Below are 144179 nucleotides of genomic sequence, written 5' to 3' on the forward strand. Positions count from 1 at the left end.
ATCACTCTCCCTTATGATAGCAAACAGAATTTTCCATATTTATTTCTCTAGCAATATTTCCAAGATACTTATCTTCCATTTTTTGGTGGTACTCAAAATCACAAAAAAAATCAAACCTTCTGAAAAGTAAGAGATTTGTTCTGAATTTGTATATCTGTTCATTTTGGTCTCATAGCCAATGCAGTTTTTTTTAATTTGGTGAAATGAAAGTTGGTTGGGAATGTTAACATTTGTGATCACTAACAAGATAGTAGGGGCATAAGAGCATAATTAACCCAATAATACTTAAATATTTTTTTAATACATATTTTAACTGTGGGGAAAATTAGGGCTGTTTCTGAGTCTTACTCGTAAAACATATTTTTTGCTTTTTAATGTGGAGCTGCCCACATTTGGAATCCTCATTTTGATACACATTTTACAGTTTCAGGAGAACTCAGTTCTACTAGAATCTGCCTTATTTTCTTGGATTAAGTCTAATAGCCATTTTTGTTTTATGAGTGAGCCATGTTATTTTGCTCTCTTCAGTTTTGAATACGGTATGTCATCCTGTGAAAATCATCTCATTAGTTTGTTTTTTGCTTCCCCCCTTTTTTTTGTTTTGTTTTGCTTTTTAAGTGCATACCTAAAATTTGTTTTTTGCCTATAAAGAATGACTTACATGTTTCCAGAAGAGTGATAGTTTTGCTCAGTTATCTTCATCTTATGAAAATCTGTTCCATAAAAATTAACAAATACATTGCAAATGGAAATTCTTTTTATCATTATGTTTGGTGGATTTCTTAGGGAACATGTATTGATTGCCTATTCTGTATCAAGTGCAATGCGAGGTATGCCAACAGAAGAAGTATTTTATTTCTGAACAAATCAAATCAAGCAAGTTGAAACCTTTCTAAAATTATAAAGACATCCTCTGATAACTTATCTGTTGTATTTCTTAGTTTCAAAGTCAAGAAACACATATATGTGGACATGGAGCTATTATGAGGTCCTTATGGCACTAACCGGGAATGTTACGTTGTGCCTTTCACCTCGAGAGAGAAGTAATGATTAATGAGCCTGTTTGTAGAAAAGAGAGGGAAAAGTGTACACATGAGTATTTTTTTAAAATCCGCATTTAAATTTGCTTGTATTTTGTGAAAACCTGTTCGATCAGAAAGCTTATTTACAGTATTATGCAAATACATAATTACGTGTTAAAAACTTGCTTAGACTCCTTTTACAACCAAAATATTGATATCCATTTTAAAGTAAAATGGAAAAATAACCGATACAGTATTGTCCTTCTTTTGGAGGCTTCCTACAAGTGAAAGCAGATTTTGTGTCATTTTATTTGGCCTCTGCTTGTATCTGTTATATTTCTCTGTGTACTTTTCAGACAAATATTAGTACTCTAGATTTGTTGCCTTGTATTTACAAGTATGCCAATTGAGAGATCTAAAATGGCCATAGTGTTGTTTATCAGAAAGAGGAAGTGTACTTAAGATTATTTTATTTATTAGATCTGAAAGGCTTCTACATAAATGCACTGAAATAAATGCTAGTAATTTCTTGTACTCTCATTTTTTTTTTTTTTTTGCTTCTCATGGAAATGTTTGTACTTTTTTATCATTGTCTTTTATGAAATATAATGTTCTAAAGACTCTGTGTGACACTGTAATTATTTTTGCTCAGGAACTTTTTGGGGGTTATCTGGGTTTTTTGTTGTGTTTGTTTTCCTAATTTTGAGGCGAACTGTTCATGAATACCTTGGTGGCACGAGAATGGCAGCAGAAGCATAAAGCGACCACTGCATCTGCCTTTGCAGCAGTTTAAATACATTTAGTGATCTCATAGTTTTTAACTCAGAAAAGACACAGTAATATTTAAATATTTTTCATCAGTACAGTTAGTAATCTACTGTAGCAAGAAGGATATTTAAGGAGTCGGTTTTTGTTTTTTTGTGTGTTTTTTTTTAAGATTTATTTATTTATTTATTTGACAGAGAGAGACCCAGCGAGAGAGGGAACACAAGCAGGGGGAGTGGGAGAGGGAGAAGCAGGCTTCCCGCTGATCAGGGAGCCCAATGCGGGGCTCAATCCCAGGACCCTGAGATCATGACCTGAGCCGAAGGCAGACGCTTAACAACTGAGCCACCCAGGCGCCCCAGGAGTCGTTTTTAACATTTCTTCTGCCTGCAAACTTGAGTGAACTAAGCTGGTGTGTTGGTGGTCAATCCCCTTCTTGTTTTCTAGGTATCAAGTAGTATTGAAGATCTTTAAGGCAGATAATATCTAGGGACTAGATTTGTATCTGGGCCTGGAATGTGAGATCATGAATTTTGTCAACTTAAATTATTTGTGTAATGAATTATTATTAATTTTTATGCATAGTATGAGCTACCGGGGTGGTGACACTTATGTCACAAAGAAAGCCAATCGTGGAATCAGTCTCTTAGTCATTTAAATCATGCAGAGCCGTAAAATTGAGTTGGCTTAGTCTGGCCCAGGTTCCTACCTATGGTACTAATGTGTCCTCTGATGAAACATGCCAACTCAGTTTAATGATCTTATATATGTATTTTTTTTGTCCTGTCTTAAACACATGGATTTAAGGTTGTGGAGATATTCTGGACCCAAATTGTTTTATTTAGAGAAGGCTGTTCTTGAGGAGCATATACTGTATTGCTCTTAATTTAAGTGACTTCAGAGAACATAGTGCTATGTCACTCAAAATTATACCACAATTAAAAGAAAAATATATAGGTTGTAAAAATAAAACTTGTATCTTTCTCAACACATTCCTATAACATATTTTGGTGGACCTGAATTCTGTTGCTAATTTCATCCTCCTAACTCCATCAGCTGAAGTCTTTGATCTCCGAGAAGTATCAGACATTACCTACACTAGTGGAATTTACTGTCTTCTGTGAGTAAAACAGTCATGGAAACAACTGAAAAACCTACGTACTATGAAATGAGGTGCTCAATTGTGTCCTCTGCAAACATTGGTTTTATATTTTACTAAGGCAGTATTAGGCCAATAGAACATCTTTGTAGGAGAAGCTTTTCCCAAGGCACAGAGTGTTTCTTAGCTGTATACCCTATGCATCAGAAGGATAGTTGAGATCATTGTTTGTCTACAATGAATCTTGAGGATTTACAGTTAACTTTTAATAGGACTGTGTGGAAGGCAGTGGTTATAAGCAAAGACGCTGGAATCAGACTGACCTGAGTTTGAATTCAGAGATCCCCCCTTGTTCACTGTGACATTTTAGCAAAATTTTAAACCCCCGTGGTCTTCAGTTTCCTGATCTTACAGTTGAGGATGATAGGAACTACCCAAGGATTGCTGAAGAACTTAAATAAGCTAATCCTAACAGAGAACTGAGCCCAGCGCCTGACATGCTGAGCAAAAACTTGGCTTATAATTAAGTCAGTTTTCAGCTCAAGAGTAACAGGCTTTTCTTTCATGCAAGGTATCTTGGATCGTATTTTAAAAATAATATTGCATTCTTTGATTCCATTAGGAAATGAAGTTAGTGATTACCCTATCTATACATGATAATGCATGTAAACAATTACTAAAACTGGCAAAGGTGCCAAAATTAAATTTTAGCAGTAATAGTCATGAGGAGAAATGTAACAAGTGGGAATCAGGCTCCGTTTGCTCAGAGGCTTGTGTGATTTTAGGTAGACAGCGTGGGAAGCACCTGTTACGATACTTTGCTTATGGAAGGCATTCAGTAACATGTAGCTTCTCTCAGTATTGTGACTGAGAAAATTAAATGCCATGTGGACCTCTACTGCTTTTTCTATCCTACCTTGGCTTTTGGGCTTGGCTTTTTCACCTATTTTCTTCCCAGTTTCCTTGGAAGACCCTTCCTCTGCTTTCCATTCTTCCTTCTCTCTGATCAGTAACTCAGTTTCTAGGACTACTGGCTTACACTGTCCGGTGGAATGTTTTAGAATGATGGAAAGGTTCTGGGACTGTGCTGTCCAGTATGGTAGCCTCTAGCCACATGTGGTTGTTGAGCACTTGAAATGTGGCTGGCGTGAGCCAGGAACTGGATTTTGTTAAATCTTAGATAAATGTAAACAGCCACATACAGCAGGTGATCTCTTATACTCGCAGAACTTTAACCTCATGGTGTCCCTAAGTTCAAGCAGGAGGCTCTCAAGCCAAATGTCCAGCTGAGAATTCTTAGCTCCTGACCCACATTATCAACTTATGGGTCATCTCGACCTGCTTGTTCACAGAAACTCAAAACCCAGTATGTCCTAAGCTGAATTTATCATATCCATCTTCAAAACCTGGTCTTCCTCTTGTTTTACCATCCACTTAGGAACTCAAGGCCAAATCTGAGTCACCCTCGCCTTTCTCCTCCGTACAATCAAGGCGTTAGCTCCACCTCTGAAGTCCCTCTTCAATCTGTAGGGTCTTTTGTTTCTGCAACAAGTGCGTGGATCCTCCCAGTCTTACTGCAAAGGTATGCCTTCTGTTTTGAATATGTCTTCCATCTTGACACACAAAACTCTGTCTTTTGAAATACTACTGTGCTTTAAATCTTTCAGTGGCTCCCCATTGCCTACTTCTAGAAAAATGTCCAAATATTTCTGCTGCTCAGACCAGGGCCTGAATGATCTGGCTTCTGCTGGCCTCTGCAGGACCAACACCTCCCTGCCCATCCCTCTCGCACCCCGTTTCATTCTCCAGTTGCCCGTGAACTACTCCCATTGACCTTTTCTACCCTCATCCACCAGAGGGTCTCCTACCTATCTCTTAAAGACTCAAGCTCTTGGGGCACCTGGGTGGCTCAGTTGGTTGGGTGTCCAACTCTTGATTTTGGCTTGGGTCTTGATCTCAGGGCCATGAGTTCAAGCCCCGCGTTGGGCTCCACACTGGGTTTGGAGCCTGCTTAAAAAAAAAAAAAAGACAAGCTCCTCTGGAAGCTGTCTCTGGCCGACCCAAGTAAAATTTGCCCCTCCCTCTCCTGCACTCCTGCCCTACATGGAGTACTGCACTATTAAAGCATGTCTTACGCTATTAAATTTGTTTATGCGTTTTCTTTTTCTCTCAAAGACTGTTAGCTCTTTGAGGGCAGTGGTCGGTGCCATTTGGGTTTGTATACCCAGCATCCTGCACAGCGCTCAGTGAATGACCATCCTGTCAGGGCAACACTGTTTGCCATCTGTTAGGGCAGAACACTCCATAGCATTCTAAATTACGCTATTACTCCGTATGTCATACCTACTCAGAGCCGTGTTCAGCAGGATCAGTGCCTTAAATAGGACTATTAAGTGCCATCATCAAGATGCATTTCGACCTACCTATAAATCTATCTGAATAGGGAGCCAGGCCCATCTTTTTACTCAACACATTTTTAAAATTTAAAGGTACTAAGCTTTAGAAAATTAATGTAGGGGCACCTGGGTAGCTCAGTTGGTTAAGTGTCTGACTTTTGATTTTGGCTCAGGTCATGATCTCAGGGTCATGGGACAAGTTCCAGGTCGTTGGGCTCCACGCTCAGCAGGGAGTCCACTTGACATTCTCTCCCTCTGCCTCTGCCTCCCCCCCCACTCTTTCTCTCTCAAATAATAAATCTTTATTTTTTTAAATTTTACTTAAATTAACATAGTATATTAGTTGGAGGTAGAGAATAAATCTTTTTAAAAAATTATTATAGATTAGCGTATAAAAGAAATAGAATAGTGAAGAATTCACTGCTAAAATTTTTATTAAATTAAAAAAAAAACCTGGAAAGTGAAAGTCATCCTTCCCATAAAATAAATGTCACAAGACACTACTGTGTTGAAGAAAGAATGAGAGTAGCTGCTAGAAACACCTGTTTGACTTCATACCAGAGAGAAGGTGTTAATTTACCTGTGGAACATAATTTCTATCTGAGGCACTTTTTAAAATGCATTTAGTTGATTTCCAAGGACTTTATTTTACACAGTTATCCCTCCTCCTCCCTTTCTTCACCTGTTTTTCCTTCCTTCTTCTCTTCCACCACCACTGTTGTTAGAATCAGGAAAAAATCATGGCAGCAATTTGTTTCCCTCGAGTCCTTATGAAATCCTGTGAGTGCTTTTGTTCAGACAGAACAGGGTCACCATGGTAACCAGACTTCCCCTTCATTATTCTCTTACCCCTTGACCTTGTATAAATGTCATTTTGCATAGAGTAATTAACCAGTCTTCTAACCTGCTTGGCAACTTCTGGCAGCCTTGTTTCTGGTCTCTCCAAGCCCAGTACGTCCGTCCGGGCAGTTACTAAGCACCTGCTGTGACGTCAGGCACTGTGCTGTGCTGAGGACACTAGAGCGAATAAGGCAGTTCCTTCCCCCATGTAGGCCACAGCCAAGCAAGGGACATGCTTGCCAAGGGCTTCTCACGGGGGCCACCCCTTTGCCTCTAAATATTTTACAACCTTCTTGGAAACCCAATAGAAAAATGGAGGAAGTCTTGGACAGGTCATATAGAAGTGGGGAGTTCCCAAAGAGTTGCATCCACAGGCTCTGTGAGGGAGAGCCTCACCTCTACCATGGAAAAGGTGGAGGTGGGGAGTGGAGGGGACATGATTGCCGGTTTCAGATGGAAAGGGCCCTGTCTTTTCTGGTAGAATAGACAGGTATGTTGGAAAGGTGTCTGCCTGATGGCCTGTGCTCTTCTAGGCTCTTGGGCTACAGAGAACAGGCTTTGCTTGGGTGGGGGTGGGGGGGTCTGCTATCAGCATTTCTGGGCTGCAGACCTATCTAGCACCCAGGCTGGGATACTGAGAGGGCAAGAAAAAAAACCTCCCAGAACTCACACCTGGGTTGTTTCTCATCAAGTCCCCACATCCCCTGGGAGTTTGCCTTCTTTACTCCACCTTTCAGTCTTCTGGTGGGGTTTCGTTGTTGTTTGGTGATTAGTGGGAGAAGTCAGTGGAATGCATTTACCCCATCTTGTCCAACTCCTAGGAATGTCCCCTACCAAGAAAGGTCAGGAACTGTTGTGTATCTTGACTGTGGGTCAGTATGGTAGCTGTGACATGGCATTATAACTGCATGCAGGACAGGGGAAGGGGTCCGGGGTCTCTCTGTGTCATTTCTTACAACTGCATGTGAGTCTCCGATGACCTCAAAATTAAGAATTTTATTACCAAAGAGGTAAAGTACCCTATATGAAAGATGATCGACTCCACTCACAGTAAGAGAGATGCAAATGAAAATAACGTGGAAGTACCAATTCTGACCTATCCGATTGGCAAAAATCCAGTAGTTTCACCAACACGATTGGTGAGGCCGTGGCGAGCCAAGTGCTCTCATACATCAGATGCAAAGTGTCACAAGCCCTGTGGAGGGGGATTCAGCAATATCCAGCAAAATTACTAAAGCCTTTACCCTTTGTCCCAGAAAGCTTTTTTTAGGCATCTATTCTAAAGATACATCTCTACAGATATGAAATAACGTGTACAAGTTTATTCGTGGAGGTGTTACTTAGAATAGCAAAAGATGGAAGCTAAGCAGTTAGTCACCCACACACTGAAGCACTTTGCAGCCAAAAAAGAGGGGGCCTAAATTCTATGTTCTGATTGTACTGGTTTCCAGGCCGATGGTGTCCTGTGGGGGAAAATAAAATAAGGTTCACACACTATATAAAATGCTGCCTTTTGTGAATGAAAGAAGGGGAGCTAAAAATATATGTGTGTGCTTGCTTCTCTTTTACGAGAGAGTCACTGGCAGGATAACAAAAATGGTGGTCTGTGTAGGGGAGGGGAACAGTGGGGTGAAGGCCACGGGGTTGGCAGTGAGACTGATTCTTCCAGTGTGATTTTATATAGTTAGGAACTGGCATTGTGTCAATATTTTTGCAAAATTAAAAAAAAATGAATTTACAGCAAACCCTAAAATTGATTTTCAACAGAAACAAATTTAAAAATGTATTGGGGCAGGGGCGCCTGGGTGGCTCAGTTGTTAAGTGTCTGCCTTCGGCTCAGGTCACAATCCCAGGGTCCTGGGATCGAGCCCCGCATCGGGCTCCCTGCTCAGCGAGGATTCTGCTTCTCCCTCTCCCTGCCGCTCCCCCTGCTTGTGCTCTCTCTCTCTCTGTCAAATAAATAAATAAAATCTTTTTAAAAAATGTATTGGGGCAAAGCAGAACAAATGTTGTCTAGTGAGTTTGTTCTTCATTAGCTAATGATTAACCTTAGCAAGTATAAAGAAAACAATTCTTGTTTGATCATGGCTGCATTATGTAAGTGTCGCTAATACCGTGTTTGCATGTTTTATAGGCTTAACTTTTATTCTTCCCATTTTTACTGTGCATTTTTCTTTTTTGTAGACAGTTTAGTTTGTATTGTTAATGCGACAAATATAACTTCTCCTCTGTGGCCATGTCAGTGGGTTTAGCGGCCCCGCTCATGGTCCTTGCCCAGAAAACCCGCCTCAACCACCTCCTCAAAGGGGGAGTTCCACACCCCCTCTAGCTTTGCTCACCACTGCTCACTGGACAAAGGGTGGATAGAGCCTTGCCCAGAGAAAGCACAATAATACACAAACCAAGCCAACCAGATTCTCAGAAATTTGAAGGGACACAGGGACTGAGGCAGTTAATTTGGGGGTGGGGACTGAGTCCAAATTTCCTTCCATGTGGTGAGGTGAGCAGAGAAGCTGGTCTGCATCGAGAAGGAAGAAGACCTATATTGGGAATCATGCACCTCAAAAATAGATAAAAAGGTAGTTACTTTAGTTCCTGATGGCTTTCCAGACCCAGTCCCTAGTGAGGCCCAGCTGTGTCCGTTCCATTTGTGTTCCGTGAGATACATATGAATCCTTAAATAAATCCCTCGTCATTCAAGATAGCTGGGCTGAGTTTGTGTTTCTTAAATGAACCCCTTGTTGAGACACTTCATTTCTCTTTTAGAAAGGATTTTGACCTCATTAAAATCAAGTTTGATTACCTTGATCAGAGTGACAAGCTATTCATAATCAAGGGTATTCAAACCTACATAAAAATAGCCCCACTGGAGTGAGATGTCTTTGAAGACAACCATTTCTTTTTCATCTTTACCTGGCACTCCTCATGGGTGTTCAATAAATACGTGCTAAGCGACACTTTTTTCAGTTACGGCCCTTAGAGCATGGATTCAGTTTGTTTGGGTTTTTTCCAAACAACTTTTCCAAAGACAACAGAATGTAGACTCTTTCAAGTACAGCTTCAGTTTGAGTTGGATTTCAGGAGCTATGGATATTCTGGAACAATCACCCAGATATCTGGGCCCCATCGGTCCTTTTCTAGGGAGTCCTGGGAAGCTGAGGCAGGGATTTCCCATGGTTTGGGAACTGTTTACATGGACAATACTCTCAGCTGGTGGGTCTCAAAACTGACTGACATTAGAGTTGATTGGGGAGTTTTTTAAACTGTAATCATACTGGGGCACCACCTCCAGAGAATTGATTTAATTGGTCTGGGTTGGGGCCTGGGTATGGGTATGCTTCAAAATATTCCCAAGTGACTCAAAAATGCAGCTGGGATTGAAAACCATGGCAGTAAATCCTAAGTCATTAATGGGACCTTGCTGTTGATGTACTCACGGGACTTTTCACACCGATGTAGACCTTGGTCCAGGCTGATGGGTACTGAAGTTTGGGAACCACTGCTTGAGGCCAGAACAGGCTCAGGTAGAACCTGTGGGGGTGCCTTGGCCCATGGCCCTCCCTCTCTCCTTTTGGGCCATAAATTATTATTATTTCTGAAGAAAGATGCTGGAGACTTATGACAGATTATTTATGTTAAAGAGAGAGAGAGAGGCGCCTGGGTGGCTCAGTCGTTGAGCGTCTGCCTTCGGCTCAGGTCATGATCCCAGGGTCCTGGGATCGAGCCCCGCATTGGGCTCCCTGCTCGGCGGGAAGCCTGCTTCTCCCTCTCCCACTCCCCCTGCTTGTGTTCCCTCTCTCGCTTTCTCTCTCTCTGTCAAATAAATAAATAAAATCTTTAAAAAAATAAAAGAGAGAGAGAGAGAGAAAGCATGTGCGTGAGCGGGAGGAGGGGCAGAGGAGAGGGAGAGTGAGAATCCCAAGCAGACTGCGCTGAGCGTGAAGCCCAACGACACAAGGCTCAATCCCACGATCCTGAAATCATGACCTGAGCCAAAAACAGTCATGCACTCAACCAACTGAGCCACCCAGGCGCTCCATTATGAGAGACTATTTAATAAGACCATTATCTTGACAAGTTTTTGACTATTTCATAGGATAATGTGCTCAGTTTCCACAAAGTTCATGTAGATAATATTTCACACACTACATGTTTACAATGCCCAGGTACTTTCTAAGCCTGTTTCAGGTCATACCTCGTTACTGGTCCTCACAACCACCCTGAACGAGTAAAAGTAGGGATCTGTTGAGAAGTCACAGGAAAGAGATTCAGTGGGAGAAGAGCAAAAGTTAAATGCTGCCCTTTCGAGATAAATCAGAACATGGAAGTGGTTAAAGGAAATTGGAAGGTCTAAAGAAGTAGAATAAGAAGTGGATGAGAAATTTTACAAACCCCAGAAATTTACATGCCTTATGAAAACCTTTCTAGAAATTAATTCATGACTCTAGAATTCAACCTTAAAGTCCAACAATTTATTAAAATTAAGAAGAAAAAGAACAACAAACATTGTTTTTCTGAGTCTGTGGTCTGAAGGGTTTTGCTGCTTTTAGGTTATAAGGAATATGGTATTGCTTTTATAGTGTGCTTTTGTATGGAAATAAAATCTATCCAAAGGCTTTGGAGTATACATCGGGGGAAATAATTGAGTAATTTTTAAATAACACTTTCTAGTAGCTACTTATCTAAAAACTTCTTTTGTAAGTCCTGGGAGTAAATGTAATTTTTTTACTCTAGGCCTAGTAGCTAAAGTATTGTAATTACCAGTCCCATGGGGAGAACAAATTGAATAGGGATTGTGATACCACAGAACTTTAGGTCAGGAAGGAACTTTAACATCATCCAGTTCATTTCTTTTCCTTTCTAGTTATTGTATTAGGTACCCATTAAAACAAAAAGAAAGATAAATGGGATTTACCACTCCTCCACCAGGCAATTGTAAGGTTCCCGTCATTCAGTCTATCCCAGCCATGGACGGATTAAAGCACTGATCAAATCAGTTCATTGCCTGTTTTTACCTTGACACCAGCTTCCCCTTTACCCACAGGTTCTTTAACTTCTTAGCATAGGCCATCCGTCCTCTGCTACTCGGTATGAAATAGCCTGCCTCGAATGAAGCCAAGTTGCTTGCCTTTGTCACACTGTTTAATGTCCTCGCACATCTCTGTCCCTCTGCAGTTCAGTCTCCTCCCCAGGAAGGGCTTTTCCCTCACTTGCCTGGTGTCTCCTACTTAGCTGCTAAGGACAAGCTCAGTTGTCCCCTCTTCTGTGATGCCTCTGGGCCCCCAGGAATCCGGGCAGGTTTTTCTGTTAGGCTGCCATAGCATTTCAATCTTTTTACCGAAGTGCTGACTTTCTTTCCCTCTCTCTACTTTCCTTCCTCCCTCCCTCCCTCCTTCCTCCTGTCTTTCTCTCTTTCTCTCCGTTCTTCTTTCATGCCCATCTCCACTGGTAATAACATGAGTTCCCTGAAAACAGATTTGGTGTCTTATTTCATCCCTCTGGCTCCAGCACCCAGGACAGGTGCTCAACACGTGTGTGTGTGTGTGTGTGTGTGTGTGTGTGTGTGTGTAAGAACCAATACATGTGTGTTGTCATAGATTGAATAATGCACCCCACCTGCCCCCAAAGATATCCACGTGCTAGTTCCCAGAATCTGTGCAAGGAACTCTGCAGATGTGATTAAATTTAGGATCTTGAGATGGAGAAATTATCCTGGATTATCTAAGTGATCCAATATAATACAAGGCTCCTTGTAAGAAAGGGCCATGAGCCAAGGAGGCAAGTGGCCTCTAGAAGCTTAAAAAGGCAAGGAGAACCACTCTTTGAGGCCAAGCATCCAGAAGGAACACAGCCCTGCCAACATCTTGATTTTAGACTTCTGGCTTCCGGAAGTGTAAGAGAATAAATCTGGATTGTTTTAAGCCACTGAATTTGTGGTAATTTGTTCCAGCGACAATACATTAATACACTAATACACATGCCTAAATGAATCAACGAGTCAGACCTTTCAGACTATTAGATATATTTTAAAAAATGGTTTATTAAATGGAATAGATCATACACATTAAAAATAAAATAAATACAGGGGTGCCTGGGTGGCTCAGTCGGTTAAGTGTCTGACTCTTGATTTCGGCTCAGGACATGATCTCAGGGTCATGAGATTGAGCCCAGTGTTGGGCTTCGAGGTGGGTGTGGAATCTGCTTGACATTCTCTGACCTTCTCCCTCTGCCCCTCCTGCTTGTGCTCTCTCTCTCTTTAAAATAAATAAACAGGGGCGCCTGGGTGGCTCAGTCGTTAAGCATCTGCCTTCGGCTCAGGTCATGATCCTAGGGTCCTGGGATCAAGCCCCGCATCGGGCTCCCTGCTCGGCGGGAAGCCTGCTTCTCCCTCTCCCACTCCCCCTGCTTGTGTTCCCTCTCTCGCTGTGTCTCTCTCTGTCAAATAAATAAAATCTTTAAAAAAAATAATAATAATAATAAAATAAATAAACAAATCTTTAAAAAAAATAAATACAAGATAAATGTTCATCTTTTGTAGTCAAAAAATAAAAATTCAAGCAATCATGAGACATAATGATCTATCTGCTAAAGTGGTAAAACATTTCTAATAAGCAGAACTGTAAGGCTTCAGTGTTACAGAATTTTTTACATTAATATGTTCATTCTCCAATATTATTCCAAATAATATATCATAGTTCTTGAGAACTTAATATATTCTGTGGATTGTTTTAAACCTTTTTACATGTATTATGACAATTGGTCTTTAAAATAACTCTTTGGAAATGGTGCTGTGATTATTCCCATTTTACAAATGAAAAAAACCAAGGCATAGAAAGCTGATGTAATCTGTTCAAGATCAAACAGCTTGTAATGGTGAAGCCAAGACTACTTCCCAGGCAGTTTGATGACCAAGGCTCCATGTCATCTAAGAGTTAGATACTTCTAGAAAATGTTAGGTCACTCAATTCAACAGAAGCAAAAAGCTGTATGCTTCATAAAGAGTTCATTGTAGCACTAACTACAAGTCCTCAAAATTGAGACTAAGTATATTACATTATGAAAGTGCTATAAATTTTTCAAAAATAAAAATTATAATTATAAAGATTATATGGAAATATGAGAAATTGTTCGCGATAACATAATTAAAGCATGAAAATAAAATGGGGCACCCGGGTGGCTCAGGCGGTTAAGCAGCTGCCTTCGGCTCAGGTCATGATCCTGGGGTCCTGGGATCGAGCCCCACATCCGGCTCCCTGCTCAGCGGAGAGCTTGCTTCTCTTCTCCCTCTGCCTGCCACTCTGCCTACTTGTGATCTCTCTCTATCTCTCTGTCAAATAAATAAATAAAATCTTAAAAAAAATAATTTTACATTATGATTGCAAAGTTATATAAATATGTTTATAGCATTCTATTAATAAGAACATTCTATTGCGGTACAACTATGTGTTGCTATAATTTTAGTTTCTTGAACATTATTAAATTCTTTTCAATAAAAGTATAATAAAATAATTATCTTTGAAAAAACTCTGCTAACTTTTTTCTCAATAAATCATGGGATTGAATCTTTCAATTTAATAATATGTATGAGAAAGCCTATTTTGGAACCATTACTGATTTTTTTGGTACATGTTTTTCTCTTACCAAGAGAAGATGGGTATTTCTACAGCTGTATCATTTGAGACATTCTTTAAAAAAAAAAGATTTTATTTATTTGAGAGAGAGAGCATGGGTGAGGGGAAGGACAGAGGGAGAGGGAGAAGCAAACTCCCCACTGAGCAGGGAGCCATACATGGGGCTCAATCCCAGGGCCCTGAGATCATGACCTGAGCCAAAGGCAGATACTTAACTGACTGAGCCACCCAGGCACCCCTTGAGACATTCTTGGTCACAAGTAGCAAAATAAATAAATCAGTAAATCCAAAATTGTTCTAAAATTCAAAGTTTATTTTAAAAAAAAACTTTTTAAAAAGTATATATAATTTTTAAAAAGCTATTTTTATAAATAAAGAAAAATTGATTTAAAAAACCCTGATTCAAACACAATTAAAAAATAAAGTATTGGTTAATGCCAGTGAAAATTCAAGAAATATTAAATGCTTCAGCTGTGCCAACATGTCACCAAGCCTCGCTTTCTGCCTTTCTGGAACCGGCTCCCTCTTGAAGATCACCCCTCATAGGACGCCTACCAGCACCTCCCGGGCTCTTCCAGGGGAGACGTCACATTCTTATCTCACCGTGAAAGAGAAGTCCCGGGTTTCCCTCTGATCGGACTACGTTAGGTCCCTGAGCAGCCCGACACTAAACATGGGGGCAAAGATGATGAGACTGATTTAGACAGATAAACTCCTTGCTCCCACTCCCTTCTCCGGGAGCATTTGCATTGCTCTTCAAAGGAAGCAGAATGGATGGAATGGCTGCTGGAATACCCGTTACAGAACTCTCATGGACTTTCCTGGGTATTTGCCCCTGTACGGAGGAACCCCAAGCAGGAATGGCCTTGACTCCTGACAAGATGCCAGATACTTATGCAGGATCCTGACTCTTGATTTCGGCTCAGGTCCTGATCTCAGGCTCATGAGCTCGAGCTCTGAGTCGGGCTCACCCCTGTGCAGGGCCCTGACCCCCCACGATGCAGGGCTCCCACCCCACGATGCCTCTCTGTGGGCTGGCCTGGAACGGCTGTGGCGCTCTGCCTTTCAGGATGCTGAAGCAAAACCCACTCAATAATAGTCTTTAGTTATAATTTGAATGAAGGGACACTTTTGTTCTTTTGGCCCTGGCCCTAGGCAGAAGAACATTTTAAACAGACTGTTTTCTATTTTTAAACGTTCCCAGTGACTAAGTTCTTGAAATCAGTTCAAGGATGCAGAACCTTGGCACTCAGGATTTGAACCAGGAGCTGGTAGTCTTTTAGTGTTTCCCAACAAACTGGTCCGTTTCTTGTAGATTGATAGGTCATGGTGCCATGTCTCACGTGTCCGTATGAGAGGAAAACACATCCAGGTAAAACCCCGAGACCTTGTAAGGGCTCACAGGAGAACTGTTTGCCCACTCAGAGTCAAGCCGTTCACTTATCCTGCAGCAAATATTTATTTATTTATTTATTTATTTATTTATTTATTTATTAAAGATTTTATTTATTTGACAGAGAGACACACCGAGAGAGGGAACACAAGCAGGAGGAGTGAGAGAGGGAGAAGCGGGCTTCCCGCGGATGCGGGGCTCAATCCCAGGACCCCGGGATCATGACCGGGGCAGAAGGCAGACGCCCGACTGAGCCAGCCAGGCACCCCTGTCCTGCAGCAAACATTTACTGAACACTGACTGTGTGCTGGACCCTCTCTGCAGATACTTCAGAATACATTCCAGTGTCTTTTCCGAAAACACTTTGCCAGGGAAAACTGTGGAGCAGTGTTCATTCAGCTCAGCGCGGGTCATCTAGGAGCTGCCGGGGGCTCTGAGGCCAGCCCCAGGGTTCTCTCCCTCAGCCCGCCACCGCTTTCCACAGCAGGCTTGACACCCGGTTGCACAGCCTCTGGCCTCCTGGGGAGTGACCTTAGTGGCCGGGCCAGCAGGTGGGTGACTGCTGAGCCTGGAGGGAAGCGCCGCCTGTCCGGCGTTTATGTAAGCAGGCTGCATGGAGCCCCTCTCCCCTGCTAGCTGCAGGCGGTTCCAGAACAGACCTTCAGCATTTGCACTGATTGCCAAAGAGAATTGCCATCTGCCTTGGCTTTAAATTAACTGGGGCCGTTCTAACCCACAGTGAATGGGAAGCTGGGAAATGGAATTGATTGGGAGCTTATTTCCATTTTGAGGGGCAGTAAGAAGGAATGGGGCTAAGGGAGGGGTGTGTTCTACAAACTGGGAAGTAGAAGGAAGGAATGGCTGTAAAAACTGAGGGTTTTAAACAGACTGTGTGTTCTAGAGGGGAGGGGAGTGGGGGGATGGGTTAGCCTGGTGATGGGTATTAAGGAGGGCACGTTCTGCATGGAGCACTGGGGGTTATACGCAAACAATGAGTCATGGAACACTACATCAAAAACTAATGCTGTAATGTATGGTGATTAACGTAACATAATAAAATAAAATTTAAAAAAGAATGAGGGTTTGGATGAGGTACAGAATTCCTAGGAAGCGCTGTCTCTGCAGACAAAATGTAGTTTAAGGCATAAATACCCTAAATGTCCCTGTTGGACAGGTGCTATCTGAATGTTTCTGGAGTTATTTTAATATTGGCAATTTTTGTTTTCTGCTTATATGTGTGCGCACAATGCCAACTCCCAAGGTATGAGATTAAAAAGTGGCTTGGTTACTTGAGGCTCAGCATGGTTGAAATTGAACTCACCATCTCTGCCTACGAATCTGCTCTTCTGCCCATATTCCTGAGCTTGGTTGCTGGCTCATCCACTCAATCTGCTAGCCATTGATGGGTGCCCGAGAAGTCACAGACTCCTCTAATTCTCCCCATTCCCACAACGAAGCCAGCATTGCTACCTGCTGATTTTCTATTCTAAATACCTCTATAGACATGGAGGTAAAGCGGGGGGAGGGGTGGGGAAGCAGCTCACGCGTGGAGGAACTGGCCTCAGTGTTATCACAAGCTAGTCTGGTGCTCACCACAGGGCAGTGGTCCGTTGGCCATGACAATATCACAGAGCATCAGCATCATCAAGGTTGCTCTGAGACCATGACAAAGACAAAAACCAAAATCACCGTGAAACCCACAAAGCACCAAACCTCCCCTCTATTGAAAGGAGTCACTGCTTCTGCTTTATTACCAATTACAGTTCTTCCTCTTCTCTGCTCTGCCCTCCCTACAGATAAACCTCTGTGACCCATAGAATTGCCCTCACTTTCAGACAGCGTCCAATCTTGATGAAGTCCTACTTCCTTAGACTCTTTCTCAACTCATCCAATTAAAGCCCAAATCCTATAATAGTTCTTTCCAACACTCTCAGTGAGACACTCTATGGTTCCCCATGGTGCGTGTTCTCTCTGGCTAGAAGGAGTAATAAACACAAGGGGTTCAACTACATCAAAGTGCTCCTGGTGGATTTGGGCAGGAGGCAGAGACTGGAGACACACCACTGCAAGCCAAGGACCCCAAAGATTACTAGCAAGTCACCAGAAGCTAGAGGGGAGGCAAGGAAGGATTCTATCCTTCAGATTTCAGAAGGCACAGGGCCCTGCCAATGTCTTGATTTTGGACTTCTCAGCCCCAGAACTGCGAGACAATAAATTTCTGTTGTTTTAAGCCGCCTGGTTTATGGTACTTTACAGCAGCCCCAGGAATCTAATACAGCCAGAAAAGACTGAGAAACTGTTACAGGTCGGATGCCACTAGCAAGCCTTATATCCGTGTTGTTTTCCCAGTTTTGATAATTGTACTATGATCATGTATGACGTTAGCATTAGAATTTGGGTAAGGAGCTCTATATACTATTTTTCCAACTTTTCTTCTCTGAGGCGAAAATTAATTCAAAATGAGAAGTTAAAACAACAGGGCATACATAACGACGTTTTTCTAGGTATGTCTCCTGAGGCAAGGAAAACAAAAGCAAAAATAAACTATTGAGACTACATCAAAATAAAAAGTTTCTGCACAGCAGAGGAAACAATCAACAAAACTAAAAGACAACCTATAGAATGGGAGAGGATATTTACAAATGACATATCTGATAAAGGGTTATTATCTAAAATATATAAAGAACTTATACAACTCAAAAAACCCCAAATAATGTAATTGAAAAATGGGCAGAGGACATGAACAGACATTTCTCCAAAGAAGACATCCAGATGGCAAAGAGACCCATGAAAAGATGCTCAACATCACTCATCCTCAGGGAAATGCAAATCAAAACCACAATGAGATATCACCTCACACTTGTCACACTGACTGAAATCAAAAACACAAGAAACCAACAAGTGTTGGCAAGGATGTGGACAAAAAGGAACCCTCATGCACTGTAGATGGGAATGCAAGCTGGTGCAGCCACTGTGGAAAACAGTATGGAGGTTCCTCAAAAAATTACAAATAGAACTACCACATGATTCAGTAATTCCATTACTGGGTATTTACCCAATGAATATGAAAACACTAATTTGAAAAGATATATACACCCCTATGTTTATTGCAGCTTTATTTACAATAGTCAAATTATGGTCCACTGATAGATGAATAGATAAAGAAAAAATGGTACACACACACACACACACACAAAAGTCACAAATAGAATATTATTCAGCCATAAAGAAGAATGAAATCTTGCCATTTGCAACAACATAGATGGACCTAGAGGCGATAATGCTAAGTGAAATAAGTGAGTCAGAGAAAGACAAATACCATATGATTTTAATCATATGTGGAATTTAAGAAACAAAAACAAACAAAAAAAGAGACAAATAAAAAAACAGACTCTTAGATGCCTGGATGGCTCAGGTCATGATCTCAGTGTCCTGGGATCGAGCCCCAGCATCGGACTCCCTGCTCAGCGGTGCTTCTCCCTCTGCATCCCCCCCGCCCCCAGCTCGTGCTTTCTCTCTCTTTCATAAATAAATAAAACCTTTACAAAAAAACCAAACAGACTCTTAACTATAGAGAACAAGCAGATGGTTAGCAGAGGGGAGGGGGGCGGGGGATGGGTGAAACAGGGGACGGGGATGAAGAGTACACTTACCGTGAGGAGCACTGAGCTCAGTTACGGAAGTGTTTAATCACTATGTTGTACACCTGAAACTCACGTAACACTTTATGTTAACTATACTAGAATTAAACACACACACACACAAACACACACACACACACAATAGGGCATAGACTTTTTTTTCTTAAATGAGAAACAATAATCTGGCATTCCAATTTAATCGTGCTACTTCTCTGCTTAACACCCGGCATTGGGATGAGATGAACAAGTCCTCTGTGCTTGTTTGCACTGAAGATTACTTGGGGTGGCACGGAAGGAGCCTCGCACGCCAGCTGTTGTCCGTCAGGCTGGCCTCCCTGCTCTGGTCTTTGTTCTCCAGCGATATTAACCTCACTGGGCTCATGTCCACAGCTCTCGCCTTTCCACTGTGGGAAGTTATACGAACCCATTCATTCGTTATCTCTTCTCTGATCCTTCCCTTCTTGTCCTCAGGCTGCATCAATCCTCAACCGTGTCCTCATGTTGCAGAGCACGGCCCTGGGCCCCGAGGAGGAGAGGATGCCGAGAGACACAAACACGCGTTGAGGGAGCGCAGTGAATATTCCGTTTCTCTTCTCGGTTTATATTGGAAACCGCTGGAAAAGTATGCCTTTTCTCCTATGCCCCTCAAAGTGCCGAGTGGCTGGTCTTACCCTAGAGAAGAGTCTCCTGGCTTTAGCAGTGTAGCATCCTGACACATCAGAAAGGTTAAATGGGGGGTGGAAATGTACTAATCAATTCATCTATATGGGACCAGATTAATAATTTTTACCTGTGAAGTCTGGCTTCAAAGGCTCAGGACATCTCATTGATTTTAATGGTAATCTCTGGTTCCCTGAAGGTATGATACATGGCCCAGGGAAGTCTTTAAATAGAGGTAATCTTGAAATAGATCGTTGCACATAAACGTCTCATTCAAATTATGTTCATTTGAATATGCTTTATGTGGAGAGCATAGCAGTATTTTTTTCTATTTTTAAAAAGGGTGGGTACATTTTATGAGAATGAATACCTTGCCTTTAAATGACACTGTTGTTTACATTTACCCTCCACCCATTCACACACATCAACTTTTTTCATGTCATCCCCCTGGTCCAGACCCTACAAGGCCTCCTTATTACCATACACAGGCTTTTCAAAAGATGGATGGTGGTATAGTCCCTATATTAGTCAGGGTTCTCCAGAGAAATATAAATAAGTATAAATATAAATTTAACACATTTATATTTAATATAAAATTCCATTATATTTATATTTAAATATACATATATATCTAGAGAGAAAACGATTCACTTTAAGGAATTGGCTCACGTGATTGTGGGAGCTGGCAAGTCTGAAATTTGCAAGGCAGGCCAGCAGGCTAGAGGTCCAAGGAAGAGTTGATGTTACCATCTTGAGTCTAAAGGCAGTCTGCAGGCAGAATTCCTTCTTTCTCTAGGGGCCTATTTTTAAGACCATCAACTGATTGGATGAGGCCCACCCACATTATGGAGGACTATCTGCTTTGCTCAAAATCCACTGAGTTAAATGTTAATCATGTCTAAGGTAGTCAAAGGGTACAAACTTCCCGTTATGAGATGAGTAAGTTCTGGGGGTGTAATGTACAGCATGGTAACTAGAGTTAACAATACTGTATCATATACTTGAAAGTCGTTAAGAGAGTACATCTTAAAAGTTCTCATCACACACGTGCACACAAGAGGTCACCATGTGAAGTGAGGAATGTGTTAACTAACCTCCTGGTGGTAATCTTTTCGCAGGATCTATGTTTATCAATCCTCATGTTTTACATTTAAACTTATATGATTTTTTTTTAAAAAAAATCTCTTATTTATTTGACAGAGAGAGACACAGCGAGAGAGGGAACACAAGCAGGGGGAATAGGGGAGGGAGAAGCAGGCTTCCCGCCGAGCAGGGAGCCCGATGTGGAACTCGATCCCAGGATCCTGGGATCATGACCTGAGCGGAAGGCGGACGCCCAACGACTGAGCCACCCAGGCGCCCGAAACTTATATGATGTTATATGTCAATTATATCCCAATGAAGCTGGAGGGAAAAAAATGTTAATTATGTCAAAGAATACCTTCACAGCAACATCTAGAATGGTGTTTGACCAAAAACTGGGTATCGTAGCCTAACCAAGTTGACACATAAAGTTAATCATCATGGTGCTCCTCCTCTACTTTACCCATCCTATCTTTGGCCACATCCTTATTTCTGAGGTTATTGGGAAACTGATACAACATGATGAAGATCCTTTTAGTTTTAGGGAAGTAAGAGATGTGTGTGTTTCTGATGAGTGCGAAAGGCCATGAGTGGAATTAATTAAGATACTCTTATCTCTTGGGTATTTTTATGGGAAAGAGAGTAGGGCTGATGGGAGTCCACCAAGGTTGATATGTTAGAAGCACATATTATTGCTTTTGTGGATTTTGGCAGGATTTTCTTATTAGCATTCACTGCTATTTCAAGGGTTTGGGTGAGCAGCTCCTCACGGTTGGAATTAATCAGGAACCCACGGACTACTGTGACAAATCTCTCTCTCTGCCTTTCAGGGCTTTCCAAAGCTCTCTGCATGGCTTTGGGCAAATTACTTAACCTTCTGTAGCTCAGCTTTCTTGTCCCAAAAAGACTTCTAAAACCTAGCATTCAGTGATTCTATAACTTGAACTTAGCCACCCAATGATCCCCCATGATTTTTCATCTCTCTGCTTGTGACGACCCAGTTCCCACCCTCCTCTTTGCAATTATCACACCCACTTCCATCAGGGTATCTCAGCTGATGTGGTTTTCTACAACTTAGATAACTATTCCTCTGTCTGTCACACTACTTTTCAAATACAACTTGTAATATCTTTCAAATATACAGTGCTTTTATAAATCAATACTGACTAAACAGACCCCCTGCATAATATGGTAAATGATGTGGACATGCAGTTCACAAGAGGTTTGAATGGCCAATGAGCACAAGACAATATGTTCAGCATCACTAAGGAAAAAAAAAATCTAAAGAAATATTAAGTGTAAATTTTGACTTTCAGAATGACATAGTTCACTGATTACAAACCCAGGATAAAATTTGGAAGAATACCATACATAAGAGGCTATATTAGTTTCCCAGGGATGTAAAGTGAGTGGCTTAAAATAACAGGAATTTGTTGTCTCACAGTTCTGGAGGTCAGAAGTCCGAAATCAAGGTGTCAGCTGGGCCACACTTCTTCCGAAACTTGTAGGGGAGAAGACTTCTGTCGATGGCAATCAATCCTTGGTGTCCTTGGCTTATGGCTGGTTGTCACTCCATTCTCTGCCTCTGTACTCTATTTCCAAATAAGGTCACATTCACAGGGCCTGGGTGTTAGGACTTCAACATATCTTTTTAAGGGGGCACAATTCAACCCATAACTGTGGCCGTGAAAGATACTAACACATAACAAAGAGCAGAGGAAGAAAGTATTATTTCAGTGGATGCAGCTGGGACAGAGGACCCTCAGGGACCAGACAACACACTCCGTTTTATGCCAAGATGCTACATAGCTTCTGGAAGATAGATGACATTCAGAAAGGAAGAAGGCTGAATGTTAAACTGGAAGTCAAATTGAGTTGATTTCATTGGGCAAGATTCAATTTGTTGATGCCAAGAAGAAATGAGGCAGGAACATTAAAAAGTTAAATTCAATTCAGAGATATATATATGACAGATTCATATTTTCAATCTGCTTGGGCTATAAAAATCCATAGCTATTTAACAGTGGCCAAATTGAAATGTAGCATTTTATTAACAGGCAGGTCAGTGACCAATACAATCATTTTAAGTATTAGATTGAATCTTACAAAATTGCCAATATTTGACCGTTTAATCTATAAAAATGGCAATTTGATGTGGATTAGCCTAATATACATAGAAAAAGGACTTGCTAATCTCATTAACAGAATTAGGGGCATTGATTTTACCACATGGATTTGGGGTAAAGCTTAATGAATGCATGTTAAAAAGTCCAAGCCTACAATCCACTTTCTTTAAATTTCTTCCTCCTTCTACCCAGCCAGCTAGAGCACGGCAAGATTTTAGATTTGAATTTGGTGGAAAACAGAATGGCTGCTTAGGGATGTTTAGGCCTAAACCTTGGGTCAGACCCAGGTTGTCCTGGGGAACCCTGGTTGGAGATTGTGCCCCAGAAGTAACTATCTCTGCCCCAGCCACACAGGGGACACCTGGTGACAAGTTTCCCAGCTTGGATCCATATTGTCTGGATGAATTTGCAGCTCTAGCAGGTGGCATCTAGAGCCTGCTTTCGCTCCAGTCTCCTTTCCCTCTGGTCCTAACCTTACTGTGGCAGAGATGGATCTTGACCAACACAGATTAGTGCTTTTCTCCAGAATGTGGTCATTCTGGGAAATGACTCCCAGCCAGGAACTAGATCGCTCGGTGTGTCTAAGTGAGACCATGTGACAAATTCTGGCCAGGGAAATGACAGTGAGAATCCTGTGTGTCACTGCAACATGGGGGGATGAAGACCATACTTTCTCTCTTCCTCCAGTCTACCGACTGGGTGTCCCTTGAAGCCACAAGATAAGCAAACCTGGGCCCTGAGTCACCATTTAGAGGAAAGCCACCCTGGAGGTCAGCAGATGAAGAATTCCCTCATCGGACTTGGTGTGAGTGAGAAATAAACTGTGGTTTTGTGAAGTCCCGGAGATTGAGATTGTTATTATGACAGCACAACCTCGCCCACCTTACTACCTCCTACCCGTCAACATCCTCAACCTCCATCTATTCCCTCCACTTACCGCGTTGTTTCACTTTGTCTGGGCCTTGCAATCTCTGCTCTCTCGACCTGGAATAACCCCTCCCTTTCCTGGCTGGTAAACCGCCAAGATTCAGAAGTGAAATTTATTCGGTGTCCTTGTGTGACTTCTCCCGGCTGTTTGCTACGCCCTCTTTCCTCCCCTCGCTGAGCCTTGTACCCGAGCCTTGGTGAAATCACATTGACATCGTCATCTTCTCCAAAGTCTGTGAGCTCTTGAAATGCGGGCACTAGATCTCTTTCTTTATGTTCAGGGCACCTAAAATAGCACTTGGCATGTAGGGTTTCTCAGTACATGAATTTTGGATGAGTCTAAGTGAATCGGGGGTGTGAGGGTTCTCTGATTACACCTTCCAGTCAGTTGGCTGTGGGCTGCCGTTGGTCAGAACCGGATTGGAGAGCTTGAGTCACGCAGGTCTGGCCCTGTACAGCTGGGCGCTGACCTCAAAATCATTTAAGCACTTAAAGGGAATGCACAGAATAAAGAAGTGGGTCCTCAGAATTTGTCTTTTGCTATTCACCGAAGGTTAGAGGACACAAAAGCTTTTTCCTTTTCAGAATGTGTGTTTTTAATGGCTGCGGACCATGTCGACTACATGCTTAGCTTGAAAGACATTGAGAACTGGGACTTCCCTCCAGAATTCAGCCAGAGACTTTTTTGAGTTCCTTTGCTTCTCTCTTAAATTCAATTTTTTTTTTTTTTTTTTGAGAGGACAACACGGGAATAAAAAAGCGAGTTCAAATGAAATGAGAAGTGCTTTAATAGGAATGTTTTATTGTCTCTGCCCGAGTTTCTAGCATAGCTTATAAAGTGAAAACACTGCTTTAATAAAAAAGGAATACTAATGGTTACACAAAATCCTGTCCTTTCTCCTTCAGATCCACCCAAGGAGGGGTCCCTCATTATTTGGGGTTGCTGACGAGGGCTGTGGTGGAGTAGGAATAGGGGCTGAGCAGGGCCGCAATGGTGTAGTGGCGGAAGCCAGAGTCGTTTGCTGTGAACACGACCTACGAGAGAGCACAGACAGGGTCCGTTTCTATCAGAGCCTAGAAATGTGAGTCACCGAGAGGGAGACTACTGGAAGTCCAGTGCCAAGTTAATTCATTTTATCTTATGGTTTCTTTTTCTGGAACAGATTGAACAAAAGGCAAAAATCCAAATATGCTGGTAAGACTCCATGGGAGACTGGTGCAACCCCTGGAACAAGATTTCTTTCCTACAGCCCTGTATAATCAGGTCTCTCTCTGTCTCTCTCTCTGTCTCTCTCTCATTTTTGTTTGTTTTTGCCAATTCACACTAAAAATCTGGGTGGCGCTAGCCTGACTGAGGGAAATCACAGAGAGCCTAAATGCTCTTGTCGATTTTCTTGGTAGAAAAAGGAAGTGGAGAGGTAGTAACTGGCATTTGGTGGCCTGAAGACCGGAGATCAGTGACTGCAATTCTTACCACACATCAGAGACCTGGAATTGTAGAGCTGGCAGGAATATTCTTCCCATTTTAGAGGTAAGTCATCCAGACCTCTGAGTTAGTATTTGGCCCAAGTTTATACAGGACGGAGCCAGGTTAGAAGTTAAGGCTTCTGTCTCCAAACCCAGAGGTTTTTCTCCCTCTATTCCTTTGCATTTTCTAACACGAAGAACAAGAATGTGTGTGTATGTGTAACAAGCAATGAAATATGGAGTAAAAGCAGTATCTTGTTCTAGTTACGATAGCAGAGTGTGGAAGGTCACGTGGGAATTCTGAAATAGACACATGGGTTGGAGCTCGTTTGAGCTTCCTAATTGGACAAATTATTGACCAAAGTGTTGTTCCAGTTAGTCATGTACTTCAGGCGGGTTTAGTAGAGCTTCTGAGGCTCAGGGCCTGCGATAGTCTAGGTGCCAGAGTGAGACAAGTAGGAGGAATTTGGTTCAGGAGAGAGATGGGGGATGGTGAGGAGGTTTTTAATTTTACTTATTTTGTATATAGGCCTTGGATTGAGCTTTGGACACATCCTGGGTAAATGTGTTTTTTTTCCTAATATGGCAAAAGGAAGCCTTGGTTGTTTGGGGACAGGAGAAAAAAAAAATCTGATTGAACCATACTGAAAATAAAAATAGCATTGAGGGCAAGAGGAGGTAAGAATCACCTAAGAATCTCTGAAGGAGAAAAAGCATTCCTTAAAGGCCAAGTGTCTGGCATCACCCAGGAAAAGCTTCTTCCCTCTAACACTGACATTGGCCTCCAGCTCCCCTTGATTCTTCCTCAAAACTGTAAATGGCGTAATTGGTGCTCAAAATCCCATGAAGTGAAGAGGACTCCTAGTTCCACAGGCCATTTCCTAACTCTCTCTGTGAGTGTAACAGGGCCACCTGGGGCCCCGGGCGAGGGAGGAGGTGGCTGATGCGGAAGAACAGCATTTGTCTGGGGGTCTTGGTCAGAAGAGGTTGGCAGGGGAGGGACTCATGGCTGAACCCGTCAGCACCAACCACCGAGGGGAGGCCCCGGGACTCGCGCTTGCCTACCTGCTCTCTCTCACTCCCCGTATCCATTGGGCTGATGGTCCTACCTAGTATGCCTGACATCAGTCCCTCTCCTTCCACCCCCAGAGCAGGCGTGTGTTTTCACTTATGAATTGCTAGCATTTAGCAGAGTGTTGGACACATAGAAGGCTTTTATTTTCCAAATGTTGGCTGAATGAACACTTAGAAAGTAAGTAACAGACAAGGAAGCTAACATCTAATGACTAGGAGCAACGCATCGTGGACACTATGGCCATGAATCTTCTCATTAGGCTGAGCCCAGGGCAGACAAGGGTTCCAAAGGGCCTGATCCTGTGTTCTAGGGTAGAGGCTGAGAGTCTAGGGGAGAATGTTTTGTGGTGGGCACCTCTAAGCCCTGTACCATCTACACTAGGCTCTTTGTCTTGCTGCCCCACTTAGGAGGAGCAGCCAAAGGCAAGCTTCTTGGTAGATGGGGAGCCCCAGAAGTCAGGCCCTTATGGTTTTCCTGGCAACACCATTGCCCCAAAGAACCATCTGATGTCAATTGAAGCAGAGAGGATGCTTCCCTTTCACGCTGAACTATTTTTGATGCGATTATTTGATCTTTAACTCTGACCAGAGTTCTGGATTCTCTTTCCATGACAGCCATCTGTTTTAAATGACTTAAGGAATTACAGAGAAGGAGGAGGCCCCAAGATAGGGCCTGTGGATCACTTGGAGGTTCCTACTACCTCATAAGCAAAACTTAGAGTGTGAACCAAGGGTTACAAAGGTGGCTTTATTATTATTGTTTTTAGCCTGACTTCTTACAGGAAGAAAGCTGAGGTACCCCTGAGGCTAAGCCCAGGCTGGGCCCTGTTGGTCATTATTTCTGCTCATCCCTTTACTAGACTTTGGGCGAGTTATTTCACTGCCCGGTGCCTCAAGTTCTTCCTCTGTAAAATGAGGATAATAATAACAACTCCAATGGGCTGTGGAGGAGGACTGAGTAGGTTAAATAACCTTTTCTAAATATAGAAAAGACAGCAGTCTGGCACGTGGTGTATGCTCGACCCATGTTATCTCTTGTGTTGCTGTTATTATCTTGAATTTGCTGTCTGTATATACATTACCCCAAAACACTTCTCCAGACCTCTGGGAGCCAGATGTGTTTTGGAATGAAGTGTTTTTTTGTTTTGTTCTTTTTTTTTTTCCTTCAGATTTTAGAGAAGTAAAATGGCGCATCTATGTTTCATTACAGAGCAGCCTAGGTAGGGTCTGGAGGGCTGCTAGTCATCCAACATATTAACAGTTCTTCGGCAAGCAAATATTCCTAGTCAGGGGAACTAAAGAAGATAATTAGGAGCCTCATGTCAATTCAGGTCATGTTACTAAATGAGTTTCCACCAAACTTAGAAATAAACTTTGCTTTTCAGAGTTCTATAGCTTTCTGGCTGTAGAAATAGGAAAGGGAATCTGTGCCAGTTCGGTGCTTTCCTTACGACATTTCCATGGCATGTGACTGCAGACTGGGCATTGCCTGGGATCGACGACAGCAACAAAACAAAGAAGATACTAAAAAGCAACTTGAGTGTCTCTACGCTCTCACCTCTGCATATTCGTGGAACGGGGAAATGCCGAGTGACTTCCAGTACGACTTGGTGTCTAATTCCACCTTGTATACCCCTTCTACAAACTTCTCAGCAGTTGTGAGCCCATGGAGCTCTCCAAATTCACTGGTTTTCCTAGAAGGTAAAAGTTACAGGTTAAGTTAGACATTAGGGGAATGAATACCATGGCAAGGTGATACCATACACACACACACACACACACACACACACACACACACTACACATGTGCAGTGTGTGTATGTGGGGGGAAATACATTTATATAAATATACATATTCAGGAAAAGGAGAAGGAAGGGAAGGTGAAATTCTAGTAACTGAAATTGACAGGAAATTTGTCAGAAAGATTTCAAAAAGCTTATTCTAGATTTTTCTTAGGAGAACAGAAGGTATAGGTATGTTTCAGCTCAAAAAGGGTCATTTCAATTCAGGGTTGGTGTTTGGGTGAAGGTTCGTAACTCCCCCTTGGACTTGGCCGTGGGCCTCTTGGACTCTGTGGTCCCCATCACACCGGGGTCTTACCCTTTTCCCTCCTGGTGTGAGGGTGTCTTTCAGAGTCCGTATCACTTGAACACACAGGGGGAACCCCAAAGTATAATAAGGCACCTGTACCTGAAATTATTTATATATTTAATCTCTTTGGTCACCCTTTGCTAACAACAAATACAAGGCAACTCCTTTTAAAAAAATAACGAGGCAACTTCTGTTTCTGTAGAGGTATCAGCTCCATTGCTAGAGTTAGAAATTGCCCTCCATTAGACCTCAAAAACTGACAGATAAAAATGGAAATTGTCTTTACTAACTCTGATCATTGCCTTTCCACCTTTCTTCTTTTCTAAGAAGAAAATATTTAATTTTTTTTTTATTTATCTTGTCAGAAGAAAAAAAGATTCACATGAACATCTGAATATGTTTGGTGCTCATTCTATTTCTTGCTGAGAATATTCTCTTAAGTACTTTCCACATTGTGCTTGGCATTTTAGATAAACATAAATGAATTCACAAATAAAAACTCAATTGAAACCACACCAACGAAAACGGTCTTCCCGGTGATGGGTGACAAATCCCAGTGCGGTTCTTGGGATTCAGTTAAAACCTACAGAAATTTTCCTTCGTGGAGACAGAAGCACTTAGCAGTATCGTTTGGTGCTGAGGGTTTCTTGGCTGCTCATTCGTTCAGTGAGTTGGTTTAGGTTTACGAATGTGCATTTTCTTTGAAATTCTTGCTAAGGGAGGTGGGTAAACACTATGAAAATTGTGCAGTGCCCGAGGGAGGTGAAAAGTCACTGTCGTACCTGACGTTGGGTGATCGGTCCGTGGCTGTGCTTTGCTTATGTATCTTTCTTGTCTGTGTCCTTTTGTTACTGAGTGCACCAGCCTCCAGCCTGGCACGGAGTGGGTGTTCCACGAGTGCTGCTTAGACACAAGCACTGGGTTCTGGAGGATCCAGATAAACTAGACGCATGCCTTGTCAGGGCTGTCCCTCAATTCCTTTCCTTTCATTAATAAAGTAACACAAATTGTACATCTTGCCTAAAATTCCAAGCCAAGGACACTCAGCTTGAGTGTTTTGCAAGGGCACTGGGGAATCTGTGATACTCTTGAAATTGTATATACATATGGGTGTGTGTGTGTGTGTGTGTGTGTGTGGTTGTGTGATTTTTCTGGGCATGGAGAACATAGTTTTCCTTACCTTCTTAAAGTGGTCTGTGACCTGAGAAGGCAGTGGATCACTGCTGGCTCCTTCTTTTCCCTTTATGGCCTGTCCCTTCTGGGCACTCCCGGTGAAGCAAAGCAAGAGGAGGGCATCCTTCCCACGGCCTACTTGACCCCCACCTGCATTCTCAATCTACTCGAAGATTCTTCCGTGAATGGTGTGAGGCAATCTCTCTAACAAGTGGCGGGAGAATGAGCAGCTAGACCGAGGTCCCGGGTCTGGGCTTGTTGGGCAGCTTACCCGGAGGCGAAGGGCTCCCAGCTCTCGTCAGCAGCCTTTTTGAACACTTTCACGGCCACGTTGACAGCAGGGCTGCCTCGGACGGCGTCTAGGACCTTGACCATCAGAGGGCACTTGGATTCGCCAGTGCCCTGGGCATAGAGAAGGCCAGTGAGAGGTCAACAAAACTGGTAAGAGTGAAAGAATCTATTCTTTTTCTTATTTTAAGATTTTCTTTATTTATTTGAAAGAGAGAGAGCACGAGCAGGGGGAGCAGCAGGCAGAGGGAGAAGCAGGCTTCCTGCGGAGCAGGGAGCCCGATGCGGGGCTCGATCCCAGGGCCCTGGGATCATGACCTGAGGCAAAGGCAGACACTTTACCAACTGAGCCCCCCAGGCGTCCCTGAAAGGATCTATCCTTGATGGTGTTCGAAATCTGGAACAAGGCAAGACGTACACGCCAATTCCATTTCCAGCAATATAAGTGTTGAGAGGGAATGAGCTCCCCTTCTCAGTGTAGCCCGGACCCGATTGCTCCCAAAGCAAGGCTGGCTTCTGCCTCCGGACATGCTGCGATCAACCGGGGACGGGGCTAATGAGCTTTGAGGGAGAAAATCGGCCCTCTGAGAACAGTTGCTTTGTGAAGCCTCGCTATTGCAGTGGAATTACTGAAAAGACGTAATGTGCCACAGGCCCGAAGAGTTAGTGTCTCCCCGAGAGCACTTTAGTCGGCTGTTGCTGTAGTCATTCCCTCTTACGAGTCGTAAAATCACATCAGCCCATCTCGTGACCCGTTTAATAGCATTAGTTAATTCTTCTAGAGGACTTAAGAATTTGGCATTTGACTAGAATGTTGTCCGCCAAGCCTTTCAAAAATTAATCAATAAAGACATTTTGATTAGCAGAAGGGAAATAAACCTTATAAAAGGATGCATTTCTGAAAACGTGATATTGGTCGCTTCGTGAATATCACGTCTTTATTTCTACCATCTATCTGGAAGGACATTGAGTGGAGGAACCAGGCCCCGTAACCCCCAGTGCACCAAAGCAATAGTGGGGCGCACCCAGGGTCCCAGCCCGGGGTCAGTGAGCTCTGCCGAACTCGACTCATTTTGAAGTTTGAATCAATGACATTTAAAAGTCGATGCGGGGTGCCCTTGTCCCAGGGACGAAAGGCGGCGGGCAGAGCTGAAAGAAGTCACTTCTACTTCGTCTAGTGGACCTAAGGGTCTGCATAAAAGGACTTGGCAGAATCAAACACTCACCGCAGGGCCGGCCTCAGACACAAGTACCAGTCCGGCGAGGCAAAGCAGGAGCAGGTGATGAGAAGCCATCCTGCCGAGAGTGCGAGGGCCTGCGTGGGGGCCGCCCTCCGCCTGGGGCTTTTATACTCACTTCTCCCAAGCCATGCTGCTGATCCCTGCCAACTGACTCCAAACCTGCTGATTCTGATTATTGACTTAGTCAACAAAGAGAGAATAAGTAACTCGCACAAATATGAACCTTGCCTAGAGAGATTAGAGTGTAGGAACATTAGCTCTATGAAATATTCTTATGCTTAACAGGTCACTGACCAGCTAAATCACCAAAACAAAACACACAAAACCAAACAAACATACTCTTCTCCCTGCTTGGCGGGAGGCAGCAACATTCTTGGGACTTTTTTTTTTTTTCTCTCCCTTACAGATTTCTCTGCATGTTTTTTTTTTTTTTTTCCACTTTCTATACATTTTGTCTTTCGTTTTAGATGCTAGATGCAAGTTGTAATAATTTATTTCACACGGAATGATGTTCGGCCTCAGGGGGTTAAATACAGTGCATTAGAAAACATCCAGTGCCCTTGTTATATGTCCAGGAGTCAAGAGGAAAAACCCTTTGCAGTGTTTATATTTTAAAAAGCCTACATTTTAGCCAAACTAAGTCATCTGGAAGCTTTGCTTACTCAGCAATTTCTCCACTGGTTTTTGTGTTCTTCCCAGACTAGGTTCATCTCAACCCAAGAAATAATGATATATTTCAAACTGGCATTAAAAAGCCTGAAATACAGAGAACCAGATATTCTTTTTTAAAAATACTTATTTATTTATTTATTTTAGAGAGAGAGAACAGCATAAGTGGAAGGGGCAAAGGGAGAGAGAGAGAGAGAATCTCAAGTAGACTCCTCACTGAGCAAGGAGTCCAACACTGGGCTCGATCTCACGACCTTCAGATCATGACCTGAGCTGAAACCAAGAGTCAGTTGCTTCACTGACTGCGTCACCCAGGCACCCAGAGAACCAGATATTCTCCCTGCTTCTCCTGCATTGATGTGTAGAAACAAGGCTACCCAGCTGGCTTTTAAATCTCAAGAATCATAATCCAGGGCACCTGACTGATTCGGTGAAGCATGCGACTCTTGATCTTGGGGTTGTGAGTTTGGGCCCTTTGTTGGGCTTAGAGCGTATATAAAAAAAAGAATCACAATCAAATTTCTTGAAGGGAGTAGAGAAGACTGTAAGAACTAGAAGTTATGGTCAATAGCATAATCTCTTCCTCCTCCCAATTTACACACCCAGAAATTATCACTCTTCGTTGATTCATTGATCAAGTATCAACTCGGGTATATGAATGCACATATATGTGTTTGTGGCTTTGTTCATTGATTCATTAGGACAGGTTCGTCCTTACAGAGACATGCAGAAGATAGACAATTTTGGACAAATACATGTCAAGGATAGGTCCAGTTTGGAGCAGTGAGGGCTGGGAGAGCATTCCCATAGCTGACAGAATTCAGGCTGAAAGAAAGGTGACAAGTGATCATGAAGGACAACGGCTTTCAGGGAATAGTGGAAGGACAGGGAGGCATTTCAGGAATATGGAAATGTGCAGAAGACCTGGGGAGGGTGGGGTGATCACAGGAAAGCAACAATGAGCAAATCTGTTTCTGAGCATAACTGGAAATGGAATCTTTAGAGCCTTAGAGTCTGACTCTGAAGTGGTGCTGGAAAGAGTTTTGAGTTTGGAGATAGAAAACCTGAATCATCCAATTCCTACTTCTACAGCCCCATTTCCAGGATGACCTTCTCTGAGTTATTTAATACTTCAGATACTCAGCTTATGCATTTGTAAAATGGAAATATCTAATATTTTACTTCAAAGGACCTTTCTAGTAACTTTTAATATGAGATGATATAAAAACTCTTTGTAAACTGTAAACCACTGCTCTGGGGTCAAGGATAGTTATAACAATTTGGTTCAACATTTCTGCTAAGGAGAAGACCCTTTCTCTAACATCTCTTAAATATTGTCATCCGATTTTCTCTTCACTTGTTCCTGTTGCTCAGAACTTAGATGGAGGGCCTGTTTCTTGACTATGAACATATTTGAAAATTCTCTCATATCCAAAGTCCATCTTCCATCTCAGCACTACGTTCTGTTGAAACCTAGAACTGTCTCCTGCAGACACTGTGAACTGGCCGTCCCAGGCTGTCAGCCGCCCATAAGACATGGTATGGATGGGCTGTGCAATGTTTCTTTAAATATTCTGAAATAGTTGCTAAAATTAAAAGTTGAGACATATTGCATAAAAATTTGTGTTTCTGGCTTCTCTTGAAAAATCAGGAAAGATGGCAGCTCTAGGCCCACATTCACACATGACAGTGGGCTCTCCCTCTCAGACATCACAGCTCCCTTGGCCTCCCTCCACTCCAAGGCTAGGTGATACTTCTAGTGGTACTATCAGGCTCGAGCTTGGTTTTTTCCCTACACGTGCCCTTGTTTGTCTCATCTATGTTCCTCCCTGGCCTCTTGGCAACTTGGTTTAGCCATTGCTGGTCTTCCAACAGCCATTTGGATAGTGAATGACAGCTCGTTTTTTTGTTTTTGTTTTTCCAAACAGATATCCTCACTTCTTTGAATGATTCCTCTTCAGACACAGTTTCTGGAACCCTTATTACCCAGGACTTCCCCCTCTGACATACTCCCACTGGCCACTGTTTCTCTTCAAATGGGTTGCTCTGATGGGGACACATGACCCGGATGGGATCAGGCCAAAACACGGGACATTGAGACCCTTATTTGCCTTGGCAAAGGGGCTCCACTGCCAAGGGGGCACCCTGAGAGCATTTGTACCATAGTAGCTACGACCGCCCCCCTCATCATAACACTACCCATTGTGACCTGTTCGTCACAATGATCTAAAATCACCATATATTATCCATCGCCTTATGCTTTTATCATGTATAAATTTTATTTTATTTGTTTTTCAGCTTTATGGAGATATACTTGACAAGTTGTAAGGTATTTAAAGTGTACACTGTGGTGATTTGATACATGCACACAATGTGGAAGGATTTCCCACCACCTAGTTAATTCATACATCCATCACCTCACATGTTTACGTTTTTTAAAAAAGATTTTGTTTATTTATTTGAGAGAGAGAGAGAGAGCGAGGACACAAGTGGGGGGAGGGGCAGAGGGAGAAGCAGACTCCCCGCTGAGCATGGAGCAGAACGCGGGGCTTGACGAGGAGCTCCACCCCAGGACCCCGAGATCATGACCTGCGCCAAAGTCAGATGCCTAACAGACTGAGCCACCCAGGTGCCCTTTATCTTTTTTATGTGTGAGAACATTTAAGTTCTACTGTCTTAGCAAATTTCAGTTACATAGTACACTGTTATCAACTAAAGTTCCCATGTTTTACATTAGGTCCTTAGACTTTATTCATCTTATAGCTGAAATTTGTCCTTTATCAACCTCTTATTTCCCCCACCTCCCAGCCCTGGCAACCACTTTTCTACATTCTGTTTCGGAGTTTGACTTTTTTTTTCTTTTCTTTTTAATTTAGATTCCACATATAAGAAATACAATGTAGTGTTTGTCTTTCTCTGTCTGGCTTATTTCGCTTAGCGTAATGCCCTCAAGGTCCATCCATGCTATTACAAATGGCAGGATTTCCTTCTTTCTCCTGGCAGAATAATAATCCAGTGTATTTACATACCAACCTTATTTATCCATTCATTTGTCAACTGGCACTTGTGTTGTGTCTATATGTTGGCTATTGTGAATAATGTGGCAGTGAACATGGAAATGCAGATATCTCTTTGAGATCAGATTTTCATTTCCTTGAGATATGTATCCAAAAATGGAATTGCTGGATCATATGGTAATTCTATTTTTAAATTTTGGCGAAACCTCTGTACTATTTCCTCTAGTAGCCGAACCAATTTACATTCCCACTAACAGTGTACAAGGGTTCTCTTTTCTCCACATTGTGGCTCACACTATGTCTTTTCTTCTTGATGATCGTCATTCTAGCAGGTATGATGTGCTATCCCATTGTGGTTATCATTTATAATTTTTAACCTAAATATGGGAACCTGTATTTATGTCTTATCATCTCATCCTGTTCTGTCTTCCACTCCATCCTATTGACACCATTTAATAGTCGATTCTGTCATTCACTGCATTAGTGCGCCCTCCAATCTTGTCCTTGGCCACATGGACTTGCTTGCCTTCTGAACTGTCATTGATCTGGAAGTCATTAATAAAATTCGAATTTGAATAAGACAAGGCGGTGGACGGAAAGTGGAGTCATGCAGAGTACAAGGAGCAGCCTGCATTTGATTGTTGAACCATCGGTAAATTTACGAGATGGAGGTTATTTTTAACATAAAAAGAAAAATGTTGGCAGAGACCTACAGATCAAAGGGAGATGGTCTAAAGGAAACATAAGAGAGTTCAGGAGAAGGAGCTTACAGTGCCTTTTAGGTGAGAGAAGAGCAGGAGGAAGGAAAACAGAGAAGAGGAGTGGAAATGCATTCTCGGTCAAAGGAACGCTTGTTGGAACAAGTGGCAATGACAAATACAAGAAAAATCCAGTGTTTCCTGCCTGAGAGGCAATCTGTGAGGATGACTGAGGGTCACATGGATAAACACAGGCGCCCTACGATAAGGGGGCCTGCCTTTCCCGTGTTGGTTTGAGTTTGTGAGAGCTCTTTTAGAAAGGTGGTTACAAGGGATCCACCAAGAGGGATGAGTTAAGGTCGAAGGTCACCACATTCCTGGAGTCCTAAGTGGTTGCTGCAGAAACAGTGCTCTAGGGAGAATATTAGCAGCAATAAGGATCCATTGCCAGAAAACAAAAGGTGCATTATTGACACATTTATGCTTCAGTTGTGTCTTTTCTTAGCCATATACGGTTTTTCCTCACATTCTGACCGTTGGACTATGGTGTAGATGTTTAATTGAGGTAAAATAGACTAATTTGATGACAAGAGCCCTCCTCCTACTATAGAATATGCAGTGGTTAATAAACAACTCAGGCCTGCTCTTAATTTAAGGCTCTTCTGCTCTCTCCCTTATAATGAACAAACTTATTTATTAATATTTTTAAAGTACAGTAGATTAACTCTTCTTTTCTTCATTTAGTTTCTGAGGGTGCCTGTGAACTGCTAGCCAGGGATCCGTTGACCCTGAAATACTTATTAATATTATTGCAAGTAAGCTGATTAGCCAGAGTGGAGAGTTGGCTGGCCAAGTACTTGGACTGGGTCTCAGGGGAAGGAGTGGGGCTGGGGCGGGGCCCTGGATCTTTGCAGGGGTAGAGAATTCAATGCTGTTAGCTCCTTTCAAGGTGAATAAGCCCTGTGGGTTTGATTAAAGGTAAGCAAATCATAAAAGACTCATTTTAAAACCATAATACCAATTTAATTAATAGTCAGATGGTTGCTGAGTAAGCAAGGAATTACAGCAAAGGAACTTGACTAATTTTTTTGAAAACATTTTATCCAAACTACTGACGAGCCTAGAAAAGTTTCCTTACTTCACCAGAGAGTATACTTTTCTGGTGCTCCAACTGCTTGTGTCCACCTTATCTGCCATGTCTTTCCTCAGGGATTGCCGAATAAACACTAAAAAGCCTTTTCCCTTGTCTTCCCTTCTTCCATTGTCCATGTGGACCATCATGTAGGCCAAGACAAACATTAGCTAGGTTACATTAATCAGACCACATTTTATTTTTTATTAATTGTAATTTTAGTTTCATGGTTGAATCTCAGTGCCCAACCTAGTTGGGAAAAACAGTTGGGAACTCCCCAGTATAAGAATCTTACACAGCTCTTATCCTGCCTGCTGCCGTATTTCAGGACTGTATCATCAAAAGCAGCACCCACGGCCCCACACCAAGTTCGAGAACTGACCCCGTCTCTATCTGGGGCACTTTAATTTACCTTATGTCAGTAGCTCTGATGATTCGAAGTCAAGACACCCATGCCTGGGTCCAAGTTCCTATCTGCCTCAGCAATCACACATTTGTTAAGGATTTTACCCAGAGGTAGTTATTAGATGAAGTTAGAGTTTTGGTTTCTAGAGCCACTCAAATTTCACCCAACCCTACTTACGATGGAGAGAGGTATAGACAGGAGAGATTCCAGGCTCTAATCTAGCTGGCAGTTCTCTTTGTGTTTCTCTGTTTTTCTCTGCAGCTCTCACGCAGCTGGTGTAGCAAAACAGGCCTGAGGTTGCGTGCCCCTTGGATGGGCCTATATGGCCACATCCTGTGAAAGAGAAGCAAGAATCAGGGTATGACTTGTTGGAAAGATAGTATGGAAGAGACTACTTTCTTCTCCAAACATGTCTTTGTGATTTCCTGATAGCTTAGTTCAGTTCACCAAGAGACTGCCGTGGGGTTTGGGTCCATTGTACCAGCTAGAATTAATAAAGATTTATTCAACTGATTTTATCTCTTACCCATATCACCTTTAGAATCAGCTTAGAGCCATCATCCAGGATCCATGGCTCAGGATCCATATTTTGGTGACTTTTATGTATCTTTCAATTTTGGAAATATGACTAATATAGGGATATTTTATATTCAACTGATTAAAAAACAAACAACTATTGGGCATCTTCTGAATGTGTGCCATATGCTAGTCATCACCACGAGAAATATCAAGAAGCATATGTTTCAAAGTTGCTTATAATTTATTTTTATTTTTTAATTTTTTTAAAGATGTTATTTATTTATTTGAGAGAGAGAGACAGTACTGGGGGGAGAGAGGCAGAGAGACAGACTCCCTGCTGAGTGAGGAACTGGATGTGACATGGGACTCCATCCCAGGACCCTGAGATCACCACTTGAGCTCAAGCCAGATGCTTAACTGACTGAACCACCCAAGCACCCCCTCAAAGTTGTTTATAATTTAATTATTAAGAAAATATATTTCCCATTCAATGGGAAACAGTTGATGAGGTAGGTAATTATTCAGAGAAGAAGGAAGTCACTTTCAGGCTCATGGAAAGCTTCTGTAAGAAGTGAGATTTAAGCTTATCATCAAAGATAAATATAATCTAAGTAGGAGAAAAGGAGCAGTGTGTGTGATTTCTTTCCCATACAAGTAAGGAAGCATTTGAGGGGCAGATGCTGGATGGGGCAGAAGGAGGAGTTAGTGGCATGCATACTGTGGTACATGGAATAGAGGAAAATTTGAAATCCAGGATTAGGGACTGAGCATAGAATTTGAGGGAAGCATCAGTTTTAAAGGGCTAGACAGAAAGGTTAAGACCAGGAAAGAGACAATGGAACAGCAAAGGAGACAACAGAGCAAGCAGGTCAGGAGGGGTAGGAAGAATTCCAGAGCCTGAAGTCTGATGGAGTCTGGACTGGAGAGGATTCTGATGCTGTGCTTCCCCCAGTTTTCGACTCCTGTAAGAATGATAAGATCAGTAACAGCACTTAGGGTAAATGGAAAAGTCTACTCCATTTGGAGGTGATGAGCCTAGTGAATCCAGCTCCCCAGGCCCTACCTGGCAACTCCAAGGGCAGAGGGGACCATCACTATGCATCCTGTATACTCCATTTGTTACACGTGGATTGGGAATTTCAGCCATGACATATTGAAACCTAGTTATAAGTGTCTGGTTATATTTGTTGTTGCTATTATCGATTCTATTGGGCCCCTGGAGCCTACTTTGTGAAGGAAAAGGGAGCTGGTCTGAGCACTGAGCTGTTAGGACTAAGCCCCATGGAAACCAGAGTGAGCCAAAGTGCAGCAGTGGAAGAGTATCAGGTACGGCCTGAGAACGAAGAGTAGAGCAGTGTCTAATGTATGGATGATGGATTGTAGAAGCCTAAGCCGATGAGCCAGAAACACAGTTCGGAGTTAGATTGTGCAAGCTCTTCAGTGCCTTCCTGAGAAGTCTGAGTTTTACTTATAAGCAAGAACGTAAACCTTCCTGATAATTTTTGAAAATCTTTATAATGATGCTGTTTCCCATCAAATGGGCAAATATATATATATATATATATTTTTTTTTTTTTTTAAAGATTATTTATTTATTTATTTATTTGAGAGAGACAGAGATAGCGACAGAGATAACATGAGAGAGCACGAGCGGGGAGGAGAGGGAGAAGCGATGCGGGTCTCGATCCCAGGACCCTGGGATCATGACCTGAACCGAAGGCAGACACTTAACAGACTGAGCCACCTGGGCATCCCAAATATATTTTTTTAGTAACTAAATTATAAGCAACTTTAAGGTATATGATTTTGATATCTCCCTCTGTGATGGGACCCCTTGGCTCACCTTCAGAAGATTTTTGATTATAGTGAGCTTGGAGCACTCTGCCTCATGAGGTCAGAGGGCTCATTGCCACTAGGAGGTCCATGTGAAAACTCACTGGTCATTGGTCACGAGTATCATTTCGATGTCATTGACTTCCTCTATATGTAATTTTATGCACAATGAGGTCAAGAACCCAGGCAAAGAGACAGAATGAGTCCCAGTCCAGCACCGCTTGGCTGTAATCTAATGGAGTCCACTGGCATACACGGAGAAAGAGAATAGCAGTCATCCCTGGGATTGGTTAGTTGTGGAAGGAAATTGTAATGTTGGCTGTTTGGATGGAATATTTGTAGTTTTATGGACAGTTTTAGGGACAGGACTTTCCCTGGGGTAAAGAAGAGTGCTCTGGAGACCCCCCATGAAGATAGAAGACATGTTAGTCATCCTGACCTGTGTGACCGTTGAGTTCGTTATGGAATATCACTACACTGAAATGTTTATTTATACTTCAGCATTTGTGAGCTTGGTCACCAAAAGTCCCATCTCTGAGATTTTAGATGAAACAGCATTTCCGAGCTTACACAGTTGACTCTGGACGTTGGTTGGCCCACGTGAATTGCAAATCCACCCAGGTAATGCCCCTGAGGGAGAAGGCCAGCTGGGCTTCAAGTGGAGAACTGACCTCCTACAATGCTATAATAGTAATCAGGCTGGTGTGGTGTCACTGGTTTAGAAGGAAGGGACACTGTTCAACAGACAGAGTTAAGCAGGAGGATACCAGAGGGACAGGGTGTTGAGGAAGATGGAGGGGTAAAAATGATTTTCCATTTTAGAACTTAAGAAGATTAGAGGGTGTCTCTCTGACAGAAAAGACATAAGGCAGTGAATAAAAACAACAGTGTAGTAAACCAAAGGTCTTATTTATGGAACAAGAGCATTTGCATATCTAAAGGCAGAGGGCAAAGAGCCAGTTCAAGTTTAACCCTACTCAGATGGTCTGCAACAACATCACTGCTCATCCATTTTCCATGGACTCTTTTCTATAAGCTCCTGCCAAACTAATCTTCTTAATGCATACCTCTGATTACATCACATCTCTCTTCAAAAGCTTTCTCTCACTCCCCATGGCCAGCCAAATAAAGTCCAATGTCCTTTGCGTGGCATTCAGAGATGGCCAAGTCTTAGCTCTTCTCCATTTTCATTTATTGCTGTGGTTCTTCAAATGCCAGCTGAGCACTGGACAGTTCCTGTGACCTGTCACCCTGTGCCCTTCTACCCCCTCCTTGTCCATTCTCCTGCAGACTGCTAACTGCCTGAGGGGGCAAACAAAGCTCCCAGAGGCTTTTTAGTGTGTGAAAGACAACCCCATATGGAGGGTGAGGCTTGAGGCAGAAGTTTTCAGAGAAGGGGGAGCTTTGTGAACCTAGCAAACTGCTGGTGAAGGCCATGGTCATAGAGAGAAAAAGCCAGACGAAAGACAGTTATGAAAGTAGAAATAAGAGATTCTGGTGCCATTAGGAATGGAAAATGAATGAGAAGGAAGAGTCAAGGATGACTGGAGTACTTTAGCTTGGGAGGCTATTTAGTCGATCAAATTCTTCACTATTACAGCTAGAAATATGAAAGAAAGTGAATCTAGTTTGGGGCATGTTGAGTTTCAGGGGTTCAGAGCCATACGTCCACATCCAGGTGGTGGTTGGGAATAGCCTGGGAGATGGGGCTTGGTGAGGGTGGGAATCAGGCTGGTGCTGGAGATTCAGAGTCATGAGCATTCGGATTGGATTCCAACATTTGGAGGTCACTGATAGCCATTAACAATGAGAGGTTCAAGAATGGAACTCTGGGGTCAACTAACATTCAGTCAGTGATAAAAGCAAGAAAAGCCTGAAACAGAGGTTTTTCCCAGGCAGAAGTTTACTTCTGTCCTGGGAAGTGCTTTCTACCTCTCTTGAACATTTATGACATTTGTCAGACTTGTTGGTACTCAGTTTCTCTGTCCAAAAACAACAGTGCCTTAAAAGAAGAGGCAATACCTTCTTACTCTTTGCATCTGCAGTCCCTCGTGCGGGACGTGCACACAGGAAATGCCTAATAAACGCTTCTCAAATGATTCCATAAACGGACGAGGTCACCTCCAGCTGCAGCTAGGTTTTGCTTTCTCTCTCAGTGAATCAACACTTACATTGCCTCCTATAACTGACTTTCGCCATTTCTGATCTTGGCCAAACAATCTAACTGCCATTTGCCTATGTTCTTGGCTGCACGTGTCAGACGGAGCCAGGCTGAGTCTGAGCTCCCGTGCTCCTGGTTGCATCCCCTGACCCGTACCTTTGTTTCCCTGCCTGCTTGCCTGGGCCCATCTTCACCCAGGGGATTTTCCATGGACCTCTAACTAGCTTCTGTATTTGCCTGAGGATTCATTTCTTCATCTTTGATGATGGACTCAGATCCAAAACTTCTTTACTATGGTTCAGCAGGACAGGCTGCTCCCTTGAGATTGGATTGCTTCTAGAACACGCACTCTAGAAGACAGTTTCACCTCACTTTTTACTTAGCTCAGAACAGATTTGGAAATGGGAGCAAACTGCTTTATTCTGAGTTGTTAGAGAAATCTTTTGTGTCTTCGGGGTCAGAGGAGAAACTTCTTCCCTACCACACATCCTGGATCAGTGTTTCCTAAAGTGTTGGGCCTCAGACCAAGAGTGTCAGCATTCCCTGGGAACTTGTTAAAATGTAAATTTTAGAGAGTCACCCCGAACATACTGAATCAGAAACTCTGGGGGTGGGGCCCAACCATCTGTTTTAACAAGATCTCCAGGTGGTTATGATGTGTTCTGAAGTTTCACGTTCAGGAGTGAGGTTGGGCCTTGGAATCCAGAGTCCGGTTTCTTTAACAGCTCTGCCACCCCCTAGGTGGGTAATCTTGGCCAAGTCCTTTAATCTTTCCAGACTTCAGGGTTTTTTTCTTTATAAGATAAAATTTTTGAGTCAGTTGATCACACGTTGGAGTCATAGTACTCTATGGCTCTTTGAACACCACAACGACAACACCACAAATTCTCACGGTGTTAGTTAACAGGGGAAAGCTTCAGGGCTGACTCGGTACATTAAAAGGGCTAGGCTGGGCGGTGACCAGGTACCTGCTGCCTTTAATGACCTCCAAACTTGTTGAGAAACAAATCCATTTAGCCAGGTGTCAATGAGGCAAATAAGAACCTCTTTGCCAAAGTTTTGTGTTGAGAGAGGTTAAGCAAATAATCTATGACATATGGGTTCTATTGAGTCAGGGTGTCTTAACACCGGTATAGAAAGAATTATTTGCAGATATTAGTAGCTTAGGGAGACTGATGCATGAACAATGATCAACCCACATTTCAACAGGCAAAAGAATGACCCAGATAGTGGCTTAGTGCTGCTTGCTGTTGTGTTTTAGTTACTTATGAATTCAGCAGAGGAGCTTGTTCATTGTGTTCTCAATTTAAAGAGTTTAAACTACAAGGTCACTCTGAAAATGAGTGCTGATTCTTCTAGAGAAGTAAAGCATGTCATTAGCTGCCTGTATGGTCGATACAATTCCCTTGGAACACAACTCAGCTTCTATTCTTTTAATGCATATTCATGCCAACACTATAATTCTTCAGTTGGGACAAATGTCTGCATAGAAAAACAAAATGAATATATCCACAGCTTTACTGGAGTCAGGTGTAACTGCAGTTGGCCTTCTTCCCACTGTTTAGTTCTGAGACCCGCTCCGAAGTCCTGATGAAGATAAGTCGGCTGTGGCTGGTGGGTTTGGATTAGCAGCTTTCCCAACAACACTGTTGCAGCCGGGCCCCAGCACCTGCAATCTCTTATCCCCATTCCTGCAGGTGCTGTGGGGCTGAAACCGGCTCCTGAGACGGGTTAGCTGCCCCATCTGGCATCACGCCCATCCCCCAGAGTCCCTCACTCACTTAGCTTCCACCCGGAGACCTCAAGGCCTGTCCACATGGCATCTGTGAACTCACTGCCCATTTTGTGAGACATGCCTGCTCCTGGTTGATTTTTGAAACCTTTTGCTTGGCCATGCCAGCTGAGGGGATATTGATGAAAAACTCAGCAGGGGCTCTTGTGCAAAGGAGGCAGCTTGAATTTTTGGTGCTACCACTTTTTTTAAGCCGTCCAGGTATCTCCCCACTTCCCTATGCTAGGGCCATCCTCAACTCCGTCCAGACCCACCGTGGCTGTGAGGGCTGCTAGGCAAAGAAGTATTTCTCTTGAGAGGCAGCAGAGTTATGGGCACACAGTAATTCACGATGTTGGCGTAGTTGGTAGAGGTGGATGGGGAGACTGGCATGTTTGCCTTATCTTTTGTTTAAGCGATTCAATCTTTGGCTCTGTTTGTTGTGGATACTCTACAGAGGAAGTTGCAAACCTGTGGCTGTTTCCAGGTCCAGGTCCCAGCTTTTTGGGTAGGAATCACTCTATTGCAACTCAGTTTAAGACCCATTTCATTTTTGCCCTGAATGCCATCCCTGTCATCATCAAATATGGAAGTCCTATCAGAACTTGGAGTATTAGTTACCTCGGTAATTGCCTCTTGGGTTACGACACATGTAGAAGTGTAAGTAGGTATCAGGGCATTCGAGTGGTGTCCGTTTATTTCAGTGGGGCACACTATGCTGCATGGCTATCATTCCCCACGGTCTGTGGAAATAAAGAGAGTGAATCAAGGAAGGAGAGGAGCCCTACTGTTTCTGTTAATGCAGGAAATACGATGAAGCTTGATGGTCTCCTGCCAGCCATGCAAGGAGGGGCCTCTGAATAATCAGCATTGTGGAGGGACAGTGATTGGAACTGCGCCTTGCTGTTTATTGTAAGCTAAAATAGAACTGTTAAATCGTATTGCTTAAGATCACCGCTCCCAGCAAATGGGTCAAGGGTGACAGTTGCATCAGTAGCATTTAAACTTTGTCCTAGGCTTTGAGCTTCTGTGATTTCAGAAGCTTCTGTTTGGCAGGCTCAAAAATATCCATTCAAAGGAACTGACTCTGCAGCAGGTTGAGCTCAGAAATGGGGAATCTGGACCCTGGGCTCTAGTTGGGAGAATGTTGCCCGACTGAATGGGGAGAAAAGCAGCATCTGGCATGTGGTTCAGTGATCAGAACCTTTTTTAATATGACATAGAAATTCTTTTTTTTTTTTTTTTTGATGTAAAAAAATTTCTTGCACCTGGACCTCTATTTAGGGAAAAAAAAAAATCTATGACAAAAGGTTAATAAAAAGGCAGCATTGCCTTGAAAGGACTTCGTATTTTATAAATCAAATGTGCATGTGTTTTTGTGACAAATGGTAACCCATTTCTAGATGACATAAAAACTTCAATCACCTTTAGTAGTTTGTGCCAAGGATTGGCAGGTCCTTTGCCTGATCTATGAGGCCCACAGTGGGTGGTCTTAAGCGGAGGGACTCTTGAGGTTTCTTCTGCTAATGCCTGCCCCCCTCCGTCAAGGACAGAGTGCGGGTGGAAGGAGTTCAGTGAACGATGCAGATCTTGCGGCAAAGCTGCGGACGAAGTTTCAAACATAACCTTGCTCTCAAGCATCTAAAACCTCTTGCCGGCAGAGTGTGTTAGGAACCAGGTCCACACACTAGAAACCAGAAGCAGGTATAAAGAACTCGGCTGGCAGTTCACACTAAAATTGCCCAACATGCTTGGGAAAAGGAGAGGTGCTGATGTTGGGTTGTGGGCTTGAAGAAGACTCTGTGGAGGAAAGCTTTTTGGTGGGGGGCTGGAGTAAAAGAGAAGATCTGAAGATCCAGAAAAGACAGAGGACTGAGAGGGGAATTTCCATGAATCTTTGCCTCTCTAGACCCCATCTTCACCTTCTCAACGTTCCCCTCCTAGCTCTCCCCTCTTCCCTTATGCCCCCATTTCATCCATCCTCCTAGTTTGGTGTCTCTTGTTCTGTGGCTTGCTAATATTCCGGCAGAGAATGAGGAGGGTCACTCTTCTACAAAAGGGTATACTGAGTCAGCCCCAATATGCCGCTCCCCCCCCCCCCCACTTAGCTAGGAGGCCGATCAAGATGGGATCCTGGGAAGAAGGGTCCTGTGGACCATCCAGGGTCCAAAGTCCCCAGGCTCACTGCGCAGGATTTAGGACCCTCAGTCACAGTTGCTCTGAACCCACCCTGGCTTTCTCTTGCTGCTTATTTCCTGGTTTTGCCCCACAGTTGTGCTAGCTGCTTCCCCCTGCCCCCCCAAGTGCAGCTTTTAGAACCGGGTCAGAGATTAAGACCCAAACCTCTGAGGTGGCCAGTCTGCTCTGGGCTGGGCTCACGGGAGGGGGCGGCTCCTGCTTGAAAGTGGCTTCCTTGCTCCTTCTGGGGCTTTCTGCACAGGCCCGTGACTTTCTGAAGAGGAATGGGCTTGGCGGTTGGGAGCAGCTGGGAGCTGGGGAGCAGGGGACATCCTTGGAGCCCTGGTACCACGTTTGGTTGGATTCTTGGCTGAGATTTGATATTCAAAGCCATTAACTTTACTTTGCTTGTTCTTTCAATTTAGAGCTTGAACTTTCTGGGAAAGCAGGATAAAAAAATGGTTTATCTGGGGATTTTGACAATGGTTGATTTCCTTTGAGAAGGATAATCTGGATGTGAATGTGTAAGGGTTGCAATTTCAAGTCCCCGGGGGGCCAACTAGGTGAGTGAAAGCACGGGGTGGGGGGGCTACGAGGAAAATGATGTATGCACAAAAGGAGGCATGTCTCACCATTCGAGTTCAGGAAGATTGGTCTTCTCGTCCCAGCTTCCTCCTGCCTCTAGGGCTGGAATCGCTGGATCAGCAGGGAATGGGGAGTGAGAGGTGCTCAGAAAACACTCCTCAGAAAAGACAGAGCAGACGCTCATTCAGTGCTGTCTTGCTGGGGCATCAGCTGTGAACTCTGGATATTTGTATCTGTATTTACCTTAGGGATGGCTCTTATTCGTGAGCAGGATTCATTATGCTCTGTTCTTGCAGAGAACATCTCGGTAGGCAGTCACATGTTATTGTGAAGTCGTTCCCAGGATCTCCATGCCTCTTCCTACCCCAAGTGGAAGACAAGCTGGGGTCTCCCCAAAGTAGATAACGGTAGCATGGTGTAGAGGAAAGAACATGAGCTTTGGGTCAGATAGCCCTGTGTTCAAACCCTGCCCTTACTACCTCCTGGGTGAGTGCAGAAGTTTCCAGTTCCTCTTCAGGGAAAGAGAGTTAATAGGGGATTGGTAAGGATTGGAGGAAGCAAGATGTGGAAAGTACCGGTTTAACAAAGAACTGGCTCTCGGTAAATATCTATCCCTTCCTTTTTTTTTTTCCCACTTGAATGGCTGCTCATAATACCTAGTTTCAGTGTGTTGCCTTCATTCAGCCAGGCCTTGTTCTTTAGCTGCTCCATTATGGAAACCTAGAATGGCTGGCCTGGAAGTTACCTCAGTAGTCTCCCTTACAACTTCCCACTTTACATATTCGAAAACTGAGCTCCAGAGAGTGCAGCAGCTTGCATAGGGTAGTACCCAGCAAGCATCAGTGGAGGGCTTGCTAGGTGCTAGGCATTGTGCCTTTTATCCTTACAATAGTCTTGTTTTTTAATTTACATTTTACAGATGACAAATGGAGAAAGATTTGGGCAATTAACCTGCCCTCTACCAGTCAAGGCCACATAAACCTTCAGTGAGGAAACCAGAGCTGTGACTGAAACAGATTCTCCGGGCTCCACCTTCTTCTACTCAAGGATGCCTTTCCAACACCTGAATGGGACGGTCCACATCAAGGTTTTTATGTGTTCTCTGAGGTCAGGAAAGGTCCTTAATTAAATCTATGAGAGGATCAACCACAGAGAAACATCTAGAAATTAAAAAAAAAATTTTTTTTTATTTTTATTTTTATTTTTTTATTTTTTATTTTTTATTTTATTTTATTTTATTTTTATTTGAGAGAGAGAGAATGAGAGACAGAGAGCATGAGAGGGAGGGGGGTCAGAGGGAGAAGCAGACTCCCTGCTGAGCAGGGAGCCCGACGTGGGACTCGATCCTGGGACTCCAGGACCATGACCTGAGCCGAAGGCAGTCGCTTAACCAACTGAGCCACCCAGGCGCCCCCCCCAAAAATTTTTTTTATATGAATAGACTCTATTTTTTTAAAATTTTATTATGTTATGTTAGTGACTATACAATACATCATTAGTTTTTGATGTGGTGATCCACGATCCATTGTTTTCATATAACACCCAGTGCTCCATGCAGTACATGCCCTCCTTAATACCCATCACCAGGCTAACCCATCCTCCCACCACCCTCCCCTCTAGAACCCTGTTTGTTTCTCAGAGTCCATAGTCTCTCATGGTTCATCTCTCCCTCCGATTTCCCTCCCTTCATTTTTCCCTTCTTTCTCCTAATGCCCTCCATGCTATTCCTTATGTTCCACAAATAAGTGAAACCATATGATAACTGACTTTCTCTGCTTGACGTATTTCACTTAGCATGATCTCCTCCAGTCCCATCCATGTTGATGTAAAAGTTGGGTATTCATCCTTTCTGATGGCTGAATAATATTCCATTGTATATATGGACCACATCTTCTTTATCCATTCATCTGTTGAAGGGCATCTCAGCTCTTTCCACAGCTTGGCTATTGCGGACATTGCTGCTATGAACATTGGGGTGCATATGGCCCTTCTTTTCACTACATCTGTGTCTTTGGGGTAAATACCTAAGAGTGCAATTGCTGGGTCATAGGGTAGGTCTATTTTTAAATTTTTGAGGAACCTCCACACTGTTTTCCAAAGTGGCCGTACCAACTTGCATTCCCACCAACAGTGTAAGAGGGATCCCTTTCTCCACAACCTCTCCAACATTTGTTGTTTCTTTCCCTGTCCATTTTTGCCATTCTAACTGGTGTAAGGTGGTATCTCAATGTGGTTTTGATTTGAATTTCCCTGATGGCTAATGATGATGGACATTTTTTCATGTGTCTGTTAGCCATTTGTATGTCATCTTCAGAGAAGTGTCTTTTCATATCTTCTGCCCATTTTTTGACTTGATTATTTGTTTTTTGGGTGTTGAGTTTGAGAAGTTCTTTATAGATCTTGGATACCAGCCCTTTATCTGTAGTGTCATTTGCAAATATCTTCTCCCATTCTGTGGGTTGCCTCTTTGTTTTGTTGACTGTTTCCTTTGCTGTGCAGAAGCTTTTTATCTTGATGAAGTCCCAAAAGTTCATTTTTGCTTTTGTTTCACTAGCTTTTGGAGATGTATCTTGAAAGAAGTTGCTGTGGCCGATGTCAAAGAGGTTACTGCCTATGTTCTCCTCTAGGATTTTGATGGATTCCTGTCTTACATTGAGGTCTTTCATCTATTTTGAGTTTATCTTTGTGTATGGTGTTAGAGAATGGTCGAGTTTCATTCTTCTGCATGTGGCTGTCCAATTTTCCCAGCACCATTTATTGAAGAGACTGTCTTTTTTCCATTGCATGTTTTTTCCTGCTTTGTCAAAGATTATTTGACCATAGAGTTGAGGGTCCATATTTTTTTTTTATTAAAGATTTTTTTAAAATTTATTTGACAGAGAGATAAAGACCACAAATAGACAGAGCGGCAGGCAGAGGGAAAGGGAGAAGCAGGCTCTCTGCTGAGCAGAGAGCCCGATGCGAGGCTTGATCCCAGGACCCCGGGATCATGACCTGAGCCAAAGGCAGCTGCTTAACCAACTGAGCCACCCAGGCGCCCCTAGACTCTATTTTTTTAGAGCAGTTTCAGGTTTATAGAAAAATGAGTGGAGAGTATAGAGAATTTCCATACATCCCCCTCAAATGCCCCACCCCACAACTCATGAGTGGGTACATTTATTACAATTGATGAGCCAACACTGATACGTTATTATTAACTAAAACCCATAGTTTACATTAAAGTTTGTTCTTTGTGTTGTACATTTTGTGGTTTTGACGAAGGTATAATGACATGTATCGATACACCATGGTAGTGTCACACAGAAAGAATTTACTGCCATAAAAATCCTCTGTGCTCCTCCTATTCATCCGTCTCTCCCCGCCAACCCTTAGCTACATTGATCTTTTACTGTTTCCATAGTTCTGCCTTTTCTAGAGTGGCATACAGTTAGAATGTTACTATACGTAGCCTTTTCGGATTGCATTCTTTCCCTTAGCAATAGGCATTTCAAGTTCCTCCATGTCTTTTTGTGACTTGATAGCTCATTTCCCTTTATGGCTAAATGATATTCCAGTGTCTGGATGTGTTACAGTTTGTTTATCCATTCACCTACTGAAGGACATCTTGGTTGCTTCCGAGTTGTTGCAGATTTTTGTATAAAAGAAACGGTTTTCGACTTGGCAGCTAGAATGACTGGCCTAGCTTTAAGAATAATCTCAACTTCTCCAATTACATTTATTTATTTCAGTCTGGTTTGCTTCCCTCATCACACACAAGGATTCCTCATTTCTCCGAGCACATGCCCCTTTATTGAAAGAGGAACAATCTATATCATATAACTGGCAGAACTCTGGGGCTTGGGAACCTCTCAGGGCCGAGGTTCACACAATGTCCCCTTGGACCCTCGGGCTTGATTAGATTTAGGGGAACTTAGACTCAACAACAGTCAGCAGCCATGGAGTCTTAATCCAAAGAAAAATCTCGCATGGAAGATTCTGACACATTGCTGGCCATTCAGGGCGCTTTGGGCATAGGCAAGGTTCTCAGTAACTTTCAATCCCATTGTTCCTTCTCCTAAAGTTGGCTCAGGAAAGGACAATTTCTCAACAGCTAATGCTCTCCAGAGCACAATGGGGAGCAAATGAAGAATGTGAGGCAACGATGTGTGTGTGTGTGTGTGTGCGTGTGTGTGCGTGCGTGTGTGTGTGTGTGTAAGTGTGGGGGCTGCGGCCGGAGGTAGGTAGGCAGAGGGACATACTCCACATGTAGACCAGGTGGAATAAATTCCTGAATTTTAATGTTTTGTTACTACTTTGGCAATGGGGCTGTGGAAACCGTCACGTTTCCCAATCACCCTGGGGGCTCAGTCGTCCCTTTCTTTTACTGAAGAGCTGAGACTTGCATGCTTCCCGGGTTCTACTTGCTCCTATTTTTATGCAGCTGTTTCTCTTCTCACTGAAGATTTAACTTCTCTTCGCCTCTGTAAGAACCCTGCTTGGAAGAACTGCCCTGGACAGCCATGCTGGTGAGGGCAATATGTTGGGTTTCAGACTTTGTTTCGTTAGGCTTCTCATTTTATTATGATTTGACAATCTTTCCAATAATCTAGTCAACTTTAAATGAAAATAAAAATATATTCCTGTGGCCTTTTGGGAATGATTTCCTTGGGCGATCAAATCAAAATACCCCTTTCTTTAGTTGTTACTATTGGAAATAAGGGAAGGAATTGAGAGAAGGCAGAAATAAAAGGAGGCAGACATTTTTTTCTAGTGTCATCGGTGAAAGAGCCCTGCACACATATTTGAATAAGCTGTGTGTAAAAATACACTCATATATGTGTCTACATTGAGAAGCCTGGGTGGCTTGTCATACTTGGAAATGACCCAATCAGAGATGGGGTGGTGGGTGGGTCCGAGGGATCTCTGGAAGGTGTGGGGGTGGGCCTGGGGGATGGGGCCACACTTAGAGCGGCTGGATGTGGATACCTGGGTCAGAGAGGTGAAACTGTACACCTTGGCAGACCTACCTGTCCAGGCTGCCACCATGCATGAAGGCCAAGTTCAGGAGCCTAGGTAAGGCTGTCAGGATGATTGGTGTGCAAGTGTATTTGATGCCAGGCTGAAGCCAAGACTAAAATCCCCAACCAAGAAGGATGATTTACACAATTCATGCACCAAGGTCCTGCTTACTTCTTATGGTGAAGTATACTTATGCATAACTCAAGGCCATTTGGATACCTTAATTATAACTCAGAAATATTTTTAAAAATAATGACCGAATTAGTGTTTATCTTTGAAAAAGATGGCGGTAAAATTCCGACCTGTGCCCACAGTGGAAATCCAACTATATTCTCCATGTTGATAATGCAGCCTCTAACATGTAGTGGGATAAAAATAATTTTGTTGGATGCATTATCCATTGACAGGTGTAAGTATTGCTATAGTAATTACTGCAAAAGACCTCCACGCAAACACATACAAAACTACAATTGATAGAAGAATGTCTAGGACTCTGAAGAGTTTGGTATTATTCCTTCTCTGGGCCTTGATTTCTTCTTAGTACTGTGTCTGATTTTCAAAGTTCCCCCTTTTATGGTGTATAGACATTCAACTCTAAGGAATCACAGAGGGGACAGTATGCTGTAAATCAAGAACAGTTCCCATGAGGCTGTCCTACATATAATCTGGACAAAACCCCATGTGCGCCCATTTTATCCTTTTTCTGCCCAAAAGGAGGAGCGAGTGGGCCAGGTTTGGACAGCATGGGATGGGCCCAGCCTGGCAGTATCAGGCCTGGGGCATGAGCTTATCTAGGGTGCAGGCTGAGCTGACAGGAGATGGAAGTCATCTCCTGAAGGAGAACAAAGGTCAAAGTTGTATTACTACATCCAAGGTCTGATGACCAATGTAAAAGTCTAGGTGGCTGGCCCAAGCCAATTCTTCGGCAAGGTCAAGCAGCCAACCAGGAGCCGGCCGACTCTGACAGGGAGAATGCGAGGGGGCCTGAGGAAATCCAGGAGGTCGCGTGCAGACCGTCCAGGTTCTTGTGTGTGGCCGTTGGGTAGGCTTGCTCAGATAAGGGGCTGTGAAGGGGCAGTGAATTCCTTGCAAAATTGGAAATGTGAATATCGTACCGAGCTTAAGTGTAAGTCTGCATGTAACTGAACACCTAGGCAAGAGTGGCTTGAGCAATGGGTGCTCAAGGGGTGTCACAGCTGCGGGTCCAGCTTCTCTGTGATTCTCTTGGCTTTCCCCATGGGCTTTCAAGGAAGCCATACCACCTGTCCCCATCGTGTCTTTCTACAGAAGCAGCATGAGGCCCAAGGGCATCTCTGCTTCTCAGGGAGAAAAATCTTTGCTCAATTTTTCCCTCTGAGCCTGTTAGCCAGGATTGGGCCTCAAACCCAGGTCCTGGCTACAAGGGAGGGGAATATAAAGCCAGTGTCTGGTATTTTTCACGTTTTAATGTCCTGGGATCTTTAAGGTCTTGTTCAGAAAATATAAACTTCAACCTCATTGCTGTTTCACATCTCAGCCCCCCTTTCGGATTGTTCTTTGTCCGGGTGGAAAGAACAGTTGTGGATGCAGCAGAACTACTCCTGAAAACCCTAAATGTGAGACAAACAGGAAGCTGGTGTTTCCTAGCCTGTCATTGCCCATATCCTGTTGCTGTTGGTGACGTAACTGCAGATGGCAGGTTGTGATGGAGAACTCTGCGCTAAGGAAGAAGGAAGGTTTGGGGGGGAATGTTGGTATCAGTAATGGAATGTGCAGGTCATAAACTATTACTGCTCAAGGAATCTGTCACATGCCAGCTACCGTATGACAAATATACAAGCTATGGAATGAATTTTAAGATCAGGTCCCACTCTCGGATTCAACTTTTCCCATGGCTTTCTCTGAACTCAGCTGACTTTATTTGGCACTGCTATGTGTGCACGTGTCTAATAATAATCCTGTAGCAGGACCACAATTTATATGCATGTGCTGGATTGTTCTGTATCCAGCTTGGTTACTTGAAGAACTATGTGTTCCAGCATCCCCCGATCCCTCTGTGGTTCAGATTTAGAGGTGGCCAACAGAGACACTGGCGTGAGGTTTGAGAGGCAGAGGGAGTGGTGGCCATTTTTCTCTGAAGCTCTTTGCAGGCTGATATGGTGGTAGCAGGATGGGTGACGCCCGGAAAGTTCCAGCCGGTCCTTGTGGCTCCTCCACTGTCCAGCTCTTCTTCCTCTCTCTTCCTTCTTTCCTTCCTTCCTCCCTCCCTCCCTCCCTCCCTCTCTCTCTCTTTCTCTCTCTTCCTTCCTTCCTCCCTCCCTCTCTCCCTCCCTCCCTCTCTCTCTCTTTCTCCCTTCCTTCCTTCCTTCCTTCCTTCTTTCCTTCCAGGGAGTGAGAGCGTGAGGAGGGAGGGTGGGCAGAGGGAAAGGAACAGGAAGATAATCTCAAGCAGACTCCCTGCTGAGCACAGAGCCCGACATGGGGCTCGATCTCAGGACCCTGAGATCACGACCTGAGCTGAAATCAAGAGTCGACCGCTTAACGGACTGAGCCACCCAGGCGTCCCTGTCCCTCTCTTCCTTCTGATTGTTGGCACAGCGGACACAGTTCCATCGCCAGCTGCATGGTTGTGGCTCTGCAGTGGCTAATGCCCCCTCCCCTCCTCCCCTCCCTCACCCAAAAGCGACCCTATTGTCATCGGCCTCAGGGAGGGAACAGCACCCGGCTTTCCTGTTTCCCAGCTAGCTCTGATCAGTTCACGTGTTTAGTGCTTCAGGAGGACTAGACTGCAAGTATTCTGATTCTCTCACTTCCCCTTCCAGATTTTCCTTTCCAGACTCCTCCGAGCATTGTGTCAGGTCTAACCCCACACTAAATCTCATCCCACGGTACTCACGACAGCTCTCCTTTCCTGAGCACAACCTGACTGAGAGATATGGCTCCTCAAACATACATAAAGCCAGCCTTCAGTTATTTTCTCTAATCCATGTTTAAAACCCCTATTTCTACCAATGATAAGATGCGGTAGGATGCGTTTTACACCTGCCAAAGTAAGGAAATTCTGTCTCTTGTAGTTCAAAGCAATCATTTCTGGGTTAACTTACACTGTTTGGCATTTCCCTCCTTCCTCTTCTTTCTAGGGGCAGTGTTCCTGGGTGTAAGGGGAAACGTTTCCATCCCCCTCATGGGGCCGCACTCCCCTGCACGGCTCCCTCTTGAGATGTGGCCACTTCCACGTGGTCCTTCGGGCCAGTGTGCTGGGACCTGCTGCTGAAGTCCAAGGCCCCTGACATTTGCCTCCACTGACCACGTGGCCTTCCACTCTGGCCTCATCTCCCGACCCCACATCTCCACCGGCTTACCTGTCCTCCCAGCATCTCCACATCCCTCCACTGGGGCACTCCTGTGTTCCTGAATTCCATCGCAAGGCTGTGTGCGAGGCAGGGTGCCATGTCAGAACCATTTTGGAGGCTTATACAAGGTTAGGGGGAAGCCACAGGCAGGGAGGAAAAGGTTCCTAGAAGTCTCCAGAAGGTTGAAGAGAAGATGTTGTGGGAATGGAGACGTGCCCTGGGAAAGCAGGGAACCGAGGTCGAGGTTTCCGAGGTGGAGCAGTGCCAGGAGCTGCCAGGCTCAGGGGTGTTCCCCGGGAGAAAGAGCATGACAGGGCGGAAATGGAGTTCAGGGGAAGTCACCTTCCTTAGTGCAATCTGACCTTGTTGAGTGTGCTTGGGAGTGGGTTCAAGGAGAGCAGCCCGGAAGCCCTAGGGCTTGGGGAAAAGCAGAAGGAAGCCCAGGAGAATAAAATAATCATGGATTTTGTTAACCAACCTCCTGAGTTTAAACCTGCATATCTAAGGGTGGAAGGTCGATCCTTTCTTTGAGCTTTGCTTTCCTCAGGTGCTAAATGGGGACAGTGATAACCCTTCTGCAGGATGATTGTGAAATATTCAGTATACAGCAGGTGCTTGGTGCACAGTAATCCAGCATTAGGCACATTTGTTACTCGTCACTACCTGTCAGTTGCTAGAAAGTGAAATAGTTAAAAACTGTATTTCCTCAAGATGCCCTGCACTTCCTCTTGGATTTCTAGAATCCAGAGGAGATTATATATATATACATATATATTTTAGTATATGTGCTGCCGAAGCGAGCACGTATATATATACATATATATATATATATCTCCTACTTTTTGGCCTTTTTGTTCTCTTATCAAAGCAATGGTGCATCTTATAATTTATAGTACCTTAAATCCAGGAAATCCATTATTTGCTTCCACTCCAAAGGGATAACGTTTGGTGTTCTTGCTTTTTACCTCATTTTGCCACTAGATGGCGCGTCCATTCTGCTCTTGCTTCCCCCTACCCCCTGCCACTTAGTGATAAAGATATAGCTAACACTTTGAAGTGGAAAAATTAAGGTAGTTTTGAATGGACAGTCATCAAAACACCAAGTTTCAAAAACAGAGAAGTCCCGAACTTCACACATCACACTCTGCTGCCATTATTTCTTTAAATATCTGCTTCACCCTATGAAACCGTAAGTTCCTCGCCAGCAAGGAATGTGTCATAATGATTTTTGTATGCCCAGGACTTTCTGTCTAGTGTCAGGCCCAGTAAACATCATTCTAGTGAGTGATTTAAAAGCTGAGCCTGGAGAAGGGAAAGGTCCGCATGAATTCCTGATGCATGTGAAGTTAATGAAAGATTAAGAGAAATCTGAAGAAAGATAGATGCTTCTGTTATGAAGAGTACAAGAAGAGAGTAGCTTGCAACAGTAGCATGCGGTATTCCAGTGAGACTCAAGGAAGAACTTTCTGACACAGAAGCTGTGAATGGGAATAACAAAGAATTATAGTGGCTCCCCTCTTTTCAAAGGTCGGTAGGTGCCCCTGAATGGGAGGATAGAGCTAGCTGACCTTCCAAGCTTGATTCAGCTCTGAGACTTTTTTTTTTTTTTTTGAGTGGTTTTTCTCACTTATTGGTAATCATTGCTGTTTTCTCCACTCGTGAAAGCTAGCCTTGGCAATATTTTTGTAGTCTTCAGAGCATTTCACAGCTGATCTTCAGGATGCTGGGCTGGTGTGGATGTCTGCAGGGGTTCAGAGACTGAGCGAGCTGGGATCTCCTCCTCCCCCCCCCCCCAACAGTCCAGAATCTGGTCTCTTTCAAAGATCTACATGAGTTTTAGAAACCAAACAAAGAAAACTTGTTTGGCGCTGAAGGAAAATACCAAACCAAAGCAAGAACAACTTTGCCCGACCTTTAAAACCCCTTTAAGCCTGAGGGCAGTTGGCTGTACCTTGTAAAAACTCTGATCTTTTGACTAAAAAAGAATGCTAATCAGCCCGTCTTTGCCAACCTCCATTTGTTGCCCGTTGCTAAGTGATAGCTAAAGGAGATTAGCGATCTATGATGGCTAATCTCCTTTAGCTATCATAGATCATAGGTGAATGGAAATTTCTGCCCCGCGCTTTTGTTTGCAGTGATGAAAAATAGTTTAGGGTATTTGAGGGGAAAAACCCTCTTCTACGTCTTTGGCTTTTGAATTGTTTTTAAAGAGCCCCTCTCTGTCCCAACAGACTCAAAGACCGGAGGAAGCATTAAATGGTTTTCTGCGTTCCTGAGCACCCCTCACTCTTGGCTTTTCTCCTGCCTGTTATCATTTCTTTAGCTCCATGTCTGATGATGGAGAAGGCACGAGATAGATCATCCAGCGGGCCATATTACATACCTGCTCTCACCCTTAGCTTACCACCTCCGTAAAATGGGAGAAAATAATACGATGTATCTCTAAGATGGCTGTGAGGAGAAAAATCAGACAATAGTAGGAGAAATGCTCAGTTAGCCTAGTGCCCGCCAATCGAAAGTGCCCCGTACATAACGCTTAATATTCTTATTACCACCACTGTTACCACAAGTCAGTGTCTCTGTGTGGCTCCGGAGTAGTATTAGTCCAAAGTGAAATGCACATTTATTTTCCGCTCTTAAAGACTGCCTGCAGTTACAATTTTTGACCGGAGTGAGAACCACTGAGTAATGAAAGGCCTGGCGGATCTGAAAGCTTTACCTTCCGGGTGAGCCCAGGAGCTGCACGGCTAGGAGCTCCACCTTGGGTTGCTTGTCCGGAAAGTGGGCCATTAAGCCTCCTGTAGCTGATAGACGCGGTGAGGAAGGGCTGCGGAGTGGTAAAGACCTGTCCCAGGCTCCCTTGTATCCTTGCAATTACTGAAAGTAAATTAGGAGCGCCTCTGTCCTGTCGCTTTAAATTACAGTTTTTATGCGATAAACAGCACTGGGATGAACATCCTTATACATACATCTTGTCATAATTGGAAGATCATCTCTTGAGGTAAAATTGTAGAAGCCGAGCTGCAGAATCTGATTACCTTTTGATGGGTTGTTAGAATTATCAGAGGATGCATCTGGTAGCAGACGTTCTTCATCTCCCATTACCGGGGCCATGTGAGAGTTGGGGAAAGAGCTAGAGAATTTGTTTGCCTCCATGCTCAGAAAGAACACTAATTTTAACTTTCTGATTTTTACTTATAGCCAAATATTATTTGAGAAAGAGAGGGAGAATATTCTTTTTAATCATTACCTAACTTCATTTCTATTTCATCCTTGCTTTTGACTGTGAACTGGGTAGATAGGTTGCTAAACCATCTTTCTAATTTTTAAGACTAAATCCTGCACTAGTAACAACATAGTGGATTACACTACCCTTCCTGAGGATGGTTCAGGTTGTGTGGGAATTTTATTTCTCTTCACTTGCAAGGGAAGCTCCTGGATAGACAAGCTCATCCCTTGGAAAAGCAAGAATCCCCGTGTACCTCTTTAACCACCAATTTAGGGGCTCTCAAAGAAATCTGAAGAGAGAATTCTTTGTTTGTGTGTCTTTTTCCTTCTGCATTCACCTCTAACTAAAAGCCCCTTTCTAGTGTCTCCATTTCAATTCTCAGAGAAAGGAATGACCTGGACCAGGTATTCACCATCATTCTGTTGTGGGCAGATCTTTGAACTTGTCTATCTCTTGGGCTTCTAGGAACCCTATAAATGACTACTCTTGGGTCAAGCATCACTCTCTCTAATCAGTTTGTGTGTGTGTGTGTGTGTGTATGTGTGTGTTGTCCTAGGCCATTTGGGCTGCTGCTTCGCCCTCCTAACCTAATCACCTCCCAAAGGCCCCCACCTCTTAACATAATCTTGAGCTCTAGTTAAAGATACGGACATGACATGTTTAGAGCGAAGTGTAATTATGGCAATTATGTAATTTGAAATTCATAAAAAATAAGATGGATTGATGGATGGATAGAGAAATGGGTAGGTGGATAGATATGTGATAAAGCAAGAACAGTAAAATGTTTAATGGTGGAATCTAGATGATGGAATGTGAGTATTCATCAAAATTCTTCCAAATTTGCTGTGAGTGTGAAGTTTCCTAATAGTGTTTTGGGAAAAATACCTAGCAATGCAAAATACACCATCCAATTAATTTCAATACTACTTAGTCTAATTTAAGGGCAGTTCAACAGCAACTGATAATAACTGAGCATCTGCCATAATATAATATATGTTATATTATCTTAAAAGAAAAAAAAAAAAATAATAATATATGTTATATTATATACTGAGGATATAAGAATAAATACAGACTAAGTTCTTGGCTCAGAAAGCTTACAATTTCATAAGGGAGACCAAAGTGAAATCAAATTACCATGAAAAAAACCATATGTCAGCCGTTTTCTGGAACAGTCTAATTTCAAATATATTATTTTTAAATGTTAAGGGATTCATTAAGTAAATGACCGATGTTACTTTGATTGCTTAACACTGCAAGACTTTTTATGTAAGTAAAATCACGAATCAGAAAAAAAGTCTCTTGTCAAATGCTGGATTCTAATTTTGTTTAGTACAACTTTTTTTTGCTATAACTGTATCCTACTTCTCTGTTGGTTCTGTGACCTTGTTGACATAACATTTAAAATTTATGGCGCGCCTGGGTGGCTCAGTCGGTTGAGCATTGGACTCTTGGTTTCGGATCAGGTCATGATCTCAGGGTCATGGGATCCATCCAGCCCCACCTCCAGCTCTGTGCTCAGTGGGGAGTGTGCTTGAAATTCTCTCCCCCTCCCCCTGCCCTCCCCTTCCCTCTTACGCCCCACTGCTCTCTCTCAAATAAATAAATAAATCTTTAAAGGAAAACATGCAAGGAAAGAGGCACTGAGAATACCTAGAAAATTCAATGGAAGTCAGGAAAAAAAAAAAGAAGTTAATATTTAACATTCACATGGATTGGAATTATCAATTTCCCCACCCTCTTCCTTTGATATCTCCCATCTGCAGCCTATCTTTTTCTATAGCCTGAGGGCTCTTCGATCTTTCGATTGTCTTGCTCAGAAATTTTCTGTGGCTCTCTACTGCATAAGGTCGTCTTACAGCCTTTGCCTGTGGTCTACCTGCCTTTTCATCCTTATCTTCTGCGGGGCCCACTACATGTCATTTTCCAGACACTAACCACCCTCCCTGGCCTTTGATCCAGCTGATCCCTGTTTATGTATCTTCACTTTTCATGAAAAGTCCATCTCTCTAAGAAGGCCTCTTAGATATTCCCACCCCAACCTCACAGAGCAATTAATCTCTGGAATTTTCTCTTTATCTCTGATGGCTTGTTTATTGCAGGTTGACTTGATTTGCAGAAGAAGGTGTTTGTAACTACCACCTCCACTATGGTGTGGGCCCTTGGAGGGCAAGGGCTGGGCCTTACTCATCTTTGGATGAACTTAAAGCCACTAAACAGTGCTCAACAGCAAGTATTGTTTATTAACCCACACCAGGCAGAGTGTATTATTTGTAAATGCATTGGCCAGCATCATTTCCTCCAAAGTGCAGCCTTTCTTTCTCTCTTTTTTTTTTAAAGATGTATTTATTTATTTATTTGAGAGAGAGCGAGAGAGAGAGAGAGCACGCAAGCACATGTGTGAGTGGGTGTGGAGGGGCAGAGGGAGAGGGAGAGAGAATACCAAACAGACTCCCTGCTGAGTGAGCAGCCCGTAGGAGGGGCTCCATCTCATGATCCTGAGATCATGACCTGCACTGAAACCAACAGTCAGACGCTCCACTGACTTAGCCACCCCACCCAGGCATACCGAAAGTGCAGCCTTTCTTTTTTTTTTTTTTTTAAAGATTTTATTTATTTATTTGACAGAGAGAGAGATAGCGAGAGCAGGAACACAAGCGGGGGAGTGGGAGAAGGAGAAGCAGGTCCCCCGCCGAGCAGGGAGCCCGATGTGGGACTCGATTCCAGGACGCCGGGATCATGACCCGAGCCGAAGGCAGACGCTTAACGACTGAGCCACCCAGGCGCCCAAGTGCAGCCTTTCTAATAGAACCAAAGGCTCACCTTCAGGGAGACATTTTGTATTTTACCACCAAATGAGCCATATGGATTCTATTATGGGTTCTGTAAGTCTGGGCCTAGTTTCCCAGGCAATCCTGAAACATACATTTTATCTGGGAGGAGCACAGTTAGCAAAGACAGGTATTGGCCTTTGTGAGTTTGCATTGCTTAACAACTTATTAAATTGCTTAATTCTTTTTCTTCTAAGCTTTGACACGATTGACTTTGCTTCTTTTGCTGCGTGCATAGTGCCATCTTGTGGCCAGGGAGCATATAACACTCATTTACTCCAAAAGCGCGTGAGACCGTGGCTTTTGGATGGGCACAGGCTTGGATAATTGTGCTTCTGTTATTCCATCTGCTTCTGTAGTCCAGAGGGCCTCCAGGTGGAGAAACATGTGAATTATTACTAGGTGAATGTATACATAGTTTAGGGCTAAGCCAACTCAACATGGACTTTATCTAGTAGGAGTATATTTAGAAGCACTCATGAAGTTTGTATTTTGTGCACTTCCTCGCTTCCTTCATTGTTTTTCCCCAAGGGCTGTTTTCCCCTCAACCCAGTTTTTGTTCTTTGTGAGAAAGCCCTGTAAACTGGGGCCACGGCACCAGTTGTTCTTGGAGGGGTAGGGAGCGGCAAATCTCCAGCAGGATTCAGCTCAAGACGGTTGTTAAGACTAAACTTTCTGCTAGAGGAAGCAGCCCATGAGAGGGGGAGGGATGTGTGGGTTCCATCCTAACGGCGGCCCTGGGTAAAAGGGCAGAATAATAAAACAAATAATACACGGAGTAAAATTTCTGGCAGTCCAAGCAATCAGCACGTAGAAAGAAACTCTGGAAGAAACGTAAGAGTCTTTGAGCCACTGCAAATAATTCCCGCTACGCACTAAAATCTCATAGTTTTCTTCACACCAAAACCCCTCAAACCCTTCTCAGAGTCCACCGATTAAGACTTTACAAGGAGAACAAAACTTGGGTTTGGGATGCAGCCAATAAGAGGTTGCAAATTAAATGAAGGATGGACAGGTGGGACGCTGACATCATCCATCACACACAGGCTTAGGAAATCCATTTTAAAAACTTCATTGGATTTTCAAAATTCCCAGTTGCCCTGTTTGGGTGTATCACGAGGAGACAAAGATCAAAAGGGTCCATTCCGGTCTTCAGTGATCTCAGTTTCTAGGGGGGCAGGGGGATTTGAAGCAAGAATAATACATGAAGCAATTAGAGAAATAGAGAAAATCATTTGCTTTTTCTTCTTTCATCTGTATTTTGCTTTTTTCCAAAAAAGTACATGTAATTCAACAAAATATTTTGGTAAAATATCACTTTAAAAGGAAAAATTGGAGCAAAATAAAGAAAGGGTTGATCCCAGGCAATACATCTTCCAAGGAAAATAATTAGTCTCATTGCTAATTTTCCTAAGCCCTCTGATCGTTGAGCCAATGACAATTTAAAAAAATTAAAATATTGATAATTTCTGCTAGTTAGGGATAGATAGGGGGCTATACTAGTGGTTTATTATAAAGCAAGCAAATGTTAAACCAATTCCACAAAATGTATAAATATTTATGAGCAGACAGGCACAAACAGTCATATAAACAGATATTGTAGCTCAGGGCATATCCACTCTCTGCCCTTGTCCCTTCTGACCAGCAGTTGATGAAAGGTCCCTTTTGAGGTGGATGGAGTTGTGTTCAGATGGCAGGAGGAACCGGCATTGTTGGTTGGTCAGACGGCAGCATTCTCCAGGAGGGGGAAGGACACAGGACTGATGAGAGACTCTAGACCACAAGTGCTTCACGGAAGTTGTTAGCCTCGGCCCTGCCGTGTTCTCATGCCTCATTCATGGAAGAGCAGTGGGGGTTGTGCCCGATGCCTCAACAATCCCCAGTTGCAAAACCACTCATTTCACCAATGAAAAATCACTTCTATCCCTTATATTAATTAACAAACTCTCTGATGGTGGATTTTAATAATGATATTCTAAGGGCTAAGTAACCACCCCTGGAATTTCAATTTCTGATTAAGATTCTTCAAACACCACTTGTGTTAAGTGGGAATAAATTAGAATTAATCTGTACACAGGTTTATCGCATACCTGATACTGAAGTATTTTGCCCATGAATTACCTCATGGACATGATAACAGAAGTCATAATGAAGAAGCCGATCAATATATTTTATTTTAAGGTCTTTGTATCCACATTTTTTTAACTAGGAGGAAAGACAGAGAAAGAATAATTTGTACCTACTTAAATTTAGAATATAAAAGAAAACCAGGAAAGGCCACTGTGCTATGTATAGAAGCCTCAGAAGCAAGTAAGAAAAAAAAAAAATTAATCCTTAGAATGAGTTCCAGGGGAAAGGATCATTATGCTTCCCTTAGCTTATTTGGAGTCATTGGTGGTACATGTACTGCAAATATCTGAGGAAATTGAAAAGCAATGCAGGGGCGCCTGGGTGGCTCAGTTGTTAAGCGTCTGCCTTCGGCTCTGGTCATGATCTCAGGGTCCTGGGATCGAGCCCCACATCGGGCTCCCTGTTCAGCGGGAAGCCTGCTTCTCCCTCTCCCACGCCCCCTGCTTGTGTTCCCTCTCTCTCTGTGTCTCTCTCTGTCAAATCAATAGAATCTTAAAAAAAAAAAAAAGATCTTTAAAAAAAAAAGAAAAGCAATGCAAAGCACGTGGCCAGGGCCACCAAGCTGGGGATGTTAGCTGCTGTCAACAATACTTAGGTCCATGGCTTAGGACAACCGGATGTGTTTTTGCTTTGATTACCTTTGAAATTTCTCTGAAGGCTCAATAGATACTGTGCAATCTCCTCATTTAGGCTGCTTTCAACCCAGGTTTCAACTTTATTACTGTGACAAGCAATTTTTATTAATAATTAACCAAAGAGTGGGATGAAGAAATTCATGCCTTTCCTGGGAAAAAATAGTACAGCTGTTCAAGTGAAGCCTGTTTGTTCACCAGGTCTTACCGGCTGAGTTGTGTTCCCTCAAAATTCATACGTTGAAATCCTAACCACCAATACCTCAGGATGTGGTTATATTTGGAGATAAGGTCTTTATAGAGGTAATGAAGTTAAAAAGAGGTCATCAGGATCGTCCTAATTCAATATGACTGTTGTCCGTATAAGAAGGGGAAGTTTGGACATAGATATGGAAAACACAGGCAAGTGGCAGAGAAGACCACCATCGACAAGCCAAGGAACGAGGCCTTGGAAAAAACAGACCCTGCCGACACCTTCATCTTGGACTCCTAGCCTCCAGAATTGTGAGAAAATAAATGTCTGTAGTTTAAGTCCCCCTAGGCTGTGGGACTTCGTTATGGTAGCCCAGGCAGACGAATACAACAGGATTTTTACTGTGTCACTGATGGTCCCAGGGGGAAGCAGACAGACGTGTGGGGAGTCTAGTGGGTCACATACATGCAGTGAGGCAGGAGAGGAAAACCTCAAGGCACAGTCCAGGGCCCTGAATCTGATACAATTGAGGAGGGAGCTATCACCACCAACAGGCCTCAAGCAGCAAGGAGAGGGAGTGGGTCCAGGAATCCAGAAAAGGAGTTTCTGTACAGAGAGATGCCTGACAGGTGCTTCTCTTTCTGGCCGCTCTCCAGCCAGTGCTTCCCACTGACCACACCCAACTCATAGGCAGAGGGCAAGGATGCCTGTCGAAGCATCCGGAAAGGACAAGCTCCTGGGCCTCAGAGCAAGGCGAAAAAGAAGGGTAGAGAGTGGACATAAAGAGGCAATGGAAAATGTCCAGCCAGGGGTGTATCTGGATTTTTAACAGAGGCACATCTTCCTCATCTCATTGTCTCTACTGGGCTCATGGGTTGGTGGAAGTTCTGTAATCTCTGGAATAATGAGTCCATTTCCATTCACTAATGGACTTGATGCAGGTTTCAGAATATTCTGAATATAATGCACAGGGGTATGGAGGAAGGTGTGGGGGACAGGAGGCAACAGTTGAAGGTCAGAGATCTAGTGACATAGCAAGATTCACAAAGTGAAAGTTCAAAGCTTATGTACATTGTCTATGAAGTGGTAGAATAGTTGAAGGTAGACTATGATAAATTAAAGATACATACTATAATTTCTAGAGTTATGCTGCCCAAAAAAACCTTTCCATAGTGATAGGAACAGTCTAAATTTGTGCTATCCAATTGGTAGCCACTTGCCACATGGATCATAGCCCTGAAGTGTGAGGATAAGAACAAATCTGAGAAAGAAAAATTAAATTTTTCTTGGTACAAAAAGGGAGACTTGCCCTCCCCGTTCCTCTTCCTCAGAGCATTTACTTTAGAAAACTTATCATTGCTAATTCTTTCTTTGCCCTTTTCAGATAATATAGAAGTCTTTTTAAAACTAAATGAGCTTTGGGGCGCCTGGGTGGCTCAGTCCTTAAGCATCTGCCTTTGGCTCAGGTCATGATCCCAGGGTCCTGGGATAGAGCCCCGCATCGGGCTCCCTGCTCAGCGGGAAGCCTGCTTCTCCCTCTCCCACTCCCCCTGCTTGTGTTCCCTCTCTCCCTGTGTCTCTCTCTGTCAAATAAATAAATAAAATCTTTTAAAAAAAATAAAATAAAACTAAATGAGCTTTTTGTCAGCTTTACAAGCAGCCATGTCTTTCTCTAAGGCCTGGGACTCATCTCTTTGAACATCAAAGATGAGAACATCAAGGAAGATGGTATCTCAATCTCCTCTTCTCCATGGGCATCTGGATCCAGACTGTGACTAATTACCCATCATAGAGATATTAGAAGCCTTATTATTTCTTTGGATAAAGGCAATCAGCAACATGATGGCCACCTCAATTGCCAGGTGAATTTAAGATGAACTGTGTATGACCGATGGTGCTGGCAAGTCTTGCTTGAGGGCAAGTTCTCATTATGTTGTGAACATGCATGTAATGGGTTGTGTCTGCCGGGCTATATAAAAAAGTGAGATTTCTGTCTTTGCAATTTCTTTTTTTTAAAGATTTTATTTATTTATTTGACAGAGAGAGAGACAGTGAGAGAGGGAACACAAGCAGGGGGAGTGGGAGAGGGAGAAGCAGGCTTCCCGTGGAGAAGGGAGCCCGATGCAGGGCTCGATCCCAGGACCCTGGGATCATGACCTGAGCCGAAGGCAGAAGCTTAACGACTGAGCCACCCAGGCGCCCCTGTCTTTGCGATTTCTTTATGGCTTGCTGTGATGCACATCCTATTCCGGCATAATGCTTATTCAGTAATAACACTATTTTCTTTCTCTTCTGCTCTTGTGGAGAGTTTTTTTTGGGGGGGGGTTGGCAGGAGATTTTTTAAAATTGGATTTCCACAAGAGGAACCAGTTAAAAGGTTGATAGAGGAGCCACGGTGGAATCCCAGAACATTCAACACACAAAGGAAGGCAGGAAAGGAGCAAATGAAAAACAAACAAACAGATGGGACGAAGAGAAAACAAATACCAAGATGGCAGACTTAAGCTCATCAGTATGAATATTTGCTACAAGTAGACTAACCCCCCCCCCATTCAAAGTTAGGAAGTGTTCAAATGGATAAGCAAGCAAGACCCATCTCTATATGTATAAGACATACATTATAAAGTTGAGAGTAAAAAGATCCAAGATATAAACTATGCAAACACTAAGCACAATAAAGCCAGCGAGGCAATATTAATGTGAGGCAAAGCAGATTTCAGGACAAAGAATATAATCAGAGACAAAAGAGAGATATTCCATAAGGATAAAAGGGCCAATTCTTTGAAGAGACACGATCATGCTAAATACATCTGTACCCATTAACACGGGTCTAACAAGTTTCATGACACAGGTAGCAAAACTAGAAAAAAATTAAACGAGGAGTAGGCAGAGCCACAATCCACCGGAGATTTTAATATCCCTCTCTCAGCAATTAATAGAAACAGTAGTCCAAAAAATCAGCAATGATAAAGAGGACTTGAACTCCACTAAAATACCGAAGCCAAGAAATTGTGTTATGTTAAAGAGGTAAGATTTGATCACCTTAACCTGTCTTTGGAAGCACCTCATTTCCAGGTGTTACTTGATAAGCGACATCCGCCTGTAGACATTTCGATGTGGTGGTGATTGGGCTATGGTCTGTAGAGATCAACTAAAAATTGCTCCCATGCGCCACTTGGGGTGGGAGCCCTGAGGTCACAGAAGTACTACACGGTCTTTATGCTTTAGGACGTCTTGATGTGCCAGTGTTGGAAGTATTTATTAATGTGACATTATAGCATAGGCAGAAAGAAACTCTGACCTTTTCTCTTGTGAACTATAACAAGTAACTAAAGCAGCTTAACACTGAGTGATTTCATCTCTTTGGGTTAGATGCGCGAGCTTTCTTTAGCTGAACCCAACAGCTTCCTCCAATGTTACTTTGTGGGCAGAAAGCAAACTCCAGTCCCTTAGGAACAAGGTTGCCAGACTTGGCAAAGAGAAATACGGAGTGCCCAGCTAAATTTGAATTTCAGATAAACAACAGAGATTTTTTTACTTTGGGACATATTTACACTAAAATATATCTGAAATTAAAATTTCAGCAGGCCTTCTGGAAATGATGTTTTCGTGTAAACAGTTCTTTTTTTTTTTTTTTTAAAGATTATTTATTTATTTGACAGAGAGAGAGAGAGACAGTGAGAGTGGGAACACGAGCAGGGGGAGTGGGAGAGGGAGAAGCAGGCTTCCCGCCGAGCAAGGAGCCTGATGCGGGCCTCAATCCCAGGACCCTGGGATCATGACCTGAGCCGAAGGCAGACGCTTAACCGACTGAGCCACCCAGGCACCCCAATGTAAGCAGTTCTAATTCAAATACCAAAGTCAAACAAACGCCTGTTTTCAGGGGAGATCTCTCCTCTGATGCAAAACTATAGTCCTTGTAAAATATGACGGAACAATAAAAAGATGATGGAAAAGGGTCACTCTAAAGGTCATCTTTTTATTTAAATATTTCATCATGATGCATGTACAAATATAATCTCCCAAGGAACAAATGTAAAACCTAATACAAATCACCATTTCAGGTACAAAAAAACCATTTAGAAAATGTGATTATGCTACATACAAGAGAGACAGGTTAGGTTTTCTGAGTCTGTCCAAGGAGGACGGTTAAGACCAAGTTTGGATTTTTGGAGTCTACAGATCATATTCACATTTCACACAGTAGTGAAATTCCTGTTGCATTCATAGCAAAATATAACTACTAAGTATATAATGGGGGGGGAAGCAACAATTACTAAGTAGAGTAAAAAACTTAGATCATGGAAGACTGACCTTCACCTTGGCCACACACTTAATGATATTTAAAAATATATGCCTTTTGCCCATATCCAGTCAGTAGGGGAAAAACATATCAATCTTTTGTATAACATAATTCAAGTAAAAAACACGTCTAAAAAAAGAATTTTTAAAGATTCATTTCCCTAGCAAAATACCTTGAAAAATCAAAAAATTACATAGTCTTTAATTTTGTTGTGGGAAATATTCACATCAACTGTTACTGATAAGCACGCATGCTTTGAAACTTTAAACGAACTATTTTTTCAAGGAGCAATGAAAGCGTAATCTACCGAGAAGCCAAAATACCCAAATAACTTTTCAAAATGAAAGGCAAAAGGATGTTGTACAATTTCAGGCCAACTGTTCAACTGAATGATCTTTAATATTTAATATTCACGTAGTAAGTGAGGACTGGGCAGTCAGCGACTTTGAGATGTAGAATAAAATCATTTCAAACTCACAGTTACTGACAGTATAGGGTTTTTCAGTATTTTTTGCAACTGTAAACAAAAAAGGATGGTTTCTAAAATTTGGTTTGATGCCACAGTATTTATTTGGCACTGTGCCATGTACTGAGGATACATAGCTGTGAAACAGGCAGGTTCTTACCACGGCGGAGAAGAAGCCAATCTGGTGGTTAAGTTAGCTGTACAGAATTAGAAGATAATGTATCCTGAGTTTGTAAAAATAGTATATTACTCTAAAAAGTAAAGTGATTTTATATTTATGAATTTTGCCCTGGATTATTCAACTGAATTTGAAGTGTTCATTATTTTCATGATTTTGGGGAGACACAGGGAAGCAATAATGTTATTTTTATGGTCATACAACACACACACACAGAGACCTACAACGTGTGCTCTTTACTGTGTCAATGTCCCCAAATTCAATCATCCTAAAACAGATTAAAAGGCCAGGCCTCTAGTCTTCAAACAGTCGTCCAGACTGTGCACGTGGTTTTGGAGAAACGAGGTGTTGATAACCTGCTGGGGGCTGTCAAGTATGGGATACAGAACGGCGACGTTCAAGGTGAAGGCAGTAGGCCAAAAGGCCCAGTCAGCTTCATGGGTGGCCGGACTGCACAGCGGAAGCCCTGGCTACTCTGTGTCCATTTGGTGAACTCCTGGAAGCTGGACTGACTCTCTAATTTGCTTTGTGAATATTGTTCGGCCATAACTCACTAAAAGGCACTTAAGACATCGCATCGTCCTTATGCCTTCAGCAAACCCTGGAGCATTTCTGAAGCCCACCCCCGGAGGCTAGGACGGCGAGGCTGGTTGTGTATTAGTGACTGAGAAGAGTTTTAAGCCCGATGTGTGTGTCCCGTAAGTCTACAGGCTCATCAGAAGACAGGCCTGTCGAAACCGTGAAATGGGACTCCGGGTCAGACCGTGGCGGACTACGGTTCAGGAGTAAGAATGCTGCACGATGCTGTGCTTGGAGACCCTGGTAGACGTGGTGCGAGTAGAATTAGAATGACCAGACTCCTCTAAACTGAAATTTGGCAGGGGGCCATGGACTGCGGCTCCAGAAACCTCTGTCTTTCTGGCCATCACCGAGGTTTTGGCAGGAAATTGGTAACTGGAGGCGGGGATTCGCTCCCTTTCTGTCACTGTCAGGTTCGGTCCCACTGCCACAGCGGCCACAGCGGCCGCAGCCAGGGGGGGCTGCAGCCCTGAACTGGGGGCAAGGAAGCGCTCTCTCTCCCTCACCATAACGTAATGCGCATCTGGCAGATGCTGAGAGCCTTCCAGAGGACCAGGTAGGCCCCCGTTAGGCTGAATGATTCTCTCAGTAACCACAACACTACTGTCATTAGCATAATGCTGCTCTGCGAAGGGAGGGGCCGGTGCGTACGTCCGCTCCGTCACAATAAGGGCCTGGGACGGGCCAGGACCCAGGATCACGGGGCTTGGTGGCATCGCGGGGCCTGTGACGTAGGAAGTTTCTGTCACTACAACGTTACCAGAAGCCAATGGATCAGGGAGCAGCGTAGCTACCTTTTGACTCTGCCTAGAAGATACGGAGCTTTCAGTGACTATTTCCTGAGTTACTTTCTCTGCATTTGCTTCATGCAAAGGTTTTGGAACCTGAAAGCTATTACCAGAGAAGTAGGCATTCTCTGAATTAATCCTGGTTTGCTCACTGAATGAATGTGAAGCTGCCTTCGTACTTGACGCTCCCACAGGTTTTTGCCTCTGCTCAGTTTCCCCATCCATATCTATTTTTTGACCCAAGCAAATTTCAGCTAGCGTCCTGAATTTAAACCCTAAATCATCTAGAAAGCGATCATCGAGTTCTCCTTCAATAAAACTGCAGCAGCCAATGGAACCATGGAGAGACGCAGTGTCTTCCTGAGAATAAACCAGAAGGCAATCTTTGCCTATGTGAATGTCATCTTCTTCAGTGCAAGAGGCTGCTTTCTAAAATGGAAATAAAACACAGAGGCGTAGAATTAGTGACACAACTTCATTTAAGAATAAGACTATGTTCTTGCCCCAAATGCATAACCTGAGTCTCCTTATGAGAAAACATCAGAGAAACACAAATGGAAGGACATCCTACAACACGGCTGGCACGTATTCTTAAAAAAAAAAATTCATATTGTGAAAGATAAGAAAGGCAGGACTCTGAATTAGGTCTTGGACGGGATAAACAATGGCTACGAAAAGACATTATTGGGATAATTGGCGAAATTGAAATATGGAATATGGCACTATTAAATCTCTAAATTTGTTCACTGTATTATATTAAGAAAATGTGCGTGTGTGTGAGCGAGAGGGGGAGAGATTAAGAAAGCAAATAGCAAATAGCAAAGGGTTAATAATTGGGTAGTCTGGGTAAAGAATATACAGGAGTTCAAAATTTCTATTGTTCTTGGAAATTTTCTCGTAAGTGTGAAATGATTTCTGAATAAAAAATTGCTCACATACACACACAGCCAAGTCTGACTGGAGCAGGATTCGAGTGGAGAGGGAAAACTATCAAAATGAAACTAACAGGGCACCCCAGACTGGAGCTTGGCAGTGAGACAGAAAGAGGATGAGGAGAAGTGGTTTTCCTGACATGGACCGCATCACCATCTTCCCGTCAAGCTAACAGGTGGGCAGATGGTCTGAAAGAAAACGCGGGGGGTAGGAGACAGGAAGAGCAAAAGCACTCCGGTAATTGGTTATCATGTAGAGAGGGGACAGAAATAAACTGGCCTCCTTAGAAGCCCATCCCTTCACTCATCTCAAGTGTCCTTCAGATGCCCAACGCTCTGACTCTGCCCATCCCTGTGTGGGACACATCGGTCTTCTTCTCAAGAAAGGTACCCAGCCCTGCTTCTAATTCCTCATTCCAGGCATAAGCTTTCTGACTACATCCCATCATCTTTCCTACACCTCTCCTCCTGATTTTTTAAGAACTTCCTCAATAGTGAGGCCAAGTAGACAAAATGTAAACGCACATAATAGATTGTGATTGTTAGGTCACGTATTCTCTCTGCTCCCTGCGCGCTCATCCCTATCAGGTCTGCTCTGGCAGAGGAACTGTACTCTTGAGCCACTGACAGCTGGCTTCGTCACGTGACTCGCTCTGACCAGTGAAATGTGAGCCCCCCTAAAAGGTAGCTGTTTGAGGAGCCGGTCGTCGCCTGGTTCTGCGTGGCTCTGTTCCCCTGTTCCCCTGCAGAGGATTGCACCTGCCCAGTCCAATCTGCTCTCTCCGAGTGCATCTTAGAATGAAGGCAACACGGAGAAGAGCAGAGTTGTGTCAACTGACAAAAACAGGCATGTGAGAAGTAAGCTTCTGCAAGAAGTGAGATTGTGGGGTCATTCTCTTAAAAGCATTCTCTTAAAAAACGACCCAGTCCTATTTAGATCCAAGGCAATGATTACCTGACTAATACCACATTCACATATAAATGTCCCCTGCACCAGCACCTATAAAAACCAACCCTTACCTCAATGAAATAACTTCTCAAGAATTCTTCGTTGGCTGCAACAGCAGCTGCTCGAGCTCCGGCCAGGTCCCTGGAAGACCCTGTGACTTTTGTGATCCTTGTCATTTCAGCGCCTACGTTGGCTCCTGTTGTCCCTGTCACTTCGGTAACTCCACCAGAAATCAGGCTTCTGTGTTCTTCCCATCTTCCATCCACCTCAGCCATCTCATGATGCCCTTTGATGAAGGCACAGCTACTTTCTTTTGTGGTTTCCTTGGTTGTTATACTTCCCACTCTCACGTCGACGGCTAAACCCTCTCCATGATCTGCTGTCACGTGCAAAGGCACCACCTATGACAGCAAATACAGTGGAGGGGTGAGAAGGATGGAGGGTCAGTACAGGCGGTAGAAGGATCTGAGCTGAGCAGGCAGGTGAAGGGAATAAGCTATTTCCACAGAGGCAAACTAGGAAAAATATTTTGGGTTGAATAACTTGTATTTGAGTCTTCTGAAGATCTCCATTCCACCTTCTTGTTTTGTTAGCTGATTATAACCCAAGGGGAAAACAAAAATTATTTAAATATGGTCTCAGCTCATTTACTCTATTGGCATCAATGGCATTTCAACTTTCCTCTAGGGTTTAATGCCTCCTTCTATAGTTATTAAATTTTTTTTTTTCTTAGCTGGACATATGGTTGCTCCAAATAAAGACTATCTTTCCAAGCCTCCACTGCTACTCAGAAGGGCTACCTGACTAAGTTCTGGTTAATGTGATTTCAAGCAGAAATGGGGTAGGCAACTTTTGGGAAGTGTTCTTTAAGAACATTTCTCCCAATCTGCTTTTTGGAACGTGGAGACAGCAGCTAGTGTCTGGAGCATGAAGACAGCATGGGAATGGAACTCATCCACGGAGGAACAACAAGGAAGGAGGAGCCGGGACCATACTGTAGAGGAATCATCATGCTGGTCCTTGACTGCCCACATTCATATTTAAGCCTCTGTTATTCTGAGTTCTCTGATGCTTGATGCTAAATGGTGTCCTATTGAACACAATGCTTATTGCAGATGGTGATGAGAGGCCCGGGGTGAAGACGCAACAGACAATGGGATCTCCTCCTGTCTATTAAGTAGGGAGGAGAGGAGATTTTGCAAAATCTTATAATTGTTCCGGGGGTGGTGGGTTTACCTCTCCCAACCCTATGTATTGAGAGGAACGGAAATGGAGAAGCACATCCTTCATTCCCTGACCCTTTCTTAACATTCTCTGTAACATAGGACCTATCACAGTAGAATAAGACCACTTCAACTCTGCCCTGGCAACCAACACAAAATATGTGGTCATTTGAACTCTTTGTTTTAACAAAGATATGTGAATGAAATCTATAATGACTACGTTACTCTCTCATGACTTAAAATGTTAGAAACAGTTCCCAAAGGCCCTTAAATGGGGAAAGAAGACAAGTTCCACTGATATCTGATTGTCTGACCTTGTCTTCAGGTGGCGCCCCTTCATTATTCCAAGGATGCAGCATCTCTATAGTGCCAGGAATGGGGGTGAAGCCTTTGACGCCTTCTCCACAGTGGCACCTCAGCAGTAAAAGTGGTACAACTGGACAGAAACAAAATTGAGTCCAGAGAAGGTTAGTCCCGACATATTTCTAAATTTATATTGCCTAATTTTGGAATTTGCATTTTGCTTCTTAGAGTTCAGTCTTCACTTATTTACAGCCCTATTTTTGCATTTTTCTTTTCTTCACTCTGATCCAGCCTCACCAAGCTTGTTTTGGGGAATCATATCAAAGCCTAAAGGCAGCATGAGGGAGTCCTCATTCATCACAAAAAGGCTGTGTGTGCTAGCTGGATGGAGCACCAAGGCTGGATTCCATAGCATACAAATCATCAAAGCCAATTTAGAGACTTAAATCTTCTGTTGTTCTTTTAAATCACTTTTTTAATATAAGAAAATTCACTATCCAAAAAAAATATATATGTTAAAAAGATCAAACGCTCCGAGGGGTAGGAAAATGTTAATATGTTCAAATATTCTAGAACATTGGAACTTCTAAAATACTTTGCCACTTCATCCTGGAGTAGAATTTAGCAGAAGGCATGGCGAACTGAGGATCAAATTAACATTTGAATTATCTGAGGATTATTTTCGAGAATGACTCTACATTAAAAGCCCTTAAAATACATATAACATTTCATCATGAATTCAATAAGATTTCAGAGCTCCCTCCTTAAATTTTATTCTACCTCAGGGAGGAAGTGAAAGCCAAAGTTGTCTTCTTGATCAATGTAGTCAAGAATTAATTACACCTGAGGACAGTCCTTCTCCAATTAGCTTTTACTGCCACTTCCATCTGGCAGCTTCCAGTGATGAACTGACTACTTCCTAGATTCCCTTTTGTGTGAAATAGCTGACAGCTCAGTAAATATAGCCACTGTGAGTAGCTGCACTGTGAGTAAAAAGCTGGAATGAGCCAGTGGCAATTCAACCATTTCAACAGATTTAACAAATGCTTACCAAGTGTCTACCATGAGCCAAGCAACACACTGGGCCCCGGGGAGTCTGAGATGAGAAGGCAATGCAAGGGGTCTCTGGGTAAAAGATAGAGTCCCAGCTCCAGCACCTGGTGACAGACCTGGGAGCTGAGACAAGTCATTTCTCCACCTACGTCTGTATTTTTACCCGTAAAACAGAGACGACGGTATAAACGTACACTGTAAACTGTTGAGTGCTGTGCATTCAGTTGCACATCTAACACTGGCTTTGACAAGCCCCTCCTTCATCACTGAGATCACTGGGGGTGCCTGAGAGGTGGCCCTCGTTCGGGGGCAAGTGGAGTGGGATTCCACATGACCCCAAGCTGCAGTACTTTGCTCTTTCATGAAAGGAAACCGGAGGTCTTCGGAGGCCATGCAGGGAAGGCAGGACTGGTTGTCATCGTCAGAAAGCACGGCAGTGCTCAGAGGTGGGGCTGCTGTTGGCGCAGGGGAAGGGGCAAGCAAAGCAGAGGGTATGAGGAGGCCGAGCCCCGACAAGTTGAAGGTGCAAAGCAAGAACTGATGGCAACAGGAGGAGTCCGTAAAATATCTTTGTATCCATCACCCAAATTTACCCAACAAATCTTTTCTTTGAGAGCCTACCGTGTGCAAGGCACTGTTCTAAGCAAAGGTGTGGAAGAACAGACAACGTCCCTCATCACAGAGCTTATCACCAACCAGGCTGTCTAGTAACCTTGGTTATTTAAATCGGGAAATGACATGTTTTTATAAAACAAAAATTCATTTTTATGAGATAAAATTCTGCGGAGGGCTAGAATAATCTCTGGTGAATTTATTAACGGTCACTTATTGTTTCCCTAATCACCCTCGGAAGTGTTCGCTTGTGGTGAAAGACTCACTGTGAAGAAATCACTGACTACTACCGCAGCAAAACACTGGTGGGGCACTGAAAGGACGAGATGAGCTAAAGAGTGGCTTTTAAAATACTTACGTAGCAAGAGCAGGAGGGCAAAAATTATTAGTGCAATGGCTGCAGGTCCCAGGCCAACGTAGGAGTCACTCAGCTTTTCCACGCAACCGCCACCATTCAGACACTTACAGATTGTGAGTTTAAGCACCTGCTTCTCAGGGCAACTGAAGCCCTGGCTATCTGAAATCAGAAACTGAATTTCACATCTCCCAAGCTTTTGTTCCTTTTGTTGCAGTAGCACACTGGTACCTACAAGGGGAGAGGAGGGCAAAAGGAAACAGAAATGAGTGATTACCAAGGAAGGGGTGAACGGAAACATTCTTTAATTACTGATAATATTTAGCTCCAGTGAGAAGCTTTATTCTTGCTTAGCTTCTCTACTGAATTCACATCATGGGCTTGTTAAAATTAGTCCAGATCCCCCCAAGAGGCAGGTTGATAGCAAAGAATCGGATTTGGACACATCTTCCTTTTATGATGATTAATTTTAACAAATATGTGTGATGTCTACCAAATGCTAGAAACTGTTCTACGTACTAGGAATACAGTAACAAGTGGCAAGTTAAATGACATTTCCATTGAATGACCTTTATTTTACCATCTTGAAAAAACTTTGTTAAGGCAATTTTCAAACAGACAATAATAGAAGAGTGTAGTTAACGCTTCCCCAGCTTTAGTAACTTTCAACAATGGGCCAATCTCATTTTATCTAGTCTCTTCCTTTTTGTTCCTGATACTGTATCACTATAGATTCAAAATTTTGAAAAATTTCAAATCTACAGAAAAATTGTAAGAATATTACAATGAATACCCTTACCCTTTGTGACTTGTTTACATTTTATAACAATATTTTCTATCCACTCACTTTTTTCTGAACTATTTGCAAGGAAGTTGCAGATATTATGGTACACAGATCAGCATGTACCTTCTAAGACCAAGGGACATTAGCCCTCTCAAAAAATTTAGTATTGATATAACTCATAGTCAAACTTTTCAATTGTTGCAATAATGCCCTTTATAGTTCTCGTTCTTTCTGGTTTTTTTTTTCCTTGATCCTGCATTCAGTCAAGAATTATGCATTGCTTTTAGTTGTCACCCTAATCTCTATGAATGGTCTAGGTCAGTCCCACCCTTTTTTTTGGCCATCAAGACCTTGCATTTTTGAAGGCCACCTGTTTCAAAGGATGCTCTGCAGTTTGAATTTGTCTGATTATTTCCTCATGATTGGATTCAGGTTACACATTTCTGGCAAGAACATGACACAAAGTGTTGTATGAATGAACTTCTATCTTATTATTTTTTTAATGTGACTGATGATTATTTTAAAATTTTTCTTTCACATGAATAAAAATAATCACCAGTTTTCATGTGAGTAAAAATAATGATCAGGTACAAGAGCTTAAAAATTATTTTGACATATTCATAACATTTATTTAAAAATAATAAACTTGCAAGACATGTAAACCCGGATGAACACAAAGATAAAAATGAGGTGTTTAGGGTTTGTTTTGTTTTGTTTATTTTTAGAAGTAAAAAACAGCCTCTTTTCATTTTAAGGTCCAAATTTTATGGAATTTGATCTGCATAGCTAGAATATAGTTGTTATTAAATCATCCTCAAAGCTTTGGAGAAGGGAGAAAAGCATCTAGTCATTTAAAGGAGTAAAAACTCATGAAACAAAAAATCCATGAAAACATGGCCTGGAAGAAGAACATAATTAAATTTGTGATTGGCTCTGAGGGGGCAAGTTGAGAGGGGAGAAAAGGCAAAAAGAGGACCTCTATTTTATCCATTATCATAAAAAAAAGAGGTCTCATTCAAATATAAGAAATTGTTAATATTTCTTAAATTCTAGGTGGTAGGTACAAAGATGTCTGCCATATTGGTCGCTGGAATTTTCTGTGCTTTAAAATTTTCCCAAATAAATAAAAGTAGATAAGAGCTATTTATTCTCATGACAGCCAGCCGATCACCTTATTATGTAACCAAGGAGAAAAAATTGGTTTACAGAATCCTCTCTCTCTAAATTGTCTAGGTATACAAAGTATAAATCTCAGTGACTTCCTCTTATAACACTCCAACATGCATATCCTTAAGGGTTTTGTGGTTCCTGAGACTATAAAAAATTCAAGGACCCATCAAATTCAAACATCTTGATCTTTAGATAGAAAACGTATTTATGTATCCAGAAAGATTCCAGAGCTGGACTGCTTGGGTTCAAATCCTAGTTCCAGCTTTTAACTAGCTGTGACCTTGAGAATGGATTTTTTTTTTTTTTTTTAAGATTCTATTTATTTATTTGAGAGAGAGAGAGAGAGAGAGAGCGAGCGCAACTGAGCAGGGGCAGAGGGAAGAGAAGCAGACTCCCCTGCTGAGCAGGGAGCCCGACTCGGGACTTGATCCCAGGAGCCTGGGATCATGACCTAAGCTGAAGGCAGACGCTTAACCCACTGCACCACCCAGGTGCCCCTGACCTTGAGAATGTTAAGAAAACTCTCTGTGCCCTTGTTTCTTCAACTGTAAAATGTTGACAACAGTAGGGCCAAACTTGTAAGGTGGTTAACATTAGTAGAGTGCTTAGGACAATGCCTGGCATCTCCCAAACATCATATGTTTCTTAGATAAAATAAGTAAGAGTTGGAAACCCAGGAAGTTCAATGCAAAACATGTTTACACATCTTAGTAAAACAAAGGCCAGCTCCAATTAAGCATTCGACCTGGGTGGGAGTCCCAGGCTTCTGTGAGTACAGAATTAGACGCTGAACAGGGAGACCAGCCACTTTTCAAGTTTTGAGGCCTGTGACTTAATTACCCTAAGAGGAATCATCTGGATGTCTGCCACCCAGGGCTCATGCTAGCTGAAAACTTGATCTTAAGTAATTGGTAATCTGGAGGTGACAGTCGTCCTCATAGGGGAGGCAACTTGAGTTAACTAAAAGCATAACGTATCTTCTGCCAGTGAGTACATAAACCCTAAGAAGATTTAAAATTAGTTATAGGATATTTAAGCAAATTAAAGACATGGTTTTAATATTTTTGTATCATGGGAATTATTTGTAATTGTTACTGTGTTTTTATACTTGCGTCATTTTTAGGAAAGTTAGCCCTATTAACGTGACAGCTTTGTACTCCAATTTAAAATATGTGATTATGTTACTGATTTGGTCTTGTAGCTGTAGGTTGAAATATCACTGGTTTGTTCAGTATTAGACCACTGAAGAGGATTTCAGGTTCAGTGTATTTATAAGTCACATTTATTGGAATTTTAGAGTATAGGGATCACAAGAAGCGAGAATAATGCATTTGATTTATTAATTCAGATCACTGAAATACACAGGCAAAATCCAAAATATACTAAATTTATAAACGTAGTTTGAGATGTTGAAGGTGTTTGTTTACTCTGTAAATTGGATCAAACATTTTCCCAAAGCTTCTAAAAATGGCTATAAAAATCTGTTAGACTTAAAATAACAATAAATTTGTTAATTAAGAAAAGCTTGGGTCTTATATTTGAAACTTTTCTAAAATGAACACTAATTATTTAAAACAAAATAGTCTCCTGGATAGTTTGTGGTATTCAAAACCACCCTGGAGAACATGCAGAAGCTCACATCAACAAGGGGGTATGTCTAAGACACGATATACACACAGGGCCACCTTGAATGGGGGCGGGGGTCAGACAGACCCTTCTTCATGCTGTGTTCATCACTGACCAGCTTTGTGACTTTGAACAGCTACTTAATTCTAGGTAAGCCAAGATTTCTCAGCTGTAATCAGGGAATCATGTTATAAAGGATTAAATGAGGTAATGCCTATGAAGGGCCAGCAGAGGGCCTCGTACACAGTAAGTCATTCATAAATATTATTTTAATGGAACTGTTACCATAGCTTAAGAATTTAGAAGGCATCTACTCTGATTGCTGTGCTTAGACAGGCCAACCACTCCTCGTAAGACAAAACAACTATTTCAGGAGTGACTTAGGGAATACCCAGGTATCTTTAAGACACCAGGTTATTTTTCTTCTCTCCATCTTCTGTGACTCCAAATGGGGCATCTACTATAGGCCTACGATTGAAAGACACTATCTCTGAATTCCACAACCTCATTTTATCAACTTCTGTACAAAATTGTATCGGAAATATAATTTATGAAAAAAAACAGCCTATGTTATAACGATTTTAGATTTCTCTCAGGTTTAATATTTAAATATGTAGTCCAGTGATTTTGCTTACTTTCTTGGTGTACTATTTGCCATTTTTCTGCCATTCCGGCTGGTTTGTCGATGATGGAGAAACTGAAAGGCCCGCTGTATGGGGGTCCATCCAGGTCCTCTGCGGTCACATTCACGTACTGCACGTCATCACAGAGAGTCTGCACTGGGTCGACCAGCGTGGGACAATTGTCATTGATGTCCTCCACTGTGATAACAATAGTGCCCGTGATGGTTTTGCTTGGATAACCTTAAAAATGAGAAAGAAGAAATACGTATATGCTGCTCATAGTGCTGACAACAGACACAGTTTGAATTCTCCTTCCGGTTTGGTAAGGAGAAGGTACTAACAAATTACGGCACTTTCCATCCTAGATGCATTTTAATATTCAGATCAAGTCATGTTTTCTAATTCACTAAATGAGTAGAAATGTGAAGGTTTGTCCATTGGAGAGATTTGGTTTTCCTCCAAGAACAAAATGAACGTCTCAGGTGTTCCAAAATAATATTTAGATACACATAACCAAGAAAAATACATTTGTAATAACTTACTTTCGGATATTGCCAAAATCTTTGCAGTGTATGTACCATTTTGGACGTATCTGGATTCAAAATCAGGAATTTTTACAAGCTTAATTTCAGATGTAACAGAATCCACAGAGATCCAGTTGTCTATATCTTCCAATTTGGCATATCTGTTATAAAACAAACATAAAAATAATTTTCACTTCTGGATAAATTGATAATCTCTAATAATCTACAACTCTCTCAAGCTTAATTTTTGGTTCATTATCTATGTTCTTGTTATAGGCATTAGTTTGAAATGTTTTTAATTTCTTGAAACTCTCCTAAAAGGCCCCTCTCTTTACTGCATATCACCCTTATTTGGAACCTTCCCTATTTCTGTAATATACTCCAGACATATGCAAAGGCGATCCTTTCTTGCCTACAAACCCAGGAAATTTGCAAGTTGTTCCGCAGTCTGTCCTACAGCTTTTGGTCTAGTCTCCCTTAAATTTGGGGTAAACCTTTGGAGAGTAACTTAGTTACCCAACAACAGCTGGTGGAGAAAATGTATTTGCTACTTTCTTGCCTCTAATACTTTCAGGAAATAAGACAGGTTTAGACAGAATATAAGACAGGAAGTTTCTTTCTGAACTTTCTCTTTGTTGCTTTTCAGCTTTCTTTAGCCAGAATTACTTGGAGGTGAAGCACCCAGCCTCTGCTGCACACTCAATTGGTGGAGGGAAGGTGGTCTGGGGTGGGGGGGTGGATTTCTCCCTGATTCTCAGGTGCAGGTACAACTCTGGATAATTTAATTTCCAGACCTTGGGATTGTAATGCTGGGAGGAAAGGAATAAAGTGTTCATATTTCATTAAGATTTTTTGAAGACAGGCATTTAAAGTAATTTAAAATAAGGAAATATATTCATAACTATCTCTTACTTCACACGGGCTACTTGTCCAGTGTCTTCGTCAAAAGCTTGAAATTTTCCAATTATTTGGCTTTGGCTTGATTTATCCATGCTCTCGCTAACATGAACTGAGACTGTGCTGCTTTTAAAATGAATGCCTTCTTTCACATTTTTCACCTTTACTTTGAAGGGAATGGATATAGGTTTATATTTATTCTTAACTGATTTGTGAAAAGCTGCTTTGTTGGTGACAGTAATGCTGAAATCAAGATTCTTTATTTCTTCATAATCTACTTCCTAGGAAGACAAAATCAAAGGGAATTCTTTCAAAAGAGAAAACAACTAGAACACACATAGAGCATACATACACACACATATAGTTTTAATGTTAGATATAACAATTTAACATACGGGGAATACATTAGCACTCAGTATTCTAACTCATACTGATACCAAGCAATTAAAAAATCTGTTAGTTTGGATATTCATCAATGTTAAGGATGATTTAGGGCGCAGCCCCAATTTATCTTTTTAAAGTTCAAATTATTTAAAATATATTATACAGATACACATACATGTATATTTAAGAATCCAAAGTGATTCTTTTACTTTACTGAAAAAAGTTAATGGACATGCAATATAATATTCCTTAAAATGTATTCTATATGTTTGTTCTGGTGAAAAGGGATACGTGCCTAGTGGCAGCAGCCAGCTGTCCCCCTAGTATAGACCTTCACTGCACATGAGCATACCAAAAAGCTGAGACCTCCTGGTTTAACCTGCCTAAACCCAAGGGTTTTCAAATTTATTTAAACAAAGAACCTATCCCCCTCTTTATAGCATAACGTCTATTAATATCTGGCTTGCTATTAATTCCATAAAAGATTAACTTTCCTACAAATATTGGTCTTTGTGAATTGTGAAATTTATAAAGTACACTTGATATAATTAGTGTATCACTATACATATTCTATGTTCCAATTTGTTTATTTTCTTTTTATAAACATTTCTACAGTATTCTACTATTTAGATATATTTATTTTACTTAGCCATTTGATTATTAGGCATTTGGACTATATGTAATGTTTAAATATAATTAATACTGCTGTGAACATTTTTACACAAATTATTTTTCCTCTGTTGAGCTATATCCCACTATGAAAAGAAATACCTAGTCAAAGGTTATTTAGATCCTGTTGATTTTTATTTCTAGTGGTCCTGACCATTTAGAGTCACGGGCCATTTTTGCTTGTTTCTTCAGTATAACATTAAATGTATTACATGTGTTTACATGAATTACTGCAAAGCTGTTCACTTTGTTTTTCGATGATTTATTACAAAATCATGTTCCTCTCTGTAGGGTTCTGGATGGGTAACAGCTTCTGCCCTCTTTTTAAAATGGGCCACTAGGGTGTTGAGACAAGGACTCAACAGCAAATGACTAGAGAAAATATATGCTTTGTGACTGCAGAATCCTTTTCAAAGTTATTTTCTTTTTAAGCTGCTGTTGCACTTGACATGCTTGTTTTAGTAGCACGACGTACGCTGGATGCAAAATAAAATATTCCAGCCAGATGTCATTAGTATTCACAGACCATGGAAGGCCACAACAATGTTAAAAAATGAGCTAGGTACTAGGGCCATAGAAACTGTTTCATGGTGTTTATGATAAATAGCCATACTTCTCCAAAGAGAAAGAAAAAAATTTTCAGCATCATGAACAATGAATGAGGGCAAATACCTCTGTTTTTAAAACTGTCAGTATATTTTATCATTTCCAGTTTTGCTACTTTTAATAGCATTAAAGATTTTAAATGTATTTGTGAAATTGTTAACAAAGCTGTGGCTTTTTCTCATACGATGAAATATCAGTATCTGTATTTCCACAGTTTAAAGTGTCTGTTCTCGGGGTGCCTGGGTGGCTCAGTCTGTTAAGCGTCTGCCTTCGGCTCAGGTCATGATCCCAGGGTGCTGGGATCGAGCCCCACATCAGGCAACCTGCTCAGCGGGGAGTCTGCTTCTCCTTCTCCCTCTGCCTGCTGCTCCCCCTGCTTGTGCTCTCTCTCTGTCAAATAAATAAAATCTTAAAAAAAATAAAGTATCTGTTCTCCTTTTGACAGCTTTATTGAGGTATAATTTACATAGAATAAAATTCACCCATTTGAAGTGTACAATATGATGATTTTTAGCAAACCCGTAGTTTTGCCAATGTCACTACCATCCAGTTTGAGAACATGTTCATCACCCCAAGAAGTTCCTTTTTGCCTGTTTGTAGTCAATCATTACTCACAGCCCCAGCCCTGAGCAATCAATGTCTATATCCATTGTTTTGCTTTTCTAGAAATTTCACAAAGATAAAATCATACAATATGTAGTATTTTGTGTCTGGCTTCTTAAACAAAGCATGATTTTGAGATTCATCCATGCTGTAGTAAGTATGAGTACTCCATTCCCTTTTATTAACCAGTAGTGTTCCATTATGTGGATATACTGCATTTTATCTGTTCATCAGCTGATGGGCATTTTTATTGTTACCAGCTTTCGACTATTATGAATAAAAGCTGCTTATAAACATTTTGTATAGATATATTTCTTTCTTTCTGGACATGCGAATGTTTTATTAGTCTTAAGTGTACAACACAGTGATTTGACAATTCTACACATTATGCAATGTTCACCATGATAAGTGGTTACCACTGACATCTACAAGTTATTACAATACATGCTTTTATTTTTCACGGGTGGATACCTAGGGCTAAATCTTTGGGTCACTGAGTAACTACCTGGTGTTTAATGTTTTAAAAAACTGCCAAACTAGCTGTATCATTTTATGTTTCCACCAGCAAGAGATAGGAGTTCAGTTTCTGCATAATGTTGCCGATTGCTGGTGTTGTCAGTCTTTTTGACTATAGCCACTCAAGTAGATGCACTGTGCTATCTCTTATAGCTTTAATTTTCATCTTCCCTAATGACTAATGCTGTTGAGTACCCTTTATGTGCATATTTGCTATCGGTATATCTTCTTTGTCTAACTTCCTTTGAATGGAGTCTGACTATTGCTCTTAAAATTTGGAAGCAATTCTTTATATAATTGAGAGAGTAAATTTATAATTTTCTCAACCTGCTGTTGTCACTCTAATGCTAATTTTACTATTTTTTGCTATGCCCCCTTTGGTAGAAAGAGCTATATCCCTTTTTGTGCTACCATGGTAGAGTGAGAATATTTCTAGAACTTCTATCATTCATCACTGACTTTCTCCTTATGTATTATTGGCTTTTTGTCTTAAGCATCTAGCAAGGTTGTACTCATATTCTATGACTAAGAGGATTGCTTACTTCTATATAAGTAGGCAAATCTATTTGTCTCTGATGCCATTATCCACTTCTTGCATAATCATAAAATGGGTCTTCCCTTTAAACATGAGGTAATCTTATTCTATTTTCCTTTGCTTTACAAGTGGTAGTCTAAGTGCATACAATAGCCTATTAATAAATGGTGCACATAATTATTACCATGAAAATTCAAGTGAATATTTCTCTATTCTGTTATCATTATTCCTCTCCCTATGGTTGGACTTTACCTACTCTGTCATATATTAAGTTTTTGTAAAAGTTTAGAAACTTCTGGAATCAACTTTGTGTGTGATTAATGGAATAGTATTTTGAAAGCTGTAAGCCATTTAAAAATACATTGACATTCTTCCTTACTTATAATGTTAGATAAAAAAATCTATCCTATAATTTTTGTTTAAAAAATTCTGTGGGGGTAGGGGCATCTGGGTGGCTCAGTGGTTAAGCATCTGCCTTCGGCTCAGGTCATGATCCCAGGGTCCTGGGATCGAGCCCCGCATCGGGCTCCCTGCTGGGCGGGAAGCCTGCTTCTCCCTCTCCCACTCCCTCTGCTTGTGATCCTGCTCTTGCTGTTTCTCTCTCTGTCAAATAAACAAATAAAATCTTTAAAAAAAAATTCTGTGGGGGTAATAAATTTCAAATGTATAAGACCCATATGCTTAATAAGATTATTTTTCTTTCACTGATTCAATTAAGCACAAGAAGTTAGACCACTGTGTTTCAAAATGTGACCCTCATACTACTTACATTAGAATCACAAGTGGATTTCTGTTATAAAGGCATGTTCCTGAGCTCCACCCCATAGACTTGATCGGGGGCCCAGGAATATGCATTTGGGGCATATAACTTTACAAGGTGACTCTTAGGCATAGTTAAGTATGAAGACAAATGGATTCAAACTTTGTCAAGTTATTACAGCTTTTGTTTTTAGATGCTATTAGTGAGGTCTGGCTTTATGTTAAGTTGATCAAATAAGAGATAATAAATTGGGGATAATTAGTAGAGGCAAGAGGTCATGATGTAAGGATGCCCTAGTCAGACACAGGTTGCAAGAAAGACAGGAAGTGTGCTGAGCAATAATGATGCTGGTATCATGTTGTCAGATTAGGATTCGAGTTCCCTGATCTGAATTTGGACTGTAGTGTGACCATTTGCTAACTACAGAACTGGGGCAAATAGCGAGGTCTCCAATCTCAATTGTGGTGTCGGTTGAGTATATAAAGCACTCTTAAGTGTTTGAGGCTTAAAATACAATCATTTCTTTCTCTGCACCAACTTTTCCCATTCCAATTTTGAACACTAAGTGCTTACCTTAATAAGGGTCACGATTCCTTCATTTGTTTGAGTATCAGTTTCTATGTGGAAATAACCCATTTCATTTCCCGATACAAATGTAAAATTTGCTAACCAATTATCAGAGCCTATTTCATCTGCATCGAACACTTTTATGCGCACAACTTCTACATTGGCTTGATTTTCTTCAACTACCCATTCAGTCTGCAAAACATGAACATAGGGTTTTTATTTTAATGTAGCACAAACTAAGTGATATATTTTTAGGTAGGACTAAAATATGAGAAAGAAGATACATCTGTTATAAAAATAATAGTTACCATTCCATTTTTGACTACAGGTATATTGTCATTGACATCCAAAATACGAATCTGAACTTGAGCTTGTTTTACTGGTTTATCTGTAATTTGTCCATTGCCGTCTCTTGCTTCTACCGTCAAAGTATAGCTGCTGTGTTCCTGCAAGGCAATGAAAAATATCCATCTGGGGTGAAAATTGATCACTCCCAAATCTGTCTTTCTAGTTCCTTTCATCATCAAGAGAATGAACCACAGCCTATTTTATTCATAAATATGTTTTACGATCTGTTATTCATGTGAAGATGCTGTTTATTTGCCGTCAGAGCATTTCTAGAAGCCAGAAAAAGCCTAGAGAATTTGTTGGTGGTCAAATTCTTAAATATGTCATTGGTGACATTATCAGGAAATGAGTCCCTCCTTAAAATAGTCTGTGCACAAAGAAGTGCCATTCAAAATGTAGTTTGCTCTACAGGGAAGTGATGCGGGGGGGTGGGGTGACTATAGGAATTGGTTCTCTCTTCATTTTTAGCTAAGAATTAAGCAAGGAAAACCTAGTCCCCAAGAAAACTTGGCTGCTGAGGAAAAAATGTGGTTGACTTTGTCCAAACATTTTGAGAGAGATGATTCTTAGAGAACCTGTCCTGGAGAATGATGTCTCACATGCTATTCCGAAGTGAGCCCTTCTCTTCCACACGGTCCCCTTATGGGGGCTCCATTTGGTAATGCTGGAGTGTAAGAAAAAGCAGGGGCAGCCAGTGCCAATGCATGGGGGTCCTGTGTGGGACGGAACAGCTCAGTGCGAGTCAGCACAACTAAGGCCCTGGAGCCAGTTGCTTGGATTCCATTCTGTCTTTGTCACTTGCTGTGCTGGATATACCCTTAATCCTTTTGACCCTTGGCTTCCTTCTGTGTAAAACGGGGATAATAACTGGATTTGCATCACAGAGTTTTTAGCTGGATTAAATGGGTTAATCTATGTAAAAGGCTTCGAATAGCACTTGGCACATGGTTGATACCCAATAAGTGACAGACATCGGTATTGGCTACACTTGCCCTACTTCACAGACAGCAGCTTGTCACAAATCAGGATAGTTAAAAATAATACTTTTCCATTGTAATTTTATGTGGAAAGGTACAGAGTAGAATTTTAGGGAGTAATAACATTCTTTAGTTTTACAGAGATCCTGTTAGCGATGTTGGGCACAATCTTCTCCCTCTCTGGGCAAAATGAAATCATTTTCCCAAGTAATACAAAATATAATGACTGCACCTGGATGATGACTTATGTTTGATGACAATACAGTGTTCTTAGGATCATCCACATTTTCCTCGTGCACACTGTTAAAACCTTCTATTTCCTGTTTTCATCTAAAACTTTCCCTTTGAGTTAGAAATAAAAAAGTGAAATGTTTGAGAATAGCTTGCTCAGGAATCCCACTGAAATTTTCCTCCAATTTGGGATTTACAACGATTCTTTCCTTTACGAATATTTCTATTATCCTGAGTAGGACTCTTACGTCAGTCTCTGTTCCTCCCTCTATGTCTGTATTAGTGGTAGAGGAGACTCCTGATGTTTCATTACAGAAGGACAAATTATGGAACGTTGCTTTAGGATGCTCTAGCAAACAGAATCCTGACTGGAAAGGCCCTAGAACAGAGCTGTCCTCATGTTAAGTTTTCTAAGAGTCAAATTTTAAAAAGTTAAAAAAAGGTGATACTACTAATTTTAAACAAATACATTTTATTTAACCCATGGTATCTTGACTATTATTGTGTCAACATGCAATCAATAGAATATTACTAAGGTGATACGTTACATTTTTTAATTCATGCTAAGTTTTTCCAAGCTGGTGACTTTTTTACATTTATAGCACATCTCAATTTGGACAAATCACACTTCAAGTGCTCAATGGCCACATATGGCTAATGGCTACCATACTGGACTGCACATCACTAGAAGAGGGTATTTCTAGGAGTTATCCTATAAATGAAGAATAGCTAAGAAAGTAAGAAAATTTAAAAAGAAATAAAGAGAAAGGAAAACCTGAAAAGATAAAGAAGAGTTTAAAAGATGAGCAACATAAAATACTAATTTACCTCTCTGTCCAAGGTGAAACTGGTTGTATAAATCTCCCCTGTGTCTTTATTTAGGTGGAACACTGGAGGATAAGCAGGCTCCTGAGATACGATTCTATAGGAAATTTTAGAATTCAAGGTATTGGGCTCATCTGCATCTGTTGCGCTGATTTTCATCACAAGGGTATCTGGCATTAGAAACAAAGGTGTCCAAGGTGAAGCTCAACTTTAAGCACAAGTTATGTGCGTTATTATTCTCTTATAATTTCAGCCTGTTCACAAAAGCATTTCAAGTGCTTATCAAAATCACAGTTTACACCAAGATGAAAACCTTTAATTGGATGAGAAAGTAAGTGTGAATGGGGTGCAGAAATAGGAAAGATAAGAAGAGGGCAAGGCTGCAAATTTATTTATAATAGTTCTAATAATCAATACAAAGAAAGAAGGATGAACAGGTACAAATACATGGTTAGTAAAATACAAACAATTCAGGAGAAGCATAGCAGTTCTTTATATTATGATCAAAGAGAAATCTCTCCTGCAAGTCTTCACATGGACCACTGCATTGGACCATGTTGTCAATAAACCCGACAATAGGAATAATGTAAGTCAAAGGTCAGCGAACTACGGCCAGTGGGCCAAAGCCAAAGCCAGCCATCTGTTTCTGTAAATAACATTTTATGGGAACACAGCCACACCCATTTGTTCACAGGTTGTCAATGGCTACTTTCCAGCTACAAGGCGTCATAGTTGTTACAGAGACCTAACCCATCCCATTGATCTGCCATGTCTGTTCTTTTTTTTTTAAAGATTTTATTTATTTATTTGACAGAGAGAGACACAGAGAGAGCAGGAACACACGCAGGTAGAGTGGGAGAGGGAGAAGCAGGCTTCCTGCTGAGCAGGGAGCCCGATGCAAGGCTCAATCCCAGGACCCTGGGATCATGACCTGAGCCAAAGGTTTAACGACTGAGCCACCCAGGTGTCCCTGCCATGTCTGTTCTGAGGGTAAAAAAAAGATGTCATGTAAAGCCTTCAGAATTTATCACAGAAAAAGCAGTTCCAAACCTAGAGGGATAGGTTTATTACCATTTGTCCTGTGGTAGTACTTAGCCTCCATCAAGATATAGGATTTAGCGTTCAGTTACATAATGGGGTTAATATGACTGGTGGTACTCATTCATAAAATTAACAAACTCTGACCTGCGGCACTCAGCTCTTCAATAGACCCAGCAAAGACGTCCTGTGTGAACACTGGCTCATTGTCATTGATATCAAGAACTTTAATGCGGAGTTCTAATGGTTTCTCCAGGTTGTTTCCTCTTTCATCCAGAGCATAACCAACTAGCTGAAATCATGACATAAATAATAGAAGAGATTAAATGTAAGCTAAAGTAATTAAATTACCACAATATAAAAACAAATCATAACTATTACCAAAGAAAAACTGCAAACTAATTAATGTAAAACTGTTCTCCTTACCAGAAAACTCGGCGTTTCTTCTCGATCAAGAATCCTGGTGACGTTCAATTCTCCCGTGTTTTCATTAAAGACAAACACACCAAACGGTGACTCTGTGATCCCTTTTCCAGTGTATTTGTATGTAATTTTTATTCCTCTTTCTATTGCAATATCAGAATGTATCTAACATAAAAATAACAGAAGAACGCCCCAAGTTAAACTCTGTAACTTACATGCACATATTTTTAATGGAAAATTTCCTTCTGAAGTTGTCATAATGTTGATAGGAGGGAGGGGGGAGGACACAAGCACTCAAGAGAAGATGTGCTGATGTCAGAGAACCTGGGTTCAAATCGTGTCTCAGCCACTCACTGGTTATGTGATACTAAGAGTTACTTAACCTCTCTGTGCCTCAGTGTTCCTATCAGTAGAGTGGAGAGACACTACTGCCTACCTCTTATGGTTGCTATGAAACTAAGATATCATTAGGGGTATATCTTGGGAGGACAGATTTCAAATTTAGCACATGAGGAGGGGCGCCTGGGTGGCTTAGTCAGTTAAGCATCAGACTCTTGATTCTGGCTCTGGACATGATCTCAGGGTCATGAGATTGAGCCCAGTGTGTCCGGCTTCATGATGGGTGTGGAATCTGCTTGAGATTCTCTCTCCCTCTCTCTCTGCCCCTCCCCCCACTCTCTCTCTCTCTCTAAAAAATAAAAAATAAATAAAATAAAGTTTATAATTAACACATGAAGAAAAAATTGCAGTGTCAAAATCACCTCTATAAATCCATTCAATCATCTGGAAAGTCTGAATAAAGCATCCTTCTATAGAAGGATTAAAAAAGTCAAGCACCTTCCCTGCTTGGAATGCCTCAGGAAATTCATGCATCTAACCCATTTCTAATGTCTTTGGTAGTCGTCTTTTTTTTTTCTATAAATAATTTCATTCGTGTCTGTAATTCTTCATTAGTAAATGTGTCTCTGTGGTCCCCTATTGGTTCCTTAATATTCTTCTTCAGACATCTTAGAAGCCATGGCCACTCACCTACCTGATCACTTCTTTGTCCTGAAACCTGGGGATTAGTTACACTTCCTTCCTCAGGATTAGTTACACTTCCTTCCTATAGGTTTCCCAACATGCACTGGGGGTGGGGAACCGCTGTCGAGAATGACCAAGGAGACAGCAGATGGGGGCCTCCAACCTCCTGCTACACCACACCAGCTCTGCTCCTGGAGTGGAACGGTGAACCTGGGGCAGTCCATGATTACCTTTCACTGAGCTTCTGTCTCCATCTATTTGCCTTTCTCTTTCTCTTGTGCTTCTGTCTGTCTCTGTTTTTTGCCAAGTATATGCATATATATACAAACATGTATGTGTGTGTGTGTGTGTGTGTGTGTGTGTGTGTGTAGTATTTCTAAAGAGTTCTAGATCTTCATGTACTAATTATATATTACATCATGCTATTTAGGGTAAAAATAACCTAAATGAAACTGAGTGTGGACATAACTGTTGGTTTGTTTATATTTATGTATATACATAAGAGTATCTAAGTATACACATACTTATGAATTTCTTAAGATTTAGAGGATACTACACTGTTGACAGTATTACCTTTACAAAGAGAATTTGGAAAGTTGGGGAAATTCAACAAGATCTTTTACTTCTTATGTAAATTTTACATATGTAACAACTTTTTATGTAAATTTTACATATGTAACAACTCATGTAACATAAATGTAATATAAATGTAAAATTACTAAGAACAACTAATGCTTACTGAATCCCAAAGAATCAATGCATTTTGGAGAAACCTATTGAAAAAAATGTATGAATGACTCAAACACCTCAGACAACCAAACCAAACCAGCAAATATAATTGCTTGTATACATACTATTATGTAAAGCCATAATTAAAAATTCGAATTTTATTTTATTTTATTTTTTTTTTTTTTTAAAGATTTTATTTATTTATTTGAGACAGAGAGAATGAGAGAGAGAGAGAGCACATGAGAGGGGGGAGGGTCAGAGGGAGAAGCAGGCTCCCTGCCAAGCAGGGAGCCCGATGCGGGACTCGATCCAGGGACTCCAGGATCATGACCTGAGCCGAAGGCAGTCACTTAACCAACTGAGCCACCCAGGCGCCCAAAAATTCGAATTTTAGAAGGCTTTTATGAAAAAAATATGTTCCTAGACAGAGGAAATCATTGTCTTCTGTTCTGTAGCTGCTCTTCCTTTGAAGGAGCTCGTTTACAATTTGGAAAGATAAAGATAATACTTGGATATGAACATGTATTCATTCACACATGTCTCATGAGCCCCCACTGGATGTTGGCATTGCTTGGGGGTACAGGGCATGAGCTGTGAGCCTAAGAACTAAGCCCCTGCCCCCAGGGAGCTTACACTCTACTAAGGACGCCGGACAACAAGCAAGCAATGTATGGCATGTCATGTAGTGGAATGCACTATACCCAGGCTGAAATGGGGGGGAAAGGGATAGAGAGAGATGGGGTGAGGCAGAAAAGGGAACTCTTTTAGGGGATGACACTTGGGCAAAGGCTTGATGCTGTGAGATACTGCAAGTATCTATGGGGAGGGGATTCCAGGCACAGGGAATAGCAAGGGCAAAGGGTGAGGAGCTGGGAAGAATTTGTGTTGGTTTAGGGATGTAGGAGAGTGAGAGACGGCGGCGGGTTGGGTTGTTAGGAGCTGAAGTTAGAGAGGGGGTCTTGTATTAGAGCTCTACAGGTCAGAGTAAAGAATATTCCTTCCACTGCAGCAGGAAGGTTGAACATTGGGGGTGAACACTGAAAGCCCTTCATAAGGGGGTGAACATGCTTTGATTTGTCTTTTTAAAAGATCACTCTGGCTGCTTTCTGGGGAATGGACTGTGGCAGGGTGGGGGATGGCAAGAGCAAAGCAGGCAGACAAGGTCAGGGGCTCTTTTGCTAGCTCAGGTCAGAGATGACACTGACTTGGACGATGGGGGTGGCAGTGGAGAGAAGTGAGCAGATCTGGAATATATTCTGGAGGTAGAACTAATAGTGTCTGCTACATTTTTGAAAAACTGGGTAGAATTATAGTGTCATTGACTGAAATGGGTAGAAATGATGGAGGACAGCTTCAGGGGACAAATTAAGGGCTCAGGTGTGCACATGCTAAGTCCGAGATACATACTAGCAGGATTACCATCTAATTTATCAAAAATAGGACACTTTGAGAGTGAAAGGGGGTTATCAATCATTAGGTCAGGACAATGGGTATACACCAAGGATGTATAGTCACCCTCCCGATTAGATACCAGTTCTTTTCATTTTGAAAATTACTTTTTATGTGTAGAGTGGCAGAATATGCCGTCCCCAAATATGTCACTTTGGTGTAGTATTAATTTGAGCTGAAAGCAATTGAAAAGTAGATTCAAGAAAAGTTCTCTGCCCTTCCCCTATGTGCCTAAAAGGAGGCCATAAATTTGTAAAGGTGTCCTCCCTCCCTTCTCTACCAGGAAGGACAAAATTTAATCATCAGAGACAACTTTAGACCCTTATCAGCTTAGAGAAGGCACCAAGCATCCACATAACGAACTGTATTAACTAGCCTATCTCTATCACTGGTTCCCCATATATTGACCTTCCCACAATTTTCCATCCCTAGAGATTCAAGGACCTTTTCCTTTGTCTTGTCACGTCTCTAAAGTTTACTGTTGCTTTGCTAAGATGCTTTATAAGCCCCAATTCCAACCAAACCTTTGAATTATTCATCTCTGGGTACTCCCATGTGTTATAGGAGCAATACACACATTAATAAACTTGTTTGTTATTCTGCTAATCTGTCTTTTGTCAGTCCAATTTATAGGGCACCAGCCAGAGAACGTAGGGGGGATAGCAGGAAAAAGAATCTTTCCTCCTCTACATATAATATTCTCTTTTGAGTATTGTAGCCCTCTCAATTAAACGAAGATTCAACCAGTGTCAGATCCTTGACTCTTAGGTGAATCAAAGCCCCAAATTCTATAATACATATAGAATATTAAAAGACTCATTAAGTACATTATATTATTCTCTTTAAATTTAAAAATGAACATAAAAGTCTTCTCCCATATATATACATATATTTCCTATTTCTCTGTAGAAGGTACCTTGGCAATCGGATTCCTTTTGGACAGATCCTCTCCTTCCCGAAGAGCCACAGGGGCAGTGATCCAGGTACGCTTTTGCCGCACTAAATGAGTGTGTTTAGGAAGCAGAGTATTTTCATTTCTTGGGTTTAAAACCTACAACAATAAAATATTGTCAAAAAATTATTAAGTATCCTAAAACATTAGTATGGTATTCTGTAATTTACTAAAACTTTAAAAATAGTTATGCAAATCTTAAGGTATAAATTTCATATTTTTTAACAGGGTTCATTTTCAAAGGGGAAGTATATACACTCTAACAAACTCCACAGGCATTCAAGAAATTGTCTCTAAACCAGTAGAACAGTATAGTTTTGTTTTTATCAGTAAAAATAGATTTCCCAGAGTGAAGAGTTACAAAGGCTTATTAAAGTGTCCAGACTAAGGCCTAAGATGGAGTCGCCCATGCTAAGCCCCACATCAATACATTGGAACCTAACTAAATTTCTGTGTTTGGATCTCCCAGAAAAGGAAGGCCTAGGCCAAGCAGTCAGCCCTGCCCTGCTCAGGACCTTATCTTATCTGCCCCAGCTCCAAAGTGACTCTGCTCTAATCAATCAGCAAATACCCAGTGTATAACTTCCTATTCTTGCTGGCTTTGGTCTATAAAACCCTCTTACTTTGTATAACTCTTTTCTAGACTGGATGCTTCCCTATTCATGATCACTGAATAAAGCCAACCAGATCTTTTCAAGATTTATGATCACTGGGTTGTTCTTTTAACAGCCTAGAGTAATTGAGTGACCATAAAAATTGGCAAATTAAAAAATAATATAGTGTGTCAAAAATTCTTTCCTTACCGAAAATGCAGTTTCATTTTTCTGTGGTGGCTTATAGTTTAAAAATGAATTATTAAATGTTTTAAAACTAAATCTTAGTAACTAACCTGTGGCATCAATTTAACTGAAATCTAGTGAAACTGTCAGTTAATGAATTTATTGTTTAAAGGATGAGGTAAAGGATTAAACTGTCCATCTTTTGTTTTCAGAACCTTAAGTAGAAAAGATTTATTCTATATATTTTCAGTTGGGCTTTAATGGACAAACATTTTATGCAAGGAAAATTTCAATACAGCTGACCTAGTATATTAAGATCAGAAATGATTATTATACTAGGTTTATCATCTTACTTATTGTGTTGCTCTATATAACATGTATTTTTTTCAGAATATACTGGTTATCACTAGGTCATTGATTTTTTAAATTTTTAGTTGAAAAAATTTTTCTAGGACTTAAAAAATTAAATTATGTAACAAAAGAGCAAAATAACATTACAGTTCAGAATGTAAAATACAAAACTTTATTCTACTTTTTCTCTTACACTTCAGAGTATTCACTGTTTACTGCTTGATGATCTTGTCTTATGACCTTACAGTTGCACATGTATAAAGCTCTTTGTCCTATAAAAATGGAATTACATCATACATCTTATTCTGCCCCTTGATTTTTCACTCAGTACCTCATCATGGACATTCTTCATGTACCATAAGTTGTTTTACCATCTATCAATGCACATTTAGATTGTCACAAAATGCTGCATTGAACATCCCTGGATATATGTTCCGTGCACTTGACTGAGTGGGAATGGCTACTCTAAGGGACTGTGCATTTTTATCTGGTAAGGCATAGCCAAACTGCCTTCCATGACATTAAGCCTCTGAGTCCAAAACACAGAAATGATCCTCTTGGTTCCTTACCTCTAAATGGAGTCCATTTCCAAAGTTAAAGCAGATCTGGAAAATAAAATTATTTATTTGTTGTTTGATATAATTTATCACTCAGTTCAGTTTAAATACTTGTTGATAACTTACCACGTAAAATAGTATAGATATTTAAAAAAGGTTTAACCACCACCATTACTATCCTTCTTCGTAAAAAAATATTTAATTTTCCCCTTTGTCCCCCCCACCCCCCATGACCAGGGCCAGACAGGAATCTACATTCTTCTCGATCCACACTGCCTCCTCCCAGAAACTCAGGACACAACGAATATCTGAAAAACAAACACAAGCACCCTCCATTTCATGTTCTCAGGGACCCACACAACTTTCCTCAAGGCCGTTAGTGTGAAATATACCCTCCACTCCTGGCTCTCCTGACTCCCATCATTTCCAGGGTCACCCACATGACTGCCCATATTCAGACTTCATACTTAAATCCCACCAACTCTTTTCTTTGGTTCTTATCAAGAACTGTCACACTTTGGGCTTCATCATCACACAGAACTACATTACTGTTATGCTCACTCTAAAATCTGCACAATAGGGGAGCACCTGGATGGCTCAGTTGGTTAAGTGGCTGACCCTTGATTTTGGTTCAGGCCATGATCTCAGGGTCGTGAAATCCAGCCCCACCTCGGGCTCCATGCTCTGTGTGGAGCCTGCTTAAGATTCTCTCTCCCTCTGCCCCTTCCCCCTATGCCCTCTTTCTCTTTTTTTTTTTTTAAGATTTTTATTTATTTATTTGACAGAGAGAGACACAGTGAGAGAAGGAACACAAGCAGGGGGAGTGGGAGAGGGAGAAGCAGGCTCCCCGCCGAGCAGGGAGCCCGATGGGGGGCTCGATCCCTGGACCCTGGAACCATGACCTGAGCTGAAGGCAGACGCTTAACGACTGAGCCACCCAGGTGCCCCACCCTATGCCCTCTTTCTAAAAAAATAAATTAAAAAAATCTGCACAATAAAATCCTATCCTACCCTCTTTTGCTTCCCTTTCTTTTTTTTAAATTTAAATTCAATTAGCCAACATATAAAACATCATTAGTTTCAGATGTAGATTTCAGTAATTCAACAGTTGCATATAACACTCAGTGCTCATCACATTACGTGCCCTCCTTTTTGCCTGTCACCCAGTTACCCCATTCCCCCATGTACCTCCCCTTTAGCAAACCTCAGTTTGTTTCCTAGAGTTAAGAGTCTCTCATGGTTTGGGGTGCCTGGGTGGCTCAGTCGTTAAGCGTCTGCCTTCAGCTCAGGTCATGATCCCAGTGTCCTGGGATCAAGCCCCACATTGGGCTCCTGCTCAGCGGGAAGCCTGCTTCTCCCTCTCCCATTCCCCCTGCTTGTGTTCCCTCTCTCTCGCTGTGTCTCTCTCTGTCAAATAAATAAATAATATCTTAAAAAAAAAAAGTCTCTCATGGTTTGTCTCCCTCTCTGATTTATTCCCATTCAGTTTTCCTTCCCTTCCCCTATGATCCTCTGTGCTATTTCTTATATTCCATAGAGTGAAACCATATAACTGTCTTTCTCTGATTGACTTATTTCACTCTTGCTGCCCTTTCTTTATAGTCCAATAATCTCTTGGTTTCACTTTTCCCTTGACTTAATTTAAACCAGTTCTTTTTTTTAATTTTCTTTTAAAATTTTTTAGATTTTATTTATTTATTTGACAGAGAGAGACACACAGAGAGAGGGAACACAAGCAGGGGGAGTGGGAGAGGGAGAAGCAGGCTTCCTGTGGAGTAGGGAGCCCGATGTGGGGCTCGATCCCAGGACCCTGGGATCATGACCTGAGCCGAAGGCAGACGCTTAACGGCTGAGCCACCCAGGCACCCCCCCTTTTTTTTTTTAGATTTTATTTATTTATTTGAGAGAGAGAAATTCTAAATTTTTTAGAGTTTATTTATTTATTTGCATGAGCAGGGGGAGGAGCAGGGGAAGAGAGAGAGAGGGAGAAGCAAACTCCCCGCTCAGTGGGGAGCCCATCGCGGTGCCTGATCCCAGGAGCTGGAAATCATGACTCCAGCGGAAGTCAGATGCTTAACTGACTGAGCTACCCAGATACCCCTAAGCCAGTTCTTTCTAACATGGTAGCCACATGTGGCTATTTACACTTAAATTATTTTAAATTAATAATTCATTTGCTCACTGTTCACATGAAGCAAGTGGCTTGAAAACATCTCCAACACTGCAGACAACTCTATTAGACAACGCTAGTAGATTATTGCCAGCCATTCCAAAGATGTTGTCAGTGACTCTGGGACCCCTCAGCCTCTTGACTTTCTAATATTCCTGCCTCACTTTTCCCCCCAACCCTGTGAGCCTGTTGCTCTCTTTGACTGTGGCACTGTAGTGGCAACAATGCTAGACAGGGCCATAGAGGCTGAATGGACCCGTCACATCCATTCACTTTCTAACAGCTGCTCCCTCCACAGAGGTGGTGACTCCTTTCTAGGGTGACCATGTGTTTATTTTTGCCCAGGAGAATCTCGATGACACCTGCTGTGCAGGCTTCCCGTCTGTATAACCCATTCATTCTCAAAAGTGTGCTCATTCAGACCATAAATTATATAGTTACCTTATCTTTGTATAGTAGCCCTACCATACCATTCCACACTTCAGGAGACAACCCCAATCACACGGATCACACCTCTGAACCCACTCACTCTTAGATGACCCCACTTTTTATCTGATTGAGATTGTATCTTCAATCCTCCTCTCCTTCCCTGCCTTCTCCAAGACAGAGGTGTCTTGATTCCCTTCCAAAGTTAACCATCATCTGTATGCTTTATCTTCAACTTTCTACTTATGCCCCCACATTTACCTTCTCAAGAACCTTGTTCCTTCCACTAACTTTAAAAAAAAAAATTTTTATTGTTATGTTAATCCCCATACATTACATCATTAGTTTTAGATGTAGTGTTCCATGATTCATTGTTTGTGCACAACACCCAGTGCTCCATGCAGAACGTGCCCTCTCTAATACCCATCACCAGGCTAACCCATCCTCCCACCCCCCTCTCCTCTAGAACCCTCAGTTTGTTTCCCAGAGTCCATCGTCTCTCATGGTTCGTCTCCCCCTCCGATTTCCCCCCCTTCATTCTTCCCCTCCTGCTATCTTCTTCTTTTTTTTTTTCTTAACATATATTGCATTATTTGTTTCAGAGGTACAGATCTGAGATTCAACAGTCTTGCACAATTCACAGCGCTCACCAGAGCACATACCCTCCCCAGTGTCTATCACCCAGTCAGCCCATCCCTCCCACCCCACCCCCCACTCCAGCAACCCTCAGTTTGTTTCCTGATATTAAGAATTCCTCATATCAGTGAGGTCATATGATACATGTCTTTCTCTGATTGACTTATTTCGCTCAGCATAATACCCTCCAGTTCCATCCACGTCGTTGCAAATGGCAAGATCTCATTCCTTTTGATGGCTGCATAATATTCCATTGTATATATATACCACACCTTCTTTATCCATTCATCTGTCGATGGACATCTTGGCTCTTTCCACAGTTTGGCTATTGTGGACATTGCTGCTATAAACATCGGGGTGCATGTACCCTTTCTGATCCCTACTTTTGTATCTTTGGGGTAAATACCCAGTAGTGCAATTGCTGGATCGTATGGTAGCTCTATTTTCAACTTTTTGAGGAACCTCCATACTGTTTTCCAGAGTGGCTGCACCAGCTTGCATTCCCACCAACAGTGTAGGAGGGTTCCCCTTTCTCCGCATCCCCGCCAACATCTGTCATTTCCTGACTTGTTAATTTTAGCCATTCTGACTGGTGTGAGGTGGTATCTCGTTGAGGTTTTGATTTGGATTTCCCTGATGCCGAGCGATGTTGAGCACTTTTTCATGTGTCTGTTGGCCATTTGGATGTCTTCTTTGGAAAAATGTCTGTTCATGTCTTCTGCCCATTTCTTGGTTGGATTCTTTGTTCTTTGGGTGTTGAGTTTGGTAAGTTCTTTATAGATTTTGGATACTAGCCCTTTATCTGATATGTCATTTGCACATATCTTCTCCCATTCTGTCGGCTGTCTTTTGGTTTTGTTGGCTGTTTCTTTTGCTGTGCAAAAGCTTTTTATCTTGATGAAGTCCCAATAGTTCATTTTTGCCCTTGCTTCCCTTGCCTTTGGCGATGTTTCTAGGAAGAAGTTGCTGCGGCTGAGGTCAAAGAGGTTGCTGCCTGTGTTCTCCTTTAGGATTTGGATGGACTCCTGTCTCACATTTAGGTCTTTCAACCATTTGGAGTCTATTTTTGTGTGTGGTGTAAGGAAATGGTCCAGTTTCATTCTTCTGCATGTGGCTATCCAGTTTTCCCAACACCATTTGTTGAAGAGACTGTCTTTTTTCCATTAGACATTCTTTCCTGCTTTGTCAAAGATGAGTTGACCATAGAGTTGAGGGTCCATTTCTGGGCTCTCTATTCTGTTCCATTGATCTACGTGTCTGTTTTTGTGCCAGTACCATACTGTCTTGATGATGACAGTTTTGTAATATAGCTGGAAGTCCGGAATTGTGATGCCACCAGCTTTGCTTTTCTTTTTCAACATTCCTCTGGCTATGCGGGGTCTTTTCTGGTTCCATACAAATTTTAGGATTCTTTGTTCCATTTCTTTGAAGAAAGTGGATGGTATTTTGATGGGGATTGCATTGAATGTGTAGATTGCTCTAGGTAGCATTGACATCTTCACAATATTTGTTCTTCCAATCCATGAGCATGGAACGTTTTTCCATTTCTTTGTGTCTTTCTCAATTTCTTTCATGAGTATTTTATAGTTTTCTGAGTACAGATCCTTTGCCTCTTTGGTTAGATTTATTCCTAGGTATCTTATGGTTTTGGGTGCAATTGTAAATGGGATCAACTCCTTAATTTCTCTTTCTTCTGTCTTGTTGTTGGTGTATAGGAATGCCACTGACTTCTGTGCATTGATTTTATATCCTGCCACTTTACTGAATTCCTGTATGAGTTCTAGCAGTTTTGGGGTGGAGTCTTTGGGGTTTTCCACATAAAGTATCATATCATCTGCAAAGAGTGAGAGTTTGACTTCTTCTTTGCCGATTTGGATGCCTTTGATTTCTTTTTGTTGTCTGATTGCTGCTTCCACTAACTTTTTATCTTTACTCACCACTGGCTAATTAAACATGTTTATTTCCTTTCCATTGGCTAACCAAATATATTAAGATCTTCCCTACCTTAAAAACAAACAAACCTTCCCCATTTCTGCGAACATTTAATCCGCACGTATTCTTTTTTTTTACTATGACTCCAGACTGAAATTGTCTATATTTATTGCCTTCACTTTCCCACCTTTTATTTGTGTATTAATTTATTATAATCTGCCTTAAATTTGGATTTTCTGTCTTGTTTGCCTTTTCTCACCTACAATCCCTATGAAGGTTCTATGAAGCCCTCGCTGATAAGTCATGGAAAATAAGGCTTTCTCTAAAATGTCTAAGTCTCTTTCACCTATCCACTTCTCTTTGAAGGCTTCTTGCAGGGTGTGTTCTACATGTGGATCCTTCACCTTTCTCTTTCCTCTACCTTGTTCATATTCTTATCTCTACCCCTGCAAAGAGAAACTCAAGGATAGTGGATGTTCAGTCTCTAGTTTGAGCCTCTATGGGGCAGACAAATGACCATGGCTCATTTTCTATTGTATGGCCAGATACATTATTTCTTCTGCACCTCATCCTCTTTATTATTGGCTAAAAATGCCAGAGGTATCTTTAGCCAAAGTTGTGCTCCCCAAATTCATGTATTTTCAAAGATGGCATGGTATGAAAAACAAGTGAAAGCAATGATGAATAGATTACTTCTCCCTGCATGTCTCTCTGGTGGGAATTTTTGAAAGGAAAGAGTAGTGACTGGATCCAACATTCCTCACTGTTACATCATCAGGAAACACTCTTAAAATGTAATATATTTCTTGCCTACCCATTTCTTTAGTTTGTACTGGCCATATTGAGGAATTGGCTAGATCAAATATTTACCACATTTATTCTTCCCTAAAATCTTACTTGGCCTAGCAAAAAAGGTATAATAATTACATGGTATTTTATTAAATGTTATCATCCTGACTAAATATCATGTTTCCTTAGTACATAAATAAAAGGGGGCAGTTTATAGTTCCCTATTCAAATGCAAATTCTTTATCAGAGTATCTCCATTGATTTTTTTCCCCCCTGGAATATCCTTTCTAGATGTTATTTGTTAAGAAACACAGACAATCATATGGTTACAAACAGTGCTTCCTAAACTTGAATGTGCATTTTGCTCACTGGGGATCTTGTTTAAAAATAAAGATTTCAATTCAGTAGGTGTGCAGTTTAGCCTTCCACTCTGCTTTTCTAACCAGCTCTTAGGGGATGCTGACATTGCCAGTTCTTGAGTAGCAAGGTTGTAGAATATGATGGAATATCAGTTGTTCGCCTATGGTTAAAGACAATGAAGTTCACCTTATTCATTACAGTCTCAGTTCTTAACACATGAAACTTTGTCATTCTTAATTACTAATATCTTGAATGCAGAGAATCTTATATTTCATGCATTTAACATTAACAAATTTTAACTGCAAATATATAAAGCAAAGTAGAGTGAATGAACATCCACTAAACAACACCTAGTTTCAATCATCTAGCACCCACTTTCTTTAAAAATAGATTTTTTTGTTTTAAATTTATTTATTTGAGAGAAGGAGAGAGAGAGAGCATGAGAGGGGGGAGGGTCAGAGGGAGAAGCAGGCTTCCCACCAAACTAGGAGTCTGATGCGGGACTCGATCCTGGGACTCCAAGATCATGACCTGAGCCGAAGGCAGTTGGTTAACCAACTGAGCCACCCAGGAGCCCCTCATCTTAAAATTTCTGCAATTTGAATTCATTCATGCCTTCAATTTCCTGAGCTCCTACAATATGCTACTAGAATGTTCTTATCCTCTTGGATTCTTACTTGATGGAGAGATAGACAAAAATAGGTTGGGATAGCTGTAAAGAAAACTAAAGCAGGGACAGGGTGGTGGAGAGTGATGAGGACTGTGAGGAGGCTCTCAGAAGAGGTTTTATCTTCACAGAGACTGGACAGAATGGGGGAACAAGTCAGGCAGACTTTCCTGCGAAGGGAAGAGCCAGGCATGAGGTGGGAATGGTACCGGTGATCCAGGCTGGTGCTGTAAGGGGGGGGTGGGGAAGTGAGTCAGTGGAGATGATGTCAGGGCTTTTGGGGTGCTGGTAACCTTGTTTCTTGATCCGGTTGCTGGTCACACGCTGTGTTCAGTTTGTGAAAACTCAGTAATACAGTACACTTGTGATATCTACACTTTTCCACGTGTTACACTAAAAAGTTACAGAAATTGATGTGCATCTTAAAGCCAAGCACATGACAATTTTCTGTCATCAAGTTCCTGTGGAGGGCAGAGAGGTTGTCAAACCAGGGTGAGCTGCTACTTGCACTTAGTGGGTAGAGAGCAAAGATGTAGCTCAACATCCTATAATGCACAGGACAGTTCTCCCAACAAAGCATTGTCTGGCTCCAAATGACAAAGTGCTGAGGTTCAGAAACCCTGATTTCGAACTTGCATCTCTGATTGGAAGTTACCATAATAACTAGAGTCAAGAAAGTCATACAAATTGCAGAGGACCGTGGATTTATGTAAACTTCCAAATGGGTAGCATATTGCAGACAATGTAAGTGGAATAACTGACATTTTCTGACTTCTGTCCTCCATCCCCACTCCTTCCCACTTCCCTTTGAACATTTCCAGCTCTGTAAGTTTGAGTGATGGCCTGTAGGGATGTTGTAAAAGGGTTTCAAACATTGGAAGAATGTCTGGACATGATGACCATTATGGTTTCACCCGAGTATGAAATCTATAGCTTTTTTTCTCACAGGACTTGGTGACAGAAGTCATGTGCAACATGCCTTTAAGACTGAAGAGGAAAAATAAACTTCTAGTCTCTCTAACCAAAGAAGTAATGTTTTTAGATGAAACAGACAAATCTTTCAATCCAATTTACTGAAGTTAAAAACAAGTTTTTGTTTTTACCATTGGATCCTATGCATCTTGTCAAAACTGGCCTTCCCAGTAACTGGCAAGAAAATAATTTTTCTTTTGGCAGAGGCATTAGGGAAAGTCATCACTGCAAAAATACTATCAATCAATGTACTGTTTGTTCTCAAGGTTGGCACTTTTAGAAAAAAGACTTCCTGTTCTGAAGTCACCTTGATGATTTAATAAGCAGAATCCAGGAGGCCTTATGAGTCACCCAATGACAGCTTCTCCTGATTCTGAATTTGAATTTTAGGTAGTTAAACTACATACTTTAAGTCTGAATGCAATAAATTACATGATTTGTCATAATCGTTTACCTGCTTTTCCAATGTTTGGGCTAATCTTAACGTAACAAATAGGATGCAGAGTAAGTCATATTGAAGCTAGCTTTAAAGAGGAAGATATTTTCATTGGCAACATTTATTGTCTCAAAAAATTTTAAAATATGGATTTGGCAATGTGTGCTATCCTTGAGTTGTTAGGTCACATGGTGAATTCTTATTTCAAGTTGAGTTTTGTGTAATCATAGACAGCTCCTATTTCTTCCTTGATATAGACAAAGAAACTGAAGGTCCAGGAAAGTCAATGTTATTTTATTTAGTGTACATTTTTTGGCCTTTAAAACATTTTTTTTTTTTTTTTAAGATCAAGACCTGAGCTGAGATCAGAGTTGGATGCTTAACTGACTGAGCCACCCAGGCGCTTTAAAAAAATCAAGAGTTGCTAACAAGTGATTAAATGTAAGCTTTTAAAATATTTAATCTTTTCTCTTCCTGACTATTTTCTAATAGGGATGTTAGCAGTGCTTCTCAAGCTTGAGTGGCATCAGAATCACCTTGTTAAAACATGGACTGCTGAGCTCCACCAGTTTCCGATTATCGATTATCGATTATCAGGGGGCGTAAGAATTTGTATTCTAACAAGTTTCCTGGTGATGCTGATGCTGCTGGTCTGGGATCACACTTGAAAACCACTGTATAAAAGCAGAGTAGCAAAGGAAAAGGAAGAGAGCCTGGATAATTCATACACTGGATAATAAATCCTCAACTACAAAGATGTGTGAAACAACAGATTCTAAATTAGGAAATTCAGTAACTGAGTGATTTCTATCCCAAGAAGATTTTTCACTTCAGAAGTAATAATATAATAGGATTACTTGAAATAGGGTTTTCCACCGCTTTAAACCTTTTCTAGTTTAAGTTTTACTGATCTTGAGCATTTATTATTTGTGAAATATTTTACCATTTTATTGGTATTTGTTTTCTGTAACTGCTATGAATGCTTTTGGAATCAGGCAAAATATTAGTAAATATATATAATACATCTCACATTTTGATAGACAAAAATGATGGGTTGTTTCTACCTTTTTCCTGCAATACAGTCCTGAAAATTACACTTAAAAAAAAATGAAGAAAACCAGATTCCCACCCACACTCCCCAGAAGTTTAAGAAAACCAAGAGCTTCAGATTGCCCCTCTTCACCATTTGATGGCACTGGTCTGTGAGTGGGGCAACAGTGGACTCCAAGGTTCAAAGTGGAAAATAGGCATTTTCAACTGGCCTCAAATAAATGGAGGCAAAATGTAAAAAAGTGAAAATCAAGGGCTTTAGAAAGTTGTATGAATCTTTTTTAGGGGGACTATTATCTGTGAAATTAGGCAAATCTTAATTTACATTTCCTCTCTCTTTTCTTTCCTTTTTTGAATAATTCTAACTTGTAATGAAACTAAACCAATGATCTAGAAGTTCAGGCCAGACTGATGACTAACTGGGCAGTAAACATTTCTTTTAAACAAATGAAATTCAGGTTATTCTTCCAGCTTTCCCAAACATAGGACGAGACTTTGACTCTTGGGTTTTTAAAGAATACTTCTGTGTCCCAGACAGTTAGCTAGTACATAGACAAGTGACATGTAGATTCTGCTCTGAAGCTTACAGTTTAGTAGGAGAGATAAAAAGTATATAAATTACTATAACATAAGGTAGAAAAATTTAACTGTAGGAATGACAGCTGCAAAAACAGCTCTGGGGAACTGGGGAGCTCAGAAAGGCAGAGATCCCTTTCTGCTAGGGAAATCAGGAGAGGTGTAGGGTAAGAAGTGGCACGGGGCTTGGCCTTGAGAGGGAGCAGAATCCATGTCTGTGCAGATTGGAGGTGGAAGGAAATGATCCATATCAAAGGCAGCATGTACCAGAACATGGAGATCGAGGGCAATGAACAAGAAGTTTGGCAGTTTGGCACCTAGACTATGTTATGGTGGCAAGTAGAAAAAAACGGGACAAAAATTATGCTAAGATAATTCACTGACAGCTTCTGATTAGGGATGCTGTAACACTAGAGCTCCAGAAAGTTTTCTGGCAGTACTGTGTAAGATGAAAGGCAGGTGACGGTTTGAGCATAAGTAATAAGCCAGAGGAGATGGAATGAGGACCAGCATAGGGTAATGGCACGAGGATGGATGGGTAAAGCCGAACCTTTCAGAGGACCCAACTAATCCTTGGCAATGCCCTGTGTGCGGAGGATAGGGGAAGGGGTCAGAGATACTGAAATTGTAAGTCTGAGTGGCTAGAAGGATGCAATTCTCAGAGCACAGCTTGTAGACATGCTAGGCTTAGGTCCTGGGGAAAGATATTAGACAATAAAGAGTACAGCACTGCGGCTCAAAGGGAGGCAGGGGTTGCACGCACTGTCCTCTCCCAGCCCCGGATGTCACCACGCACTCTGCACCTCCCCTGCCGCCCACTCATATCTGATATGTCTCCCGGTGGTGTGTGTACAGCATACTCTTCTACTGTGCTGGGCTGGAAAAGGAGGTGAGAACCACTGCAGCTTGCTAGAGGTGAAAGGACTCTCAGTAGAATATTATGGAAGCAAAGGAAGGAGGTATTTGGAGAAGAGATGATTAACAGTATTAAAACATGATGACTGACCTAGGTGTCTTGCCCAGTTTCTCAGCTAGAACTTTTGGGGTCTAAGGAGAGTAGATCTCTAAGATGAGAGAGTGGGTAAGGGCAATTTAATTTAATGTAATATTTTTAAGTTTTTAACTATTTTTCACTGAAGAATAATGGATATATAATATTGTATTGGTTTCAAATGTACAACATAGTGATTTGATATTTACATACATTATGAAATGATCATCACAAGTCTAGGCAGTTAGGAGCTCTCATCATACGAGTTGTTACAATATATTTGTATATTTTGTAACTGGAGGATTATACCTCTTAATCCTCCCCTCACCTATTTCGCCTAACCTCCTAGCCCCCTTTGGCAACCATATCTATGAGTGCTTCTGTTTTGTTTTTTAGATTCCACATGTAAATGAGACCGTATGGTATTTTGTCTTAACCTGTCTGACTTACTGCCATTAGCATAATATCCTCTAAGGTCCATCCATGTTGTTGCAAATGGCAGTATTTCATTTTTTTACAGCTGAGTAATATTTCATCACACACACACACACACACACACACACCCCACATCCATTTATCGATGGACATTTAGGTTGCCTCCATTCTTGGCTTGCAATGAACATAGGAGTGCATATGTTATTTTTGGATAAATACCTAGAAGAGGAATCGCTGGATCATATGGTATTTCTATTTTTAATATTTGAGGAACCTCCATACTGTTTTCCATAGTGGCTGTACCAATTTGCATTCTCAGTCTTGGAAGACTGTATGTTTCTAGGAATTTATCCATTTCTTCTAGGTTGTCAATTTGTTGGCATATGAATTGTTCATAGTAGTCTCTTATGATCATTTGTATTTCTGTGGTATTGGTTTTAACTTCTCTTTCATTTCTGATTCTATTTGGGCCCTTTTTCTTTTTCTCTTGATGAGTCTGGCTGAAAGTTTATGAATTTTGTTTATCTTTTCAAAGAACCAGCTCTTGGTTTCTTTTCTATTTTTTTTTTTTAAATCTCTATTTTATTTGTTTCTGCTCTGATCCTTATTTCCTTCCTTCTACTAGCTTTGGGCTCTTCTTTTTCTACTTCCCTTTTTTTTTTTTTTAGATTTATTTATTTATTTGAGGAGGGGGGGCAGAGGGAGACAGAAAATCTCAAGCTGACTCCACGCCCAGCTCAGAGCCTGATGTGGGGCCTGATCAGGACCTAAGATCATGACCTGAGCCGAAATCAAAAGTCAGACATTTAACGGACTGAGCCACTCAGGCGCCCCTTTTTCTAGTTCCTTTAGGTGTAAGGTTAAATTATCTATTTGAAATTTCTCTGGTTTCCTCAGGTGGGCCTCGATTGTTATAAAATTCCCTCTTAGAACTGCTTTTGCTGCATCCCATAGATTTTGGAACATTGTGTTTTCACTTTCATTTGTCTCAAGGTACTTTTTGATTTCCTCTTTGATTTCTTCATTGGCCCAATGGTTGTTGAGTAACATGTTTTAGTCTCTATGTGTTTGTGTTTTTTCCAGTTTTCTTCTTGTGGTTGATTTCTAGTTTCACACCACTGTGGTCAGAAAAACATGCTTGACAGGATTTCAACATTAAATTTATTGAGACTTGTTTTGTGGCATAACATTTCCACCCTGGAAATGTACCATGTGCACTTGAGAAGAACATGTATTCAGCTGTTTTTGGATGGAATGTTCTGTAATAATCTATTAAGTCCATCTGGTCTAATGTGTCATTCAAGGTCAATGTTTCCTTATTAATTTTGGGTCTAGATGATCTATCCATTGATGTAAGTGGGGTGTTAAAGTCCCCTACTATTATTCTATTACCGTCAATTTCTCCCTCTGTGTCTGTTAATATTTGCTTTATATATGTAGGTGCTCCTGTGCTGGGTGCATAAATATTTACAAGTGGTATATCTTCTTGTTGAATTGACCCCTTTATCATTATGTGATGCCCTTCTTTCTCTCTTGTTACACCTTTTGTTTTAAAGTCTATTTTGTCTGATATAAGCTACCTCAGCTTTCTTTCTGCTTCCATTTATAAGGAATATGTTTTTCTATCTTTTCACTTTCAGTCTGTGTGTGTCTTTAGATCTGAAATGAGTCTCTTGTAGGCAGCATACAGGCAGGTCTTGGTGTTTTTTATCCATTTAGCCACTCCATGTCTTTGGATTGGAGCATTTAGTCCATTTACATTGAAGGTAATTATTGATAGGTATGTATTTATTGCCATTTTGTTAATTGTTTTCTCATTGTTTTTGTAGTTCTTTGTTCCTTTCTTCTTTTCTTGTTCTCTTCTCTTGTGATTTGTGACTTTCTTTAGTGTTGTTTGGAATCCTTTATTTTTTGTGTATCTATTATGGGTTTTGGTTTGTGGTTACTAGGAGGTTCATATATAACAACCTATATATATAGCCATCTATTTTAAGTTGGTGGTCACTTAAGTTTGAATGCTTTCTAAAAGCACAACATTTTTGCCCCTGCCCCTCACGTTTTATGTTTTTGATGTGATATTTATACATCTTATTTTGTGACTTCCTTAACGAATTATTATAGATATGGTTGATTTTACTAGTGTTATCCTCTTCTACCTATCTTGTTGCTGTTCCTTTTTGTGGAGGCTCTGTTGACCTAATTTCTAGGTCCCCTTCACAGGGAATTATTCTATATACAGTTGTAGATTTGTTGTGTCTGTGGAAGGAGGTGAGATCAGGATCTTCCTACACTGCCATCTGAACCCTCCTCCTAGTTTTATTTTATTTTTTAGTTTGCATAGTAGGGAACTTGAAAGAATAATGGGTAGTTTAGAATAGGGGGAATTTGAACTCTCTTCTCATCTCATCTCTACCCAAATTTACCCTCTCATTCTCCAATCAGCCAGGTAGCACCAACTTGAATGATGAAAATAATTCCCATGAAGGTATAATTTTGATGTGAGACCTAGAAGTGTTCAGCACAGAGTAGGAGCTCAATAATATTAGTTGAATGAATGAACGCATAAAGGCTTAATCAACCAGAGAGATATTTGCAATTTCAAAAGAATAGAGATAAGTAAGATGAATCCCTAATCAGAACCTCTCACTATTCGTCTATCACCATTTCTCAATAGGGGTGCTACTGGCATTTCCGATAAGAAAAAAATATTAATGCGTGGCCAATTCTTCTTGAAGGTTCTGAAGAATGCTGGAGGCTTACCACCCCTGGATTTGAGGTATTAAATACCAGTATAATCCCAGGCCTTGTGACAACCAAAGCGTACCTTTCAAACCCCGGCCCCCCAACATTTTCTTGAGAACCATTGCTCCCAAACCAACCCTCCTGCCGGGCTGCACCCTCCCTCCCCTGTACTCTCTGTACTTTTCTGCCTGTCTTTGATCACAACATCCCAAATTCTGGAACATCTCCTTCTAAAAAAAAAAAAGAAAAAAAGAGGAAAAAACTGTTCCTAATCGGTCAACTACTATCACTTCTTTCTTGACCCTTTCCTGACCAACTCAACCAAAATTCATCTTTTTATTTTCTTAATGATTCCAACACCTCCCTAAAAATGCTTACTTGTTAATTAGCCTTTTGTGGCTTCCATTGGTATCAAGAAGGCTGCACTCATCTTTCTCCATGGATTTTGTCTCACATTCTATGTTCCAGCTACAATGAAGTCCTTCACTTCTTCCAAAGAACCACACACCCTTGTTTTCAGGCCTTTGCATATACTCTTTTCTCTACCTAGAACATTCTTCTCCCTCCTTCTCTTCATATCATCTTCTCACTAATTTATAATTATTCTCAGATCTTGGCTGGGATGTTCAGTGTTGGAGCTCCTTCTGTAGGCTCCATAGTATTATTTGTTCTTTTATCATTACTCTTCTTACTATAACCCAATTGGAATTTAGACATTTACTTGTTTACTAGACCATAAACACCATGAGGGCAGAACATGTCAGGCTTTTTCATGGTCTCCCAATGTCTAGTACGTTGTTTAAAATTGAGCAAGGCATTACTAAACAGTGGTCCTATATGGTTAGTTTCTACATAGTTTTTCTTGTGAGCATCACCATATTACCATTAGATTATGGTATAAATCCTGCTGTTCTAGCTTCTTTTACTTTAGTCACTAAGCTTTGCCTATAATAAAAATCTCAATAATTTTTAATAATTTGAAATAAACAAAAATAGTACAATGTCATATGTGGTATACATTTGATAGTTTAAGATAAACTTAACTAAGAAAACAATCTCTTATATATGGACTATATGTTTGAAAAGTGTTATTCAGCTTTTAAAATCTGTGGCACTTTGAAAAAGTTGTGATTAAGAAATGCTCAATTTGATCTAAAGCTCATTTATGATTTCAATTAAGGTTTCTGATTTTTCTATAATTTGGCGGTTTAAAAAATACCAATCCCTATTCAATGTGTAATTTTTTTCCATATAAATATTTGTATGCTTCATTCATGAATACACTGTTTTGTAAAATTTAAACCAGTAATTCTCACTCTTATAGCTGTCTGATAATTAGATTAACTGCAAAGTTTCTATCAGTACACATTTCTGGACCTCAACCATGGGGATTTTATTTTATTTTATTTTATTTTATTATTTATTTATTTATTTATTTATTTATTAAAGATTTTATTTATTTATTTGACAGAGAGAGACACAGCTAGAGAGGGAACACAAGCAGGGGGAGTGGGAGAGGGAGAAGCAGGCTTCCCGCAGAGCAGGGAGCCCGATGCGGGGCTCGATCCTAGGACCCTGGGATCATGACCTGAGCCGGAGCAGACGCTTAACGACTGAGCCACCCAGGCGCCCCAACCGTGGGGATTTTAATTTAGCTCATTAAGTATGTCTAGGATTGGGGAGAATTTAGCCCAAATGAATGTGCATACCTTTTTGTACAGTACTTCCCTCTAAGTTCCTTATTAAAGAAACTTGTTAAGAGTTGACATTTTCCCATAACCTATTAATTTTTAGAAAGAAAAGCAAATGTGAAAGCACATGTTTCTAAAATCCCTGCATATAACTGATTACTCTTATAAGCTTCAATATTTATCATCTAATTTATGCTTGAATTTACTCTAAATTCTATTATCCAGTTGTATATTAAAACATCAAGCATAACTCCAATGTTATTGATAATTTGTAGATAGTTGAACCTATTTGTTAGGGGTTGAACTGTGTCTCCCAAAAGAAGATATGATGAAGTCTTAACCCCCAATATCTCAGAATGTAACCTTATTTGGAAATAGGGTCTTTGTGGATTTAACCAAGTTGAGGCCATTAGTGTGAGCCCTAATCCATTATGACCAGTGTCTTTATAAAAAGGGGAAATTTGGACATAGACTCAGACATGTGCAGAGGTAAAATGATAAGAAGAGATTTAGGAAGAATGTGATGTGAAGTTGGAGGATAGCAGTGAGGCATCTAAAAAGCAAGGAATGCCAGAAATAGTTGGCAAACCACCAAACACTAGGAAGAAGCAAGGAAGGAAACCTACAGATTTCAGAGGGAATATATAGCCCTGCTGACACCTTGATTTCAGACTTCTAACATCTAGAACTGTGAGACAATAAATTTCTACTGTTTCAAGCCACCCAATTTTTGGTACTTTGTTACAGCAGCCCTAGCAAACTAATACACCAGTAGATGTAACTGTTCATAATACAATTTGTTATCACTGAATCCTTAAAATGTAGTTTGGTTTTTAAAAACAAGCTTACTTAGTCAAAGGCAAAACGGAGGCAACCATCAGAAAATCTACCCCCCCCCCCCCCCCCGCCAAGTGCCCTCTTTAGCAGTCTGGTGAAGCCTATGGACCCTTTCTCAAAATAATATTTTGAAATTTATAAAAGAAAAAAAAACATTGGATTATGAATGAATTCCAATACAATGAAATAGTCAGAATTTAAGAAACACCAATTTGTGATGTAGTGATATCATGTACTTCATTATCAACACATTAATAATAAGATTTAGAAGTCTATTAGTGATGAGAACAAATGGTATTTTCAGATAACTGTAGTATGATGTGACAACATTTGTGACAAAGTCACAGGTACTGCTAATGCTAAGGCAGCGTCTTTCTTACACTCAGAATTTAAAGAAATGCTAAATTTCAGATAGAGATTAGTAAACATAGATATGTAATTTATTCCCAGCCATGTCTAAGGACCCTCTGAATTCTATCTGTGGAGCATTTGGTAGTTGGTGGATCCCAGGTAAAAAACTTTTGAAGAGGAAAGACTGTCATGAAATTGTTTTTATTTTCCATTTTGTGTGGGTGCCACTCAGTATCTCCTTTCTTGTGTGTCTCCCCGAACTGCGGAGGAAAGCTAAAGACCACAGGTCATAGACTCCCTTGCAGCTAAAGTTCTAACCGTGATTTAGGTTCAATCAATCAGCATTTACATAAGTTCTGAAAGAAGGAAGTGAAGTAGAAGCTATATGTATGCTGGCGAGCCTAGTATGTAGGACGCAGTTGGGTTTTTGCAGCAATCTTATTACTGTTTTAGTGTCCACCACTAGATTACTGGGTGCCAAGAGGCAGGGTCCTGGTACATTTAGTTGGCAGGCATCCTAGTAAATGTGGCATGGTTCTGGACCTGGCAGCAAAAGTAGCATCCAGATCATGGCAATTTCTACATTGTGGGATTGGCAGTGTGGGTTTCTGATCGCCCTAAGTGCTTGGGTTTGGCTGTGTGGCTTGGAAGTCATTACTGACAACTCAAAATGAAGTCTGTTTCCTCAATCCTTCCTATAGTTATGCAATCAACGTAATGCCCTGAAATATATCCCTTCTTGCTTTAACTAGCTAGAATGAATTCTGTTATCTGCAACTGAACTCTGACCCGTGCAGAATACAGTTTATATTCCCTTCTATAAAAGACCCATTTCCTCAAGAACTCCTTCTGACAGATGAGTTGCTTTCCATTCTTTACTAAAGAGTATACTTTCAACTTCAAACACCCGGGGGGTGGGGGGTGGGCAAAATGGTAAACTGTCCACTGTTCTTTGACCAAAGATAAACATACTCAAATTTATATCACAAAAAGCATAACAGAAAATACAAAGAATAGCTTAGAATCTGTTCCAGTTTGGTTAGTTATAATCACCTCATAAAGAAGTCAGTTATTGCCTGATAGAGTAAAAATACTGGATTGCTAAAATAGAAAATACACATAAATTATTAGCTATTTTTCCATAAATATAAGTGACTTGGCCTGCTTGTTATACCATTTGAGAATTAAGAAGATTCTTTTCCTATGTGAAAAGAATTTAATATTTAACCCTCAAAGTAAGCCAGGTGCTGTTAGCTTGGTATTCAACTTAGCCAGGAGGTATCACAATGACGGAATAGTTGCTCTATTATTTTGGAGGCCAAAAAGAAAATCCTAAATTGTCATAGAAAAGTTTTATTAACAAAATGAACTTGACTGAAAATACCTCAATGACTTCAGCAAAATGAAATCGATAAACAGAGCATGAAAATGAACTGGTGTGCCAAAGGTCTGGAGGTCTTAATTATGCTATTCCAAGTGAGAGTTCACTAAAATCCCTAGATTGGATTAGTCATTTTTTTTTCCTGTGATATACACACATACACAAAACAGGAAAAAATATATATTAACATAACTACTATTAATACTATGTAAATATATTAATATAAAAATAGATATGTATTTTTTCCCCTCCTCCATTGCAACTCTGGGAGAGAGAAGGTACTCTTCCGGAAGTTAGAACTTTTATTATTTATTTATTTATTTGAGAGAGAGCGGGGAGAGAGAGAGAGTGCGAGAGTATGAGCAGGGGGAGCGGCAGGAAGCGGGAGAAGCAGACTCCCCGCTCAGCAGGAAGCCCGACTAGGGCGTCGATCCCAGGGTCTTGGGATCAACACCCGAGCCCAAGGCCCACGCTTAACCCACCGAGTCACGCAGGCGTCCGGGAAGTTATAACTTTTAATATAGGGAACGAGCTTGTGTGGTTTTTAAAAAAATTTTACCATTATATAAGAAAACTGAGTATGATTTTGTATCTAATCTCTCTGAACATATGTTTAAGTCTCAGGAAGGTGAACCCGCACTTACATCAGGATAACTGTCACTTTATCAAAACCCATTTAGCAAAACCCCATAAGCCAGATACATTTCTTATTCATGTGCAATTCCTTTACCAAACAGAAAGCAAAGATACTTAAAATCCAATCCGAGCACTGAAACCAAGAATAAGAAATGTAGCTTTAGAGACCCAACATTATTTTCTAGCGGTTCAAGCCCTTTTCGTTAATAACGTCTGAAAAGCCAATTTGACTGTGGCTCCGCACTTATTCTGTCACCTTTTAAAATGAAAAAAAATCTTCAAACTATTACACATTTCATTATCTTTAACACCCGGAAACAGCTTTAGAACACCAATTTTGTGAACTTTAAGTTAAAACTATCTTTATGTGGGTGATTTTGACAGTAATGTGGCTTTAACACACAAAAAAGTAAACTCTGTAAAATTTTTACTTTTTTTTTTTTTAAACCCTATTTTTAGCCCTTTGCTGCCGTCTAGGAATAAAGGCGTTTCTCCGGTTTCTCCGGTTCACTGCCGCGGACCGGATCGTGGAGAACTGCCCCGAACCTGCAGGAAGGCACGGCCGCTGCCTCTCCCGCCTCCATGTTGCCGGTCGCAGGGAGAAGGCAACAAACAAAGCCCCGATCTCCAGGAAAGGTGCTCCGCGCTCCGGGCCCACGACACCCACGGATCACAGCCAGAAAAGGCGCTAGGGCCGGAGCGTGGCGGCCGAAGAGCAGCACCGCAGGCAGGTTCCCACACGCCCGCCAGCGGGCTTTTCCGAAGCCTCGGGGTTCGAGCTCGCCACAGCCTGCCCAGCCCTTCCCCACCTCGCGGCTCAAAGAAGGAGCGCCCCGCGCGGGGCTCTGTTCAGGCGGGTGCGGGCAGGTCGCCGCGCGAGCCCGGCTCCCGCCCGCGCCCGCGCCTGCCCGGGGCTTCGCGTCCTCGCTGCCCGCACTTACCAGGAGAAGCAGCGCGGCACCCTCCGCGCTCCGCGCCATCGCGCCCCCGCCGCCGCCGCGCCCTCGCCTCGGGCCGCTAGCCCTGCTCGGCACCCCAGCTCCCCCGCGTCCCCGCCAGCGCGCGCCCCCGGCCCCGCCCTGAAGCACCCGCCCCGAGGGCCACTCTCCGCGGCCGCCGCGCCGCCCTGCCCAGGGGCGCGGTGCCAGGTGCGGCCGCCGCGAGAAAAATGGAACCGGAAGCCCGCCCGAGAAGCTGGCGCTGAGGTGGGAATTCCTCGCAGGAGGGAGGCGCGCGGTGGACTCCCGCCCCTCGTCGCTCACGCACCTGGGACCGTGACGTCCCTGGGCTGGGGAGTTGGGGTGGCAGGCCCCGCCCCACCGTCCTCTCCTTCCCCGTCCCCTCCTCTCAGGAGAGCGGCCGGGACTAGGGAGCTTCTGGGTCACCCGGCGGGGACTCGGCCTGAGCGGCGCGGGCCGCCGGGCCCCGGCCCAAGGGCAAAGCTCAACCTCCGCAGCGAGACCTGCGGTGTCCAGCGAGCGCCCGCCCCGGCCGCCCGAGGCCGCTCAGGGGTCCAGCGCTTTGTGAATGTGCGCGGGCCCGGAGCTCAGGTGGCGCCGAGGAGACTGTGGCGCGGGCACCTGAGTCCTCAGTGCAGCCAGGGCTGCCTGGGGCCTGCTTTCAGGGAGCTCAGGTTCTGGAGCAGGATTTAGGTGGCTGGCTCTGTGAAGGCTTCTTGCTTCTCTCCAGTGCCTCTTCATTGCTTTCAACAGGTTTGCAGTTTATCTGGTTAAGGGAGAAACAGAAAAATACAGATGATCTAAAGGGACAGTCCTTTGACTCCTTGTTAACTAGACACAGCTAGGAGAATATTCTAGGGGTGTTAAGGGGAAGATAGACTCTTCGGTATGATATACAAAATCTCTTACACAAAGAATAGCTAGAGGTCAGAATCCTTGCTCCAGTAGTTACTAGCGGTGTGACCTGGACAACCTTTCTGTGCCTTAGTTCCAGATCTGTTTAATGGGATTAATAGCACCCAACACATAAGGCTGTTGTGAAAATTAAACCAGAAAATCCATGTGAAGCCTTCTGTGGTGTTTAGTACATCAGGTTCAATAAATGTAGTTGTTAGTAGTATAATTATTATTGCAAGTGTAAATGTTAAGTTGAACTCTTCTTGAAAAACGGAGAGACTGGAATCAGCACCAGGTTAGGAAACGTCTAAGAAAGGTTAACTATTGATGTTGGAGTAGTGGAAGAGCCTATAAAGTATAAAGGGTTGGTATGCTGCTAGAAAGAGAAGTTTAGCATTCAATTTGAACACAATAGCGGAGTTCCTTCTGTGGTCAAAAGGGCCCTCTTGTTCCTCTCCCAGTTTATCCTCCCCTTCTCTCCCCAGCTCTGATCTTGCCAGTTTTTCAGATCCAGTACAGTTGGCATCTCCTCTTTAGTCCCTTTCTTCCCCAGCTGCCAAGGACCGCTCCCTCTTTGAGTGGAGAGAACCACATTCTCCTCTATTTGGTTAGGGCTTAACTGCTGAGTGACTTGTCTTCATAGTATTATTTAAGTGTTAGTGATTAAGTTAGCAGAGGACTAAGTATCTAGGAAGAGTGTTTAGTTGTCTGCTGTGTTTCCAGTGCCTAGAACAGTGCTGAGTACCAGGGAGGCTCTTAAGCGTTGGATGCATAATTAAATCAGGAGAGAAGTTTGTCTTCTAGTTTCCATTCCTTTCTCTTGAGCTAGATGTGGATGGTAGCACCATGGTGATAATTCTCATTCCCCATCACTCTGGGAAAACTCCTAAATGAACAAGGCAGGCTTTACCAAAACACTTTTACAAATCAACCCTGGAGACTGTATATAAATCCTACCTAAAATTAGTGCTCTTGCACCTGAGACCTATAGGCAAGTATTTATGCCTCATTATCAAGAGTTTGGTTTCCGTTTAGTAATGAACATAATTGTAGCTTCCAGAATGAGAAATAGCTAAGGCAAATTTTATTTCTGTTGGATTGTTCATCTCCCCCAGAGGCTGACAAAGTCAGTTTCAGTATTGTATTCTTTTGTAAGACATTTATTCCAAGGCTTTGAGAGAAGGTATCAATACCTGCATTATCCAGGACTATAGTATGTCATTCTTGAAATCATTCCCCTTTAAAAATTCTGAAACTTATGACTCAGTAAGTTGAAGGCACTTGTTGAGAGTCAGATGAAACACAGCTAGTTCTCTAGCTCCTGACTTCTTTCTCCTGGCATGAGAGTAAATCTATTTCATAAATCTCTGTACACAGGAACAAACACCGTTACCAACGAAGCACTTGATTGCCTTAAAATGAACTGAGTGTTAACAAGATGTGAAAGATTTCACGTACAGGGTTTTCCCCCTAAATTAGTTGAACATTATGGTAAATGTACTTTTCTTAAAACATGCACTTATAAAAAACAAAAACAAAAACAAAAACATGTACTTACAATGTATCAGTTTGAATTATACTTTGTGCAAATAATTAGCTTTAATGTCTAGATATATTCAAAATACCTACCTGAGTTATGTTTCCCACAATACTTTGCTTTACACATACACACAGACACGAATAAGCTTCAAGTGATTGGCTTATTAGAGTCATCTCTTAATATTATCTACAACATAGAAATTTTGTAAAAACAAAAATTAATGTGTCCTTTATTTACTATTCCCGACACATTCCAGCATCAAATAACACTTTATGCATCAACAGTTCTTGGAAAATAGTTTGATAGATGACTGACCCTTTAAATCCATTGAAAATCCCAATGACTGTATGAGAATGTCAAAGAGATGAGAGCTAAATCAGGTGATTTCTGATTTCTAAATCATAATGTATGGCCATTCCAACATAAAAAATGGTCATTATGGTCAAGAGGCTTACTTATAGAACATCTTAGATAAAGGGTATGGAGGTAAGGAAAAAATATGAGATACTTCTACATAATGTGAAAAGGGCAGTAAAAGAAGGAATCTCTTCTGGTGTAGCTCCACTCACTTATTCCTTCATTTATTCAACATTTAATTTGTCCTTGTTCACCAAACATTTCATTTGCATTTTGTTGGGAATACAAAGATAAATAAGTATTTCTTCATCCCAAGAAACAAAAATAGGTACTCATGAAATAATATAACTACAGAACTTATAAAGTATTATAAACACAGTGGTAGAACTATATGCAGGGTATAATGAAAACCTAGGATTTGCAGAGTCCCTAATTCACACTGAAGACCATGATATTAGAGAAGGCTTTCAGTAGGGACTATGGGGGTGGTGTGGTGACCTGATTCTTAAAAGATGAGTAATTGTGAAGGAGACACTGAACCCACCAGGACAGAGTAACTCAAAACATAGACACTGTTGGTGGAGAGTCAGGGGCTTCAGATTTCTGTGAAGAAAGCACTATTTTAATCACATTAACACAAACAGGGGAGTCAGAAGTAAAAGCTTTTTTTTTTTTTTCCCCAGTGAAAATTGTATTGAGATATTAGAGCAATATCCAATTAGAAAAGTCTAGCAAGTAGTTTGAAATGAGAAGGAAAACGCAATTGCAGGTAGTGTGATTCATTTCAACATTCTGATTTCTAAATCTAGTTTTAAAATGTGATAGGACTATAATAATGCTGTTAAATGCTTATGGCTTTTGAGTTCTTTCCTTTCCTTCTTTTCTTCTTACTTGGTACTGAGATGATTCTATGGGCACTCTCTTAGTGCAAGCTTTCTCTCCTGAGCTTCAAACATGGGAATATTACCATTTGGATATTTCACGGGGACCTCAAAGTACCATAATAATTTTGTAGGGATGTCAAACTAACATACTGACAAAAAAGAGTTCTGCAATCCCTCTACACCTGCCCAATTCAAGCTTACAGCTTCCTCATATGCCTCTCACATGCCTTGTCAACTTGGCCACCCAAGCCAAGAACATGAGAGTCATTCTCAATTCAACTTTTTCCATACTCTCCATCTCCAATTAGTTACCTTTCCCTTCATTCTCTGTGGTTCTGTTTGAAATGATTCATACAACCTTTGTAGCAGCAATCACATTGTGGCTAATGGTGATTTCATCCATGTCTGCTACTCCACCCATTTCTCTTTCTCAAGACTGTTAGTACTTAGAAAGCAGAGACCATATCATATTTATAGTGGGCCCAGCCCCTCGTATCCAGCAAATATTTGATGATCAATAAAGATTTGTTGAACTGAGCCCACACACTAGAAGGAACTGATTATAAGTAAAAAGCAGTATTATAAGGGAAGGTGTTTGAAATATGCCCTGTGGATGAATTAATGATGGATCTGGTCAGAAAATGTTGATCTGGGATTTTTTTTTTGTGTGTGTGTGTGTGTATGTGTGTGTGTGTGTGATGCACATGTGTACATGCATGCACACATATACATACACATGTGTTTCCCCTAACCACACTGCAACTCAAGAACAGGAGAAGGATGGCTTACGGTGATGTGAGTTAGGGTTGCAGAGTGGCCTGGCTGATAGTTAAGAGGTGTGTCAGTATACACGTAGAACTGAGTGTGGCACGAGGGGATGGACAGGATGAAGCTGGAGGAGTTTAGGGGCCAGTTGAGAAGACAGTGTATTACATTGGGTATGGAGAAATAGGAGCTGGGGAAGGAGCCCTGGTCCTTTTCCATGGAAGCCAAGGCATCTTGGCACTAGAGTCGGGATGTTGAGATTCTCATGGACTTTCCAGTTAGATGGATCAAGAGCCACCTCCACCTTGGGCAGTGAGAGAGGAGAACTGGCTGACTTGGGGTGGAGGATGGCTTCACTGCCTTCCTGAACTAGAACTTACAGAGTAATAATCCAAGCCTAGCAGACTGCAAGCCCTGTGGTCTAGCCCAGAGGAGCCAGCACGTCCTTAATGAACACTCACCACACTGAGGCAGTAGCAGTCAGCCCTGGGAGGACAGCTGCAACACCCACACCCCAAGAGAGCAAGGGAGCCCCATGCAGTGAGTCACAGTGTCTAGCTGAGCTGTTCCCCACAGGCTCCTCCTTGTGAGTCAATATACGGGGACTGGCTGTTTGGATGCAAAGTCCCCGAACCAAATGGCTGAAGGAGAGCCTTACCATTGTTCACAGGGCAGAGGAGAATCAGTGGGAGGATGCTACAATCGCAAAATACTATTTGGCTCAGCCCAGAAACCAAAATTGTCTACTCTTGGGTCTAAGTAGAGTACTGATGACATCTTAAGAGATTTTTTTTTTTTTTCTTTTGAAATGAATCACACTAGTTTTAAAATGTGGTAGGACTATAATAATGCTGGATCGCAGGGCCAAAGCAGCAGGGTCTGGCCTCAGCAAGCCTCTGGGGTCCCATCAGATGCCCCTCCCTCCCAATGACTAATGTCTGGAATCCCTTAGCTGAAGGTCCCCTTAGCTGTTACATGCATCGTACTGGGAGGGTGGCATGTTAATCTCTTACCAGTCATTTACGCCACAGCAGATACCACAGATTGGCCAGGCATGCTCCACCTCGGAGCCTTTGTGCTCTCTGTTCCTTTTCCCTAGAAGGTTCTGTTCTAGACATGTACAATGTTTACTCCCTCACTCTTCATTTTTGTGCCCCTCAAATATTACCTTATCAGTGAGGCCTTCTCTGAACACTCATTTACAAATCAAATTACTCCCACCCCCAGAGCTTCCCATGTCCCTTCCTTGTTTCATTTTTCTTCCTGGCACATCACAATCTAAAAGATTATGCCTTTATGTATTACCTGTTGTCATTTACTAGAATGTAAACTTCATGAGGGCTGGGGGTTTTCTCTGTGAACTGCTGTGTACCCAGCACCTAGAACTTTGCCTGAGCCTTTGTAGGTCTTCAGTAAATATTAGTTGAATGCATGAATGAATGAGTAAGTGAATACATCTTCAAGGATATTTTGGAGGCTAGGGTGTGGGTGTGCGCACGCGTGTGTGGGTGCGCCTTTAAAGTGAGAGTAAAAGGGAACGAACAAGAGACAATTATATTCCTGGAAGGATGTCAGTAAATGTCTCCACACTAAGGTGGACAAAAATCACTTTCCCTCACCCTTTCATTAAGGATGGGCCTTGCTAAGGCTGGCTGAACAGCGTAAAGTGGAGTTCAGAGGCCAGTGGAGAACACTGCTGTGTTAAGACTCCCTTTCTTGCAGGGGGGACAAAGTGTAAAACCATAAACCAAATGGAAAGTCTCTTTCCTTCTGGAGGTGAACAAAGCAAGCATTCATTACCAGGAATGTGACACTTGGGAATGTTGATTTTATCTGCCCAACTACATTTTCTGGTTTTTTTAAGTTGGCTCCACACCCAATGTGGGGCTTGACCTCAGAACCTTGAGATCAAGAGTTGCATGCTCTACCGACTGAGCCAGCCAGGTGCCCCCCAGCTACAGTTTCTGGAAAAAAAAAAAATTCAGAATAAGTTTCTGGCCTTGGTTTTTACCCCAGGATTTATTTATGGGAATTCTTGGAAAGATAAGGAAAATAGCAGTGGCTGGGGACGGTCGGAGGAGAGTATTTGGTTGTTAACAAGAACTCTGGACTGGAATCCATCCCCAGCATGACAGGACTTGCCGGGCTTACATGCAGGCATGGGAGTGTTTACTGAGGGTGTCAGGCAGAAACCATCACGCTGACTCAATGTGACTAATGAGCCTACGGAGATACACAGAAAAAACCCTCAGAAGACAAAAAAGGAGTTTTGGTTTCTTGGCAGTTGTTTCATTCATGCACACGTAGACAAGGGATGTTCTTAAGTGTAAGGAAAAACTGAAAGAGAAGCGATTCAATAGTTTTGGAGAGCAAACTTGGAAGTGTAACAATGGTTGTTAAAGATCTTTCAAAATAATTTGGAGTGATAATTATAAATACTTTAGTAGAGAGAAGCAGAATCTCAAAAACAGTGAACAATTTTCATTTTAAAGAAAAAGCAAGGATTCGAGGAAATGAAATCACTCATTTTAGTTACCTTTCAGAATTCATCTTGGTGGTGGTGGTTTCTTATTTCAGTACCATACCGGTCGATGTAGTAATCTGTTAATAATCAAGCTCTGTAATTTGTGAGTGGTTTACTTGTTAAAATGATTAGAGCACATTTAAAGTTATTCAGTAATGATGTTACTTACTTGCATTTTGACATCCATCTCCGGTGGAGAGAGTTGATTCCAGCTGGGAAGGCCAGTGCAGCCTCAAGGTGATCTTGTCCAGGATGTGAGCTTGTGAATGTCGTCTGTCACACGTGTCATGGAGAAAAAAAATATGGGGAAACCACTATTTTGGAACACGTTTATGTGAGCTGTGCTGACTAAAAGTTATAATGTTGTTAATTCTTGAGTCCCAAATTAGATATTGTGAATGGCAGATTATATGCGTGTAGTAACTTTACTTTTGTAACAAAAATAATTGAAAATCTCTTAATATGATAAATAATAATTTAGTTAACTTAGTTACATCTATTACACACCCAGGGAATTGGAGAGTTGAAGCAGTCTTTCAGATATAAGAAAAGAGATTCAAAATGTCTCTAGTGCCTGAGCATTTTAGGAAGATGTTTGTTTTTAAACCTGTTTTGTTTGAGCTGTACATTTTTTGTTTGTTTGTTTTTGTTTTTGTTTTGGCAGTGGACCGAATTTGAATTTCATCTCCCTCTCTAGTTCCCACTTAGAGATTTTATTAGACAGAAATATGTTCAAATGCTAAGCAAACCAGTTAAGCAAAACGTTGATACAAAGAAGGCAATGGGAAAAAAATTGCTCTTGATAATTTAGCTTTATTTTTTTTCTCATTAACCTATGTTTTATTTTGAGTAAATTCATTATTCATTATTTCACATTATAAAAATATTATAATTTAGCTTTAAATATCACAGTAACCCTTACTAGCTTCTCTAAGGACATTTGTGGTTAAAGATATTTTTTTAATTCATAATGATCATTATGAACATTAATATATACCTTGAAAGCAGACCTCTTGTTTGACTAGGCAATTGTCTGCTAATTTACTATGACATTTTTTTTTTTTCAGGTGGACCTCTCAACTTTTACTGAAACAATATCTGAATGATGTCATACCTTTGGGGGAAGTCACACCCATTTCATGTAAAATCAGCTACAATAGAGGTAAGTCAGTCAACAAAGACTTCTTGTGACTAATACTTCTATGGGTATGAAAGAGGAAGAGAGTGTATCATCATAGTTCTTTCTTAATTTTAGAAATAGAGCATTCATCTGAAGTCATCAGGACATTTGATGACAAGTCAACAAATTAAGCAGAGCAGTATTACAGGGAAGACTTAGACGTGAACAAAGTAAAACCCATGTGAAAGCTCATGTAAAGAATTGCTTTATGGTTCATAAAAGTGCCATTGTGAGTTGCCATTGTTTGGCACTGTGGGAGAATCAGTCTACATGTTAGAATTTTCAATAGTTGGAATCTTAAGTCTACAGAGTATGGTTTATGTTCTTTATACCTTAGCTTTTTCACCTCAGGAGTATGGATAAGCTGTCTGAAACAAACAAAAAAATCAGAGGAAGGCTGTGGCTTCTAGGTTTTCAGGAATAATAAGATGGTGGGACTTCTATGGAGCATGTCATTTACTTTTATTTCTTAGAGACTGGATGCATTAGGTCAGTTCATCAGAACGTGAAACCCGAGTCCCAGGTATGTTCTGTGGCTCTACATGGACAGATACCAAATATGTGATTTGAGGGACATTGGAAAGTGTCTATGCTTAAAACACCTCACCTCCTGACCTGTGACCTAATGATAATGGACTATCACTTTGTTTTCTAAGTGAACAGATAACCTAAGTATTGAAGATATATACTCCAAGGAGGAATAATAAAGTGCTTCTGTGATTTATACTTTATCTTGAATTAACTTATCAAAACAATTTAAAAACCTATGAACTCGTTATGTTCAGCTTTTTAAAGAAAGCAGGAAGCATATCGTGTTCTAGAAATAAGGTAAAAAAAAAATGCAAAGGAAAAGAAAAATTTCATTTCCTTCCATTTTATGTTGGGTCAGCTAGTTTTTGCAAATAAATCTCTTTTTCACGTGGCTAGCAACTTGGCACCATATATCATAGAAACTGAATGTTTCTATTGGCATTACCTAGCAAATGGATACTACCCGAGGTTGGGTTAGGAGCATCATTCCTTTCATGCTAATTTTCAAGTAACTTATTTTCCCCGAAGCCACCTGGCTGCCCTATTCTACTTGGTGGAAATGATGTAATTAGAACTCTTAGGGGGTGCCTGGGGGGCTCAGTCATTTAAGCATCCAACTCTTGATCTCAGCTCAGGTCTTGATCTCAGGGTCAAGCCCGTTGGGCTCCGTGCTGGGTGTGGCAACTACTTAAAAAAAATAGAACTCTTAGGGAAAAAAGCCCTCCACTCTGCCTTTTTCCAAGGAGGCTCAACTGAAAAATTATAATCATCTGGTGATCCTCATCATTTTGGCTACATAAGATAACAATTTGATATGAATGGATTCATCTCTCTTTGCTTGTGTGTTCAGAGGAGTTTCAGCGTGGAGTGGCCTAGACAGGACAAGCCTTGTGAATGAGGCAGAAGATTAGTGAAAAAAGAAATATTATAGTGGCAGTTTGGAGTTGCAGGAAGAGAATTAACCTAGTCAATTCCTCACTCTACCTTTGATCAACAAGTTGCTTTTCAGCCTGTTTGAACATCTGCAAAGCAAGGCTTAAAATCAGATAATATAGATGTTTTGAGTTTGTATGGTTTCAATACTTTGTATGTCAGTACTCTTAACTTTGAGTTCATTTTGAAGATTTAAATTATAATGATAAAAACAGTAAAAAATAATCTTCATGAGCACTTACTATGTCCTAAGTGCATGCTTGTAACCTCTTTTAAGAAACCTCATGATATAGGTAGGGACTGTTATTTCCATAATAATAGTCCAGAGAGGTGCAAAGAGGTTAAGTAACTTGCCCAAGGACACACAGCTAGTAAGTGGTGAAGCTGGGGTTTGAACTCAACTAGTTTGTCTTCAAAGCTTGAACTCTTAACTGTTAACTTAAAACACACAATTAAAAAACAAACCACATTAAAAAATTCAAATTTATCTTTTGTTAATCATTAAAACATAATACAATTATTTTGATTGACTAATAGATGGAATGACATTTTATAATTTTCTCCTAGGCCCTCGAGTAGTAGCTTTGATTTTGTGCAAAGTTTAGCAGGTTTTCTTTGTCCGACAACTCGATGCTTCCTATCAAAATATTTAACAACATCTCCTGACTTGTTCTTTCAGTGGAGACATCCTTTCCTAGCCAGAATTGGCAGAAGTAGCAATAGCATGCATTGGCTTGTTCTGGAGGCTCGGGTGTGAAATAGGGTTGTATAGAGTAGAAGAGCTTCTATCATCTTGGCAGCAAATGTCTTTGTTGTTGGTTTGTCTCTTTGAAAGAATTTCCAAAGACCAGTACAACAGACCCTTCTGTTGCAGGGTCCAAGAAAATGTAAGGAGGAAGAGTGGCAAGTTAGAAAATCAACTTCTGTTTCAACTGTAGCAGCCATAACTTGTGAGGAAAAATTCATAGCAATTTATAACAGCTGAGAGGAAGAGGGAAGACGCAGGAAGAAATATTGTCAGAACTTATTAGGCTGAGTGTTTATGACATACTAATTTTTTTTTGTCATATAAGAAGTTGTACATAATGAATGTGTATAACTTGATGAGTTTGGAGGTAAGTATACACCTATGAAACCATCACCACAGTCTATGCCATGAACCTATTCATCCCCTCCAAAAGTTTTCTCCCTCTCTCTTATTATTATGATTATTAGTGACAAGAACACTTAACATAAGATTTACCCTCTTAGCAAAGTTTAGGTATACAATGCAGTATTGCTAACTATCAGTTCTGTGCTATACAGTAGATCTCTAGGACTTATTCATCTTGTCTAAATGAAACGTTGTGCTCTTTGACTAATCCTTCCATTTCCTATGACACAGTTTTCCACTGATCTAAAGTTGTGGATGTCAGCCCTGGATGAGAATAATTAAGAGTTTGGTCAAACAAGGTCTTTTCATTATGCCTTACTGAAGAAAATTGGGTGGAAAATCTAGGTGAGTCTGTTCTTTTTGATAATAAATCTAGAGAGCAGACTCTGCATGCAGAAACTTTGTATCTGCAACATAAACCAAGCATCAGCGTCTGGTCCATGGGTCTGATGATGGAAAGACACTCCTTCAGCTACACCAAGCTACTTGCTTACCTGAGGTGCGCACACACGTGTACGTGCATGTGTGTGTGTGTGTGTGTGCGTTTTACCTCCAGGTTAGGGCCACATAAATCTTACTATCAACTTAGTCAGTTGGACATGGGGAGACATGACTGAAGTTAATCTCACTTTTTGTGTTTAAATACTCATTTTTGACTTAGTGACAATGCCTTTTTGCAGAAGTAGAAACCATATCATTATCCCATTTAAATAAATACTAGATTACCTGATTCTGTGCTGCTTTATAATTAAGAGAGTTCTTTGCAATCCTCTCTTGGTTATGAAAGAATATAAATACTTCCTCTGCCTTCAGAAGAAATGAGGACATACATATTCTTTCAATCTCAGTGTTTGCTTATATTAGAATTTGCCGCTCTGTGTTTTCACACAACTTTTACTGTTTGCTAATTTAATAAGGACAAATTCAGCACACAGAAAACATCAGAGATGTTCCAAGGCATAAATTTAAAAATATGATGGCACTTCATGGAATAAAAGTGGAGAGGGAGATAGTGTTGAGGAGTAAAATAGTTGTAGTTGTTCAAATGTGTTGTTTTCCACAAATCATGGAAACACTGAGGTGGAAGGACCCATTTAAAGTTATCATTTAAAAAATATGAAACGGAATAAAACAAAAATCAGGGTCTTAGATACAGAGAACAGACTGGTGATTGCCAAAGGTGGGGCATGGGAGCTGGGGAAAATGGGTGAAAGGGGTCAAAAGGTACAAACTTACAGTTATAAATAAGTCATGGAGATATAATGTACAACATGGTCACTATAGTTAATAATACTGAATTGCATATTTGAAAGTTGTGAAGAGGGTAGATATTACAAGTCCTTATCACAAGAAAAAATTTTTTTTTGTAACTATCTATGATGGTGGATGTTACCTAGACTTACTGTGGTGATCATTTCACAATATATATCAATATTGAATCAAAATCTCTCTATATAAAGTTATTTTTATATCTAGCTACATGTCACACATAACTTCTTTTAAATAGTGTGCTATCAAAGTAATCCTTAAGGAGTTTACCAGAAAAGAGATTCCATGACTTTCGGGTAGTTTGTTTTTCTTATTAAATGTGGAAGAGATGCCATTGTGCCCTGAAAAATAACCTCACATATACTTCAAAATAGCAGCAAATCATGTATTTGCATTCTTTCTATCTATTCCTCTGTCTCTACCTTTTTATCTCTCTCTACCTCCTAATCTTAGATATATATAGAAATATATAGATTGCCCTGTCCTCTGTGCCCAAATAGATATATTTGCCTACAATGTACTGCTTCTTTAATCTTTAGAATTATATCTAGATTTCTAGTCTTTTAAAAATTATTCTCATTGTTTTCTTTGTATTCCTTCCAATTTTTCATGCTCTACTCAAGTCTTGGAGCTGAAAGCAAGCAGATTATTTTGACAGAGTAATAATATGTATTATTATTACTGAATACCTATAGATAAACCTTTACATTTGTGTCACTTTACTGAATGACCTTGAGGAAGTAATTTGCTTCTTGGGTCTCTGTTTTCCTGACTATAATCAGGGTTACTGTAAGAATTAAATTAGAATATGTAATGAACTGTCTTGGCCACTGGTAGGGCTTTACCAGTGTCTAGTTTCTTCCTGCTCTGGTAACTGTATCCATTTGCGCTTGTTCTTTTAGACCATCATTTTCTTGAGTTTTAATTGTATCTCCATTGTATTTAGATTTTTCTGTTTTGCATTTGTTAAAAAGAAAGTCTATGTATAAAAGAAAAAGAAAGTAAAGGCACCAACCTTGAAGGGCCCATGTCTTTGTCACGGAGGGATCAGGCAGAGCAGAAGGATTCTCAGTATTCACTGTGGAAAACGTGTTGCTTCTGGCACCTGGAAATCAAACAGTTATCTTCTTTTCTTTATCAATTATCCCCCTTACTTAAAAATGATCTCAGACTGTGCAGTCCAACAAGTATTAAACCATATAATCTCTGATTCAGAGTTACTTTTTGTAGACCCAGTAAAGGAGTGCAGAAAAAGCTGAATTGCCAATAACAAGAAGGGAAAATCCTTAACGTTTACATGCTTCTTAATTGTTAGTTGCATTGAAGCTTGTCAGTTGAGTGTGTTTTTTTCACACTCTTCCTTGATTTTTGAAAGTTAAGGTACATTGATCTTGCTGTTTTTATTCTTCAAACTTTCTGTAAATTGGAGGATCAGGTGATATTTTTGGAATTTACCTATAGGGGCTTCATATTTCCTGGAATTGATTTGGAACATCAGAGTCAAGCCTCCCACTTTTCTTCACTCAACATCCACTCTAATCCAGTTTCTGCTCCTCATACAGCAGATCCAAGTTGAATTGTACAGATTAAAGAATGAGGAAGGTCAACCAAGGCAAGATTTGAAGTTCCAAAGGGACTTTTTGTGGCATCCCTTTAAAGGAAGACATAAAAAAAAAGACATTTACTGGGAGACAGACCCAGGCTAGGGGCTGATAACTGTTACCAGAGCCATGGTACATTTTTCATCATGTTAGGCTAGCAACCTCACCTTCTCTTTACTCCAGCTTTGCTCTCTGAGGCATCATAGCATGTCAGAACTTTTGCCTGAAAGATCATTCCAAACTACCAAACAAATAATAAACGAGTTAAAGCATCTAGTTAATAAAAGCCTGCCCTGACCTCATCTAGCACCTCATCCAGCACTATTCCACCTGAAGAAGAGATCTGGAGTCCCCAGGTATTTCCTTCCTTTCTGGGAGGATGGACAAAGGGTATCGGCTGGAAAAAAATGTAAAATACTGATAAAAATACATATGTAAGTCAGTTTCCTACCTTATATTTCTTAGTAACTATTAATTATAGAGAGTAGTTCACCTTTTACTAAATGGTTAAGGAAGTACTCATAAGTTTGTTGCCAAACAGTTTTATTACAACAGTGTTACACTGTTAAAGTTTTAGTGTATACTGTTTAAAATTTATAATACATCCAGTAAAAAGACCGTTTTAAACCTTTTTTTTTTTTTTTGCTTAAAACAATTTTTATTTTTGGTGAAAAAATACAGATACATTTTTGCTTTGAATTTACTTTTACATGGCAAATCAATTTGAGGTCCTCCTAGACAAGATGAATCTATTTTCATTTTAAAACACATTTAATTTCAGTTTTTCCCTTACAGAGCCTTCACTGCGATGACATAGTTTCCTCTGTAGTTTGGCAAGGCAGAAAATTCCCATTTCATGATAAGTTGGGTTTTAAGAGTCAACGCCAAAATACTTTGAGGATCCTGAAGACACTTTTGAACTTGAAATAAGGATTATTATGATTACTAATGTAATTCTCATGCATCATAGAGACACAAATCAACCATGTGTGATCCAGACCCCGGAGCAAGCTTCCACTAAGGAGAGGTCTCAGTGGTAATAGCAAGGCAACTTCCTCAGGACCTGGTAGCTGTTTCCTGGGGTCTAATTCCCCTCACCTCAAGCTGGGCACACTGCAGGTGTTGTTGAAACAGTGGGCTTGTCTTGAAAGAACAGATTGCCTGCACTTCTTGGCCATCCTAGTACATACCTTCCTGGTAGTCATGGCGCCAGGGAGAGGGAAGGATGTTAGATGTAGGGATATTTAGGAGGTGTCTTCCCCCCCCGCCCCGGGATCCTTAGGACTTTTATCCTTCTGTGTTAAAACACACTTTATTACTTTGCATTCCATCTGGAAAAACAAATAGGTTTTGAATATGGCAACAAAACAAAACAAAACAGAGAGGAGTATGTTATATACAATTAGAGATAATGGAGTTGGACAATGCCTTGTAAAGACTCACCTAAGACAAGAATGTTGATAAGAAAGTAGGGTGTTCTCTAGGGGCTAAAGGCTGAAGGTCTGGAATGAAGGACCACAGATGATTTGAAGAACTGCGTTGCTATTAGGGCAACATGCATGAAGTAATAAATTTGGAATCTTCATTGTTATGCTAGAGAATTAAGTTGCTGTAGCTATTTCAAAGGAGTGAGGCTTAATAAAATAATAGAGGTTACTGATAATCCCTTTCCATCTCCCTTTTTGACTTGAAATGGGGCTTATAATACATATTCAAAAATGTCACCATATGTTAATCTAGTCAGAGGCATCTTTTACTTATGAGAAAAACCAGGTTTTGTATTCTCACAAAGTCTGTAGACATTGTTAGCATAATAAACATCACTATATGTCATATGCAAGTTATATCTACCCACTGACATTTAAAAAATAGAGAGTAATTTTTGAGAACGATTAACACAGGTTTTGTACTGAGAAGTGTGTAGGAAGGAGCTCAGTGTAAGATATTTTCTTTGGATAGATCCTTTCAAAGTAATTTAGAAAAACACAAAATATTATTTACACCATACTAAACTTTCCTAAATGTTCTATGATATTTTCTTACCAAACTGTCTTATTTTGAGAATTGAGGAATATAGATATAGCAAGTTTAATGCATAAGCCAATAGCCCTTAACTTGTGCAAAAGATGCACTTAGGGTCTCCCAACACCAAGAAGATGGCAAAAACTCAGCTGCAACTACTTCCTTTTTCTAAGCAGCTCAAAAGACCTTATGACTCTTACATCATTATTAGTGACATAAGAAAAGGTGACAGGGACAAGAACTGGGGCTCTTGACTCCAAGTGCTTAATCCACTAAAACATGCTGCATTTTATTTAAAGTGACAAATAGCTTTCTTTGGTACTGCAAAAACAGAAGTTTTAAAGTTGTTAATTATTAATTGAAAATTTCCCACTGGATATGATCTTAAGATTTTTTTTTTTGAAAAACATCAAGATTTACTACCACTTGAATGGTATTTGAGAAGTGAGAGTGATAACATATCCAGTTTGGGGATATCAACTAGAAAATTAAAAGAATCAAGCTCAGTTTAGGAGAGTACCAAATAAGTGCCCAATTAGACAAGTACTGTGAGCTTTTTTATGCTCCTTTTAACAATTTGGTCTAAATGATATTCAACCAATATATTATTCCAGTTCATTCTGGTCATATTAGACGGGAACAAGGATCTTCTGTACAGATCCTATTATGTGACCCCCGTAGCTCCATCGGAGTTTGTAGGTTGCCAGGAGCATTGGAAATGGGACAAATCACCCTCTCTGTTACTGTTACATTTTGCGTGAGAAGTGGCTCAGAGACTGTAGCGGAAGGTTGCACGAGAGAACCAGAGGCCGAGTAAGTCTCTGTTACCAAATAACTACCACGCTGCAAAGTGTCAGGGATGGAAATGGCTGGTTGGAGAACAGAGCCGGAAGCAGACAAAGCAGAAGTTCCTTGACTGCCTGACAAAGTCTGACCCCTAACAGATTCTGGCTGTTGGACTCCTAGGGAGTAGCCACAGGATTCAATCCCAAAATGGCTGTCTTTGGAAGGCGGCTGAGATTGTTTGGCTTCATCATCGATCCCGAGGCTTATCTCTGCAAGTTTTTTAAATTTGGGGCCGAGCGAGTCCAAGAAGCTGTCATCCAGCTCATCGGCAATAAAACTGCAACAACCCAAGGAGCCCACAGGAGAACTGGGAGCACCCATTCCTTCGTTATCATAGATCAGCAAGCAGTCATTTGCTTCCTGGGCATCATCTTCCTCTGCACAGGCAAATGCTTTCTAAAGATGGAGAAAAGTGGAAAAAATGAATTTAGAAGAGTCTCAGTTGAAGAATACAATACTGTTCATAGAACTCGAGGACTGATCATGAATGCATAATTTAGGTAATCCATAGAAGTAAAGGCATACTCTGTGTATCAATAATCTTGTTACAGAAATTATCGGGTGTTTGGAGAACAGTGTAGTTGACGTTCCTTCAAAACTGAGTCCGGCCTAGGCTCACGTTTTAAGTCTGGGTTTTGAGGGCACTTACATGGATTTAGACCTACAAAACCAATGTGTTCAAAGCTTGGAGGTTACTCACTGGGCCAAGTGTGGGGGTCCCTGTGTGTGCTTGTGTTTATGCTTGTCTTTGTGTTTGTGGGTGGGGGGCAGGCATCCTACTTGCACCATCTAAGCCAGCTCTCAGCCAGTCTGGGGCCTTTGCCTAGACTCCCCAACCCATGCGGGAGCCTGACCCATAACTAAGGCCCACACCACACCTCAGAATATCCCAAGAGTCCTCATCCCAAACAGGCTCTCCCTCCCAATCAGTGTGAGGCTCCACCTTCTCAGCAACAGGTCCGATCCTGGAACTTACCAGCTCTCACACCAAAACTCTGTATGAAATCTGTTCTAATGATGCACCAACCAAGAGGCAAGACCTGCCTCTTAAAGTCTTCTCTGTTCTTAAACCCTTGTTCCTTTCAGTTCTCTGCTTCCTGACACTCCATCTGATCTTTGATCACATCCCTTTTTTCCCCACTTTTATTTTTGGGTAATTAATTACATGGTTCTTCAGCATTTTGGGCATGACTCCTTTGAAAATGTGAAGAGTACTATAAGCCTGTCTCAGAAAAACATGCACATTTGACATACTTTATGGTGTAGGAAACACAAAATAAGCTGCTTTGTATTTCTAAAGAGGATGCTGCTGATCCTGACATGCAAAAGATTTTGCTTTCCATTGTTATTTCAGTCAGAAGGAAGAGGTTCCACTTGCTGTATTATCTCCCTTTGTGTCTCCCTACCATTTTTCCTTTTGACTAGTAGCCCAATTTTGGCAGCCATCTTAGGTTATCTGCATTATTTCGGCAAAGAACCCTATTTTTTTCTTACATTTTAACAAGCTGTAAGTACAACAACAACAATGAATTGCAAAACTGAAGTAAAGTCAAGTAAAAAGATCTCTGATGTACATAAGATAACAAAGCCACAGAGCTTTCCAACAAATTACCTGAGAAAAATAGGAGTCCAGGAAATTCATGCTTACTGCTCCTTCACCATAGTCTTTAATGGTTCCTCCAGTGGAATGCCTTGTTCTCATCGTTCCGGACTGTCCTGCAGAACCAATGCCAAGTCCAGTGGCTGCTCCAAATCCTGCAGCAGCTCCAGATCCTGTAGCTGCTCCAAGCTTGGTGGTCAGTTCCATTCCCGAGGCTCCTTCCACCACTGTCCCTCCAGCATAGGTATTTGTACAAACTTCTAAAAACAGGGGAGAAAATTCTGTAGCATCTTATGCTGTAATTTTTTTTTTTTTTTTTTACTGTTTTTTGATATCGATAAGTAAACACCAAGTAAAGCAAATAAGTGGGAGAAATTACAATTATATGACTGGAGATAATAAGAACATCCTATGGTCTGTTAATGAGAGAGTAACAGAGCAGATGAGGCTGTAACAGAGGGTCTTAGCAGATGGAACAGCTCTGGAAACATACAAATTAAAAAATATACACAGGAAATAGATTTTCAGTGACAACAGCCAGAAATAGAAAAGTAGAAACAGAATATTCAGCACACAGCCGCGGAAAGCTTCTAGTGCAATGCTTATTTGTTTTCAGGAAAAAAGAAATTAAAATTAAGCTATCATATTGCTTTCAATATGGAAACCAAAGAGGAAACATACATAATGTAATCATGCAAATTAGCAGATGCTAATTTAGTGTCTTGGTGCCTGAAGAAAATTTAAAGAGTTATGACTGTTCTCCCTATTACCTTTACATTACACTTTCATGGAAAGTTAATTTTTTTCTAGAGAATTCTGAATATAGTTTTTGCTATGTAATTATAATGGGAAAAGCAGGTGAGGATGGGGTAGCTGATAAAGGCAGACATTTTGGGGTGATCTCATGCAGATTTTGCAGGCTAGACATTTAAAAACAATCTATTGCTAAGTATGGAATTAATATAAATTTTAATATTAGGCATTAGGTCTTATTGTTTCTCTAGTTTATGCCTTAATTGTGGCACTGAGACAATATGAATAAAACAGTCCTTTGGCAAACCAAAGAAATAATTTCATCTATATGAGAACATAAACAATCTTGTCCCATTATGACTGAATTAAAATTGGTAATTGAACTCAAATTAGGGTATTGTTAGTTCTGGGGAAGGAAGAAGGGCAGTGGGATAGAGGATGTGCACACAGGAGGTTTAACTGCAAATATTACCAAAGTTAAGAATAAAGTTGAGTGGTAGGTACATAGTATTTGGGATATCTTCCTTTACATTTTTCTACATGTGTGAAATCTTTTCTAATTAAAAAATTAGTAATTGACTGAGAGCTATATACTTCAGTTTGTTAAAGTTTGGAAAATGTATAACAAATCTTTGGATATTAAAAATGGTGGCATCAGTGGGCAATGAATTTCAATGAACTTACGGAAACCCAAGCTTGGCCCTGGAATTGACTAATATACTAATAGTAAATCATTTCATTGAAACCCTATTTCAGTGGTAACATCTCCCAGCATGTGTACATATATGCCAATTATTAAGAGAATGATTTAGAACACTTATTATTTTTCAGTATTTCTTATTTAACCCAGTATTGCCTTCAAAAATCCATTTGATGTTCACTTACCAGAATTTTCCATGAAATCGGCTTCATTGGCAGTGGTAGGTGGCACGCGAATATTTGTGATTTCCTGCAAACCGTGTTCAAAAAATAAATACGTTTCAAAATGAACCAGATTTCATGGTACAATGGGTGAAATGTGGCTCTTTGCAAAAGGTGACTTTAGGAGAAGGCCAAATTCTTGCAGGAGTAACCATTTTTATGATTAGACATCTGAAGAGCTATGATTCTAAAAGGCTCCATTTATTTCAGTACTGACTCACAAAGGTCAAGGAGTGTCTTATTTTTATACCCCATTACCCCATTTCCTATCTGAATATAAATCTAATTTTGCTCTATATGATTGAAATAAATGTTTTAGAAACTGGGTCCTCACCTTGTCTTCAGGATGGGCTCCTTCGATTCCCCACTGATGAATTGTTCCTTCTGAACCATCAGGAACTGGCATAAATCCTCCTGTCACTCCCCCGATAGGACCCACCCTGCAGTCACAGGTCAGCAGGAGAAGGGGGGCCACTAGTTATAAAGGAAAATAAAATATCGGAACATTTGAATCATTTGGAAGCAATGAGACATGACAATTGTCTGAAACATTAGGAAGAAAATACAGTATTTTCAGGACTCAGGAAAATCTAATAGAAAGCAAAATTAGTTTCTACAAAATAAAATGTAAACTAAGCATCCTAAAATTTCATACAATTATGAAACTGGAGGAGACTGATCGGATCATTCTTGTGATATGTATATTTTCTTAAAATAGTCAGTTTGATGAATGATAAAGATGGTTGTTCAGTTGTTCAGGTCCTCAATCCTTTTCTGTAATATATATTACATATATAAATAAATATATATATTTATTGCATTTATTTGTCCATTTTGAGGCAATGTATGTTATGTCAGGTGAATACACACCTGGATGGTCAGGATTTTAGGTGGGCAGGATAATGTTTCTGTAATCTGGACTCTACTCATCTCTTAGTAAATAGCAATTAACCAGCAAACTCCCTCAGCAACTAGAGTGATGAGCTAATACCATTGCACTCTTAATTGTGACTTAAGAATCCCTAGCTTGGAGGGGCTTTCCTGTCAGGGTAATTTTCATTCTTTCTGTGCATATCCGTCACATCTCAGCAATCTTTAGATTAACATCATTCTCATGCTAATGGACCAAGAGCTAAATCCTAAACTCTCTCTTGAAAGGAAGTTCTGGCAAGCTAGGTAGTTAGTGACCCCACCCCCACCTCTGGCCTCTCAATTGAATCCTCCTTTGAATTCTGCCCGCCTAGAGGTAGTTTAGTGAGGGCTTGTAGGGTTTGAACTTTGGCTCCACCTCTCACCAGCTGGGTAAGTTTTATCATCTTTCTTGCCTCTAGTAACTCATACAGAGAATGGGAGAATAAATATTATCTACATCACAGGTAGTTGTGAGGATTAATTGAGTTAGCAGTATAAGTAAAGGACCCTAGTGAGTGCTATGAGGATTTGCTAGTATTTTCTGGAAGGGCTACATCAGTTATGCGAATTAGGTTGGTCCCATATTATAAATAAAATAGGTTGGACATAATGTATTTTCTTAAAATTTAATATAATATTCGTATAAATGATACTTCTACAGGCTTTTTTTATTTATTGCCATTCTCAATTCTATGACTTTGTTAAGTGTGTGGGAAGAATTGAATATTGTTAGTTGACAAATTAGTTTTTAAGGTGATGAATGTACACCTGAATGGTGAGTATTTTTAGGTGGGCATAAATTGTCTTTTAGAGATCTTGCTTATCATAGTTATCTGCAATATATATTTGGTTTTTATATATGTATCCAGAAAAAGTTTTTCGAAGTGTTGAGTGCATTTCTACAGACTGAAAAATGTATGTTTTATCCTGCACAAAAATCAAAACATGGCATGTTTTCAAATGGTAGGAGCACAGGAAGCAAATATGATTGTGGGAATATAACATGGTGTACTTTCTCTGATTGCCATCCTGAGCCACAATCCCAAATGTACAACGGCTTGCCTCTGGGATATATCTACACCCTAACAGTCAGTATTTCAAAATGAAACTCATCACTGCCACCCTGTGTATTTGTGCTTCATCTAATGTTTTCAGTTTCATTTAATGGTTTAAGTGACAATGGAATTCAATGGTTCATCTGGATTTCTTATCCACTCTTCATATTCCTTAGTCTCCAAATTTTCTCCATGTAATGCCTCACACACTTATCCTTTCCTTTCCAGTCTCATGTCTAAATCTGGCTTTTATCCCTCTTTGAAACTAGTAGAAGAACCTCCTAACTGTTATTTCCTTTCTAATTTACAGTACACAGCGCTGCCGATGTTATCTTTCTAAAACACAAATATGAACATGCGAGGCTTTTATTTAGATACTTTCAGCAACTCTTTTTTCTCATAGCTTAAAGCACAAATACCATAACATATGTATGTAAGCCCTTTCAAATTGGTACCAGTTTCATCTCCTTGACTGTCCACAATCTCCCTGCATTAGCAGGGAGGTGTGATTCCTAAAACATGCAAAGCATTTTCTGGGTTTGGCTCATGCTGTCACCCTTTGGCAACACATTTCCCTTTTTTTTGTACTTTCTATATCCTACTCATTTTCCAAGGCTCAAATTGATGATTGATTCTCTTACTCCACAAAGTCTCCATAATACCCCTTTGTATTCATTTCTATTATAGCTGCATCATGGTATAGTTTTTTTTCCATAGAGTTAGACACGCATAAATCTGTGAACTAATGAAAACCAGAATCAGGTTCCCTTCCCAGCTGGCTGCTTGCGTCAAGACTCACATCTATGTACTTGAAAAATCTTTTGGTTTTGAAATTGACTAATAAGATATTGAAAAACTGAAAGGTGAGTCGATTTCAAGCTGTGAAATGGAATGATGCATGTTAACTGCAGAATAGTAAACACTTTTGGGGAAGGCAGAAGAAGAATATATGGCATGTGTGGGAGGCCACTAAATGTATGGATATCAACTTCTTTTTTTATAAAAAGAGATCTGAAAAGATATGGCAAATATTAAGATCTGTTAAATCTGAGTGATGGTTATATGTGTGCTTGTCATGTAATTTTATGCACTTTGTGGTTTAAAAATATTTCGCAAATTTAAAAAAAATTTAAGTGAAGGGGCTGGAGTAGACTTGTTTATCATGAACAATCATTTTAATTCTAAAAGCCTACAGTTCTATAATAAATTTGGGAAATAAATGTGAATTTATCAAAGATTTTTCTTATTTATATAAGAATTTGCCATGAATTTCCTTTAAATAGTAGAGACCTATTACATTAAAAATACTATTTGATTCACAAGATTTTAATTTAATTGAAACTTTTTAGAAACCTATCCATTGAATAAATTTTACTTTTATTGAAAAATACAACATGTGTGTAGTTTTCCTAAATGTGCTCAATAAGCTTAATCTTATTAAGTGAAAGCCTTTAAGAGGGTGTATATATAGTGGTCAGCTATTTTCAGAAAGTGCTGGATTAAGCAATAACTTTTCAGAGCCTATGATGTATTAATGTTCATTATAAAGCTCAAAGGCTATATATCCTCTATATTTTTCCCTAGATTTATTTGGCAGGGGTTCTTTTTCTATTTTATGTCTGTGGACTTCTTTATGGGTAAAGGCATTATTTTGATGATGAACATCACTGGCAGTATATAGAAAGTGTTCATGCTTTAACTTTTTTCTTGTTGATTCTCCTGTGCTGTTTTCTAACTGTCTAACATATATATGACTTGCTTTGTTGTATTATGAATAGATTGCTGGCAAGTGACACATTAACTTTCAACATGTCCAGTTCTTCCTGAAAATGTTACCCCCACCCTTGCCCATAACACAGTTAAGGAATGGTTGTACATTACAAAGATAGCATTGCCCATGCAACCTGAAGGCCCCCACAAAGGCTGATTCCCATCAGAAACAGAAGTTAGTTTTGGCATACTCACATAGCAACAGCAAAAGACCAAGGAGTAGCAGGCCAATGGCGGCAGGCCCCAGCCTCACTGATGATCTCTTTCCATCTATGCGATCAGGGTCTTCATTATCACTAGGAGTTCTACAGGTGTCCCTGTTGTCACACTGGCAGACTTCCAGAGTCAGGCTCTCTGGTGTCTCGCACTGTCTGTCCTGACTGTCAGTAACAGTGAGGGCGATGCTGTGCGTTCCAAGAGATAGGGGCTGCGGGGCATTTAGGAGTGCGGAAGTAGCTGAAGACAAACAATCACACAAATCAACAGCAGGACAAGGTGTCTTCTGCTCTTAAAACTACTTATTTTTGTTAACAGACCCAGGGTTGCCTTAAGCATCATTGTCACAGATAGGGAGGCTGATAGTAGGGTGAGGTTGGAGCAGTTCTGAGAGTGATAAGGGGTTCAGTTGGGTAAATCAGGTTGCATTTCCTCCTTGTCCTTCTTTCTGCCCCAGATGGGCCTGTTATTGCTTCCCATGAAGACTCAGTCCTACCCTGATTTTCCCCTGAAGGATAATGGGAGGCAGGTAACATTTCAATATCAGCCCCCCTCCCTCTCCTGGGGCTTAACCAATCTCCTCTATGTCTACACCAACTCCCTGGACTCTCATGTGGCCCTCTGGACGTATGCCTTCCCTCTGAATCCATGTTTTTTTGCCTGACTTATCAAGACTGAATTTCTGCTTTGGCTTCCACTACCTCAGCTGTTGCTGATAGCATTCATTCCATGTGCCCAAAACCCAGTTGTATGGGATTCTCTGAGGTGAGGGCCTGTTGTCTATCTAACTCACGAACATTGATCATTCTCCATTGCTATGTTGGCCCTTTCTAAGTGGACTCCAGTAGCAGCTCTTGTAAGCTGCAGAGTTGTGTCAACTGAATCACTCTTGACCCTGCTCTTTGATATTATGCCTGATCCACTCAGTCCAACCACTGTTGCCTTGTCCAGCCTCACTCAAGCAGGTATGTCTAGTGCTGGGTCCTGTCTCTCTCTGATGTTTCTTTTGCAAACTTTTCATTGTCCATGTGCTGGTAAACCCATTTGGATCCAAAAGCTACATGAATACTTTGGAACTAGGGACTTACACCAAGATCAATAAGGCCCTCGGAAAGAAGGCCGTGGAGGACAAGATCCCTTTGGTGACTCTTGCAATGGCTGATACCTATGACTAGAGAACCATAGAGCACATTCATGGAGGGAAGCAAGATTGGTTCAGCAAAGAACCAGAGAAAAGTGAGAAGATTCTTATTAAGCCCAATGGTTATTTCTAGGAGACTACTAGAAAACATAAAAAATGTAAAATTAGCATGATAAAGGTTAGAAGAAAAGGAAGGATGGATGAACTCTTTCCCACTGGCTAATGAGCTAATGGGAATTTTAGTCCACCATGCTGTCAAGATTCCTAACTAGTGACAGACTAAGTACCACTTCCTATGAGCCTTGAACGGGCAACCCATCCAGTACTTCATATCTGTTCACAGTCTGCCCAGTTAGGAAAAGTTTATATATTTAGAAATTTAAACAGCTCTGCAATAAAATTGATGGCTGACTCTATTCTTTTTATGGTGTGTTGTGGAGGTAGAAATAAGACACTAAAAATACAAAACAATTAGATTGCACATAAAAAACAAAATATTAAATAGTACAAACATATTATATGATTCCTCTTCTGAAGAGAGAAGAAATTCATGAGGCTAGGACCACATCTTCATTGCCTTTAAAGAGTTTTTTCAGTTATTCTTGGAAGAGACTTGTTCCCAAATGAGCCCTTTTATCCCTCTGGAAATATAAAGAAGCAGCAACTTTTTCATTTACGGAAGCAAGTTTACCATTACTCACCATTGAGTGTTGTGATGCTCCACACAACTGGTAATTTTAGTGGTTGCTCCTCCAGAGAAAATGTGTAGGGGCCAGTATATTTATTGCCTAGTGCTCTAGCTGAGACTACCACAGAAGGCTGTGAACTACAAATTGTTTTCTTTTCAAGGACGATTGTTGGACAATTTTCATTAAAACCAGGTACTTTAACATATATGGTGCCTGTAGAAGTTTTACCTGTGTTTTCTGTAAGAATAACATTTTAGAATTAAAGAAATACACAGAATATGTTGTACCCCCCCAAAACCTTTTAAATGTCTCTTGCATGGGGCACCTGGGTGGCTCAGTCATTAAGTGTCTGCCTTTGGCTCAGGTCATGATCCCAGGGTCCTGGGATCAAGCCCCGCCATCGGGCTCCCTGCTCCCCTGGAAGCCTGCTTCTCCCTCTCCCACCTCCCCTGCTTGTGTTCCCTCTCTCACTGTGTCTCTCTCTGTCAAATAAATAAATAAAATCTTTAAAAAAAAAAAGTCTCTTGCATGCAGCCAACTTAGTGTGTCTTCTCATGAGAAATTATATTCGTTATTCTTACAAGTAAAAAGATGTCGTTTAATTTCCACATCTTGTAAAAAGCAAATTTAAATTTGCCAACTTGGCTGGTGTCTATAATTAGTAGCATTAGCTATTAGTTTAATATGCTTGGAACCAAGACCTGTAAGGTGATGAATTCACTGATTACAAATGAAATCAACATAAAAACAATAGTTTTCTTAAATGTATCCTACTGTATGAACCCAGCACTGTGTGAAAGATTTTTGCTTCTAAAGCTTGAGCCAAAGTATTTGGAATAAACAATGATTGATTTTTACTATCCAGGATACAAAAGTTTACTGAAGAAAATTTTTTCAATGTTGACAATCAAAAACAATAAAGAAATAAAGTAAAAATTTCTCTGTGGTAGGATCATGAATACTTTCTGTTGTTTCCCTTAGTGCTTTTTGCTCTTCTCCCGGGTGATATGATTTTTGGTGTTTATTCTTTTGTTTTATTTTCTTGTTTACTTATTGCCTGAGCATAAATTAATTTATACTTGATGAAACACAAAGCACCCAAAGAATATTATTTTTGAAACATTCCAAAAGATTTTATTGTTCAATGATCTGGTCGCATGAGGTCTCTGTAAGTGACTCACTTTGTAAGTAACTCACCAAGGCACCTCGCATTTGAGTTGAGCTTTCCTGACAGGCCTTCTGTATCAATTTTTATCCATCCTCTCAAACACAGAAATTCCTGTGGGTCTCAAAATTTCTGCCTCAACACAGCAGACCACAGGGACTGAACACAGAATTCACTGGTACTACAAACTCCATGAGAAGTTGGAATGCTCAGTCTTCTGGGTTCAGCTGCCTCAGATTTGAGACTCAAGTCCCCAAGATAAGTAACTTTATGTAGTGATAAAGGTAATATGTTAAATAATCAGAATCTATTCATAAAAAAATGCCAATTGGAATTAACATTTCTCTAAAAATGATTGAAATATATTTTTTAAAGATTTTTATTTATTTATTTATTTATTATTTATTTATTTATTTGACAGAGAAAGAGAGAACAAGCAAGGGGAGTGACAGGCAGAGGGAGAGGGAGAAGCAGGCTCCTCCCTGCAGGGATCCCGATTCAGGGCTTGATCCCAGGACCTGGGATGATGACCTGAGCCGAAAGCAGATGCCCAACCGACTGAGCCACCCAGGCACCCCTAAGATTTTTATTTTTTAAGTAATCTCTGTGCCCAGTGTGGGACTCGAACTCACGGACCCAGATCAAGAGTTGCATGCTCTACTGAGTGAGCCAGCCAGACACCCCATTTTGAAATATTTTTCTTACCATCTATGGCCAGAACCTCAGCTGTGATTGTCTTGTTAACTATGAAAGTAGAATCCCGATCGATGTTTTTGACAAATTTGATTTGAGCAGTTTTTGAATCAATGAATAGTAAACCACCATCATTACGTCCCATGATATACCTGTTTTATGACAGAAAAAATAAAATTTTCTTTCAAATATGGAATGTTTACCTATTTAATGAAAATATCTCATTTTATATTTAATGTATTTATAGTTAATTTAAGACATCAAAATATACTCTTATAAACAATGGCAAAAAATTAGCATATTAGCACAGACAGGCAGTATTTCATAATCCTTAAGTATTAGCCTGCTTTTTCAATTTTCTACTTTGTGCAATAAAATAATTGTTTTCTTGCTCTTACAGCATCTACATTGCATGGTGTTCTTATATTTTGGGGCATATATGTTTTGTATGTGCTGTCTTATCTGATTGGTCTTCTGCTGAACTACTCTTTTTAAACTCAATTGAAAGTTTCTGTGAGATCTTTTCCTGATTTCTCTCCATAGGCTAAGGCATTCTTCTCTTAGTTTCCACTTTAACTTACGCTTATGTTATCTTCGCTCATAGCCCAATATGTTCCAATGATTTGGCTATAAGTCTCTTATTGAGTTAGACATTCCTTGAGTTGGCCACTTTATGTCTCTTTGTATTCTTGGCATACAATAGTTTAGGTATTATTTTGTAGTAGCTTATAAATTAAAACCACATCAAGGAATAATATAAAAACAGTCTTACTTGACATATGAGGCAGCTTTGTTAGTATCCTCATCGATAGCTGGGTATGTTCCCAGAACATAATTGACCAGTTTTTTACTACTTATGCCTTTCTGCACAGTAAATGTCTTGGAAGCAGGACGGAATGCAATTCCTTCTCTCACGTTGACTACTTGAATCGTGACTGGGGTTGACTGCACTCGATACTGAGAAATTACTGATTGGTGAAATTCAGCTTTGTTTTTGACAGCAATACCAAGTTGTACATTTTGTAGTTGTTCATAATCTAGAGCCTAGAGTAAAAAAATAAAATAAAATTGGAAGGAAAGAAGTATCACAGAGATACAACCCAGCAAACCCAGAACAGGACAAGAGAACTCTATGTCCCATGCTATGAATGGCCCCTTTTATTTCTATATAGCAAGACGGCTTCAGAAATCATTGTAATGATGAGGTGGAGAAACCATTAAAATTCTTAACTCATAAGACCTCAGCTTGGGGGGCGCCTGGGTGGCTCAGTCGTTAAGCGTCTGCCTTCAGCTCAGGTCATGATCCCAGGGTCCTGGGATCGGGTCCCGCATCGGGCTCCCTGCTCAGCGGGGAGTCTGCTTCTCTCTCTCCCACTCCCCCTGCTTGTGTTCCCTCTCTTGCTGTCTCTCTCTGTCAAATAAAAAAAAAAAAAAAGACCTCAGCTTGGTAACTGATATTTACAAAAGAGCAGACCTCTCTTTAGACTACTAAAACATCATTATAGTGTCTTTAGGCTGTATGGTACAATGGAAAGAATCCCAAGTTTGCTATGGTAGCGTGGCTTGAATCCTGGTTCTGCTGCCTAGTAGCTTGTGTGACTCATGGCACAATATTTAATTTCTCTGATTCTCAAATTTTCACTTCCAAAAAAAACCACAAAACTTTACCTCATCAGATCATGGTGAGGACTGCACAAATTTAGTCCCATAGTATATTCAGTTAGGAAACCTTCTGAGAGCTTTCAAGTGAGCTGAGTGTCGAAGGATGAGGAGGAGTTTTTCAGGCAAAGGTGAAACATTTGCAAATG

At 41.0% G+C, this 144179-nt stretch overlaps 3 protein-coding genes across 3 annotated transcripts in view; all 3 read right to left on the minus strand.

Moving 5' to 3' along the window:
* Positions 1-24353: 24353 nt before the first annotated feature.
* On the minus strand, positions 24354-31081 carry TTR (transthyretin). Its single transcript, XM_032421322.1, has 4 exons — positions 30902-31081; positions 29659-29789; positions 27683-27818; positions 24354-24618 (listed from the first exon to the last, which is right to left on the minus strand). Exons 1-4 carry the CDS (start codon positions 30968-30970, stop codon positions 24514-24516), a joined length of 441 nt encoding a protein of 146 aa, XP_032277213.1. The 5' UTR covers positions 30971-31081; the 3' UTR covers positions 24354-24513.
* Positions 31082-67194: 36113 nt separating this feature from the next.
* DSG2 (desmoglein 2) lies at positions 67195-115017 on the minus strand. Its single transcript, XM_032421400.1, has 15 exons — positions 114937-115017; positions 94930-94965; positions 93195-93329; positions 89081-89242; positions 88802-88946; positions 87620-87786; positions 85544-85681; positions 85242-85427; positions 80611-80876; positions 79717-79859; positions 79187-79414; positions 74975-75202; positions 72963-73084; positions 71497-71826; positions 67195-69973 (listed from the first exon to the last, which is right to left on the minus strand). The coding sequence occupies exons 1-15, from the start codon at positions 114973-114975 to the stop codon at positions 68957-68959; spliced, it is 3342 nt and encodes a 1113-aa protein (XP_032277291.1). The 5' UTR covers positions 114976-115017; the 3' UTR covers positions 67195-68956.
* A 15996-nt stretch (positions 115018-131013) lies between these two features.
* DSG3 (desmoglein 3) overlaps positions 131014-144179 on the minus strand; it is a 36838-nt gene continuing 23672 nt past the window's right edge. The window contains exons 9-16 of the mRNA XM_032421454.1: positions 143144-143415; positions 142384-142523; positions 140526-140750; positions 138663-138923; positions 135065-135204; positions 134695-134758; positions 133069-133316; positions 131014-131852 (exon numbers count right to left, since the gene is read on the minus strand). Coding sequence (XP_032277345.1) covers positions 131235-131852; positions 133069-133316; positions 134695-134758; positions 135065-135204; positions 138663-138923; positions 140526-140750; positions 142384-142523; positions 143144-143415 — 1968 coding nt within the window. The 3' untranslated portion in view covers positions 131014-131234. The remainder of the gene's footprint in view (positions 131853-133068; positions 133317-134694; positions 134759-135064; positions 135205-138662; positions 138924-140525; positions 140751-142383; positions 142524-143143; positions 143416-144179) is intronic.

Source organism: Phoca vitulina, unplaced genomic scaffold (genome assembly GCF_004348235.1).
Source record: "Phoca vitulina isolate PV1807 unplaced genomic scaffold, GSC_HSeal_1.0 scaffold24, whole genome shotgun sequence".
NCBI classification, from domain to species: Eukaryota; Metazoa; Chordata; class Mammalia; order Carnivora; family Phocidae; genus Phoca; species Phoca vitulina.

Coding starts and splice junctions, on each gene's coding strand:
- TTR (XM_032421322.1), bottom strand. CDS start 30,970: ATGGCTTCTCATCACCTGCTCCTGCTTTGCCTCGCCGGACTGGTACTT. Junction 29,790..30,901: donor TGTCTGAGGCCGGCCCTGCG/GTGAGTGTTTGA, acceptor CTCTATGCCCAG/GGCACTGGCGAATCCAAGTG. Junction 27,819..29,658: donor TGGGAGCCCTTCGCCTCCGG/GTAAGCTGCCCA, acceptor TTTACCTTCTAG/GAAAACCAGTGAATTTGGAG.
- DSG2 (XM_032421400.1), bottom strand. CDS start 114,975: ATGGCGCGGAGCGCGGAGGGTGCCGCGCTGCTTCTCCTG. Junction 75,203..79,186: donor GCAAATAGTACACCAAGAAA/GTAAGCAAAATC, acceptor CTCCCCTTGTAG/GTACCAGTGTGCTACTGCAA. Junction 73,085..74,974: donor TGCCCTCCTGCTCTTGCTAC/GTAAGTATTTTA, acceptor GTTTCTGTCCAG/TTGTACCACTTTTACTGCTG.